This window comes from Podarcis muralis, chromosome 4 (genome assembly GCF_964188315.1).
Source record: "Podarcis muralis chromosome 4, rPodMur119.hap1.1, whole genome shotgun sequence".
In the NCBI taxonomy this organism is placed as follows: domain Eukaryota; kingdom Metazoa; phylum Chordata; class Lepidosauria; order Squamata; family Lacertidae; genus Podarcis; species Podarcis muralis.
Window position 1 is genome coordinate 20,565,293 of NC_135658.1, and position 144,179 is coordinate 20,709,471.

Here is a 144,179-nt window from a genome sequence, read left to right on the forward strand (position 1 = left end):
GCCGTCTTACCCATAGGTGCTAGGGGTGTGGGGCACCTGGACGCCGGGCTCTCAGGGGCGCCAGGCCGAGAGTCCAGGGCCCAAGAGTTGAGTCCAGGGAAGAGCCCGCCCGTCGATCGGAGCGCCGTGGCAGGCTCTTCTGCTGCGGGCGGCTCTGTGCCGCAAGTTTGGGGGCGACCTAGCCAGAGAGACCCTGAGGCGGCCGACCTGCTCCACCCTCCTGCACGTTTGGGACTGGGCAACTGGGCACCCCAGTGCCGAATATGCTTAAGACAGCCCTGCTGCCTCCCCAGGTCCCAGGCGTGTGCACTGGTTAAACCCCAAAGGGAGTCCTTTCCCTTCCCCCAAGGGCCCCACAGTCCTTGGAAATCAGTTTAGGGTTGAGCCCAGGGGCCACATTCTCTTCTGTTCAGCCTTCCAGGAACCACATGGCAGTGATGGGCAGGGTCAAGAGGCAGAAGCAGAAACACGCTCCCAGCAGGAGGTGCCACTGGTGACAGGCCGTCCCATTGCACAGGAAAAAAGACACACCACAGATTTTCTTGCTGGGGCTTTTGATATTGAACTACATGCCCCATTATCCCTGATGTGAGGTGGCATTCAGGAATGCCATTTCTAGCCAGTGAGCTGCAGGGCTGCAGAGAATGCCTGTGGCATCAAGCTATGCTTATAGGGATGCAATTTCTTTTGCCCAACAATTTGCTGACAAAAGGGATCTAAGGCCGTGGCTACCAAACTTTCTATCACTAGGGAACACTTTCCAGACTGACTTGTTTGCTGAATAAGAAAAAGAAAACCTGAACAGCATCTGCCATGAGAAATTTCTGTTTCTTCGTTTTTCCAGTCTTCAATTCAGTTCCTCACATTTCCACACCAGTTTGCAATTTTATTTTATTCAAAAAGGCCTCATAAAAATTCACCAATATTCTAGTGCAAATTTACCCTTATACACATTTTTTTTGTATGCAGTTTTGCCCTATACACACACTTTTTGCAAAGCTGTTTTCCCTAATGCATTTTCGTATGTACATTTATATGCAGTTTAGTGCACGCTTTAGCCTGGTGTATGCATTTTTGCACACACTGCTTGGCTAGAGAACTGCACTGCCAAGAATTTGGAGAAGTGCTCGTTCTGAAGGATGCTTTGCTTTGTGTGTTGCTAGAGAAAGTGCAGATTTAAATGCCAACTGAATCCAACCTCTCCTCCTTCACTATTAGGGGCTGCGCACAGAGTTCTCTTAGGCTTCAGCCTCATGCCCTATGTTCCCTTTGCAGCAGGCTCCATCTGATTATTGGTTGTACAATTTCTTCCTCGCAGGTTTTTTGTTTTTTTGCTTAATGGAAAATTTCATCAGAGATTCTAATCAAGAGCACAAGAGAAGTGTGCTCTTCCAACTGCTCTGTTGCCCCCGGATAAAGGAACAACTGATATGAGGCAAGTTTTTTTTTATTTAGGATGGCCATAACTCAGATCAATTTTGCAAGTTTTACAACTGTCCTTTCATATATTTTACAAAATAAGATATATATTCTGTGGGCTTCCTCTGCCTCAGAGAGGCCTTTAAAGCTTCTATACACCCTGAGTTCAGTGATCTTAAGGCTCACAGTAGATGAGTCTGTTTCTCCTATTAATTGACTGAGGAGGTGAGGTGAATGCATTTAAGTACAGAATGCTTCTTGACTTGAGAATCCACAAGACGGCTAGCTCCAAAACACTGTGGCCTCTATGATGTTTCTATTATCGCAAGTGGGGCAGAGAGACCAAATGTAGCCTTACCACATATTAAAACTATGCACTGCTTGTTAAAAACATGTTCAGAAAAGCAACCGGCTCTTCACCAGGAAAATTGTCCTTTAGCCAGTGGGCCAAACTAGACAGGATCTTAAATTTGTCTTTGCATTTAATGTGCACATTTTTTAAAAGTGCAGCCACTGGAGGCAGGGTGGGGGCTTATAATTAGTTATTTATTACCCATCCTTCACCCCAAAGTCCCAGGCACAGCAGGAGGCAAAGACAAATTAACTCTTTCTTCCTCTGCTACAGTTGTGACCAAAAAACCCCCAACTGCTCTGAAGCTGCTATTTGCATTGGAGGAAAACTCCCACTGGTGCCAATGCAACTTTCAAGGGTAATGGCGCCTTCGAAGGAGTAATTTTCATGGAGGCAGCAGGGGGGGAAAGGGCAAAATTCTCCCTCTGCACCTGCTTGAGATCCTGATAATTGTCTGCCACACTCCAAGGGCTTTTATGTGCATTTTTAAAATGTGCATCAATCGTGAAGATGCATTTAATGTCATGTCTACCTTGGTTCTGTTTATTTTACAGCTTAAAGGCCACTTTTAAAAGTGGCTTTTAATCGTTTTTTTAAAAAGCCCAGCTCAGGTCTTGGTTTATGCAAGCTGTTTATACAAGGTAAGCTTCTCCGAGTATGCTGCTTATTCTTAAACCGCAAAAAGCAGTAAAATCCCAAGTACATCGACTTGCAGCTTGAACTAGGACTTGACCAAGTTAATAAAATGGTCGTGTTGATGTTAATAGCTTCCTGGTATGCATTAGGTCATATGCGTGGATATGTATAAAAAAACGCAGCACTTCGTTAATGGCCTTTGTTTAAACCTCCAGTATCAAATCAGAGAAATGGAAGCAGTACCTGTATACTGTGGGTACAATGTATTCTAAACAGAGAAGGCAACTGGTCAAGGAAGGTTCAACCAAATGCTTCATTTCTCCAAAGAACTGCTGCTTTCTTAAAACTCTGTTTGTTGGTGGTTATTCATACAAGATGGGAGTGGGATGATTGTACAAATGGATGATCGCTAAGGAAAAAGGTAAACATTCTTCATCTTCCCCATTGCATCCTGGAAGCAAAAGGGGAATGTTTTGGACTTCTTATGTAAATGTTTGTATCAGGGATTGCGAACATGGCATTCACGGCTGCAGTAGCCTCCTTGAGGGCTTCCCCCGGCTGCTACAAAGCCTCTGAGCACCAACCCCCATTGCCCCCTTGAGGCGGTGGGGGTGGCTACCATTTTGCTCCCTTGAAAAGTACAGAGAGCTGAAGGAGGAAGTTGGAAAAGTGACAGTCTTTCCCACTTCCTCTTTCAGCTCTATGCCCTTTTCAAGGCTCAGATTAATTATACTCAAACCAGCTTTCATCTGGATCCCTTGGAAAAGCAAGTTTTGGCTGTGCCTTCTCTTTTTGTGGGGCTGGGCTGATCTGGGGGAATAGGGAAAGACGTGACCAAGACTTATGGCCTTTACTCAAAACTACAAATGCGGCCACAGACCTACTCTCTGCTGTCTATCATTTCCATAATTCCCACCTTCTGCTAATTGACTCAGGTCAGCATTAAACTGCTGCGATTCTACACTGATGGATGGATGATTGTGTCATCAGAGGGTGCCCTTGCAGGACATAAGAGGGTTGTTTGTTTGTTTGTTTTTTGCTCCATAGCAGACTGAATAGGGGTTCCTGGGGAGAATCATCTACCTCAGGCATATCCAAAGTCCATTTTGGGGGCCTAATCTGGCCCGCTGGTGGATTTAATCGGGACCCTGCGGCAGTTTATTTCCTGGGGTAAAATCCTAAAAAAAACCTCAACAACTTCAACCCTAAAAAAAGGTCAACAACTCACGGCCCTTCACTTCATCAAATCTGGCCCTTTTTGAAAAAAGTTTGGACACCACTGATCTACCTGGTGCCGTGGGAACAGGGGGAAAAGTTCATAGAATCATGGAAGGGACCAGAGATTCATTTAGTCCAACCCCCTGCAATGCAGGAATCTCAGCTAAAGCATCCATGACAGTGCTTGTTATCTGTTTGGCTCACATACCACTAATTGTAAAGCAGAGCTTTTTTATTTGTGGTGCCTGGTTTAAAAGGAGACTTGCGTGGGCACTTGCATGATTAGGTCAACCCATACTAATCTGCAGATTAGGCAGATATAAGAGAACAGGGATACAAGAGTGGGTGGTATTGCCCGAGGTCCTGCCTTCAAGCCTTGGATGCCAGTCAAAATGATCAAACCACCCCAAAATAAATCTGCCAAGTAGGAATTTTGCCTCCTTCATGGATCACTGCCTTGCCATGTCAAAGGGGCTTGAATAACTCAGAGAAGCTATGAGCTATGCCGTGCAGGGCCACCCAAGATGGACAGGTCATAGTGGAGAGTTTTGACCAAACGTGATCCACCTGGAGCAGGAACCAGCAAGCCACTCCAGTATCCCTGCCAAGAAAACTCCATGGACAAAGAGTGCCTGGCATGCTCTGGTCCATGGGCTCACAAAGAGTTGGACACGACTAAACGACTAAACAAAAACAACAGGAATTTTGCACATACTTTGGGTGCAGGTATAGGGCAAGGTCCTCCAGGTATTGCTAGACTACAACTCCCATCATTCCTGACTTTTGGACATGCTAGCTGAGGTTGATGGGAGTTAGAACCCAACAACATCTTGAAGGGCCACACTGGGCAAAAGGGTTATCTGTATCCAACTTGTGTAGACCTGAAGTGCAACCACCATCAAATACCTGGCCGTGACTAATGGAAGGTTTGGTTGTGGGTGGTTCTTTCAGTGGTGCTGAGGTTACTAGATGAAAGGCGGTAGCAATACAAACATGTGAAATGAGACAAGGTAGGGCTGGCTTTTGGTTTCAGTTATTTATCATAGGGCTGCACAACGGATCAGGGCCAAGAAGGGAGTAAGGCAGTCATAGACCAGGCATACAGCGTACCTCCCTAAGAACACTTATGGTTCCAGTCATTTGCTCCTAGACACAAGAGCTTTAAATATATTGGGTTGCATCCCATTGCATTATTCTCAGAGTAAACCCAATGAAACAAATGAACTGATTTTTTTTCAGAGTAGACCCACTGAAATAAATGCCCACTGATTGTGGTGTATCAACTCTATGACTTAGTCCGATGCAACTCATATTGTATATCTCAACATATAAACATTCGCCAAGGAAAAATTCTAAACGTTGACAAGGCAGATAGTATGAATTGCGGCTTGGCAGTGGAACGCCTTTCGTGGGATGGATTATCAAGACTCCTGGCACCTTGGTCCTTGGACATATCTGCAATAGAGACTTAAAGCATTTTAACATTTCTCCCCAATGATTGCTGGGGATTGTAGTTCTCTGAAGAGGAAAGGGACTACTGATCTTAGCACCCTCACCTAGGATTCTTTGGAGAAACCCAAAGCCAATACGGGTTTGTATTGTAGATGCACTCCCAAAGAAATGTACCAGAACACCTTCTTGCAATGGAGGGATTTGAAGAAAACACTGTAATGTCACGGTAACATCATGGCTTTCGTATGTGTTCTATTGAGCCTTCCTCTTGTCCATCCCAAGCGCTTAGTTAACGGAACAGAAATTATTTCTTTTCACTGTAATTAAAGCAATGTAATTGTATTTTTGTTGTTGTTTATTTAAAGAAAGACCAGTTCATTTTTTAAAAAAAGAAAAAGAAAGTGACCAGAACCTTATTCCTAAAAGCTTAATTTGTAAACCTCATTCATCTCAGTGGAATATAAGTGTGCATACGTCTGAAGTGTCAAAATATGTGTGCACGTTAGTGGGAGTGTGAAAGAGAGTGAGAGAACAAGAGAGCTCCCTGGCACCAGTAGAACCAGTAATTAAAGTCTTTAATGGTGCGGCTTCTCAAACCATATTTTACGTCTTTTCCTTCCAGTGGTTGAGTTGGCCTCCGTGGATGGGGTTAAATAACATCTGCTCAAAATGCCGGTTTTCCCCAGTTAACCAAAAAGAAAAAGAATGGTCAAGATGTATCTACTTTAGTAGATGCTGCAAAAGTGTCAATTATGATTGAAGAAGAATTGCGGGGGGAGAGGGAGGTGGGGTGTAGATAGAACTGATATGGCTTTCACTGGACTGCCAGCTTGGAGGAGGAGTGTCCCCCCCCCCTTTCTTTTTCAGAGAAAAGTCCTTTGTTCCTGTTTTGGCTCAATACACAGTTTCTCCCCAAGTTTCCGGATGAGTTCTGCCAGGTCTTCTGTGTTCTGTGATTTTTCTTCAAGGAGCTCATAACGGAGGCTTGAGATGTCCTGTTTAATTTCTTTCAGCTCACCTATAAGAGAGAGAGAAGATCAAGGGCTTACGAGAAGAAAAAGGAAAAGCCGGGGATGGGGAGGGGGACAACATTACGAAGAGCCCTGATGAATCAGACCCAAAGGCTCATTTGGTCCGGCAAATAAAACCTTACAAGCCACTGGAGCATAGGGAACTGGCTGGCCTCAAACAGGGTTCTGCCACCATTACCTCTAGCTCCCCGTCAGCACGCCAATGATCATTTATATATATTTGTTCTTGGGAGAGTTATAACCCAGAAGCCACGGCAGCTGTTATGCTGCAAATCAAAACAGAAGCACTATAGCAGAGGTGCCATTTAAGTATGGGGTGGGGGAACCCAATAACTTTGGCTAGCCTTTTAATTCTGCTACCCGATATTCCAAACGACATCCATTTTGGAAGCCTACCTTCATTGACTTCATCACTTTCTTTGTCCACCTGAGCTTTCAGTACATATCGCTTGATAAGACGTTTCATAATTTTCTGGGGAAGAGAAGCAGAAAAGCCTTTCAGATACAGTATTGGCTTGTGCATCCTGATCCTGGACAGCAGTAGCGGCACATGGGGTGAGGCACAGTTGTGTCTGACATAGACCCATAGGGTGGCCGTATTTTGAAAAGCAAAGAAGAGGATACATTTGCTGACTTGCGTGGGGGATCTCTAGGACAACTCTCAATTTAAATACCCATGAAAAAGAGGACATGTCCTGGAAAAGGAGGACATATGGCAGCCTTGTCGCTGGTACTGAGGCAGCTTAACCAGATGAGGGCAGAACAGGGGAGGCAGCACAGGGGAGGAAGAGGAAGAGCCAGGGAGTGATGGTGAGAGACAGGACACAGGTCAGAGGATAAAAGGAGGGAGCAGAATGGTTGGATGCTGAACAAGCAACAGGCTTGAGTGAGAGAGAGAGAGGAAGAGGAGGGCTGTGGATAATTCTTTTCTGTTTGGCTCTCAGGTTCTTTACAGTTACTGTACTCTGTTAGCATCTAGATCCTACCTGATACTTCCTTTGAGGGTTCCTTAAGCTGTTTAAGTTGAGGTCATCTGAGCTTCTTATACTTGATTCCTTACTTTGACCTAGCTGAAAAACAGAAAGAAAAAAGTACTAAGTGAGGATTGTTTAATAAATCTCGTCTTCCCCCTTTCCCTTCTTACCACATATTTCATTAGAATACAGTGGTACCTCGCAAGACGAATGCCTCGCAAGACAAAAAACTCGCTAGACGAAAGGGTTTTTTTGTTTTTTGAGCTGCTTCGCAAGACGATTTTCCCTATGGGCTTGCTTCGCCAGACGGAAACGTCTTGCAAGTTTGTTTCCTTTTTCTTAACACCATTAATACAGTTGCGACTTGACTTTGAGGAGCAACTCATGGTAGCCTTTTTTGAGGTTTTTAAAGACTTTGGTGATTTTTGAAGCTTTTCCAAAACTTTCCCGACACCGTGCTTCGCAAGACGAAAAAATTGCAAGACGACAAAACTCGCGGAACGAATTAATTTCGTCTTGCGAGGCACCACTGTACTGTACTCCTTAAGCATCGCTCCTATGCACAAGAGAGAGGTTTTGGAGATATTTCAGATAAAATAACTCTTAATGAGGGAAGCTGCTGGGGAGAAAATGAAATGTAAATGTTTGCTGAAGAAATGAATGTCTTCAATGAATGTTTAAGGCCACATTCACACCATCTTCTTGAGAGACTATAAACAATCATGGCTTGCCCAAAAGAATTCTGGGAGCTATGGTTTGTTAAAGGTGCTGAGAGTTGTTCTCCTCACAGAGCTATGATTTCCAGAGTGGTTTAAACAACCAATCCATCTCCACAGGGAACTACAGCCCCCATAATTCTTTGGAGGAAGCCCTGAGTGGCATCATAGTGATTTAAATGCGTGGTGTGAATGGGGCACAACTGTGTGCTCCAGCAGCAGGCATTACAGAAATCCCATTGCTCCAAGACCAACATGGAAATCCAAAGGACTGGTTAAGGGGGAACAGACAGGATTGCTCAACCCCTCCGCCACCAATTCACTGGAAGAAAGCTTTTACATTTTATAAGTAGCCTACAATGAAGATGGAATCATGCAGGTCATAGAGGGCGGGGGCATCCTTTCTTCTGCAGCATCCCAGAAACACAGATCCCTTGGAGCAAAGTTACCTAGTAAAATGTTTTTTTGAGGGCTAGCAACTTTTGTGGGTTTATTTACAAGGCTGCCTTGAGATTTTTGCAGTGCAGCTTTCAGGAAGCCAAGTGCCTGTGGGGCCAAATGCAAGAATTCATTTCTTCTAATTGTGGAAAATCTTCTTTTTAATTACACTACTAACATGAGCAGAAAGTTCTCACAAAACATTTGCTTGGACCGGTTAAGACTTGTTACAGCAATGTCTGGACCGATTCCTGGATTTCAGTTGTGTAAGCAAGCCATACCAAGATAACGTTACGTTGCATTTCAGAATGTGACCACTTGGTGGCAAGCGATGCTCGGCTTCTAAAGAAGCCTTTTATTCTCTCACAGGAGCTGGAAGGCTGCAGCGAAGGTTTATATCAGCAGAATTGGACGGGTAAGTAATAGCCATTCATTTTACCCGCAGGAGTGAATCATCGGATTTGGGGAGCTGATAAACATTCTCTGTGAAGATGCAGAAACGCTCAGGCTGAGGTCTTATTAGAACATCTACACATCCTAACTATTGACTTTAGCCTTTTTTCCTGAAAAGGTGAGGCGGGGGGAGCTTATCTTCCTGGTTCTGGTGTATGGAGCTTATCTTCCTCTGGTTCTCATCCCCTGCCCTTCTCTATTACTTTGGGTTGTATGCATGAGCAGAATGACTTTCATGAGCGCAACAGAACTTCCCCTCCATCTCTTCCTCCTGTGCAACCCGCAAATCTGCTACAGGAGTTCCCCTAAGTCGCTGGAGCACATTTGAGGGAAGTGCTGATGGTGTTGGTGGTGGTAGGAGAAGTTCCACTGCACTTGCAGAAGTTTGCAGGCGTTTTTCTGCTCATGCAATGACTTAGGGGGATTCAACCCTACGCCCCCTGGATGGTTAAGTCCAGTCAAATTCGACTATGGACTACGGAGTTTGACAGCAATACACTGCCCAAAGATTTCCCTGCTCACAGAATGTCCTTTTACTACGCCTATTTATAGGGTAGGCGTGTGTCCCAGCATTACAGTGTCCTCTTTTGGAAGAGCTGTCAGGGGGCAGTCATCTAGTTGAAGGGCTGTCCACCTCAATTCTGTTTCAAAGATGAAGAACCATCAGAACGTCTATGGTGACACGTTTTGCATTCTGTTTCCCTTATAGTCATTATTTCCCAAATTGCATGTATACACATAAATTAGCAAATGCAAATTCTACGCAAACTGATACCACCTTCTGATTTCTGTGTTTTTGGTGATGCATACATGGCCACCCTACCTAATTAGGAGTTTCCTCCCAATTGTATAAGTTGCAGGTATGAAATAGATATATATTAACATGGGCAAAAAGGATGCCCTGGTCACTCGATCTAAGATTTTCTTAGCAGAAATTGTTATCCTGCTGATGTGGACAATAATCCTGAACCTTCAGTATTCAACATAATTTTACTTTCCACTTAGCAGCAGAAATGATGGAAAGTTGCACAGATAAACTCTTCAAGTTAGTTGGGGGGAGGGATCTAGAGGTCAAATGCATATGTCCATACAGATATGAATGCATGTTGTCAAGTGCAGATCTCCTGCCAGCCCTGCAATATGGGTGGCACTGTGGTCTAAACCACTGAGCCTCTTGAGCTTGCCAATCGGAAGGTCAGTGGTTCGAATCCCGGCGACGGGGTGAGCTCCCGTTGCTCAGTCCCTGTTCCTGCCAACCTAGCAGTTTGAAAGCATGCCAGTGCAAGTAAATAAATAGGTACCGCAGCAGCGGGAAGGTACATGGTGTTTCCATGCACTCTGGCACTCGTCACGGTCCTCCGTGCGCCAGTAGTGGTTTAGTCATGCTGGCCACATGACCCGGAAAGCTGCCTGTGGACAAACACCGGCTCCCTCGGCCTGAAAGGGACGAGCGCCGGAACCCCATAGTTGCCTTTGACTGGACTTAACCATCCAGGGGTCCTTTACCCTTACTCTTGGGTAATATGCACATTCCAATCCATAACTAGTAAAATGAGTCAGCAGGCAGTACTGCTCTCTGGGATATCTGTGTGTTCAAAGCTAAGCCCACGGACATTCCTTCCTGCACATATGGCCATTGGTTTAGGTTCCACATTTCCACCACAATGGACACTGAATCAGAGGCAATTCACCCTCCAGACTTCAAAACTGTAATCAAGAGAAATGAAGGATGTTTTTCTCTCTACCAAGAACCCCCTTGACAGCATTTGCTAACTCAAGACTACATTTAGAAACCCTGCGGCCAGCAGAGCCAGGCTGGGCTAAGCGTTTGGACACCTCCACACTCCCTCCAGCATAGCAGATCCAGAATTTGGATTGCTCTGCGTGTTTCTAAAATTGCAGCCATCAAATTAACTTTGTAGGTTAGGGAATTTCTACCAGAAACCCTTGAAAGAAAACAACCATTTTATTTAGTGGTGCAGGTCTGGAATGAATTGCCCTCCTCCAGTGGAGTCATGCGTTGCATAAAGTTGTTTACAATTCCAGAATGTGGCGGGTTTACTCCATTGCGAAGTTACCTTATTCATCTCAGCGTCTTCCTGGAAACCTTTTCTATTGCAAAACAACAACTTAAAAACCCACTTCTTTATTCTGAGCGAGAAGTAAATCAGAGATTTGGGACTAGGCACTAGGTTGAACGGCACCGGGAGCGTTCTGCCCTCCTCAAAATAGGAGAACCACAGTTTTGCTCTTGCAAACTTCCATTCCACATCAGCATCATCCTGGAAGGCAGAGAAAAGAATTAAGCAGTGGTCATTTGAAATGATACGCAAAAGTTGTTTTGCTGGATGCTCAGACTCCAGCTAGACTCCTGTGCTGAACTAAACTGCAGGAAATAACAGTAAGACTACTTCATAGGAAGAGCTCGCCTGGATCAGATAACGGGTGGATTGAGGTTCTACTTGTGTTCAGCCCATTTCTGATTGTGATCAGCTAGGTGGTTGGAAGAAGCTCACTGGCAGGTCATGATTCTAAGGAATTTGACTTGGACACAGTCTAATGTAGTTGAACTTAGGTTCCATTGAAATCCGTAGGACAAATTAATACTGACTTAGCTCAAGTCCTGTTGAAATAATGGCACATTGAAGCAACTTGGGGTTGTAACCAGTGCTAGTCCTACTGAGAGTTTGTTTTTTGATCATGAATTTCTATTTGTTCTGAAAAATTGTTCTGATTTAATAAAGCAGGGATGGAATACCTGTGGCCCTTCAGATGCCACTGGACTATAATTCCTGGTATACTTTGACCACTGCCCATGCTGGCTGGGGCAGAGGGGAGCTGGGAGCCCGACCACATCATTACTCAATGATGACTGAGTAAGCTAAAGGTAGTTCAAAAGAGCATTATTACCTCAATCTCTTGGAATGAGCTGTTGATCATCGCGATAAGCATGTTCAACAGAACAATAACCATGGTGACGTTATAAACCCCATAAAGGACATAACCAATGTTCTCAATAAATTTGTGCCTATAGTTTATGACAACTGATTTCACTTCTGAGAGTCCAAATATTGCCCAGAACAAAGTCTTGAAGCTTTCTTCCACTCTGAAAGAAAGAAAAATAAATCCCAGAAACATGAGCATAACAGTGGAGTAAAAGATCTGTAAAAGCTGAGTGTGGGACCATCTAGGCTTGCCCTTGCCCCACTTTTCCCCCCTGGGGAAACCTGACTACAGTGGTACCTCGGGTTAAGTACTTAATTCGTTCCGGAGGTCCGTTGTTAACCTGAAACTGTTCTTAACCTGAAGCACCACTTTAGCTAATGGGGCCTCCTGCTGCTGCCGCGCCGCGGCTGCGCGATTTCTGTTCTCATCCTGAGGCAAAGTTCTCAACCCGAGGTACTATTTCTGGGTTAGTGGAGTCTCTAACCTGAAGCGTATGTAACCTGAAGCATATGTAATCCGAGGTACCACTGTATTACCGCTGAATCAGAGCAAACGTCAATCAGGTTTTCTCCAGATTGCTGTTTGCTCTGATATATCACTTAAGACCGGGTGTTCCTGAAGAAAGAGGCAGGGAAAGGGCAAAACCACTCAGACCCATGTCTAGAAAGCGCAAGAGAAGCGGAAAACCTCAGACCCATGCGTTCTAGGCATGGGACAAGCCCTGTGTTGGCACCAACTCCAATTCATGATCATAGAATCAAAGTTGGAAGGACCCTCAAGGGTCATCTAGTCCAACCCCCTGCAATGCAGGAATCTCAGCTAAAGCATCCATGGCAGATGGCCATCCAACCTCTGCTTAAAAACCTCCAAGGAAGGAGAGCCCACAACCTCCCGAGGGAGACTGTTCCACTGTCAAACAGCTCTTACTGTCAGAAAATTCTTCCTGATGCTTAGTTGGAATCTCCTTTCTTGTAACTTGAATCCATTGGTATGGATCCTACCCTCCAGAGCAGGAGAATACAAGCTTGTTCCTTCCTCCATTTGACAGCCCTTAAGATATTTGAAGATGGCTATCATATCTCCTCTCACTCTCCTCTTTTCCTGGCTAAACACACCAGCTCCATCAACATTTCCTTGTTAAGCTTGGTTACTAGACCCTTGATCATCTTGGTTGCCCTCCTCTGCACATGTTAGTGGCGCAGGAAAATCAGGCATGTCATGATAATGTTAAAAGTGTCCACCTTTTAAATGTTCAAGCAGGCATGATCAACCTCTGCTTTTGCACAATGGAAAAACGTGCAATGGAAGTAGCTTCAGTTGATAGATACTTTAGCATGCACAGGCATAATTTAAATTTTAATGGACCTAGTGACATATATGGACACTAGCAACTAAACTATGCAGCACTGACTAAAGATGTCTACATCACACTCTTGTTATGCACAAACAGACCTTGTCCTAATACATCTCGCATAGGAGGAGTGCATTATGTATTTATGCAAACTAAATAATATAAAAGAGGACCTAATCTATAATGCAAAGCAGGTGCTTCTATCTGCTGGTTGTTGCGGCTGTTCAGAGCTACCATAGCAGCTGCTTTTGGGGGTGACATCTGAACCGATCCTGGTAGTCCGTCTGGACTAGTAGAAATCGAAGGATTGCCCCAAAGGGATAACCAGCACTTTTATTGAATGCGCCAATCACCATGAATCCATTAACATGGAAGTGCCTTTAGAATTACTTTATAGTAAATGTGCTTGGCATTTAGATGCATCACTACTGCTAGCTGAGGAAAGATGGTTGGAAAATCAATATTTAGGAATTGCAGACCATAGCTAACCATGGCCATAGTTTGGATACTTAACATTACAACAGCGAATGCGCTTAAATCCGACTGATTGCCTTCCAACAAAATCATCTACACTTACTACAGCAAAAGCAAATTTCAACATTTACTTACGTAGTGAAGGCTTCGTTTTGCTTTGCCCCCAGGTAATAAGAGTAGAGATTAAACATTCCTATCATGAAGGCCACAAAAACCATGATAAATATGACCATGAACTTGAAAATGTCTTTCACAGTTCTGCCAAGCGATATCTGTAGAGGTCCAAAGCTTTCATTGGCGGGCAGAATATAGGCGATTCTTGAGAAGCTTAAGACCACAGCGATTGCATATAGGCCTTCAGATATGATTTGAGGGTCGGATGGGTCCCAGTCTATTCTTGCTGTAAAAAAAAACAAAAGAAAACCCACAAGAACATCTGTTTAATGTTTTGATATATGTTCCATATTTAGCTGCCCAAACGTTAAGCCAATGTCTGGAGATCTTGCTGTTAATCCCCTTGCGATCAGAAGTAAAGCGCTTGTGAACAAGAGAAGCATGTTTCAGAGGGATGTCAGCATAGAGAGACAACAGCAAAATGGCTGCTTCTTCTCAGGCAAATTTGTGACATTACCCACATGCCGTTTCTGTGGCTATTAATGTATGAACTGCAGTCCCTAGTTAGGGCTGGGTAATATCAGCTTTTCAACATTGCAATGTATCACCAGTCGAACATCGCAATATAGTGACAAATTGCGATGTTGAAAAGTGGAGGGAGGAGCAAGCTGTATCGGGCCTGGTCCCGTGAGGCACCGGGGTGAAATCACCTCAGCTCCGTCAGCGGGAGTGGCAGTGGATTCACCCTGGCCAGAGTGAAAGCCAGCTCGTTCCTCCATGTGCTGGGTGCTGGAGGGAGTTCCTCTGCTTTCAGTGCCTGGCGCACTGAGGGGAAAACAAGACTCGGGAGAAGGCGTCATCATGCTCTAGCCTTCAAACAAGTCCTAAGCAATGTATTGATACATCATTGCCCAGGCTCACTCCTAGTAATGGCTTTGCATACAGTTGCATTTTCCCCTCTGGTTTTTGACATTTCAGTGTCTCCTTCTTCTTATTTTTTTTTTAAAAAAGTTATTTCATTTAATTTCATGACTATGCAGTTACCTGGCTTTACATTAAGAGTAATAAAAAAAAGGAGAGAGGTGAAATAAACAAATGAACAATTCTGTTCACAGTTATCCTTTTATTAATCATTCTTTCTTCATTTTGAAATACAGGTAACTTGCCAAAATAAGAATAAATAAATGAAAAGGGGGTGGAAAGGGGGTGGTCATCTAGGAAACAAGACTTTGGGGATCCCACTCATAATTGAACACAATGCGTTTTGAGTATATGTAAATTTGGCTTATGTGCTACCCCTAGAACATAACCCCTGTGTAAGTTGAGAGTCACCTCCATTACAAAACAACAACCACAACGTACAAATTGCATTGTGAAAGATAGAATCATAGAACTGTAGAATAGGGAGGGACCCCAAGGGCCATCTAGTCCAACCCCCTCCAATGCAGGAATCTCAACTGAAGCATCCATGACAGGTGGCCATCCAACCTCTGCTTAAAAACCTCCAATGAAACTAAAAACCTAACAGCTCTCAAACTCATCCATTGCAACTGCAGTGGGTTCAGAATTATATTGCTTAGGAAGTGAAGAGCAGATCGTCCACTGTTATAAATTGCCATTGCTTCCTAGAAACTGGTGGTGGAGCCTGAAATCCTATACAGTGGTACCTCAGGTTACATACGCTTCAGGTTACATATGCTTCAGGTTACAGACTCTGCTAACCCAGAAATAGTGCTTCAGGTTAAGAACTTTGCTTCAGGATGAGAACAGAAATCGTGCTCCGGCGGCGTGGCAGCAGCCCCATTAGCTAAAGTGGTGCTTCAGGTTAAGAACAGTTTCAGGTTAAGTACGGACCTCAGGAACGAATTCAGTACTTAACCCGAGGTACCACCATACACACTTATCTGAAAGAAAGTCCTGCTGAACTCTGTGAGGCTTACTTCTGAGTAGACATGCAGAGGACTGCGCTGGCTATTGCTTTTCTGTCCAGCACACATCACTTTATCTCACTGTAACTTCTGATTGTTTGTAACCTCTCGATTTTACGTGAAGAAACTAGTTATACAGTAAGGGGGAGTGTATAAACTGCAGCTAAAAATGAAGATTCCCATTTCTTCGTTTGAATTACAACCTGCTCTATAAGCCCAGGGCAACTTACAGCACTCTTTCTACATATTAATAGTTATGTTCCCAAAGGGGTTCACAATATAAGGAAATCAAATGGTTTAAGGATAAAAAATAAGCTAAATAATTTTAAAAATATTTTTTAATAAAAATAATAATGATGATGTTGTAAACATAAAAAACTGATGTGTTTATGTATATCTATATAACATCACAACTACATCAGTCCTTAAAGCCATCCAAAGGATAGCGTCATTCCCATCGGGGCATTTTCTTCAAGCAGAAGAAAATTATTTTTATAGGATATTTTAGGCAAGAAAATGAATATGAAACTTGCTGCTGCCTTGCCAGGCAGGAGTTGTAAGCTCACTGAAAGTCACTGAAAATCTCCACTGCTTGCATGGGTTGTGAAAAGAAGAGGACATGCAGCTCAGTAGTAATGAGTTCCTTATAAGCTCTAGATGAAAACATTTTTTCCCACAATGGCCTTACATGTGAAAAGGATCATGGGGTCTTAGTAGACCACAAACTTAACATGAGTCAACGGTGTGATGCAGTAGCAAAAAGAGGTAATGCTATTCTTGGCTGCATCAAGAGAAGTCTAGGGAAGTAATCAAGGGAAGTAATAGTACCACTCTATTCTGCCCTGGTCAGATAACACCTAGAGTTCTGTGTCCAGTTCTGGGTGCCACCATTTCAGAAGGATATTGACGAGTTGGAACGTGTGCAGAAGAGGGTGACCAAGATGGTCAAGGGTCTGGAACCCAAGCCTTATGAGGAATGGTTGAGGGGGTCGCCTGGATAAGAGGAGACATGAGAGCAGATATGGCAGCCACCTTCAAATATCTCAAGGCCTGTCACATGGAAGATGGAGCAAGCCAGTTTTCTCCTGATCGGGAGGGTAGAACCCGAACTGGAACAGTTCTCCTTTGCTCAGCCAACACAAATCTCAATGGTTCATAAACTCACCCAAAGTGTAGTATTTTATACTGGGAGGCAATGTCACCGTTTTCAAGTTCTTCATATCCACACCTGCATCGACTATGCTCTGGGCTCTGGAAGCATGCCAAAATGCCATGAACCTCGCAATGAACGAAGCTGCAAAAATAGCTAGCATCCCGAAATCTAGCATATTCCACAACTCAAACAGGTATTCCTTGGGACCTTGGGACCAAATCTCTTTACACTCGGACCATATCATACCTAGAGGAGGAAAGAAGAGAGCACACACAGCATTAGCTTTCCACAAAATGTCATAGAAAATATCAGATATATCTGTTTGAGTCCCACGTCTTGAGAAGTAGGGATACAGGCTTTGAAAAATGAAACTAAGCTCTTATTTTATTTATACAAGAAATATTCCATCCATTGCTTGGGAGAAGAAAAGCCTAAGGACTAAACCCTACGCAAACCTTGGGTGGAGTCCCTAAGATGGTTGGATGGTGCTTTGTATGCCTCCTTCAGGCAACTTCTGCAGCTAAGCTGGTACCAAACACATTGCTCTGCTTTCCCTTGGACCACATTAGCAAGGCTGAAGAGTGGGGTGTTGTCATCTGGGCAGCCCAGGACTTCCATGCACACTGCCTAGGCTTCTGCGCAGGGAGGTCAGTTCCGTGCTGCTAACGCAGTAAAAACAATGCAGGAGGCAGCAGTTATGAGTTCCCAGTTGCTGCAGCCACAGCAGGCGCTGTGATCCTGCAGCTATTTGACTTCACCCCCCGGAGGTTCGTTCCATTGTCTCTCAAGATGGATACCAACAAATTCTATTAGATTCCCTATTCATTATGTAAAAATGGTAGGGTGGCAATTGGCTTTGTGGAGAGTTGTCAAATTGCAAGGTGGATATCGGCACTCTAGCTTTGAATTTACCAGCGCAGCAGGAGATGTATGTGGCGGCTATGGGTTTTCATACACCAACAGCTTTTATCAGTGCCCCTTCTATAGCAAACACTGGTGAGAGAGGCCAGTTTGCTAGCAATCTGGGAATGGCAGAGGGTGTCTCAGCCTCTCTCCCTGCTAGATTTGCCAAGGTGAGCTGTGCCTCCCTAGGGATGATCATTCAAATAAGGTTTCTGGTGTAATGAATTCGTAAAGAAGCGATGTTTAGAGCCTAGCAACTGACCACGCCATTTCTGACTGCTGTGACTTGGGAGCAGAGCTTTGCTGCAGAAGCAGAAGCTGATATGAGCTGAGAGCTAGTGTGTGGAGAGGGAGGGAGGGACGGAGGGAGGGAGAGAGGGAGGGAGAGAGAGAATTGAGCATAGAGGCCAGCCTCTGAACAATGAGCTTCTCATTCTTCTACCACCCTACACTACTTAAGAATAGTGCATGTTTCATGCAGCTGGGATCACTTTTGAATTTAATATTTAACTGGGCCACCTTGAGCAACTGCACCCTAAAAGTACCCCCTGCTGTTAGCAGGCAGCAAAACAGGAAGATATCTTAACCAAAGTTGAAAAAGATTTGGGATGAGCTGCATCCGCCTTCTCCTGCAGCTGGAAGTGTAAAGGTACTGCACAGATCTTCAACTAGCTATGAGTTTTAGATGGCATTTCAAACGAATGAATGTGTGTTATAATTATTATCCTATGTATGTGATTGTGTGTGTTTCGCCTTCACAATTTATACAGCTTTCAGATATCTACTTGCTCCTTCATGTCTCCCACAGTTCTCGGTTCATTAACTTTTTATTACATTTTATAGTAGCTTCTAATGCATAACACCTAATCAACCAGAAACGCTATCTCCTACCAATTTGGATTTCTCTGATGTTGCATGTTAGTAATCTCCAGTGCTCACTGACAATATCTGAATACACTCATTAGCATCAAGTTTCTGTCTTGCCTGCTAACTATCAACTTTCTTTTTAAAAATTGGCTTTAAAAGATTTAATTCTTATTTTAGATAATGCAGCCAGAAATGATTGGTTTCATTTGATGTAACATGCTGTTACTTCTATAGAACAGTTCCCTGAATTTTCGGCACTTTCAAAGTAACATGCCACCTCTTTTTTTTCTGCATAAGGCTTAGAAGAATGAAACAGAAGGTGTATTCCTTTTCTTTCTTTCTTTTAGCTATAACAAGAGTAACATGTGTACACATTGAAACTTGCACCCCTTTTTCTAGGCTTCTGAAATGTAAATTTTAAATGAATTAATAACTGTTGGGAAACTGCCAGGGAGATATAGTCCATCATGGCCCCAAGCCGGCTGCCGGACTTCCATCGATCTCCCGTAGCCAGGCAGATCCAGCAGTTAGCAACACGAAGCCTCAGAAATAGATTGCCACATTCCAGGCTTGTGCACACTGTTCTTTATCAGCAGAAACCACAGCCAGAAAGCTTGCACCGCAGAAGAGAGCATAATTTACAGACTTTATTCAGCGTTGAACAGAACAAAGGAAAAACATGACCGTTCTGAGTCAGTGACTCCGACCGACTGAAATCGAAAGGAAACAGCAAACATAAACATCCTCAACAGGAAATACGCAGACTCTGTGACTCACAAGCCTGCTCTCTCTTAAGGTGGAACGGAAATATCCTAACATCCTCCCCCTTTCCGTGTAACCTGTAGCACCTGTGGTTCACCCAATTGCAACCTTTGTGTGTAAACCTTTAGTTGTTCTTTGTTAACAACCTTAGACAACAGATCAGCAGGAATTTCATTTCCTGCCATGTAGGACACCCGAATCAGTCCTTTCTGAATACACTCTCTTGCACGATGTAGCTTAATCTGCAAGTATTTGGTTCTCTGCTTGCAACTCTCTGAGTTCAGCAAAGCCAAACATGATCTATTGTCTTGATACACTTGTATAGGACATTTCACAGAAACCCCGATGTCCTTAAACAGTTGCATAAACCATTCACAATCCATGAGTGAAAATGACAGAGCATTGAGTTCTGCTTCACAGGAACTTAGGCTCACTGTTGTTTGCTTCTTGCACAACCAGTCAAACAGGCAGTGGTTGTACATGTAGCACACTCCAGAAGTGCTTGTACCATCTGTGGTGTCACTTCCAAAACTTGCATCTGCAAAGATTTCAAGACCTCCAGTCTTCTGACTGGTGAACCTCAGCCTGTAGTGCATAGTCCCTTTCAAATAGCGGGCTATGCGCTTCAGAGCTTTCCAATCCTGAACCGTAGGATTGTTGGCATGTCTGCTAAGCAGATTACAGCTTACAGCTATGTCAGGTCTTGAACATCTGGCAATGAAATTCAGCTTGCCTAGAACGCATCTGTACAGCGTTGTGTCAGAAAACGCTTCAGCAGTACTGTCTACCTGGTAACCTGTCACCATCGGTGTGTCTGCTGGGTTTGCATCAACCAAATTCAACCTGGTTAACACATCAGCAATTTTCTGTGTTTGGTGTACCAGAAAATTACCAGCTTGGTCCTTCTCCACCTGCAGAGAAAGATAGTTGGATACCTCACCAAGATCCTTCATGTCAAAGTGCTCCTTCAGCTGAGCTAGGGTGCTTTGGTAAAAAGCCTGATTCTTCCAAAACATCAGAAGATCATCAACAAAACATAAACAATACAGTTTGTTTTGCCCCTCCTCCTTGACAAACACACATGGATCAGCTTTGCCCTGGTGAAAACCTAGAGAAAGCAATGTTTCAGTGAGTTTTGTGTTCCAACACCTAGCACTCTGCTTGAGACCATATAAGGATTTCCGCAGTTTACAGACCATTCCCTTCTGTATCTCCATCCCATCAGGTGGAAGCATGAACAGCTCTTCGTTCAAAATCCCGTACAAAAAAGCTGTATTAATGTCGTGGTGGGAAACATGCAGTTTCTCCTCCGCAGCAATCTTGAGCATCAGCCGAATGCTCTCATATTTGACTGTGGGTGAGTAGGTCTCGTGGTAATCCTGTCCTGGTACCTGTGAAAAACCTCTGGCAACCAATCTGGCTTTGTGTCTGACTACCTTGCCATTCTGGTCTGTCTTGGCCTTGAAGACCCATTTGCTGCCAACCAGTCTCATACCTGGGACTACCGGTACCAGCTCCCAAGTTTGGTTCCTGTTCAAGGAATCAACTTCAGCCTTCATGGCATTAAGCCAAGGCTCAGCATCTTTAGAGGTTAACTCCTGAACCTCTTTGAAGCTTGAAGGTTCCCACACCTTCTCTGAGCTACTAAGAACAGCAGTTGCAGTCTTAGCAAACTCATCAGCAAATCTCTTAGGAGGTCTGCCTTTGGTCGCCCTTTCAGACCTGCGTACTAGACGCAAGTCTTCTGGACTCATCTCCTCTTTCTTAGGAGAAAAATGACCAATGGTGAACAGTGGTTCTTCCAGTTCATTGTCAGACGCATCAGATGGTCTGACTGAGGCCTTTGCACTCTTGTAGTCTGCTGTGTCATCACTCTCACTGACATCAGCAGCAGCGCCGCCCACTGAACTGGAATCCGAACTCTGATCATCATCATCATCATCATCCTCATCCTCAGTTTCCTCAGCTTTCTCAGCATGATCTGCTTTCTTCACATCACCTTCATCCTCCTCTGGGTAACTCTGGAAAATTCCCACATTTTCCCCCACTTAGGATTGTACTCAACACTCCTTGTGAACTTTATGGACTTAGAGTCAGTCATCCATACCCTGTATGCACCTTTTTCGTACCCCATGAACAAACCATGTGCCCCACGCTTCCCAAGCTTGTTGGTTTGTGGGGTGCGTACCCACATGTCAGAACCAAAAATTCTCATGTGTTTGGTGTTGGGTTTCTTGCCAAACATCTTCTCATAGGGGGTACAACCAATGGGTGATGACAATCTGCGATTATAGGAGTAAACCAGATTCCCCAAAGCCTCCCCCCAAAACTTATCAGGGAGATTGGCATCATGCAACAAGGTTTTCATTCCTTGCAGCAATGTCTGATTTGCTCTCTCCGCAAGCCCATTCATCCATGGCGATCTGGGGGTTGACATGTCATGCTGGATTCCCTTCTCATTCAGGAAAGCTTCAAACTGCTGAGAAGTGAATTCCCCGCCCCGATCGGTAAACAGACAGGAAATACGTTTACCGTGAGCATTCTCCAACCAAGCACAGAATGCCTTAAACTTCGGAAACGCTTGCGATTTCTGTTCGAGCATAAACACATGAATGTACCTAGAAAAAGAATCAATTAGAACCATGAAGAACCTTGCTCCTCCTAAAGAGGGCGTAAGTGGCCCAACCAGGTCCGCATGAACTAGCTGGTAGGGTTTGGAAGCCTGCCTGCTAGACTCCTTGCCTTTTGGAGCAACCTTCACCTTGTTCTCTGCACAAGATACACATTTCATGTGAAATTTACAGGGTTTGATGTTCAAACCTTCAACCACCTCTGGCATCTTGGCCAGTGCCTTCCAAGAGAGGTGACCAAACCTTCGATGCGCTTCATGAATGCAACCTGCATGAAGAACTTTGTTAGTTTGTGCAACACAACAAGAATCAGCATTAGATACAACAGCAGTGTCCTCATACGTTATATGGAACAAACCATCCATAAACTTTGCATGCAAATAGTCCTCTTTGCCTTTACTGATGACACAGACGCTCCTCTTGAAGGAAATCTGAAAACCACGTCCAGTAAGCTGCGGGACGCTCAACAAATTGCTTGCAGCTCCAGGAACATACAGAACATTACTGATGGTTGTATGCAAACTTGCAAGTTTCACAGTCCCTTCTCCTGCAATTTGCAACGTCCTTCCATCAGCCAGGTGGATCTCACCTTCCTGAGGCTTGAAGGAGATAAACAGGTGGCGATCCTTCGAAATATGGCGGCTGGCACCTGAATCGATAATAAACCTGCCTTTGGCTGTTGGAGCAGTCTTTACAGCAAGCAAACCCTTGTTTTCCACTGACTTGGGCTTTTGCAGCTTGCCCCCCTGCTGCTCCTGGCCAGCAGACGTGCCTTTAGCCTTTGGTGAAGCTGTGCCAGCAGACATAGCCTTGTCTTCCACTGGCGTGGGCTTTTGCAGCTTGCCCCCCTGCTTCTGGTCAGCAGACGTGCCTTTAGCCTTTGGTGAAGCAGTGCCAGCTAACAAAGCCTTGTTTTCCACTGGCGTGGGCTCTTCACCCCCCTTCTGCTTCGGGCCATCTGCAGGCATCTGTCTTTGTTTACCTCTGGCCTTCCGGCCTCTGCAAAGACGATGACCTTGGTTCCCATGAGAAACAGAGCTCTCAGCTGCCGACTCCTTGGCTCCCCCTGGAGGCTGGAATGCTGCCTGGGATGACGTGACGGTCAGCTCCCCCTGCAGCTTGCAACCGGTGCCCTCAGCATCCCTGCATTCACTCGCATTCTGGGAAACAGCTTGGACCTCCGATGCAGTCAAACTCTGGGCTGGGATGACTGGCTTGTGAGCTTTCATCAAAGCATACCACATTCCACGTGCAGTGGTGTTGCCAGCCAGCGTCTTAATTTCCTCAAGAGATACGGATAAGACTATTACGTCTATCGCCTTCGAATCATCGGCTTTCCATCTCTCTGTCAGAGGAACTGGGGGGGCCTCACTCACGGTATGCCACACCCTAAACTGACGCAGCAAACTCTCACACCATTTTGCCCAGGTTTCATAATTCTGCCCATGTAACTTAAGGCATTCAGCATTTGCCTCAGAAGCTTGGAAAAACTCCATTTCCAGCTTTCTGCTTTAGCCGTGAGTCTTTTTTAACTTCAGAGACTCCTTATCTTGGCAGCTCATTAATCACGATGCCTTTTGGCTCGGCTCCCAGGCCAATTTAGCCTTGCCGAACATCAAAAGCTCTTGCCGGGGCCCACAGAAAAGCCTCTGCTCTCGCTGCTTTCGCTTTTCACATACCTCTCAAACGCAGTCTGTTGCAGCTTTACTCTCCTGTAGGTGCTGTGAATCTGGGCCCGAAACCTTGTTGTTGGGAAACTGCCAGGGAGATATAGTCCATCATGGCCCCAAGCCGGCTGCCGGACTTCCATCGATCTCCCGTAGCCAGGCAGATCCAGCAGTTAGCAACACGAAGCCTCAGAAATAGATTGCCACATTCCAGGCTTGTGCACACTGTTCTTTATCAGCAGAAACCACAGCCAGAAAGCTTGCACCGCAGAAGAGAGCATAATTTACAGACTTTATTCAGCGTTGAACAGAACAAAGGAAAAACATGACCGTTCTGAGTCAGTGACTCCGACCGACTGAAATCGAAAGGAAACAGCAAACATAAACATCCTCAACAGGAAATACGCAGACTCTGTGACTCACAAGCCTGCTCTCTCTTAAGGTGGAACGGAAATATCCTAACAATAACAACATGTCATCTGTACGGTGCTGGGTGCTTTAAGATGTGACAATCAACGGTGTTTTCTGGGGTGAACTGTCTTCTCTATAACCAAGAAAGTAGGAGCTGGGTTTTGGAACCAGGTTAATTGGCAGAGACTTAACAGATCTGATTCAGAATGTGTTTGCTTGTATGAATAAGTAGATCATCTGATATAATCAGAGCATTCTGAAAATGCACCTCAAATGTTCTTTGTTTGGTGTGCTAACACATAAATGCATGTGTTTCGTGAAAAGCACCAAAGAAAGGAAGAACGCTGTGGCATTTTCCACCCACAACCTACGCAAGGGATACACATGAATGCATGTGGAATTCAACAAGACCCTTCACTTTGTGTCTCGTACCACTATAAGAGAAAAGAGGCTTAACAGACACACAGTCCTCTGCTATGGTTGCAAGACACAGCTTTGCGATATGTTTTTTACCTATTACCCATGAGATAATCAGCAACTCCATCCACGAGAAGCACGAAGTTTTCATCCTGAACAGCTGTTTTCCATCCGTTCTGCTTTCATTGGGCTTCAGTTTGGTGCCATCAAACCTGTCTGCCGCATTCATGACCAGCAAACCAAGGAAAATGGTGAAAGAGGCTGCATGTGCCACAAATTTCATAAAGGGTCCGCGCATTATTCTACCCAACTGCAAAAAATTAAAAAGAGAGAGATTTTAAAGATTACATCACTCCCCCACCAAAATAAATTTATCTTGAGAAGGCTGCTATCAAAAAGAAACAACAGCCAGACACAGTGAAGAAACAAGAGAGAATGCTTTGCATAAAATAATTACCCCTTAATGCTATTTCTAATTAGCCTTTTGCAGTTTTCTGTACTTCCATATACCCTGTATGTTGCTCAAATTGCCCAGGGACTTCAGGATTACAGCAGTGCAGGGGACAGAGGAGTAGAAATGCCAGGTGATGCTATGGCACAATGGTTGCTGCCACATTCAAGGTGGGAACCACACATTGAAGAAACACAGCTGGGGAAGGGGCATAACTGAGAGGTAAAGCACATGAGTCTCATGTGAGAATCCCTAAGTGCAATCTCTGGCATCTTCAGGGATGGCTGGCAAAGACTTCTGTCTCTAAGCATGGAGACCTACTGCCAACCAGCATGGACAATACTGGTTTAGATGAGCCAGAGTTTTGACTTGGTATAAAAGCAGTTTCCTATGTTTCAATGACCACAGGGTGGTCAGGCAGTGGTCCACTTACAGGATAATGTAAATTTAAATTCCTGAAAAGGGAATATTTACTTATGTCAAATTACTGTGTACTTTTAACATGGGGGAAATTTCCTTTGGCAGTAGCTCTCAAGTGATTGGTTGACTGTGAGTCACATGAGAGAGGCATTCCATTCTGTTGTGACTTTTATTCCAGTAACTGTCCTTTTTTAACTACTCGCTGTTTTCTCTCTGTGTGTGAGGGAGAACGGCTGCTGAGAGAAACTTCTCAGGAATCTGCTATAGATAGTGTGTGTGTCTCAGATATATCTGAAGTGAAACAAACAGAGGAAGATCCCTAAACATTAATAGGGAGAAACCCGTGCAGGAGCTCTCTGTAAGGAACAAAGAGAATACTGTTGAGGTGAAAGTAAAAACCTTTCATAAGAAACGTCAAAGACTTCCATCTACAATTCAAATGAGAACATACCCATGTTTGACAAAGCATGTGATTGTAAATATATTCTCAGTTATATGTTTATGAAAGTAAAGTTCGTTTGAATTGGACATTGTCTTTACAAAGAAGCTATCAATCACCTAGCTGCAAGCTACTTTGTTACTTTGCATATCATCAAAATTTATTTTTAATATATACACAACAACCCAGGAGAGTGCCAGGCTGTGGCACTTGTGTGTGACAGGAGTGCATCATGGGAAAACTGCTTCCCTTACCCTCTGCCTCAGACAGAGTCTAGACCAGCCTTTCTCAACCTTGGGCCCCCAGATGTTGTTGAACTACAACTTCCATCATCCCTAGCTAGCAAGGCCAGAGCTCAGGGATGATGGGAGTTGTAGTCCAACAACATCTGGGGACCCAAGGTTGAGAAACACTGGTCTAGACCAACAATAACTCCATGAGGACCTCAGCCAAAGAAGTGGAGTGGAACCCTGCATAGACCTTCAGCACCAAAAACATCCAGCCCCCCAAGAATGCCGCCTGCCCCTGATGACGCCACACACACCAGACCCCCACCTGGACCCCTGACTATCTTCCTTTGCCTGCAGCCCTCCCAGGTGCAGAGGTGTCATTGCTGGCCTGGCAAGAAGTCCAGAGCTGGCACAGATGCACTTGGCTGGCAGTCAGAGGGCTGAACTTCCTGGGCTGTACTCAGGAGGAGCCAGAGAAGGACCTGGAGCCCATTGGGATGCGGCAGATGTCCAGGAAGAGGGAAGAGCTGCCTGAGAAGATCTATACATCCCAGTCTTTTCTGAACCTTTTCTGGGATTACAGCTCCCTGCCAGGCTCTGGGGAACTGAAGGCAGACAGCTTCTTGGGTAATAAGGGTGTCAGGGCATGGCTTAAAAATGACAAATGCAGATCAATGTGTGTGAAGTCCTAACTCCAAATGTACGCTAATGGAGTCTGAAGTGACAGAGACTTGGGGTCAGGATGGATAGCCAAGCGAAAATGTCGAGCCGGTGTGCATCAGCCGTGGAAAGGTCAAACTCGACACTAGGTTTGTAAGGAAAGGGATTGAAAACAAAACTACCAAAACATAAAGCTGTTTTATGAATCTATGGCGAGGCCACACTTGGAATTCTGGAGATCTGGTTAAAAAGGTAAAGGGACCCCTGACCGTTAGGTCCAGTCGTAGCTGACTCTGGGGTTGCAGCGCTCATCTCGCTTTATTGGCCTAGGGAGCCGGTGTACAGCTTCCAGGTCATGTGGCCAGCATGACTAAGCCGCTTCTGGCGAACCAGAGCAGCGCACGGAAACGGCCTTTACCTTCCCGCCAGAGCGGTACCTAATTATCTACTCGCACTTTGATGTGCTTTTGAACTGCTAGGTTGGCAGAAGCTAGGACTGATTGCGGGGATTCAAACCGCTGACTTCAGATCTGGTTGCCTCACCTTAGAAAGGATACGGTATCGCTGGGAAAGCTCATAAAAGGACAGCAAAATTATTCAATGGGCCACAACATCTCTGTGAGTACAGGTTAAAACGTTTGGGGCCAGGGGCTTTTTAGTTTGGGGGAGAAAGCAAGTAAAAGGGAAGAAGATAGAGATGTATAAAAATTGTGCATGGAAGCAGATAGAGAGATGTTTTTCTCCCTTTTTCATGATACTAGAACCCAGGGTCATTCATAAAGCTGAATGCTAGAAGCTTCAGGAGAGACAAAAAGTAATATTTCTTAACACAGTGCATATTTAAACTGTGGCATTTGCTTCTATAAGATACAGCAATGACCAGAAACTTGGACAGCTTTAGAATGGGATTAGATGATAAATTAACATGTGCTATTAAGGTAAGATGGGGTATGCAAGAGAAATTATTTTCAGGAGATATGGAAGGTGTTTGTAGAATTTGTACTGTTAAAACGGAAAGGGGGCAAGAGGTGTTGAAATTCTGGGAGGTTGGATAGTTACAATGGAATAGTCATGGGGGTGGGGTGCACATTTTTATTCAAATTATTTATTTTTTATTATTACTTTGTCAAAGCTGGAAATAGCAAAAAAACCCACAAAAAATGTAAGATGTGTATAATAAATTTGGAAAATGTAAAAAGAAAAAAAGAATGGGATTTGACAAAATCATGGACAATAAAGCTATATCAATGGCTATTAGCTTACGAACTTTTTTTGCGAAGTCTACAGGGAAAATGTACGATGAAATTTAAGTGAAATTACTAGGAGTTAAATCTATGTCTCTTTCTATGGGAAATAGTTTTGTGCGTATACTTGACTGTGTATGATGGTGTATGTCCCTGTATGTTAAGGGTGTGTCGGTCAGGTGTGCAGTTGAATGTGGCCCTGCCCACTATTCAAATATGGCTCCTGCCAGCTTTCTACCAGGTAATGCAGCCTTCAGCCTGAAGAAGACTTCTCACCCAAGGATTAGAGGGTCAACTCAGTATTCTGAGCGCATCTGTGACTGTCTCCCTCTTCTTGCCAAACCTATTCAATGGAAGCAAATCCCAAGTAAGTGTGCATAGGATTGCAGGTTTAGAAATTGTTTCCCTAGCCACCAAAAAATGTGGAAAAGATGGGGAAGATCCAGGATTCTGTGTAAAGCCTATGGAAAACTTCAACCACCCTGTTTGCTCAGTTCTATAGGAGGGTAGCAAATTATCTTTTAGAAAGCGAATAAATATAACCATTAGATTGAAATTAGAGACTGTTAGAAATAGTAGGCATTGGAATTTCCCATAGGTTTTAAAATACTTTCATAGTCAGCACTCCAGAGCCAGATTAATTTGAGAGGCATGCAGGCTCTGGTCAGTTTACACGGGGAAAGGGGTGCATGACATGTTGGAACACAAGACGTCAAAAGCGTCAGGCAGGATGTGTGCGGAGAAACTTTCCAGGATGTGGTGAGTTGGCTGCTCACAGCTCATGGGAAAAGGTTTGGGAAGAGAAGGAAGCAAACATAATATCTCACTGAATGAGGGAAACTGTACAGTGGTACCTCGGGTTAAGTACTTAATTCGTTCCGGAGGTCCGGAACCTGAAACTGTTCTTAACCTGAAGCACCACTTTAGCTAATGGGGCCTCCCACTGCTGCCACACCACCACCACGCGATTTCTGTTCTCATCCGGAAGCAAAGTTCTTAACCTGAAGCACTATTTCTGGGTTAGTGGAGTCTGTAACCTGAAGTGTATGTAACCTGAGGTAACACTGTATTTGCAATAACTCTGGTTTATATGTAAAGGGAGGTTAAATGGTTTTCATTTTTCAAAACAGAGTCAACCACAAATAGTCCCAATTTTTTATTTTTCCAGCAGCTATTTAATAGGCACCATTAGGAAGAGTCTCAAGCTACTTTCTTTCTTTTCTTAAGCATGTTTAAGCTAGGAAGGAGTGAAAGGCCAGTGGAAAATGGCCAAAGATAAATAAACTGTTTATGAAACGTTAAGTATGGCTGAATCTAATATTAATAAAGGTTGGTAAAGCCAAATGCTCAGCACACTAGTCTGCTAAATTCTTTAGGAAATCTTCATTCCACCCTCATCCTCCAACCAAATAAATAAGTGGCAACACGCACTTTAACTCAGAAGCAAGTCGAATTCATTGAGACTAATGCTCCAGTAAGTTTGTTTAGGGCGGCAGCCTAAAAATAGTTTTGTTTTTCTTTTGCAAAACAGTCTGTCAGTCCCTTCAGAGGCTAAATGACTATTCCCTCCCCCTAATAAAGCTTGTTGTTTATACTGACAAGCTCCTTTTTAAAGCTTCCAAGGGGATGGTTAAAGACAGCAATGATTAAAACACACTTTGTAAATGATAAACGAAATACCTTGGCAGTGTCCTTTCAAATTGATTACCTGCCTGCATTCACAAGTGAGGATGAGGCTGGGAAATAGCATCACTTGAAGGTGCCAGGAAAGCGGGTCAGAGCGGGCAGAAGACAGATGTGGGACGTAATAAGCAGCAGTAAAAAAAAATCCAGTATGGCTGGCAGTGGCTCTCCAGAGTTTCAGTTGCCTGGGAACATTTATGCCACAATGGCCTGGTCCACATGCAATGCTAAGCCAAGCCGTGACATAAACGAGCAAGTGAATGGAGTAAAAATCACAGCCGTTTAACTCCACCCAGCACTGCTGCCGCCATGCTGCACAGCGCTAAGCCATGATTTGGTTCAGCATTGCTTCTGAACCCAGGCTAGTGGTTTGTTTTATTCTAGACAAACCACAAGGTTTGGTTTGGCACTCATGGTTTGTCTTAGGGACCCTGGGTTTGGACATAACACTAAGCCAACCCATGACTTCGCTCCAGCCAGCAGCAAAGTAGCCATGTTTTTCAGTCTGTGGGCACTTGCTCATTTGTACTCAGCCATAGTTTGGCTTAGTGTTACATGTGTACTGGGCCATTGAAAAACATGTCACAAATCTCTTTATCTTCTTACTGCCCTGGGCGTGCTCCCCTGGGTCTTCAGTTTAAAGGCAATTGCACAGCAATGTAAACATTTAGCTACTCTGCTCGTGTAACTGGACTGCAGCACTAGCATGGCGTCTTGGTCTATGTTGATGCTGTCATTGCTGTTGATATTTCATAATGTAATGTTGATATTGGATGTTGGTATTTCATTATGCAATCAGATTTTTTGTTAGCTTCAAGCTGTCCCGTTTTCAGTACCAGTACACTAGTTTAAAAGGCTTAAGGCTTCAAATGATAAAGTACACACACAGAGAGAGAGAGAGAGATTATATGCATGTGTGTTGCTAACAAACAGCACAGGAACAAACACAAAAGACATAAATGATGCCTTTCAGTAACTGTTTTCTCCCCCATTCCTGCCACCTTCACAAATGAAAAGCAAATTAAGTTGATCATAATGCTTTCGCTGCTTTTTATTGAGAACAAGGTGTGTGATCCTGCCTTCACACCATTACAATAAATAACTTGCTACTAAAGCATTGCTAAGTGCCTCTCTTGTTTATTGTGCATGCTTCACTTTAGCCCACTTTCAAATCTGCATGCAAGCGAAGTACAGAAACTGTTTTAAAAGGCTGATGCAACCTTGCACCAACTAGTACCTTACTGCATGGAGCAATCCAATAAGCCATCGACAGGAACGGCAGCCCAACAGCAACAGCAAGAACCACTAAAAACTTCACCGCCATCGTCTGTTGTCGTAAACCTGACAGATTCTCATACCAGATAGAGAGGAGCTGCTGCTGGCAGTTTGGATGTGCTACAAACTAAACGACAAAGGAAAGGAGTACAAGAGAACATTACCAGCACTCATTTCATAATTAGCCGCTAGCGAAGGTATTAAAACAGAAACAATGCAGGTAATCTTCATGTGATTATCACAAAGAAAAGAGCAGCAGTGTGGATGAAAGAAGCTTCTGTGTGCAATACATGCCTATATAAGGCAGGAAGTTTCCTTGTCAAGACAACACACTGGGTTTTATGTTTTCTGCAGTTTCATCCTTTAAAATGTTTTTTCCCTCCAGGTTTCCCCAGAAGATTCTTACTACAAATAAAAACTGCCAGGTTGGGTCAAGCAGATGGTGTAAATTGTGTTCAGACATGGCTTGAAAGATGCCTATGGGAAATTTTTCAATCTAGGCACGGTGGTAGCATCCATCCCCTTTTATTGGATCACAGCATTTTGTAGGAGAGGCCTTGTGCCTCTGAAAATGTGAGGTGCACTTTAGCTACATTTAAATAAAATCTGCACAGCAGGCACCTCGTGGAAGCTATAGAACAACTTTCTCCAAAGCTGGGTGTCCCCCACCCATGTAGTTGATACTCACATGGACCTCTCCAAACCTTCAAAGGCTTCCATTTCATTGAAATTGGGGTTTTTTGGGGGGAAGGGACTGTAATGCAATTGGGCTATATTATAATTTTGACTGGTGCAGCCCAAGTTTATGCAGAACATGCCAATTTTGAAAGAACTTCAGTGGCAGTCTGTTAGCATTTAGGACTAGTTCCAATTATTGATATTTGCCTTGCACCAAGGCTCAACACTGCTCCGTCGGACTGGAAGTGGCTCTCCAAGGTTTCAGAAAGGGATCTTTCCCAGTCCTACCTGGAGATATCAGGGATTGAACCTGGGATTTGCTGGGTGTAAAACATGTGCTCTACCACTTAGCTATAGCCCTGAAACATGTACTGCATGTGGGCTGTATGTCCTGCAGGTTTCCGCTTATGTACTGCAGGATATATAAATGCTAAATTGAATGCCAAAAGCACTTCCAAATTATCCAGAAAGTTCAGGAAGGTTTATCTTCACATGCTGATTCATTGGGACAAGGACAAATGTTCATGGAACTCTGTGTGTTATTTGATGCTCAATATCACCAGTACTTGGATAGGAAGATAAATGGGAAGGAAATTAATGGAAACATCTCCGACCCAATCAGCTACTTAAACCAGAGCTTACCTTTTTGACTTCATACTTTATGGCAAGTTTTAGGCGGCTAAGGCTAGGGCGTCCGTGCTCTCCGTGGTGCAGCTCAACATCTCCATTTAGAATAGCTTCTACTTCTTCTGTGTTTCTGCATAAATCAAGAAGTCCAACCACAAAGTCTTTGCACTGCATAGACAATTTTTTGTAATCATTCTGTGAAGGAAAAGAAGCCACAGAAATCGGCCATTTTTTTTAATAAGCAACAAGCATAACATTAACTAGTGACCCATCTAGCTTTATTCAAAGGTGACTGGCACAAGTCCTGTCTGCTCCAAGTCCATTTTAGGAGGAGGAGCGGGAGGTGGGGCTTGTATTTTCCCAATCAGCAGTGATCACCTGCACAGCGGCAAACCAAGCGGTCACACAGGTCACCAGGCCGCAGTCTCCCCCACTATGGTGAGATGCATGGTTAAAATCAAAGTAATTATTTATAAATTTGCACTTGTACATGCAAATTAGCATGCACATGTTTTGTGCAAACTGGCACCCTCTTTTGTCCTCATCTTTGGCAATGTGAAAGCGATCTAAAGCTGGTTCATTAGATTCCCCTTAAACTGGCATGACAATATATATAATTTCCACTGTAGGCTGAGTAATCAGTAACATCTTACTGATTACTGGCTTCTTACCCTGTGGCCAAACAATGACAGCTCCACATTTTCATAACTAAATTGATCCCCCCCATACTCTGGGGGGCAGTATACCTCAGAATGCCGGACACTGGGGAGACAAAACTTCATTCCCTATCTGTGGACTTCCTGGAGACATTTGAAGGATTAGGCTATAGCGGAAAGAGCAAAGCAGTCCTTCTCTACCACAAAGTCACATGGCTAGAGTGGCCCGTGTGTCATTGAAAGGAGGGAAAAAGAAGCTCTAGCCACCCCACTTTGTAATAGACCAGTTTTGGCAGGTGGCACCAGAACGCCTCTGGGGGGTGGGAGTGGCAGCAGAGACGGCAGCAGCCACATACCCCCTCAAAAAAAAAAAAATCATGGCAGAAGGGAAGAGTGTTCTTGTGTTTGGGTCCTACTTGCAGGTTCCCCACAGTGGTGGACCAGATGTGGCATTGCCCAGAACCATCAGGATCTTCTTATGTTTTTACGTTAACCAATGGAAACAGGAGGCTAAAGTAGATGGCTCTTTGGCTTGATCCAGCAGCGGCCTTCTGTTATAAAACTAACCCCTAACCCCAGGAGAGAAAAAAGCCCAAAACAACTTACCTTGAATTCTTTTTCAATGTTAGCAAGCACAGCCAGCTCATTACTTAGTTCTAAGGCAATCATTACGGGGTCCTCGCTAGACAAGGAAAGGTAAGCAGGGCTGGCCAAACCTTTGTAGGCATTGATCCTGGACCTGGAATGGCTGAAGGAATCGTGCTTTTGCTTCTCGCTGCATTCGCTGCATTTGCAGAAGTAGTCGTGAGGCCTCTCGATGCGAGCGCCTTTCCTCAGCAAGGTGTGCACGATTTCGTACTCGTGGCAGTGAGCAGCTAGGATGATGGGGGTCACATCGTGAGAGAAGCGGGTGCCGTCCTCGTCGTAGGCATAAAAGTCATCGTGCTGCACCTCCGATTGGCTGGGGCTTGTGGCCAGCCTCTTGCCTTCGGCGAACGCAGGGTGACCCAAGATGGCTTCTACTATCCGGACATAACCTTTGCTAATGGCCAAGAGCAGGGCGTCCCCAACCCGTGACAGGTTCTCCTTATTAAGCAAGAGCTCAGTGATTTCCAGGTGCTCGTTCGCGACGGCAAGCTGCAGAGCATTCTGCCCCATGTAGTCCACGCAGTTCACGTTGAGCGAGGTACATTCCTCCAGCATCTTGCGGACCACAGGAATGTTGCCATATTCTGCCGCTTCCAAAAAACGCTCCTCTTCAATAGAAAGGCTGGTTGAGTGGTCATTAAACATATATGCCGGTCCACGATTGGCAAGCCTCCTGCCTTTCTCTCGGACAATAGTCTGCTGTCGGAGGGCATGTCTGTTCTCAGCGCCTCTACTGTAGGGAAAGAGAGAAATAATTAAGTCTTCAGCTTTGCTTTGCTTTGCTTTGCTTTGCTTTCTTTTTAACGCATTTCTTAGAACTGTTTAAGGGAAGATTCTTTGAGCCAAGGTTGAGGAATTCTTATCTCCACTCACATCCATGGGCTGAATTTGATAGACAGATGGGGACAACCCAAGTGATGCCAAGTGACCTATTTTTGCCTGTGCAGGTTGAAATCAGCAAAGCCCCTTTGCACAATGCTTCCCAAGCACCAATTATCAGCTGACTGTCAATGCTTCACAATCTGTGTGCAAGGGGCTTTACAGCCACTACTAATAACCTGGTCAGTGGTTTCTGCAAAGACCCTTTCATCCAAGCCCCAGTTTTACCAGGTGTGGAGTAGGTGGGTGCAGCTTGGACAAAATGCAGAGCCTTCAAGTGTACCAATTTTTCCAGGACAATCCTGGAATTACAGAAGCTGTCCTGGCTTCTGATTTGATACCAGAATGTCCCGTTTCCCCCCTCCAGCGCCACTAACACTGTGCTCGGGGAAGAAGATAAGCCAACACTTGCAGCTGGCACTTAGAGTGGTGCTGTGCTTTCGTGTGAGTCAGCTGGCTTCAACAGGAGCGTGGCTCCAAAACACACGTGCCCTGATTTTCATCAGAGGAATGGTGGAAGTTATGAAAATGGCTTCACAAGCCAAATGAGCAGGCTTGCCGTCTGTGGCTTCCCCACCCCTGCTTTGAGCCTTACCTCCAGTTATAGACCGACAGAACCAAACTAACTTAACATTAAAAACAAACTATGGAAAGAACGGGACGCGGGTGGCGCTGTGGGTAAAAGCCTCAGCGCCTAGGGCTTGCCGATCGAAAGGTCGGTGGTTCGAATCCCCACGGCGGGGTGCGCTCCCGTTGCTCGGTCCCAGCGCCTGCCAGCCTAGCAGTTCGAAAGCACCCCCGGGTGCAAGTAGATAAATAGGGACCGCTTACTGGCGGGAAGGTAAACGGCGTTTCCGTGTGCGGCTCTGGCTCGCCAGATGCAGCTTTGTCACGCTGGCCACGTGACCTGGAAGTGTCTCCGGACAGCGCTGGCCCCCGGCCTCTTGAGTGAGATGGGCGCACAACCCCAGAGTCTGTCAAGACTGGCCCGTATGGGCAGGGGTACCTTTACCTTTACCTTTTATGGAAAGAACAGGTGAAAGCAGCACCCAATGTGGCTAACAACTATAATAAAATAGCAAAAAATGGGTACAATGGACAGCTAAGTGGCATGGCGCATTCATAGGAACTCATAGAAAGCCGCCTTATAGTCAATCAGACCATTGGGCTCAGTATTATCTACACTGATTGGCAGTGTAGTGATAGGGTTCCGGACAGAACCTCCCAGTCCTGCCTGGAGATGACAGGGATTGAAACTGGGACCTTCTGCATGCAAAGCAGATGCTCTACCTCTAAGCTACGGGCCCTTCTCCTTCCCTGCTTCCCCCTTGTGCAACAAGTCACTATCTCTACGCTAACCTTCCCAACTTAAGTGCCAATGTTACAGAGCTGTTCTGGTTGCAGAGGATAGGTCCCAGCAACCAGCAGATTGATCATTACATAACACCCATATTGTATTGTTTTGTTGGGTTGCTTATCGCTTTGTTTGGGTGCCAATGCACAAACTATAACTGTGCAGCAAGTGATTCCCTGTATACCACTGGATTACAACAGCTCCAACACGTTTGCTGCTGCAGTTAACCTCATGAAGAAGCTTCAACATCTCACTACTGCAGTGTAGGTTAATCATATGCATTTTGGGAACTATAATTTAAACAACCTGCTCTCCAAATGATAGAAGAAATGGGTACACCCTGCTTTTTGAGTAGACACGGGCCAACATCACCCCACCCACCTCATGATTTCATCCAGCTCAGAGAAAGCAGGGAATTTGTAAGAAAATCAGCTGTCTTCTCACTCTCTGCTTATTCTCTGTTTATTCTCAAAGAACCTCTCTCAGCACCAGCGGCACTTTCACTTCCAGATCCTCAGAAACGTTTAAGGAAGGAAATTCCAATGTGGAAGAGCAGGGCCGATGGCATTTGAAAAGTTACTTGCACCACGGTAAGCTACAATTTGTCAGAAACATTTCCACTGGCCTTACCTTTATCCCAGCAGCATAACAATAGCTAATCTCAACTCACACCTGCTCTTCCGTCCTCATCCCCAATCTGAATTAAGACCAAATCCATATAGCTTCACTTGCTCCCCTTCTCTCTCGTTTGCATAAGTCATCACAAATTACAAGCAAATCAAATGTATCCTTTGCATTGCATCTGGCAAAACTCATAGCAACCTGATCATCTGAAACAATAACTGAAATTGGCTTTTGTTTTTTAAAGAGAATTTTGTTGTTATTGTTGTTGTATTTGGTAGAAGTACATTAGAAGATTCCAAAAAAAACAAATGTACATATAAAACCACCACAACAACAAAATGTATGAAAAGAGCAACATGTCTGCTGAATGAAATAACTTGTCAATAAACATAAAAAGAGTTGTACAATATTGTTGTTATCCTCATTACTGGAGTGCTGTTTGATATGCTGGTGGTCCAGTGGAACCATGACATTTATTGATATAACTGGAATCCATGCAACATCTAAATTATGCTGTTTCACTTTACCCTCAATGATTCGCCTGTGTTGGGTCAAATGTTGAGATAATGTTAAGATTTGTTTATGTGAAGCTTTTTTCATCCTTCTCCTCAGCCAAAAAAAAAAGCTCCCCAGAGTAGCTTATGTAAGGCTAATAAAAGCATGACGGTTCATAAAATGGGAAAGAAGGAGAACCACAGCTAGAGGTTGGGTCTAGCCGATGACAACAACCAAGCCAGGTCACCTATGAGAGGCTTCTGAGACTTTCGTCTGCGCTATGAACCACCCCCACTGGGCACTCACAGGAAATCGTTCCAAAACTTAGTTCCATGCCCAGCTGATAATACCTATTAAACGCTTCATATTATTATTCTGTTTTTCTTTTTTAGGCTTAGGACTTTTCTAGTTGCAGAGGCATAGTTGACCTCAGCCATCAACCAGTTTTCAAACTGAGCAAGACCTCTCTGCATCAGATGAAAACACGCAGTTAAAACGTTTACCAACAAGTGGCAGGAAGCAGATTCCAGAGCGGCTCCTTACAAAACCCACTAGCAGAGAATTCAATCCAAGACCATTGGCTGTACTGCTGCGTAAGTGCTTAATGGTTATTGTATTTGTATTTATTTATAAACCAAGAAAAATGCTGTTGTTGTTTTTTTATAAAAAAAATAACAGTTCTTGGATTCATTGGTTCAATTATTCATGTTTGGTGGGAACGTTAAAAACTTTTGGAGAATCATGTATTCTCCATTATAATCTGCAGTTACAGGTCAAGCCCTTTCTCCAAATTCTGCCTTAGCCCTGCTATCTTTGGATATAGACTTAAGACTTCAAAGCAGCACAGTTTATAAAATGGGAACTAAAATTAGATGCATGAAATCATAAAACTTCCTCCTTCCCAATAACCCAGCAGAAAAGAGGAAGCGAAGAAGAAGAAGAAGAAGAAGAAGAAGAAGAAGAAGAAGAAGAAGAAGTAGTCATCAATTCTGTGGATCACCTGAGTAACACTTGCTTTTGATGCTCTCAATATAATAATGATAATAATAATAATAATAATAATAATAATAATAATAATAATAATAATAATATTTTATTTATATCCCGCCCTCCCCAGCCGAAGCCGGCCTCAGAGCGGCTAACAAAAATAAAAGTAACACAGCATTCTAAAATCAATTCAAAATCAATTCAAAATCAAATTAATGGCAACCATTGGGCTGGAGTTCTGTGAGGATTACCAAAGGAGGGCGTCATACTGTGCCAAAATGACCCTGGCAGGCTAAGAAGCAGGACCAGATTCTGACTGGGCACGGGGCATGTAGCAATGTGCCCTTTGCTGGGTCCTCTCTAGCTGTATTCTGCGATATTGTCCATTGATTTGGGGGTCCCCATGACAGGCACCAGTGGTTGGCCCCACTGGGTCTCCACCAACTCCCCAAGGGTGCCCTTATGCTTCCCCCAGGACTGAGAAGGACACATGTGCTTATCTTAACATCTGTTTGCATGAGAGGCCTCTTTTCACATGGTGAGAACCATCGATTTCTATCATGCCTCAGCACACTTGGGTCGCTAAGGGTGCTACTTCACCTACTATCACTCCCCGAATCTTTCTAATACCGCAATGTAAGCAGCGTAAAGTATACTTGCAAGACAGCCTTTCAAAACACTCTCCTGCCAAAGCACTCTGCAGAAAATCCTCGGTAGAAGGAAAACCATTAAACCGAACAATGCTGCTTGCTTTTAAAGAAAAACCCTGAAAGACCTTCAGAGAGATTGCAAAGGCTTTTCAACAATAAAGACACCAACTCCCACCACCACCAAATACACGCACGCACGCACGCACACACACATGCACACACACACACACACACACACACACACACACATATGCACACCCTGGATAAAATCTGATAGAATTCACTATCTGTTGTCCAAATCTCCTAAGGAAATAAGAGACAAACCTGGGGTGTATAGATTGGTGATGACTGGAGAATAAAAGGACCCCAACCAAATGATAGGGGGCACTGCATTCGATTTATTTTCATTCTTGAACAGGAATGCCCATTCAGCATCCAAGGATTTCAACACAGAAACACCAAAAAGCAACTCCAAAAAAGCAGCAAAACAACAAAATTAAGGTCGCTGAACCAGTAGAAAAAGCAGCAACAGCTAAGAACCCTGAAATAATATCAAATAAAACCAGCTTTGGAGTCTGCGATGCTCCACTACACTGCAGTTATGCAGAGCTTTTTCTCTTTCTGGCACAGTCCAGTGATCCCATGCTCACGTTTATTTACGAGCCATAAAATGGTTTCTTCTAAGATTTGCCCATAAAAACGAAACCGAGTATTTTTCTCAAAGTTCCACATCCTCAGGAACATAAACAAGGGTTTGATATTTTAAAAGCGGAAATAAATTTTACTGATAAAGAGTCAAGTCATTTGATAATTTCAGTTAGATTTCCTGTGAAATAAATATGTTACAAGTCCAAATCTATTCCCATATTTCAGACATCTCAGTCTTGCAGTATCAAGGGTTTAATTAGGGTTGTCAAGCAATTACAAAATTGGGAAAGATTAATCATCCGCCTATTAATGGTTTAAATTTAAATAAATCTGCATGCTGTCAAATCCTCAATATAGATGCCTAAAGGAAGTGTGAGGCAACATATAGCTTTAATAAATAATAGCTGTCATTAATAATAAATATCATTTTAATATTCTATTTTTCACTCTATGTTACAGCAACACACCACAATCAAAGTAGCATACTGAGTTACAGCAGTCACTATGGAAAATATTCTTAATGCTTCAGAATGAAGTATATTATTATTATTATTAATTAGATTTATATACCGCCTTTCTTCACAAGATCTCAGGGCTACTTGGGTTTTTACTTTTAGTCTCAAGACGAAAGTAAAAACACAAGTAAATAGTTGAAGCGAGGACAACAAAATATTATTATTGATTTGATTCATAAATATACACTGTAGATGTGATCTTATTCTACAATGTAAAAGATTTTCCAAGTTTGTTTTGATGCCATGTGGATGACTGCATACAAGACTTAACACCTGTGCATGTATTTGTCTTGGAGGTCAACACTTTCTGCTTGGCAATTATTATTATTTTTTTTAAAAAAAAATTAAGCTAGGAAAGGGGAGAGTCATTTCATCACTTTCCTGCCGTGTTCTGTAACGATCCTCAAATTTAATCGCTTTTGGCCGATGCCGGAAGCAGAATATTTGAAGGAAAGACATCCATCGTGTTCAGGTCTGATGCCAAATCCCACTGGGCTTCAAGGTGGTCAGGCAGGTCAGAAGTTACAGGACCACAGACAGCTCCAAGTGAGCAGCTTGCTTTCACAAGAAGCTCTCTATTGCACTCAAAACCCACAAATCCCTTGCACATGTTAGATTTTTCAATCGCCTCACCCTAATAGTGGCTATAAAGAAAGCCCTTCCAGTTGCGAGCCAGGATGGGAGTGTTTGCATTACTCCAGCTGAGTGACAGGGTGGAGTCCCAGGATGTTTGCAGATTGAGCATTATCCAGTTATCCAGACAGGTGCATCATCTGGGATGTGACGCGTCTAATACTTTCTTATTGCTATTGCTAATTTGATAGGCTGTAAGCCACTCTGGGCACAGTTTTGCAGGGAAGTGGCATAGGGAGAAACAGACAACAAATACAGTATTGCTGGGGAAAGGCAAGCAGGGTGGGGAAATGGAAAGAAAGACAGGTGCAGTTCCCTTCCAAAATGTCACCACTTTTCTTCCTGCTTCTTATCTCCTATAAGGCTCAATAATGCCAGGGCACACGTCTTTCTTCAGACATGAGGCCTTCCACGGCGCCATTAAAAGTGTCCAAACAGCATTATTTCGCTCTTCTCTAAGGACAGAAAAACGAAAGAGGGAACTCATCTCTGCTGCTAACAAGAACTGACACCATCTTCCTGTAGTTATCAATCCAGATTTAAGGTCTGAGTATCTAATAAATATACGGAATTAATGAAGAGATTGGAAATGTAATTGTTCACCATATTGCTAAAGACAGGCTGTCATGCAGGAAAAAGGTATCGCCAAAGAAGCAAAGAATTATGTACAGTTTTGCTTTTCTAAAGAAGGAGGGTCTCCACAAAACCAGTTTTAGAATAAGTAAAGGAATTTGGCGTATAGGGGGAAGAAATTCTTTGGCATACCTAAGGAATCACCACCCAGTCCAAATATGGTTGTTAGAGAGGCAGAAGTATGCTCAAAGAGTCTGGGTATGACCTTATTTAAGCATCATCCATACTAAGAGCTGAAAAAACATGGGAAACATAGCAAGGTGTGCAATCTTGAAGGGGGAGTAGACAGAGCCCTCCTGACCAGACTACAGCATGCATCCAAAGTAATTCTAAATCAGTTATTCCATTAGTGATCTCCCAGCAGCAGAAGGGCTGTCTTTGAATGAAGCTGGAAACTTGTACACCAGAATTTAGGGAACAGATAGACATTTATTCCATAAAATGCTCATCGTATAGCAAGCCACAAAGATGTAACAAGATATGATGGTGGGAGGGTCTTGTTCAGATCTCTTAGGTGCTGGTTATTGATGTAATGATTTAATGTAAAATATTTATATTTATATGTTTTATGTTTTAAGATCACAATTCTAAAAGTACAGTTCAAATAAAGTGAACAACTGCATAAAATGATTTTTTAAAAAACTCCAAAATACAGTACAGTGGTACCTTGGGTTACAGACGCTTCAGGTTACAGACTCCACTAACCCAGAAATAGTACCTTGGGTTAAGAACTTTGCTTCAGGATGAGAACAGAGCAATGTGGTGGCAGCAGGAGGCCCCATTAGCTAAAGTGGTGCTTCAGGTTAAGAACAGTTTCAGGTTAAGAACGGACCTCCGGAACGAATTAAGTTCTTAACCCAAGGTACCACTGTATGTGGATGCCAAAAAAAGTTCCCCCTTGTTGATGTCTACCTTGTCTCTGAAGGGATGTGGCATTGGGAGAAGGGACTCAGAAGGTGGTCTCCAGATAGGGGCTTTTAAAAAGTTTAATGGTAGCCAGGGTGGTGACAGTAGTTAAATCCAATTGGGACGGCAAAGCTGTTCCACTTGTGTCATTTTCTTATTAAAGGACTCCTGCTGGTTGAAAGAAGGTACAGTGGTGCCCCGCAAGATGAACGCCTCGCAAGACGGAAAACCCGCTAGACGAAAGGGTTTTCCGTTTTGGAGACGCTTCGCAAAACAAATTTCCCTATGGGCTTCCTTCGCAAGACGAAAGCCCATAGGGAAATCTCCAGGACAGCGGGGAAGCGCCAGCATTTTAAAATCGCCCCGGACAGCAGAGAAGTCCCCGCTGTCCCGAGGTTTTTTAAAATGCTGGCGTCTTCCCCGCTGTCCCCGGACCTCTTTTGAAGCAAGGGGCGGCAACGCGGAGAAGCGATCTTCTCCCCGTTGCCGCCCCTTGCTTCAAAAGAGGGGACAGAGAGGAAGGCGCGCGCATCTTTCCCTTTCTCCCCGGACTCCTTTTGAACCAAGGGGCGGCAACGGGGAGAAGCGATCTTCTCCCCTCCGCCCCTTGCTTCAAAAGTGGGGACAGAGCGGAAGGCGCGCGCGTCTTCCCCTTTCTCCCCGGACCCCTTTTGAAGCAAGGGGCAGCAACGCGGAGAAGTGATCTTCTCCCCTCCGCCCCTTGCTTCAAAAGAGGGGACAGAGGGGAAGGCGCGCGCGTCTTTCCCTTTCTCCCCGGACCCCTTTTGAAGCAAGGGGCGGCAACGGGGAGAAGCGATCTTCTCCCCTCCACCCCTTGCTTTAAAACAGGTCCGGGGACAGAGGGGAAGGCGCGCGGCGCTTCCCCCCTGTCCCCGACGGTCTCCTTAGGAACGCATTGATTGATTTTCAATGCATTCCTATGGGAAAACGTGCTTCGCAAGAGGAAAAACTCGCAAGACGACAAAACTTGCGGAACGAATTAATTTCGTCTTGCGAGGCACCACTGTAATTTCAATCTATTCCACCTCCCTCTGCAGCCCCAGAGCTACCTCAATGCTCCTCCTACCCCCAGGCCAGTGTGGTATAGTGGTTAAGAGCGGTGGACTCGTAATCTGGTGAACCGGGTTCGCTTCCCTGCTCCTCCACATACAGCTGCTGGGTGACCTTGGGCTAGTCACACTTCTCTGAAGTCTCTCAGCCTCACTCACCTCAAAGAGTGTTTGTTGTGGGGGAGGAAGGGAAAGGAGAATGTTAGCCGCTTTGAGATTCCTTAGGGTAGTGATAAAGCGGGATTTCAAATCCAAATCCAAACTCTTCTATTAGGGTGTGCAGAAGGAAGAGGGAATTGACAAAAGCCATCTTTTCCCTCTCCCTGCTTCCACCAGTGGGAGTCTCTTATGAGCAGACTTCTGCTCCTGCGAATGCAGGGATCCAAGACATTGTTTCTAGTTGTGTGTGTGTCAGTGTTTTGTCTAATGTGTTTTTCAGAAAGAGTTCAAGCTACACTGCAAGTGGTAGAAAATGAGACATTCCTCCGCCACTTATCAAGACACCGTGTAGGCTACATCCACACTATTCACAATGACAGCTACTTCTAATTTAGTATATAAAAGCTTCAATTGTTGTAAGTGTACACCCTGTTGCCATGTGTCTTTGTCTACATGAGCATACGCCTACACACAAGGAAAACACATTGGGGTCTTTAACCAAAACACGCAATGTGCCACAGCAAAAGCTGGGTTTTCTGAGTGGTGGGGGAAAGGAAGGTTTTGAGTACAGTAAGATCATGGCCACTGGTCCCATCACCTCCTAGAGGGGATGAAATGGAGACAGTGAGAGATTTTACTTTCTTGGGCTCCATAATCACCACAGATGGTGACAGCAGTCACAAAATTAAAAGACACCTGCTTCTTGGGAGAAAAGCAATGACAAACCTAGACAGCATCTTAAAAAGCAGAGGCATCACCTTGCCGACAAAGGTCCATATAGTTAAAGTTATGGTTTTCCCAATAGATATATGAAAGTGAGAGCTGGACCATAAAGAAGGCTGGTCGTCGAATGCTTTTGAATTATGGTGCTGGAGGAGACTCTTGAGATCAAAGCAAGAAGATCAAACCTATCCATTCTGAAGGAAATCAGCCCTGAATGCTCACTGGAAGGACAGATCCTGAAGCTGAGCCACCTCATGAGAAGAGAAGACTCCCTGGAAAAGACCCTGATGCTGGGAAAGATGGAGGGCACAAGGAAAGGGGGACGACAGAGGACGAGGTGGTTGGACAGTGTTCTCGAAGCTACCAACACGAGTTTGACCAAACTGCGGGGAGCAGTGGAAGACACAAATGCCTGGAGTGCTCTGGTCCATGGGGTCACGAAGAGTCGGACACGACTAAACAACAAATGAGCTTGCAAAGACAAATATCTTTTTTTCCCCTAATATCTTTATTGTCATTGTCCTATACAGAACAATGAAATTGAAAAATCTTTGTGTTTTAAATCAACAAGGCCTGAAACTTTACTGGGAGTTGGTATATTACAGGTTGCAGACATCTGACCAGGCATTTTTTAAAAATAAAACAATTACTGACCCTGCCTAAAAATGCTGAACAGTGCTTTATTTTATATTGCATAAGCCTACTTTTCTAAACATAACTGTTAATAATGTTATTTGAAATAACCATATAGAGAGAATTGCATTTGTGGCTAGTTGTGGGGAGTGAGATTCAAAACCAATCACCACCCCAGATCAATATAAGAAATAGGAATACTAGTCTATTAAACTGCAAGGAATCTGTTTTGTTGTTTCTTGTGTAATGAACATGCTTGAAAAGTAGATGAGAGCTGCTTCTGCTTTAGAAGTTTCCCAGAGTTTAAACTTGCTTCTGGCAGCAGCTATTAATCTTTGGTAGACTCTGTTGGAATTCGAGCTTTTATGTTGAGCTTCCAGACTTTCGGCATCTTTCAGAATATCAGCTCTCAATCTGTTTTTCCTCTTACTGACTGCTTTTCTTAACAACCACCTCCTGCTAAAAGGCTTTTAAAGTGTCCCATACAGTCAAGATGGAATACCAGAATTAGTTTTTATATAAAGAGAGGAAGAAAGGGGGGGATGTTTTAATTATTCTTCCAAGTTTCTAGGCAATAAATGCAGTAAGTAGGAACAGCTTAGTTCCTGGATCTAGGCTCAACATGTTTAGGTTTGATACAACTTTCTGCTATATGCACAGTCTGGCCTTGCAGTGGGACCAACATTAAGAGATTAATACTATTCATGCATCTTTCAGCAGCCAAGTGCCCTTTGGACCAATGCTTTGGACTACAACTCCCATCAGGCCCAGCTACCATGCTTGCTGGGGAAGACGGAAATCATAATCCAAATCACCCAGAAAGCACCAGGTTGGCAAAGACTACATTAGAGAATGAAGAAGAAGAAGAAGAAGAAGAAGAAGAAGAAGAAGAAGAAGAAGAAGAAGAAGAAGAAGAGTAGTTTGGATTTGATATCCCGCTTTTTCAGTACCCTAAGGAGTCTCAGAGCAGCTAACAATCTCCTTTCCCTTCCTCCCCCACAACAAACACTCTGTGAGGTGAGTGAGGCTGAGAGACTTCAGAGAAGTGTGACTAGCCCAAGGTCACCCAGCAGCTGCATGTGGAGGAGTGGGGATACGAACCCGGTTCACCAGGTTACGAGTCCACCACTCTTAACCACTACACCACACTGGATCTCAATGAATGAAGCGGCAGAGTTGTAATAAGAGACCAAATCACATCAACTCACTTGGTTCTTGAGAAGCTACACTCCTTTGGAAGTCCAAGCTACTTCATCCAGGTGCTGGTTTGTTTTTAAGGCCATCAAAATGTGGGGTAGGGAACAAAGGTAGGATCTGGACATCAAAGCCACCTGCTGATCCATTTCACGCAATTCACCCACAGTCAATTTACTAAATTCAGGGCAGTCATGGGCCAAGATCCAAAAAGCTACTTTTGGTTCCCCAAGACTTGAGTGTGCATGTTAAGATTTCTTTGGCTTGCTTACTTTGAACATCAGACATACACACCCCATGTCACTACAACACAACCTGCTTTTCAATGTCCCCCGTGTTTCAAAGCAAATTTGCTATGTGGTGGTGTGAACTTTCAGCTCAAGGAATGCAAGCAAGTCCTTGGCGTATGTGGAACTGATGGGTTGGGTTTTTGGGTCCCAGCCATCAATTTGCTTTTGCCTTCTAAGCAATACAGTCTTACATTATATTAATAAAATGAATTTGTTTTTAGGAGTTGAGCTTAATAGGCTAGCATTGATCTGACTCTACGCTTAGCTGGTTTGCATTGTATGAAATCAATTAAAGAAAATGAGTCATCCCATTTCACAATTTTTATTTAACAACATTTATATAGTGCTTAATTGTAAATAACATTTGTAAGTATATGCAGAATGTATGATCCATTACAAACAGAGCTGGTTGTGCACCAAATCTCTTGTCTCATTTTCCTATTCCTTTCACTCTTGGTGAAACAGTGCAACTCTGACGCCACCCAGCAAAACATGCCGAGGTAGTATGAAATGAAACCATCCATCTCCATTCGGAAATGTCAGCAATGCAATTTAACTTCTGGGTGGAATAAATTGGGTGCTCTGCTTTGAGCAGCCAAAGTAAATGGATCCAACAGCTTGAGATTCCCTTTAACTGGATGTGTTTCCACACAATGCGGTAAACAGGAAGCTTGACACATTCCAGCTAAAACATTAAACACTCATTCCCTTTGCTTTATGTGAAATTATATAATGGACACTACCGTGGCTTTCTCACCCAGTTAGAAAGAATAATTACATTAGGCAGTATCTGACGAAATACTTCCACTTGTGCGATGGAACTTTCCCTTCCTACCCTCTTCCTATGCATCTCCTTGCTCTCCCCAAATCTTCTCTGAGGCATTTGGGGGAACCCTGGAACAGATTCAAGAGGTGAACAGAGAAATGAGAAGGAAGGAAAGTTCCATTATGCAGCCCAAAGTATTGTGCTAGCAGATCTACTTTGTTGGGGTACCATTTTCTGGCTCTACTAAGGATTCAATGGGGCATAGACAACGTATGGATGGTTGGAGCCAGTCTACATTAGTTGAACTTAGTTGCTATTTAAATCAATGGGACTTAAGTCATTAATAAATTATCCAATGGATTTCAATGGGACTGAAGTTCAACTAACTTGCAGCACAACTCTTATCTGTATCTCATTGACTTGAATGAGGCATACGTCCCAGGCAATTTATATGTTTCCAGCCTTCGTTTGTATCCAACCAGGAGCCAGGAGTGGCGTGGCAGAGTTCAAAACACATAATTTAGGTAAAATCAATCCATGTAATTAGATTCATGTAATTAAACATTGTAAGGCATTTAAACATTGTAAGGCATTTAAAATGTGTTTGGGGGGGCTATTGGTTTGCTTTTTATAATGATTATGTATTTTGTGTTCTCATTTTGTATTTTTATGTTGTGAACTGCCCTGTGACCTTCAGATGGAGGGTGGTATACAAATTTAATAAACAAGTAAATAAATAAATAAAATGTAACAGAAATGTGCTTGCCCTTGTCCTGTTTTATGATGCAATATTTTGTTTTACGTTTCCTAACTCACATCTCCGCTTCTTGAAGCAGAAAATGGCCAACATTTTTAATGGTAGCAAGGAAAATTAGCTATTATTTCTGCCTAATTGGGCATTTCTAATAAATATTTATCTGATAGGATGTGTTTAGCTTAGAATTATTTAGAGGCCTGATGTTGATTGCTGTTTGTACTCAGAAGGAAGAGAAGAAGAAGAAATCCAGTGCTGGCTCCAGATATCAGGGGTAAACTCGCCATAAAAACAAAACCGAAGCACTCATCTATTTCATTTGTCTTTCAGACAACATAGAGCAATTAACCCACTGCCAGAAAGAAACCATTGCCGCAGCAATTTATATTGCAATGCATTGAGGGATTTTGTGTTCATGATGCCTCTGACTGATGTGATAGAAGGGCAGGGAAGGCAGAGAGAGGAATGGAAATGCAGAGAGCTCAAAGAAGCAGGGAGATGGAAACCTGAAAACAAGAGAAGCAAGCAACTGATGTAGTAAAGGAGGGTTGAGACTGAAGTCATCGCTGACAGAAATGGAGATGGGAATTTTGAGCTAACAAAAGACAGGGTAACTGCAGATCCATGATGTTTTGTCCCAGAGAGCAAATACAGTGGTACCTCTGGCTATGTACTTAATTCGTTCCGGAGGTCCGTTCTTAACCTGAAACTGTTCTTAACCTGAAGCACCACTTTAGCTAATGGAGCCTCCCGCCGCCGCTGCCGCCCTGCAATTTCTGTTCTTATCCTGAAGCAAAGTTCTTAACCCGAGGTACTATTTCTGGGTTAGCGGAGTCTGTAACCTGAAGCGTCTGTAACCTGAAGCGTACATACAAGGTACATACAAGCTGAGGCTCCAATACTTTGGCCACCTCATGAGAAGAGAAGATTCCCTGGGAAAGACCCTGGTGTTGAGAAAGATGGAGGGCACAAGGGGACAACAGAGGATGAGATGGTTGGACAGTGTTCTCGAAGCAACTAATATGAGTTTGACCAAACTGCGGGAGGCAGTGGAAGACAGGAGTGCCTGGCATGCTCTGGTCCATGGGGTCATGACAAGTTGGACACGACTAAACGACTAAACAACAACAACAAAATGAAAAGTTATGAAGATCTCAAAGTTTGCACACTATTTTGTGATGATTTGGTTGGCCTAATAAAGGTATTGGCCCAGTATTGATTTGGAATGTAACCCAGGAGTAAGTTCCATCGAATTCAGAGGACTTACCTCTGAGGATACATGCACAGAATTGCCCTGCTAGTGTTGTTATTGACAAAATACTGAATCTGAAATTTTATGGACAATCCTCAAGAAGGAATGGGACCGTTGTCTAGAGTAAGCTGTCACTGACTTCAACTGCACCAATATCTGAGTCTGAAAATAGAAGAAAACTATTAAAATTTCATTAGCACCAGCTTCATGTTTACTCCAAACACTGCATCATCCACTATAAATCAGAACACGGCAGAGAACTCAAGAAGGCACAGAAGCATTAAAAAAATCACTGCCATGAAGGACTTTTAATTGCAAAGACTCCCACAGTGGCATTTGGAATTATTTTCCCAAGAAGACATTGAGGTCCAGAAGCAGAAGACCTCATTTTGATATATTTTCCTACTCCTAAGGCTCAGAAATGATTATTTGGAACCAAAATACTAAAATAATCTGCTTCTCCCATGTTTTTATATAAAAACAAGCATCTTACAATGGATGCAAACATTCCTAAGAGAGTTCCAGTTTCTCTTGAATGAGACGGATTTTCTAGATTCATTTCAATCAGGGTTTCAAGCTGGTTTTGGCATGGAAACTCCTTTGGTTGTGACCATGTTGATTCTTCCCGAATTGGTGAGGGTTTGTTTGACAACAATGAGAAACCAAGCCATTAGTGTCATCGGCTGTCAGGGCTGGAGTCAGACACATGTCAGCAAGGAAAGAAGCAGATCTCCGTTGTCGGTGAATTTAACTCTCTATTCAAGGAAACAAACATACAACTCGGACTAGTGGTCTAAGCACACTTTCCAGTAGGTCTTGCCCCTATGGAGCAGTTGCCAGGACTGAAGGTTATCTGCCATCCACCCTTTCTAAGGTTCCTCCTCCCCTGGATGTTTCCCAACCAGTCTCAAACTGCATCTGCACACCTCTGGCCTCCGTTCTGCTCTCCTCATAATTCTGCATGTTCTTGGAGACCAGGGTGGAGAGGAGCTTGTTGCAGCAGGAGAGGGAGACTCCCTGGATTCTTCTGCAGCCTCTTGACTCCCCTCCTCTGCTTCAGCCTCAGAGTCTGAATTGCTCCCTGTCACAGACTCTTCCTGCTCACTAAACCCTGTTGCCCCTTCAGCACCTGGCACCTCCTCCCCACTCTTCTCCCTCTGACCTCTCCTCAGAGTCCCGCCACCAATCTCCTGGCTCTGAGCCTTCCTCCTCTGGAGTTTCCCTTGGGGGTTTCCCTTCTAGTGCCTCCTACCACCCTTCTTCGTCCAGCCAGTCCCTGACATCAGCCAGTCCTGTGCAACACACTGCCAATATAAATTCAACAGGCACCTTCTGTGCCAGCTTTTAAATGCCTCTTGAAAACTTTTCTATTCCACCAGAGTATATCCCCTACAATGGTTTGTTAATGTTTGCTTGTAATTTCTTTTTAACTTTTTGTGCTTTTACTGCCTGGTCTTACATTTCTATATCGTTGTAAACTGCTGTGATATATTTTTATGATACAGCAGCGTGTGTGTGTGTGTGCGCGCGCGCGCGCGCGCACATACACACACACACACACACACACACACACACACACACACTGCTAAACATCTGGAGGGAACCACATTGGCTACCCTGGCAAGTAACTTAACACATCAGTATCAAAACCCAAAAAACCCACATACAAATACGTTGCTGCAGCCAGTCACCACCAACTACCGAAGCAGAAAGGCATTTGGATCAATGATTTTGGTTTTTTGTTTCCATCGGGCAAATTTCATGGGGAAGAAAAATCCATTCCTAGAATTACATCAAAGACTGATGCTGGTAGATTAAGGTTGAATCCATAAGGCCACATAAAATCTAATGAGCAACAAACCCCCTTGAGTTCAATGGGAATTTATGCCAGCTAAGTGAGTACAGGAATGCAGTCTTAGTGAGGATTTGTAAAATCTTATCCTTAAATGCTTATTGTGTTCCCATGATCACATTGACTCAAAAAATCAATATTTGCATTTTTCTTTTCTTCTGAAGCGCATTTAAACGGGTAAGTGGTGTTAACCTCCAACACTGTCAGAATATGTTGATTGATGTGAGGTAAATCACAAACTCCAACAAGTTTGTCAGCCGGCCCCATTTGTATAATTAAGTCCCTCTTACTCTTCAACAAGCACCTATAACACTACTCAAGAGTACACCCATTGAAATTAGGGTAGAAAGTAAAAGAAATATAGTAGATCAGCAGAGTATTTCAGCTTGCATCTTTAAGGGGAATCTGGAGAAGAAGGTTCTGTTTAGTGTTTCAGGGGCATCCCATTCCACTCTGCAATTCATGCTTCAGGAACCCCTACATCTATGATTATGAAGCATAAAAAGTAAAAGCAGCAAGTGGTCTCAAAAGTCCACTACATTTTGCAATCCAATCTAAAAGAAACCAAAAAGCATCTCTCGCTTCCCGCTCTCTTTTGCCCCTGGTTCAACTTTGTGGGTTGCAAGTTGTATGGCTTTGGTCTAACCCAAACTTTGGTCTCCAGGTGTTTTGGGGCTGCTATTCCATCATCCCTGACCACTGGTCTTGCCAGCTAGGGATGATGGGAATTGTAACCCGAAAATAACTGGGAAACACTGGTCTAACCTAACTGACAGTTATTATGTGGCTAAACATGCTTCTCTGATCTCCTTGTGAAAAATAAAGCTATCTGTGCAAGAAACAAATAAATTTAGTGCTGCCCTACAACCATTAGCAAGCACATCGGTGTTAACCCAAGACATCTCTTAACTAGTTCCCTAGTGACAGACATCCACAGAGACAAATGGGCATTAAGGCTTTCCATTTAAGACTTGAGACAGCATTATCACTGGCACAGAAATTGTTTTCATGGTAGAAATATGACGGAATTGGATGTGGAGAGGATCTATGCTAAAAGCCTTTATGTTATTAACTTTATCTTGAAGACATTAGTAAATCCCAGTGAGGGAAAACTATGGATCTGCCACTAAACACACTGGTGGGGTGTAAAGTGAGCTTCCCTGAGCATATCTGCTTGCATGTTTCAGCCTCGATAACACTTTCAGCTGATAATAATAAAGAACCTGGAGAAAAGTCAGGAGCTTATATGTGCTATTTAGCCACAATTTCCCACAATCCTTCCATTTTTTCTTTTGAGGTGGATAGTAGAAAATAAACCATGAAAGGCATTGTGTGCATGGATGTCAGCAAAGATACATGTCATGATTTAAGTACGAAGGTGAGTGTCCTGAGTGACCCCAGTTATAAGCAGTAAACTAAACAGAGACGCAGAGTAAAAGGTTGCGGTAGCCAGGGATGCAGGTTTGCAGAAAGGAATTCAGGCCCAATTGGAACTAAGGAACAAATCATCTCTTTTTGTGATCTGTCCAGGGTGCTGAAAGACCTGCTGCCCCTGACCACCTTTGCTCTCTGCTCCATGATTCCCAACCTCGCACAGGACATTCAGACTCCTGTGTACCAACAACCCACTGACATCGGCTCAAGATAACTTGCTGAACCTCGCTTTTCCCGACCCTTCTGTGGGCTCTGCCTCAACAGAATTGGGCATGTACGTGCACTGACCCAACATTGCTGGATGAACCAGCAAGAGAAGCAGACCCAAATTCTCACATGTACTATTATTATCACTTGGACAACTGCAACATCAAGGCATGAATTAGACAGTGTGAAAGTGTGATTGCAAAGGGCACTTCACATCTCAGGAATAACTTCATATCACCTTGTCTGGACAGGTACATCTTCAAAAGCTGGGTGAGTTGTTACCAACCTGAGGGATGCTTCCATGCCTTTGGCCCAACGATGGGCAGCAAAAGAGTTAAACAAACAAAGTCTGGCAAAACCCATTTAGTGATGTATGCTCCCTTCTTCCTGTGTGCTCTAAAGGACTGTCGCATAGAAGAAGGAGCGAGCTGGTTTTCTCCTGTTCTGGAGCGTAGGACTCAAACCAATGGCTTCAAGTTACAAGAAAGGAGATTCCGACTAAACATCAGGAAGAACTTTATGACTGTAAGAACTGTTCAACAATGGAACAGACTCCTTCAGGAGGTGGTGGGCTCTCCTTCATTAGAAGTTTTTAAGCAGAGGTAGGATGGCCATCTGCCATAGATGCTTTAGTTGAGATTCCTGCATTGCAGCGGGTTGGACTACTAGATGATCCTTGAGGTCCCTCCTTCCAACTCCATAATTCTTTGATCTGACGAGCAGGCAAAGGCATCCTTGACTGCAAACTAGCACAAGGAAAGGAAGGGAATATTGGAAGGCCGGGTAGCTTTCTGCCAGTGCTTAGCTAAGGGACACCTGATTAATTCAGAAGCCACCCTGTTTTATTACGCTGTGCCCATTCAATACAAACCTAGTAAAGTGCTAATAGAAATGATCCCACTTTGTTGGCAGGAAAAATACAAGTCATGATCTGCTTAAAGCACTATTCAATTCACAGGAAACAAAGCCTAAGGTGTTTGCTCAAGCAGGACACGTTTTTATTAGTCATATGGAAAATGTTCATAATTTATACCGCCTAGGATGCTCTGCAAGCTTCAATCCTTAGAAAAGTATCAGAGGGAACCTAACTGACTTTTCACATTGTAATATATACTGTAGATCAGGAGTGCTGTCAGGCTTGGGCAGGGTGCCTTTTTGCAAGGTGGGGACTGCATCACCTCACTCTCTGCTGATCTGTCCCCACCCATATAAGCAGTAGTTGGATGGCCGTCTGTCATGGATGCTTTAGTTGAGATTCCTGCACTGCAGGGGCTGGAATACACGGCACCTGGGGTCCTTTCCAACCCTACGGTTCTATGATTATATGATTCTACATAGTCCTGGATTGGCTGCTTTGCTCTCTCTTTGCCTGCCACCCCCTTGTTCTGCTCTCCTAATAAGCTTACTAGATGGGACAGGATGGCTTTTAAAGGGTCCTTCCCCTGTATGCTTAGCAAGCAGGAAAGAGTTCTTAAATGGGGAGGCTGGGTCACAAAGAGCTCACTGCAAGGCGTTTCCTACCGGCAGATGCTCCTCCAGCTCCCTGTCATCTTCTTTTGCTCACAATGTCTCTGAGCCTCATGGCTGAAAGGCATTCTGTGCAAGTGAGGGTGATGGCTGGCTGGAGGCACATCGACTGCCACTTCTGCTTTGCTCTGAGGCCTCCTGCCAATGTCCTCATTATTTGCTATCATTCACTCTGGGAGCCTCTTCATCTGTAAGGTCCTGGGCTTCTGCCCTGAAGCCCATTCGCAACAACACCACCGACTGTAAACTCAACCTCCGAAGTAAAAGAACGCTATATAAGATAGATGAGCATTTCATCCTTATCCCAATCGCCTTCTAAATCCGGCCCGTGGACAGTCCAGGAATCAGCGTGTTTTTACATGAGTAGAATGTGTGCTTTTATTTAAAATGCATCTCTGGGTTATTCGTGGGGCATAGGAATTTGTTCCTTCCCCCCCCCCATATAGTCTGGCCCCCCACAAGATCAGAGGGACAGCGAACCAGCCGCCTGCTTTAAAAGTTTGCTAACTCCTGCTTAAGAGGGAGGAGAGATTAAATCAAGAAAGAAAGATAAATAAATAAAAAAAAATAAAGTTGCTGTAGTAGTATCTAGGGTTTAACGTAAAATCTCTTTCTGGCCCATGAAAAGTTGCAGGTATTGCCTTGGATTAAATTAGGGATGGTGAACATTTTATTAGCTGTTAAGACTTATATTACAGTGCATGAATAAAGAAAGTGACTGAAAGTGACTGAATAAAGAAAATGACTGAAGTCATCACAGTCTCCAAAGAAAAACTATTACAGTCAATATTAAATATATCGATCTATGTTTCTGCCCAGTTATTTGTATTCAAGTATTTTGCTGCTGCTGCTACCTTGTTTCCAGCCTCTCCACAACAAAATGAATTATCTATATTAGGTAAAGGTGGAAGGTGGAAGGGTGAAAATGAAGATGGATACAACCCTCTGAGAAAAACAAACAAGGCAGGCCACTGAGTCATTGGCAGTCACTGGTGGGGACAAGGAAACTTTTGATGTCAGCAAATAACGCATTGAGTTATGCTGGTATTATGGTTGCAAGGTAGAGCTAAATCACAGGGGGTACCAATTTCCATGAAAAGTGTAATATGTGAACAAGGCCACTGTCGAAGAGCTTATTTCTTTGAACACTGTCGAGGAGCTTATTTCTATTATATCTATTATATCTAATATATAAACAAGTAGTGAATGCCTTTCCCCGTTCTGAGCAGTTCTGCAGTCTCCTGTATCTCAATCACTGCAACTCTCCCCTGTGTAGCTAGGATGCTGTTTTCGTCATTAGTGTTGAATTATTTGGTGTCTGTAGCCGTGCATTACACATTCTGCAGTGATCTGTGTAGCCTTTGATCATCTGAATCTGACACAAGCGCCAATAAAAAGGAGGAGAGGCCTTTTACTTTTCTTAATGATCAGGCTGCCCAAACTTCTCGAAGCCCTGGGTTGCTGACATTTACACCATAAATTTATCAACAGTTGCAGCTTTCCGCAAGTCAAATGTCTATTGCACTGATCCTCATAGCTTGAACTAACATTTGTCTGTTCTGCAAGTTGCTGTTTATAAGCTGAACAGCCTGCTTACGCAGTTATGAGCTTGCCATGCCTCGAAGGCTGTCTTCAACCTTTGTCAGAATTGATTTTATCCACCACATTACTGTTTTGTTTGCCACCTTTATAGATCTGTTCACATTTGTGTTGAGCTTTAATCTTACAGTACAATTGTGCAGAGCATAGGTGTGGAACCTTTAGGCATTCCTGCCGTCCCCCATTTCCCCTGCCTCCCAGCTGTTTCCCATGGATCAGATGAGGAGGAGACTGTGAGAAGAGGAGGCTTCAACCTCCCACCTCTACTATCCCACATGATCTACATGAAGCACCTACATGAAGAAACCTCACTGAGTTACAGTGCCAAGCTGGCAAGGGAGCAAGATTTGTCTCTTCCTGCATCAACAGCTTGCTGTGTTTCCTCAATGTTCACACACCATCTTATGATGGAAAATAGCCTAACCTGCTAGCAACTGAACTAGCGAATATTTACAGAGGTTTTACTGATGTTTCTACAGGTGTTTTTACTCACAATGTTGCATGTTGTATACTGCCTTAATATACTTTTATTGAAAGTGTGGGTTAAACATATTTCAATAAACAAAATAGAATTTGCCCAACTCCCTTTTAAAAGCGTCTGTGTTGATGGTCATCGCCATATCCCGTAGCAGCAAATTCCAGTTTAATTATGTGCTGAGTGAAGGAGGACTTCTGCCCTGCATTTCCCATCTTTCAGCTGAAAACTGGAAGGCTTGGGTTTCCAAGGGCTTGACCCTGGAGAGAGAATTGTGAGATGTTTCATATATCATGATGTCATGAACAAACTGTGAGGAGCCACAGACTGCATACAAGGAGAGAGGTGAATCTACACCTCTTCATTCACCAGACCATGGTGTTTGCTGTCATGTCTGAACCGGCAAACAATTCTCTCTGCTTGCCATGCAACCCAGGACAGGAGACTACCCAGTTGGGCTTCTGTGTGCCTCTAATATCAGAAAGAAGCACAGTGATATTTTCCTAAGCTTTAGAGAAGTACAGGACTTGCTAGCCTTTGGACCTAGAGCCTGGACTCAGGACCTAAAGCATGAGAGAAGGGCAAGGAGTTGTCCCTGATAAGGTGTGTGCTTTGGGGAGCTTCCTTGCTTCCACGTGCCTCCTAAATGACTCAGGAGGCTCTGACTGACAGTAGGTGACCTGCCAAGGCTAGTCTTAACAGGTGTCCAATCACATAGACCACTAGTGCTAGACTTGGATGGGGAGTGAGAGGGAGCACTTAACCCAGGAGTGGAAAACCTGTCTTCCTCCAGTTGTACACCATTTCCTATAGCCATTAGCTATGCTGACTGGGGCTGATGGAAGCTGGAGTCCAGCCAGATCTTGAGGTTCCCCATCCTTGTTTTAACCCTTTCCCCACAAATGGTTGAAAGAGGAAAAACATACATTTAGGGCAAAGCCATTGGGGAAAATATGTGGTAACAGAAGCCAACTCCCACCCGCTTTTTGCTAAATGTATATTATCACTTCTCACATAACGTGTACTTTGTCCCTAAGAGGGCAAGGAAAACTGAGAGCGAAAATGGACACAGAGAGGTGCAGTAGGAACCGCAGATGTGAGAAAAGCTGAAGTTCACATATAGTTTTCAAATAACCAGCCAAAATATTTGGCTGCAGGCTTCTTAACTCCATGCAGCAGGGATCCAAAGGGCGGAGAGTGTCGTGGCATATTCTCGCCTCAGAAATGCTTAAGCTTATTCCAGAAAACCACAAGAATTTGAATTTTCTATCCTTCTTCATATCTACCTATCTATACATCAACTTGATAAAACTGTTTGATTTTCAATTTTTTCTCACATTTAAGAGCAGGCAAAATGAGCTGCGGTGAAGTGTAACTGAGAGGTCCAAACAGTGTAGCCGGCTTGAAAACTGGCAAACACCCAGTTGAGAAACCAATAGCCATAGAAGGAAATTTTTGCTATGGGAAGAAGGTCAGATTGTAGCAAGCCTGAAGTGAATGCGCTTGGGTTTACACACAGCTTTTGTGGCAGAACAATTGCTTGAGTAGGCGGAAGACGACAGGGAGTGGTGGAGATTTAACAGGACAAGCAAAGGTCCAAAACAGGTGACCAGGACATATGATGCCAAATCGGGTTTGCCTTTTGCTGGACTCTGGACAGGAAGAATGCTACAAATGAAGCTGTCTTGGAGGACATGCTACCTTATCTTGTAGAAATGTCTTAGCATAAGGCAAGCAGCTTGAACATTCATTATCTCTTATTTGCATCAGGGACAAGTAATCTCTTATTTAATTTTTGGGGGGGGGTTTGGTGGGTGGGTGTATAATACCATTTTGAATCTTCATGTGTTAGTGCCAAAACTACCACACACACACACGAGAGAGAGAGAGAGAGAGAGAGAGAGAGAGAGAGAGAGAGAGAGAGATATCTGCAAAGTACACCACAAGTGCAAAAAACCTGCAATAAATAATGCAATGGACAATAGCCCCCAAAAGCATCTCGATAAGAACTCAGTGCACAGAATACTGAAAAACTTGCAGAGAGGACTGATAACTGGGTAGGATTAGGCTGGAGTGGCTGGAAGAAGAAGGCGCAGAAACAGTCATAAAGCCATAACTGTGTGTGTGTGCGCGCGCACGCGCGTGTGTGCATACATGCATGCATGTTAGAAAGAACCATGGTCTGGCTAGGTCACTTCCTGGTTCACTATTTTTCAATGTCTCCAGGGATGGAATTGAGAATGTCCATATAAATCCATGGAGAAATCTAAGAAGTCCATGCAGCTGGGAATGACACAAATGTGTCTTCATTTCATTTCACTTTTAATTTGTATACTGCCTTTATACAAGGTGGTTTGCAAGCTGAAAATGTGGCCAGCATGACTAAACCACTTCTGGTGCAACGGAACACCGTGACGGAAACCAGAGTGCACAGAAACACTGTTTCCCTTCCCACCACAGCAATACCTTTTTATCTGCTCACACTGCCATGCATTTCAACTGCTAGGCTGGCAGAAGCTGGTACAGAGCAACGGGAGCTCACCCCATCACGCTGATTCGAACCGCCCACCTTCTGACCGGCAAGCCCAAGAGGCTCAGTGGTTTAGACCACAGCACCACCTGCGTCTCTCGTAATACTAGAACTCAAGAGCAACCAGTGAACCTGAATGGTGGACTATCCAGAACGGACAAAAGGAAGTACTTACTCATACATCACACAGTTAAACTATGGAATCTGCTACCACCATGGGTTCTCTATGCCTGGTTTACCTTTGAACTCTGATGGTGCAAGGGGAATTTATGTGCAATCCAATCCGGGTTCAACAAGAATAAAACAAAATTAGGATGGCACTGTTCCAGAAATATAAGCAACAAGTCAAAACCTACATCCCACGATTTCCAAACCATTAACTATAATCAATTTGATATGAATCAGATCACATACCCATAAGAACCAAGAGCTCAGGGACCAATAGGTTGTGGACTTGCCTGGAAAGGGGGAAAAATGAAGCTCCTCAGGAGTCATTAGCCCCTGTTTCTTGCTTCCCTGTCGCCAGACTAATGCAATTATCATACTGAAAATGCCAAAGTTTGCATAAGTAGGAACAAAAATGAACTTTATTGGTTTAAGTAATACTGTTCTAATGCGCACACTGCATTACAAGGCATGACTTATTTTCGAAATGACCGAAGCAGTGTTTTCTGCAGGGACAGTAGAAACTGATTTTACGAGCAATGAAAACAAATAAATAAAAATCCTTCCAGTTCATTGTGAAGGCAGGACTACAGTGTAAAATGTGGTTTCTAAAGTTTTATGTGGACCTTTCTGAGACAAAAGCAGTGGAAGAACACTTGCAGTTTATGCCAGACCTGTTCTGCTCTAAAAGCACTGGGAGATCTAAGTGGCAAGAAACGATCCCATGATGTGGCTACTACTTCCATATTTTCAAATTTAACCTTGATATAGCTGTCTATGGCATGTTGGTGGCAAGGAAAAAAATAGATATATAAAAGATGAATTCCTGGATGCCAAGATTCAAGTTTGGGTGAGAGTCACAAAATCATAAACATGCAGCAAAGTAAAGCATGGAAATATAGGCTGTTAGACCTTTAAAATATGCTCTTCTAAGTTCCTTCCAAGGTTCTCCACTTCCTTTAGCATAGAAAAAGACACATATTTGTTAAGTTAAAAATATGTTTACTTACAAACTCTTCAAGGGTCCAGTTCATGTGCATTTCCTGGGGGGGGGGGGTCACTGTTTTGTTTTTGTTCTTGTTTATATTATGTATTTTTTGTTTTTTTGTTTTGCTTTTTTAGCTTGTGAAATCTATGGATGAAGGGCACCATACAAATTTAACAAATAATAAATAAATAACTTTCCATATAGCCATCAGAACACACAGGCAGTGAAACCTGGCTTAGTTACAGTGATGAAAGTTCCTAAATTATTGGTATAGGAACAGAAGAAAGGCTCCAGTTACGGATAGGTAGCCGTATTGGTCTGCCATAGTCAAAACAAAAAAAATTCCTTCCAGTAGCACCTTAAAGACCAACTAAGTTAGTTCTTGGTATGAGCTTTCGTGTGCATGCACACTTCTTCAGATACACTGAAACAGAAGTTGCCAGATCCTTCTATATAGTGAGAAGGTGGGGAGGGGTATTACTCAGAAGGGTGGTGGGAATGGGTGATTGGCAGATAGCTGTGATGAGCCTGTTGACGACTCTTAACGACTGCAATAGGTCTTACAGGAAAAAGCAAGGGGTGAGAAGGGGAAAAATGGCTTTGTCATGTATAATGAGATAAGAATCCAATGTCTTTGTTCAGACCAGGTGTCTCCATGGTTTTAAGTTTGGTAATAAGTTGCAATTCAGCAGCTTCTCTTTCCAGTCTATTTCTGAAATTCCTTTGTAGTAAAACAGCTACTTTGAGATCTTGTATAGAATGTCCTGGGAGATTGAAGTGTTCTCCTACTGGTTTCTCTGTCTTGTGATTCTTGATGGCTCGTTAGAGCCATGTGGCTACATTGCAGCAACCAGCTTAGCCTCTTCACACACTGAACTTCTCTGGTAGACTGAGGTAAACAAAGGCCTTGATTGCCTTCCTCCCAAGGTGAGGGGGAGTAGCCTAGCTAAGCCTAGCAGGACAGCTTACTCTATGACATTAACCTCTTCATGCACTAATTAGACTTAAGCATGTTGGTTATATGAAGCTGGATATCCCACAGCTTGGTGGTGTTGTAGTGAGATTACTAGAATGTACTTTATGTGGGGATAGTTGTGAAGACTCTTTCAAGGCTGCAGTAAGTTCCAAACACAAGTGCTTGGCTGTTAATCACTACTCACCCTGTTAAGTCATATTTCCAATCCCCAGTGTTAAAAGATCATCACTAGATTAAGTATCATCACAACCGAAAGCACTGGTTTTAACCTGTAAAGCCCCAAACAAAGGACCATCTTCTCCTTTATGAACCTGCTCTTTGTAAATTTATCCTTTGGCAGTGAGACAGGTTTCTTTCAAGGAAGGAAAGGCCGTGTGCATTGTTTTCCATTCAGGCACTTCAGAGTCTCGAGTCTGCTTTGCTTCAGAAAGGCTGCCAAATCCTAGACTTTCAATGATTAAGTGTACGGGATTCTTATCCAGCACTGAATATTGCAAGAAGGGTATATGGATCACTGCTCATAATATTTTATTGTAACAGGGTGTTTTTTTCTAAAATCCATGCTTTCCTTCTTCACAACTGAAACTGTTCGTTTTAACAATGCCACAAACAGTTTTCTGATGAGGTCTCTAAAGACTTCTTCCACAGACTGGAATGTTTCTGGAAATGTTTTTACCCTGTGAACACATTTTCCTCCAAACTAGTTTTAGAATGCTGTTTGAAAGAGATGAAAGAACAATTAGGGGTAGGGGGGTGGGGAAAGCAACGTTATTGAAACTAGTTCATTCAAGAAATGCATATACTGTACTGGGGAAAGAACAGAATGCCTCAGTCAACAATCTAGAATAATGCAGGGGAAAGTGCTCTCCATCACTGCTTCCACTAGTGATGGAACAAGCGATCAGCGCTGTGGCATTAATAGCAAGCAGATGCTCAGCGGCAGGAGCCTCACTGTGAAAACAGCATGCAAGCATTTGCAGATCGGAGGAAGCTAACTGCAAGGCTTGGCAGCTTATAAAGTGCATCCACAAGAGCAGAGAGGGAGGAAAAGGTACTGAAATGTAAAGGGCAGGAGCTCAGAGCCAATCGCAATGGGAGTGCGCCTTTAAAAGCAGTGCAGGATTTTAGCAAATGTTGGTATTTAATAATTTTTTATATCTCATTTTTCCTCCAAGGAGCTCAAGGTAGTGTACATGGTTCTTCACAGCTACCATTTCATCTTGACAACCCTGTGAGGGAGGTTGGGCTTAGAGAAAGTGGAAAGCTACCCTAAGGTCACCCAGTAAGCATCATGCATAGAATGGAAGAACTGTCAAGTTGGAAGAGACCTTGAGGATCATCTAGTTCAACCATCTGCAAACCTGTGACCTTGATTTTATCAGTACCATGCTCTAACCTCCTGGTCTCCCAGATCCTAAGGTGGCTCTACACACAGGCAGGGGGATGCTATAAATAAGTCATAAATTCAATTGTTATAGCAAAAAGGGGGGAAACTGTATGTAAAATTGCATAGAAAAGTTTTGTGCTCTACAGTGCTATCTGGTGTTGCAAGTGTATGATGCATTTAAAACACTGGTTGTTTTTTTACTAATTTAGCTGAGTCCCTAGTCCAAACCCCTCACAACACTGCACTGGTTCTCACCTGTATTAGAACATTCAGCTGCCCAAATCCTCTTGTCTGCAGAAGAGTTTGAAAAGTACAAGAGGAAGCATAACTCTGCACAATAGACACTGAAGGCAACCAACAGCAGTATTACTCTTATATTCCTCCTTTGCAGCCATTCCCCTTAGCCAGACATGAAATACAGTAATGAGAACTATGGATATGCATTACAACAAGCAGGGTTTATTGTAACGTATCATTTCATCGTTCATTACAATTACTGTGTAAAACTATTAAAAACTCCTCTAACAGGCTTGCTAAATTTGCCATAATGGCCTTGCCAGATTTATTAAATTCTATTAGGGTGGGTGGTCACCCAAACAACTTGTAACACCGAAAGCCAGCATCAGCACCCATCTCCCTGAAGAATTATTATCTCGGGCATGCTCTTTCAATAAGGTCTCCTGCACCAAACCCTTTTGAAATGAATGGGGTCTGTGCAATATTCAAGTATTGCAGGCTTGAGTGAAAATGTCAAGCAAAATATACAGGGACAGAGGCCACTATGTGATAACTGAAAAGGAACACTGGCCATATTTTCTGAACAAGCTAATTACATTTTCTGCTCAAAGTTGATTCATTATTTTAGCATTTATGAGGAAATGAAAGTCAGCCATGCAGAAATATGACTACAAATTACTGTTGCTCCAGACAAGTTTTTCAAGTTGTGCTATAAACCATTTGTGCATTAATGTTCCACAGAGTTTAGCAGGGCACTATTCAGAGAATGTAACTGCAATTAGCGACACGCTTTCGAAATATCTGAGATTCAAAGTATTGCAGCGTTTTTTTGATGAACTATCGATCTCCTTATATTGTAATGTACAGCTGAGGGCTTGTTTTATAGGTAAAGAAGACAAAGAGTTAGAAACAGCTATCCCATATAGCTAAATACTCCAATCTTGACCGTTTTTGCACTCTCCTAGGTATTCACATAGTGATGTATGGAAGTGAGAGCTGGACCATAAAGAAGGCTGATCGCCGAAGAATTGATGCTTTTGAATTATGGTGCTGGAGGAGACTCTTGAGAGTCCCATGGACTGCAAGAAGATCAAACGCATCCATTCTTAAGGAAATCAGACCTGAGTGCTCACTGGAAGGACAGATCGTGAAGTTGAGGCTCCAATACTTTGGCCACCTCATGAGAAGAGAAGACTCCCTGGAAAAGACCCTGATGTTGGGAAAGATGGAGGGCACTAGGAGAAGGGGACGACAGAGGATGAGATGGTTGGACAGTGTTCTCGAAGCTACAAACATGAGCCTGACCAAACTGCGGGAGGCAGTGGAAGACAGGAGTGCCTGGCGTGCTCTGGTCCATGGGGTCACGAAGAGTCGGACACGACTAAATGACTAAACAACAACAACAACAGGTATTCACAAGCAGGTTTCAGGTAGTTTCCATGTTAAGAATAACATGAACCTGTAAGGTGGTCCTTAGCAGAGTCTCGGATTAATAGCTGGATCCATTCCTGACACTTACATACATAACTAAGGATCTCCAGGGAGCACTAAGCCTTCTGCCCCTTTCTTGACAGCACTTTGATAGGCATACTACTAGCACAGGTAATGAAGGTGCAGCTCTAAGGAGGGATGGGACATCTGGAGTTGTCGATGAACCTAAAAAGATGCCTTTTATGAGGACCATTGGCCACTTAGCCTAGTATTGTTGATGCTGATAGGTACCAGCTTAGTTCTCACAGCAACCTTTGTGTGAGTTATGTCAGGTGGAGAAACAGCTAGATGCCCAAGGCCACTCAGTTTGTTGAGAGATCCTCCTGACGAGGTTTGCTGTGCCCTCCAGATATTGTTGGGACTACAACTCCCGTCAACCTCATCTTACATGGACAATGGATGATGGGAGTCATAGTCTAACAACATCTGCAGGACACCATTTTGGCTATTTCTGCTCTGGGCAGAATGGCTATTGAGGGGTGAAACCTGCAATGTGGGAGGTTGGACTGCTGAGATCTGGGTTCAAAGCTTCACTTGAAAGGCTTTCTGGACAAACGACTTCCAGCACATGGTAAAACTGTTCTCGAACTATACCATAAACTAGAACAGGATGGCGGAATATACTCCTAAGAGCATATAGTGCTTAGTGCTGCAAAAATCTGCAATCAGCCAATGGCAGAAGGTGTGGCATTATTGTGGAGTTTTTGAGCATCTGTTTCATGGCAAAGTCCTACCCATTAGTTTGGGATTATATGCACACATATCCATTATATATGTTAGCAATCATTAGCCTATGGAATTGCCCCATTACGTACAGAGATAGATAGAGATTTATTTCATTCCCAACTGAGGCTATAGTGCAATTTCAGTACTGGAAGATAATATAATACAGCTGTTGGCCAGTAAGTCACTTACAGGTTTTTCTAGTCCTTGGGAATTTATGCAATTTAGTGAAATGATGAACTGAGAGAGGATACTGGGATTGTATGGCAGGCAGTTTTCATCATCAAAATAAGTACTGGATTGTTTACATCTTTCTGTTTACATTTTTCTGCTAATTTTTGTATCACCTTGGCTCCAAGCATTCATTTGAAATCCCAGCTGTACTACTGTAGAAGCCAAAGTGTTTAATAAAAAATGTTAAACCAACCTCAGCTGGGACCTTTACTTATTTTCCTATATGAATTGAAGCTTCTGTTTGTCAAGAAAATGAAAAAGAAACGGAATAAGAAAATAAAGACAATTTATGGAATTATTTAAAGAAAGGCAGCAGTGTCACTTCTCTCTCCTGATTTGCTAATTGCAATTAATAGAGGGCTGATGCTGACATGTCACGATCCAGCCAAAATTAAACATTGAGACTGATGGACATTGAATGATTGAATGAATATAGGATTGCAGCGTAAAGATGGTTCCTGTTTGAAGACCTGTACTCTGATTGTTTTGTATTGCAAACTAGGCTAATTCTTTAAATTGTCATAGCAGACAACAGTGAATGATGGGAATTGTTGTTGCTGGGCATCCATCTGTCTTGAGAGACAATGGAGTATGCTTCCAAGGGTGAAATCAAACCGCTGCGTTAGCAGCATCAAAGTGACACCCCCCCACCCCTGGGCGCAAGCCTGGGCAGTTTGTTTGGAGGTCCTGAACTGCCCAAACAACAAAACCTCCCTCTCGGCCTCACTGATGTGGTCCAAAGGAAAGCAGAGCAACATGTTTGGCACCAGCTTGGCTGCAGGAGTTGCCAGAAGGAGGCATGCAGGCATCCAACCATCTTAGGGATTCCACCCCAGATTTGTGTAGGGTTTACTCCTGAGCTTTTTCTTCTCCCTAAGATATCTCACAAAGCAGTGGAGGTTTAGGGTCAGAGTTTTCCTTCTCCTAGATGGGCTACCTTCCCATGTTGACAGGCCCCATCTGCCCTTCACTTCCCTCTGTTAGATTTCTGTTATGCCACTGTGCAGTTTTTGGAGTCACAAGACTCTGTTTACTTTCCAGACTGTTGAAGTCTCACGGGAGACGGATGTTGATGTTACTGGTTTCCTGTTTCTTCACTGACTCTCACAGAGAGCAGATGTCTATTCTTTTCTGTCCTGCATAGATAGAAATAAACCTAACGATGTAGCATATATTTCTTGCTCTTCTGCTGCTGTTTCGATACTCTGTGTAATGAGGGAACGTGCCTGAAGCCTCATTAAAGGCTTAGGTTGTTAATCACCGTTGGAAGAGAGCCTCAATGGATTCTGACGTACGTCATGGGGGAGAGCCGTTTCAGCTCGGTCGTACGGAATCTCCGACACCCTCTACACAGCATGTACAGAAACCACCTTCTTGACCGCTGGATCCACCATTGGTCCCATCCGCTCAGTCCAAAACTGACTGGTTGAGCAAAGCTATGCTAAAGTATGGTTTATTGACATGAGAATTTAGCCTCTGTATGCTGAAAACAAATCCCAACAGCAAATGAAAATTTATTTCTCGGAATGAAAGATTTCAGTATCTTTGAATGCAGCGACTGTAGCATTCATGGATCCCACACTTTAGCATGGCTTATTTTGAATTAGCCGTAAGAATGGCAGAGTTAATGGGAAGCTTTTTCCCCCCAACAAATTTTATGTTGTGGCTGAATGTGATTGCAGAATGCACTCATCTGTGCTGTTACCATAAATTACAGCATCCATTCTATTTTTTTCTTTTCTTTTTGAAAAAAACCCCAAAACACTAAGATTAAAGCTGAGTCTCAGCATTAAACAGATGGCGAAGCTGCAAATGCTAGCAGCTCTGATCACCTGATGGAGCGTAGGTGTGGCTGCAAACAACCTCCCTGACTCCAAACAGCTGATTAGAGTACAATCACTATTTTTCTCTCTCATTATGGATGTGCAGATGTCTCTGGCAGCCCCTGGATAGCTCTATATGGCATCACAAATGGAGCCAATCTGCTCCATTTGCACCCCTGTCATTCGGGTAGCTTCATTTTCTTTCATAAAATTTTTTGGGAGGGTGTGTTTTCTGCATGGGTTTGTTTGCTAAATCAGGCACAACGCCTTTGCTGTATTTCCTAGCTTCACTGGATGTGAATTGCTGCAACGTGCAGCTCATTCAGCAATACGATCTTCTAAAAAGCAGCCGGAGAAGGACTCACAGGAATCATTGGCTCATTTAGCTCAGCACTGTCTAATTCTGTACACAACATAGAATCACAGAACTGTAGAGTTGGAAGAGACCACGAGGGTCATCTAATGCAACCCTCTGTGATGCAGGAATCTTTTGCTCAAGGTGGGGCTCAAACCGCCATCACCCTGAGATTAAGAGTCTCATGTAGTGGCTCTCCGGGGTTCCAGACAGAAGGTCTTTCCTACTATCTGGCGATCTTGGGACGTGAACCTGGGAACTTCTGTGTATGAGGTCTTCCCCAACATTTAAGACTGGCACTTAAGATTTAAGAAAGGAAGATGCTTCTGTAAAGGTTGGTGACCACTGGAATGTGTACCTTCCTGTCCAGTTGTTTTTGGGGGTGAAGGTGCATAGCATATGTTCTCCCAATGGGCTATGGCCCTTCCCTGGAAATGACTCTGTTCAGTTCCACACAACCAATTTTTTTCAAGCACCAAAGCAACATTTCATCCTTCCCAAAAAGGCAAGCACATAACCTCTTGCCATGCAGCAATCTCTACAGAGCTCCTTTCCGCACATGGTGCTCTCCATAATCGTAAGCAGCCCTCTGTAATGTGGAGGCTGGCTATAACACTGCCCTGGATTTAAAGAACTGGTGGTGCAGTGGTCTAAACCACTGAGCCTCTTGGGCTTGCCGATCAGAAGGTTGGCGGTTCAAATCCCCATGATGGGGTGAGCTCCCATTGCTCGGTCCCTGCTCCTGACAACCTAGCAGTACAAAAGCATGCCCAAAAGTGCAAGTAGATAAATAGGTACCGCTCCAGTGGGAAGGTAAATGGCGTTTCCGTGAGCTGCTTTGGTTCACCAAAAGCGGCTTAGTCCTGCTGGCCACATGACCCGGAAGCTGTACAGCGGCTCCCTCAGCCAATAAAGCGAGATGAGCGCCGCAACCCCAGAGTCGGCCACAACTGGACGTAATGGTCAGGGGTCCCTTTACCTTTACCTATGTATGTAAGTATGCATGGCATTGCAAGCGTAATCTAGGTTTCATGGTATTGTACCACAGAAGTTAGCAAAAATGGCACATTTAGTACAACTGGGACATTTGGCCCAACTCATTTGCTACCTATGCCTCCTAGCTGTTATTCCTCTTCAGGGACTGTTCCATTTGTATGAATTTGAATTTCTCCACTTTCTTGCTTCATGCAGTATTAAAAAGTACCACCAGGTTGCCATCAAGGGATTATATATGTTTGGCCTTAATAAAGCATAGAATTGCAGTCTGCAAACACAGGTAAAATTGTATGCTTGGTGGGCGTAATTAAATACAAAGGCCAGCTGGCTCTCTGGGCTCTTAAATAAAAAGGAATTTAATCTTAGTTTAACAAGATATAAAGGAAACACATTTGTATAAGAAAGCCTCGGGATTTGCCCTCCTCTAATTACTACTTCACCCTCAAATCCTTTCATCCTCCCTCCCCAGTGCCTGGGGCACTGGAAGTATGTTTTGCAGGCAAACAGCACCCTGTTTATCATTCGTTGCAGAATGAAGCTGCAGTGAAGAAGTGTCTGTAAAGGTGAACGTAGCCAGGAACTTAAGTCTGAAAATGGGGAAAGCTGCACTTGCATGAGGATTCCATCTTTGCGCATTTTGACAATCCTTGGATTGTGCAAACAAGCATTTGTGTGTGGTGTGTGGCAGCCAGAAACATTTTTGTCTTGCAGAACTGCAGGCTACTGTATATTTACTGGGACACATGTCTGTACCTATAGAAATAAACATACCTTCCACATTCACGCAGATTGCTTACTGGTGCACAGCATAATAAAATGTGACTTTCTGGTGTTAACTAGGGAAGTCTTAAGACAGCTTAATGGAAGTGCTAATGGTAAATGAATGCACAGGTGATAAAGTTTTTCCCTTGATCCCTCCAAAGGGTTGTGTAACTAAATAATTGTCCCATTGACAGGATCGGCAGCAACAGGAGCTGATATGTTCTATGCTTAAGTAATATTATTTTAGGGTCATTTGGTAGTCAATATCCATCTAAGCGAGGATTTGGGCTTTGGGAAGGAGATGCAAGACTCTGGCAGGGTCCTCAAACCCTCCAACCTTTTCCCCAAAGCTGGGAATCGAGGCTTTGGGAAGAAGGAAAGAGGACTCAAGGACCCCTCACACATTCTTCCCAAAGTCCAGTGCCTCACTTCCCCATCGGAGTGAGGGCTAGGGGCAGGGCCTCAGATGTTGCAGAGGGCCGCTAAAAAGACCTTGAGGGCCACATGTGGTCTGTAAGGAATGAGGCAACTTTTCAGTATGGCCAGTGAGTCTGGGGTGATTGGAGTTGGAGCCCAACCACATCTCTGCCTGAGACGTGTGCACAAACTTATAAGCAGTTATTTTAGACTTAATAAGAAAACTATAATGGATTTATGTGGAAACATATGGTTATGTAGGAAGTCTGCAGAAGAGAGAAAATGTACATTTGTATGCCATGTGATAAATTGGGGTGGAGGAATGACCCAGTAATCTTTTACTTTTGATTAACTTGGTTGCTTTACACATTTAAAGTGCTAATCATTTGACACCCACAAACTTTTATTATTCCTACGACTTTGGTGAGAAGTCGTTAAGATTCTGCATCTGAGAAATGATGAGCATTTGGGTCAAACCTAAATTTATTTTCATCTCACTCTGAAAATAACGTTATTATTATTATTATTATTATTATTATTATTATTATTATTTCAAAACAGGCATAATAATTTCACTACATGTTAAAGGTATATTGCCTCTGAGAACCAGGCCCTAGGATGGATCTTTTCCCTCTTGAAGGCTGTTCTCCCAGATTAGGAAAAAAGAAAGGATATGAAGTGAGGCAGGTCATTTTGACTCAGGTTTTCTCTAAGCAAGCACACACAGCAACCTCCTGTTAGCAATAGACAATGATCAATGGCGCTCACCTAGAGACTCTGGTAAAAAATGTGTTCCGTCAACTTTTGCTCAGTTTTACAATCTAAGAAGGTGTATTGCAAATCACAGTGATCTTGTGGCCTGAGAGTTGATTTTGTTGAGTTCAAGTCACATCCTTGCAGTGAATTAATTTATTGGCTACTGAAGGCCATTTATTTCACAGCAGTTGCCCACAATTCCCAAACTGTGGGACATGTGTCTGATAGACAAGTGCCTACACCTTATTGTTTCTAGTAAGTGCAAAAAAAACCCAACCCTTTTTTATTCCTGCAAAATCATCTACCTGTGCCTATTTTATTTTATTTATTAGATTTATATACCACCCTCCGCAATAATCTCAGGTTTGTGGGTTTGAGCCCCACATTGGGCAAAAAAATTCCTGCATTGCAGGGGGTTAGTCTAGAAGACTCTTGTGGTCCCTTCCAACAATAAAGCTCACCCAAAACCAACAGGCTACTATTATAAGCGCTTATGCACCAACACTGGATGCCGATGAAGACATTAAAGAAAAGTTTTACTCTCAGCTGGATACTGTCCTATCTGAGACGCCTAAGGAAGATAAAATTATCCTCCAGGGTGATTTTAATGCAAGAGTTGGGCGAGATTTCGATCTGTGGCCTGGGACTATTCGGAAAGAAGGAGTTGGCAACAGCAACCAGAACGGAATCTTACTTTTGATGATATGTGCAGCTTTGTTATTACCAACACACTCTTTTGACAGAAAAATAAATTTAAAACTTCATGAAGGCATCCTTGGTCAAACCACTGTCACCTCTTGTTGTTGTTTAGTCGTTTAGTCATGTCCAACTCTTCGTGACCCCATGGACCAGAGCAGGCCAGGGACTCCTGTCTTCCACTGCCTCCCGCAGATTGGTCAAACTCATATCACCTCTTAGACTATGTTATTGTCCATGCTAAATATCGCCGTGATCTTAGCAAATCGTCTCTTAACAATATCCGAGGTGACCCTTCCTGAATCCCAAAATGCTTTTCTGCCTTCTAGGGAGACAGTGGACATGATTTTCACCACTCAGCAGCTTCAAGAAAAATGCAGAGAGCAAAACCAATTCCTGTATATGGTGTTTATTGACCTGACTAAGGCTTTCGACACTGTAAATCGTAATGCCCTGGGGACTGTCCTTCTGAAAATTGGCTGCCCAGATAAATTTGTAGACATCATTCGGCTCCTCCAGGATATGATGCAACAATCGCAGATAACAATGGCTCTGAAAGTGAACCATTCACAGTGGGATTAGGTGTTAAACAGGGTTGTGTTATTGTCCCAACTCTATTCATTATTTTCATTTCCATGATCCTACACTTTGTCGAAGGGAACCTCCCCACCGGAGTAGAAATCATATATCGAACAGATGGAAAGCTCTTCAGTCTGAGCAGGCTGAAAGCAAAGAGTAAGGTTACCATAACTTCTGTCATAGAGCTTCAGTATGCTGATGACAACGTAGTGTGTGTACACTCAGAGGATGACCTCCAAACCATCCTAAATATCTTTGCAGAAGCTTACGAATAGCTTGGCCTATCACTTAATATCCAAAAAACCAAAGTGCTGCACCAACAAGTACAAAATAACCCCTCTGCAGCGCCACAAATCCAACTCAATGGTGTAACATTGGAAAATGTCAATCACTTCTCCTACCTAGGCAGTTATCTTTCCACAAGGGCCAACACTGATGCCAAAATCGAACATCGCCTGAGCTCTGTGAGTGCGGCTTTCTCCCAACTGAAGTGCAGAGTGTTTGAGGACCGGGACATTTGCAGAGAAACCAAAATGCTTGTTTACAAAGCTATTGTACTACCAACCTTACTATATGCTTGTGAAACATGGACCACTTATAAACGCCATCTCCAACTCCTCGAAAGATTCCATCAACGGTGTCTCTGAAAAATTTTACACATCACTTGGGAAGACAGGCGAACTAATATCAGTGTACTGGAAGAACAAAAGATCACCAGTGTTGAAGCAATGATTCTTCAACATCAACTTCGTTGGACTGGTCATGTTGTGCGGATGCCTGATGGTCGTCTTCCAAAGCAACTACTCTATTCCAAACATAAAAATGGAAAGCGTAATGCTGGTGGTCAACAAAAGAGGTTTAAAGACTGTCTCAAGGCAAATCTTTAAAAATGTAGTATAAACACTGACAACTGGGAAACACTGGCCTGCGAGCGCTCCAGTTGGAGTACAGCCTTTACCAAAGGTGTCATGGGCTTTGAGGACACTCGAACTCTGGAAGCAAGGGAGAAACGTGCTAGGAGGAAGGCATGCTTGGCAAATCCACACCGTGATCAACTCCCACCCGGAAACCTATGTCCCCACTGTGGAAGGATGTGTGTATCCAGAATTAGCCTCCACAGTCACTTACAGACTCGTTGTTAAAACCGTGTTTGTGGAAGACAATCTTACTCGGCTACGAGTGATTGCCACAGAAGAAGAAAATCTATGATTCTGTTTTTATTGTTGGTGTCTTTATTGTTAGTCACACCAATTTTTTTGTTAAGAGTTTGTTTTCATATTTGTCAAGTTTCTTTTATGCTAAGTACTGTATGTATGTATGACCATCTTGGCTGTCTCTTAGTGAAGACCCAGGTCGTTGAGCCTGAGCTTCCACAGCCGCCAGCCGCCACGAACCACCATTGACAGGACTGGCAGCGGCGGCAGCAGATACGTTCAGTGTTTATAATATTTCATCCTCTTGCTAATTATGCTGTTTTAAATGTGCATTTTGTATTTGACTTCCTTTAGCCATGTTTTCTTTTGAAATGCTTAAGTTAAAAAAAAATGCTAGCCATGTTAAATGTGTATTCTGTACTTGACCTCCTTTGCAAAGATTTATTTTGAAATCTTCAAGATAATATTTTAGTTCCCTGTTACCTATGTTGTTTTGAATGTATACTTCATATTTGACTTTATTCAGAAATGTTTTATTGATTTTTTTTTATGTAGGCTGCAAACTGTTCCCTCCCCTTAAAAATATATAGTATAGAAATAAAATGAATACTAGTGATAATAATATGTAGACTTATAGCCACTGAACTCCTTAATCTTAATCCTTTCCTATTACTGCTGCCTCCTACCAACAGTCCTATTCTGTGCCAGGCTGTGTTAATAGGTTTTGGCAAGTTTAAGTGGTATAAATCAGAGGAGGTGGATAGCAAAATGACTCATGTTAAGTAGTTAAGATACAAAGGGAAAGCATTAGCGAGGAAGAAACTATGCCTCTTACAGCCATCACTGAATGTTTCAGATTCTTGTCATGTTACATAGTGTAATCAGTTCTTATTCTGCACGGAGGAATGACTGTACCTCTCAAATGCATGAACAAGTTAAAGTTGCCACCATCAAATCAAGAAACAGAAAAACAGGAAGCGCAGCATGTAAAGTTCATGTAATTTCTCAGAAACTCTATTCCTTTAAACATCTGTATACATTTCTATGCATTATTTTGAATGTATATATTCTGGATTTAAAAAAAAAAATAGGTAACCAAACACAAATGCACCATTCAAGATAGCTTCGTTAATTTATTTCTAATTTGGCTACACTGAAAGGTGCTTTCAGATTTACTCATCCAGAGGCAAAATTGATGAAATCTGATTTTCCTGGCTAACCCAGAATGTACCAGGTTTGGCAGCTCAGGAGGCATGGAAAAGTGAGGTGCTGTGCTCGGTTTCTTTCACACAAAAATTTGTGAAAAGATGTGACCTAAATCCCAAACTAAGTGTCAACATTTCCAAGGAATTTTGCATATTGAGCTGCAGTCTGCAACAGCTTGATGTCAGCAGTCTTTAACCTATGCGGAGATTATTCTGTTTGGAAATACCAATGTGTATGTCTTGCTAACTAGGATGGATAGCCAACTAAAATCATCACACTAGGGTGAGGGAATATGCCATGTAGATTAGCAAAATAAAATTACTGTTGCAGATGGCAGTGGTTCGTGGCCAACTTTCCCTTATATTCACAAGACATGCACAACTGGTTGTGATCCATTCATGTGTGGCATGGACTCCTGATGTTACCCCCTACTCCTATGGGAAAAAAGAGTTGACATGATGGTTGGGAAGGGGAAGGGAGCAAAAACATCTGTCGCATAACTGGATTATGCTTCAGGGGATGTTAATAATGGTCTGCTGAAATGAGAACTCTCTGGCAAGGACCTACACAGATATTCCATGCCAGAGAGCGCTCATCTCTCCTTCTCAGCAGACCCTTATTAACATTCCCTGAAGCATAATTCACTTACCTGACAGATGCTTTTGGTTCCCTTCTCTTCCCCACCCCCATTCCCCCCAAAATACACATTTCTGCTCCATTTACACACACACACACAACGCCTTCCTACACGTATGTCGAGTCCAAGACGGACTAGCCTTACGCAGCAACTCCTAGTTCTGACACTTGAAAAGAGATGCCTCTTTTTTTTTTTTTTTTTTGCATCTATCATCTCCCTTTTCCTCTCCACTTCCTGCACTGGGCTGTAGGCAGGAGATAGTATTACTCATTGCATCTGGAGAGAATTTGTCAGTTCTTCAAATCTTTTTCAAGTATGTGTACTGCAGTAGAGTGGGAGGCCAAAGACTCAGGTTGGCTGTGCCTAAAAGTGCCTCTCAAGAATACAGTACAGTGGTACCTCGGGTTACATATGCTTCAGGTTACAGACTCCGCTAACCCAGAACTTTGCTTCAGGATGAGAACAGAAATCGAGGCCCCATTAGCTAAAGTGGTGCTTCAGGTTAAGAACAGTTTCAGGTTAAGAACGGACCTCCGGAACGATTTAAGTACTTAACCCGAGGTACCACTATAACTGAAAATACAGAGTTCTCAATAAAGGTATTTCTGGGCACCCTCCCTTTCTTTTTCACCTTCCGGGTGGTGTCCCCCCTCCCTTTTTTTCCCCTTTGGAAGAAACCACTGAGTGTCAACCTGGGGGGGAAGAGGTCTCTGCATCATTACCAGCAGACATAATGGGGTGGGGGGAGGGGAAGCAGATAGTTTGAGGTTTCAGAGAGGCATCTGGGTGACCACAAGGCCAGCTGAGAGATCTCTCTTCCAGCTTCCCTTGGCCAGAGTGCAGGCTTCCCCCAGGTCACCACGAAGCAGCGATGGTCTTTTCTGTCACCACCCCTCTGTGAGGCATTAATTCTTCATACTGCTGGCAAAAAAGCAACCCAATCACACACTCCTGGTGCCTTGCAGCCTTCCTCCAGCATGCAGCAGGTAGATCAGCTCACATCTTTGAATCCTGTTCCCTTAGTTTGTACTCGCAATCATTTGTGGACATTAGGAGTCTCGCTCCATGTGAAAATGCACTGGGAGAGAGAGAGAGAAATCTGTCCCACCCCCACACACCATCCCTTATTTGTAACTGCCCTAGTTAGAAGGAAACTGTTATTCATTTCATTCCACTGGAATCTTTTCTAGCCTACAAAGGACCTCAGGATGTTTAATGCTAAGAACTTAATTCGTTCTGAAGGTCCGTTCTTAACCTGTAACTATTCTTAACCTAAGGTACCACTTTAGCTAATGGGGTCTCCCGCTGCCGCCGCACAATTTCTGTTCTCATCCTGAAGCAAAGTTCTTAACCTGAGGTACTATTTCTGGGTTAGCGGAGTCTGTAACCTGAAGCGTCTGTAACCCGAAGTACCACTGTAATGGAACTGCACCGTAGGATCTCTAGAGTAGCTACACACTCCCTCTGACAGCAGCCCCTGACAAACATCCTGCCATAGGAGTTCCCCACATTCACCTTATTCCCCATCTTCCAAACACACCTGTAACTGTAACAAAAAGCTCACGGCCAATCCTGTGTAAGAACTGTCTTCTTTATGCACCCTGCCTTGTTAAGAGCAGGGATGGGGGAACCCGTGGCTCTCCAGATGTTTCTGAACCAGAAACCTCACCCTCCCTGACCATTGCCCATGCTGGCAGAGCCTGGTGGGAGTTGGAGTCCGCCAACACCTAGAGGGCCATAAAGGCTTCCTCATCACAAGAGAGAAAGCACCTGCATCCCTGTGTGTCACCTCCCTCCTTCGACATACACTTTATATACATTCTCTTCATCACATTCCACTTCCCACACGAATACGCTGCTCACTTACAGCCCTCACCAAAATGCTCCCCGCAGACACACATCCCTAAACCTGGGCAGGAAGGCGCATGCTCAAATGGTTACCAACCTCGACGGAAGCACCAGCAGCGCTCAGAACCTCAAATCTTAACATGTTAAAGAAGAGCTGTTGGAGTGCGCATGCTTTGCAGTGGAAAGCTCCCCGTCATCTCTGTGCAGGGCTGGGAAAGCCCCCGGCCTGAAATCCCAGACAACTGCTGCCAGCCAGTGTAGGCAATAGTGAGCCAGGTGGAACCCCTGATCGGATGCAGGATAAGGCAGCTTTCTCTGTTTGTAAATAGGCACTACATAAGTGTGTTGGTGTGGGTTTCCCCTTTGCCTGTTCATTCAACCGGGCTGGGAAGCAGGCAGCAGCTAACAGTTCTGGGGTGCCAGGCAGGCAGGAGCCCTTCCCGAGCCACATCCAGCCCATTCCTATGCATGGGGTGCCCCAAATTCTCCACTGCTAGTGGACAACAGGTTGGCTGCCTCTGCCCCTTGGGCATGGCATCGGCTACCTTCTACATCCCATCATTCCCTCAGTTCCCACACCTAGAGAGCTGGGCAGCGAGCAGCCCACATCTTTAATTCTTAGCTGTAGCTAACGCCACCCTCAATCTCACACACCACCCTGTGATGGAAAGAGGGGCTGCCTGCCCCAATCAATCAACATCAATACAAATCTGAGATTCTGCACCCACCCCCAGCAAAAATCCTGGCTGCACCCATGGGGGTGCCTCTCTGGAAGAGAAAAACACACAGACTCCATTGCACTCTTATAGGAGAGAAACCACCAGCGCCTGCCACCTATTCCCTATCTTCCCTCCACGGGTGCCGATTTGAATAAAATATTGAGGGCGGGGGCGCCCCAGGTAAGCCCCGCCCCGCATGATCACATGACATGGCACACCATTCGAATGGCAATGCTCCTCAACTTTGGGGGGGGGGGCTCAGATATTTTATTGTGGGGGACGAAGGGGGCCTCGCCCCCTAGAAGTTGGCTCCTAGGCTTCCTTCAAGCCCCACAGCGGAAAGGCTCCCTAGATAAGTCTTCCCCCCCCCCAGCCCTCCCACATCTTCCCGCGCTTTTCCCCTTTCCCAACGGGGGAGGCTGGAAGCCACAGGTGCAGCTCCGTGAAGGGAAAAGCTCCGCGCGCCAAGAGGAGCTCCCTGAAGGAAGCTCTCTGGATCCGGGAAGCGAGTCAGCCCGGCCTCATAGCAGCCCCGCTACTGTTTCACACGACCCCCTTTGAACTCTTGTGTTTCAAAAATGAGAGAGAGAGAGAGAGAGAGAGCGCAGCTGGCTTCTCTCTGCCCTATTCCCACACCATCGTCGTCGTCGCCGTTTGGGCAGCGCGTGAGGGAGACGCGCCTGACTTCCCACCCCTCTGCCAAAAGCGGCGCCCACCCCCTCGCTTTGGCGGGAAAAAGCCACTCACGCGGGGTAGTAAGCGTAGGGCGCCGTGCAGTTCTCCTCACACGCCTCCGAGTCCATCAGCAGGTAGTCGCGGCTGTCGTTCCTCCGCGCCCCGCTCGTCGCTGGAGAGCAGCTCGGCCCGAAGGGCGGCTGGCCAATTTGGCTCATGGCGCTGCTGCTGCTTCTTCTTCACCCCGCTCTTGCTTGGGGTCGTCGTCCCTGAGAAAGCCCCTCGTTTCCTTCTCCTCGAATTATTTAAAGGATGACACCCCCCCAAAAAAAAACACCTGACACACACACAAAGGGGGAGAGAGTGGGACGCTCCTCGCACTCGGGGCTGCTGCCTTTCCTTCAGAAATAAGGAGAAAAAGTGGCCCCGGGGTTCCCGCCGCCGAGGAGGAGATTCGCCTGCTTGGCGCGCCCGCCGCTCGCAGCTACGGGCAGCGCGGTGTCCCCATGGCGAAGGAGGAGCCGGGGTCGCCGGAGCTCCAGCGGAGGCAGCGAAGCCCCGAGCAGCCCTTCGCCTTCGCTTTGCTGCCGGGGTCGCTCGCTGCAGTCCATGAAGGTAGCGGTGGCGGCGGCGGCAGACACCGACTGAGGCGAGCAGAGAGAGGAGTTACTATGTCAACCAGCGAGATCCGCCGCCGCCACCCCTTCGAAAGTCGTCACTGCCCGCAGCCTTTGCCAAAAAAAAGGAGGGGGCTTTAAAAGTTTGCGCGGCTCCCGCTGTCGAGGAAGAAAGAAGGGGGAAAGGGGTGGAGGAGAGAGAGAGGGGGGAAATCACATGGCGCAGGAGGAAAAGTTCTGGCGCGCCCGGCCGAGATGCGAGGCGCACCATCCTCGGAAGCCACGCCCCTCGGTTGCTGCCCGCCCCCTCGACGTTCCCTTGCTTTCCCACGTCCAACAGGTAGATCGTGATCTACCGCTAGATCACTGGACGTCTGTGGTAGATCACCAGCTCCTCCCATAGAAGCTCAACAACTTTGGCTCGCCTAAGCTCATCATTTTCTCCCTGCACCCCCCAAAACGGGGCTTTCCTCCTCCCTAAAAAAAGAGCCCAACAACTCTTTCACCTGAAACCCCAAAAACAGGGCCTTTGTTCCTTAAAAAAAGCTCAGGAACTTTGACCTGAACCCCCAAAAGGGGGGCAGGTCACCGCCAGTTTTTAACTCTGTGAGTAGAGCGCAGTCATTTGGGAGTTGGCCACCCCTGTAGTAGCGCATCAGAAGGAAGCATCCTGTTTACAAGCTGCCTCCCGAGGGAGCAGCTCTTCCTCTCCTCCTCCTCCTCCTGCGCCCGATGCTATGCGAAGGCATTGAGGCGGCTCAAGAGCTAGGATGGTCCCGCTCCTGGTTTAGACTCGCCACCTCTCTCCATCGCCAAGCATCGTGGAAAGGTGTAGCTCTGTCAGTAGAGCACGAAGCTATTAATCTCGGGGTCCTTGGTTCATGCCCAGGGCCTTGCAGAGGCAGGCAGAGGCCCCGGCCAGGTAGATAATGTGGCCCCCCCCCTTTTTTTTTTTACCCTGGGGATAACTGAAGTCTTATAAATAAGTAAGTATATAGATAATTTTCACAAAAGTTATGCTGACACATAATTTTATTTCAAGGCTTGAACCGTATCTGCATATAAAGACAAAATGGAAAATATAGCTATACAATAGTGCTTTTTAAAATTACATAGCGAAAAGGATTGTTTTAAGTATTTACATTTAAAAATGCTTTCCTAGCTTTCTTTTCTGAGAATTCTTGAATTACACAGGAAAAAATCAAGCAACTTCGCCTTATCGTGGCATCCCCTGTGATTGTGAATATGCTGACGGAGGCTCCCTTTGGAATCGGAGGACCGGGCCAAGTGGCCCATATGGGCCTGTCTGGGCCTGTTCATGCCCCACGTTGGGCAAAAAGATTCCTGGGCTACAGTAGGTTGAACTAGATCAGTGGTTCCCAAACTTTTTTTTTTTTTGGCCATGCCCCACCTGAGCATCTCTAAAATCCTGGCGGTTTCCCCCCACCCCAATATTATTCTTATTATTCAAAAAGTGAACTACTCACATGGAGGAAGCCTAAATGTCATTCACTGTTAATAACTCATTCTCGAATTGCCCCTCTTAAAAATCAAATTGCCTCCCTGTAGGGCGTGTGCCCCACGTTGGGAACCACGGGACTAGATGATCCTTAAGGTTCCTTCCAAGTTCCAACACTATGATTCTATGATAGGTAAAGGTATGCGGACGACTCTGAGGTTGCGGCAGTCATCTTGCTCTATAGACCGAGGGAGCCGGCGTTTGTCCACAGACAGCTTCTGGGTCATGTGGCCAGCATGACTAAGCGAACCAGAGCAGTGCACGGAAACGCCAGTTACCTTCCCGTCGGAGCGGTACCTATTTATCTACTTGCACTAGTGTGCTTTCGAACAGCTAGGTGGGCAGGAGCAGGGACCGAACAACAGGAACTCACCCTGTCACGGGGATTCGAACCGCTGACCTTCTGATCAGCAAGCCCTAGGCTCAGTGGTTTAGACCACAGCGCCACCCGTGTCCCAATGATTCTGATACCCTCAGCCAAAGAAGGTGCAGCTGCTCCAGTGTTTGCCTTCCTCTTACCCTCTCATTGCTTTTTTTTTTTTTTTAATCCAGTATTGCGATGATTAGATAATGAGCCTGTGGCAGAGACTGCCTTATCCTTTTAATATCTGCGCAGCGCTTAGGAAAGTTTCGACACACTTTATAAGTGTGCCATCCATCTCTTCTTCACTTTGGCACAATAGCTGGCCATTAATCTGTCTTTTCAGGAAATACATTTGATAAATATGTTCTACTCATCTTTTATTTTTATTATTTCTTTTTTTAAAAAAATAATAATAATAATCCACAATGGCCTGTAGTCTTTTTTCTTCTTCTTCTTTTTTAAGCGGGAGGGAAGAGGCATAAAGGATAACAAGGGCTTGTTACAGGGTGACTTTCATGTAAATAAAATGGATGGCTTGCATTACCAAAATGTATTTCAGCCCCATGACAGGCGGCTGACTGGAAATTGTGTTATTCTGACACAGATGCATCCATCTTCATACTTGGCATGGTGCATGCCTTGCAATTAGGCATCTGGTTGTCTATTCTGGACAAATATCTAATTCACCAATTTCGCATAAGGGCCACAGAGGAGCCTGCTGGATCAGGCCAGTGGCCCGATCCAGTATCCAGCTCCCATAGCGGCCAGCCAGATGCCTGTGGGAAGCAGGCAAGGCACAGCACAAGAAGGTTCTGGCTGAATGGTTATTGGAAGCAACACAGCTCTGCTGAGTGCAGAGTTAAAAGGGTAAAGGGAGGAGAGCTTCAGTGCCTGAGAAGCTAGGAGGAAGGGGAAATTCAAATCACACATCTACCATACATCCAGTACTTTGGCCACCTCATGAGAAGAGAAGACTCCCTGGAGAAGACACTGATGCTGGGAAAGATGGAGGGCACAAGGAGAAGGGGACGACAGAGGACGAGATGGTTGGACAGTATTCTCGAAGCTACCAGCATGAGTTTGACCAAACTGCGGGAGGCAGTGGAAGACAGGAGGGCCTGGCGTGCTCTGGTCCATGGGGTCACAAAGAGTCGGACACGACTAAACGACTAAACAACAACAACCATACATCCAGTGAGAGCTGGACCATAAAGAAGGCTGATTGCCAAAGAATTGATGCTTTTGAATTATGGTGCTGGAGGAGACTCTTGAGAGTCCCATGGACAGCAAGAAGATCAAACCTATCTTCTGAAGGAAATCAGCCCTGAGTGCTCACTGGAAGGACAGATAGTGAAGCTGAGGCTCCAGTACTTTGGTCACCTCATGAGAAGAGAAGACTCTCTGGAAAAGACCCTGATGTTGGGAAAGATGGAGGGCACAAGGAGAAGGGGACGACAGAGGACGAGATGGTTGGACAGTATTCTCGAAGCTACCAGCATGAGTTTGACCAAACTGCAGGAGGCAGTGGAAGATAGGAGGGCCTGGCGTGCTCTGGTCCATGGGGTCACAAAGAGTCGGACACGACTAAACAACAACAACAAAATGTCACGTCCAGTTCATTAGACACCACATTTAAGGTTCACAAGTAATTGCAATCATACTTGAAAACGATACAGCATTTTCCAAACTCACTCGCTGTTGCAAAGAAATACTAATTGGATTGAATTTATTCCACCTAGGCTTGCATTCCTTATTGTAAAATTCCCATCTTTCAATAAGATTTTTAGGCAAGTATGCTCAAATTTGTAGGGATTTCAGTTTCTTTTACTAGCTGATATCAGTGCACCAAGTTAAGGATATTGTGCTGAATAGCAAAGGCTAGGAGTACTTAGTGGTTGTGTTTACTTGCTTTGGGGCTCAAAAAAGACAGAAACATAGGATTAAAAAACCCATCTGAAATACTCTGTAGTTGCTTCTCCCTGAATTATAGCTATTGAACATGTTGAAAATGCTGCTATGGACTGACCGCAGTTTTTTGTGTGTTGATTATTTTTAATTCTCCCCACAATTCAAAACATTGTGATTGTTCCTTTATTGCTTAAAGAAGGGGGTAATCAAAACATTATTCAGCCTACTGACACAGTACTTATAAACAAGCTTCAGATTTTTGCTGCTTCGTTGCCCTCCAAAATTTATAAACAACTCATTGAAGAGAATGGAGGAAAAAAGGAAGCGCATTTGGTTTCTGTTGCAAAATGACATTGTAACCCAGGCTCAGTTGTGGTAAAATTATTAATCTGTAATATTAATTATGAATTTGGTTAGTCATTTTGTACAATAAAAGCTCAAAGTGTCCTAACAAAAATAAATACCAAATATAAAATAATTTTCACTTTTAACTATTAAGTTTACTCACTTTGTTTTTTATAAACTTGTCTTTAACCTTGATTTTTATTTACAGTGTTAATATATATTGTATATCCTTTGTAAACCATTTGGAGGTTTTATGTAAATTTAAGAGGCATATGCGTTTTGTTAAATATAATAATTTTTATTAAATATTAAACAACAACAATAATAACAACAACCAATAAAATTAGTATTGTATGAATATCATTGGTTCCAATCTAAGTCTGTGGCTTTAAATACTGTAAAATAGTATTCTGTAGTAAAGGAACAGCTGAACTGCTGTTAAAGAATCCTTTTCAACATGGCTAAAGAGTTGACCATGTTGCCACCACATAGTGATGCTTCCAGACGGACAAGGCATTCTCCACCCCCAACCTGGCTGAATGCCACACCATCCTAGAGATGGCTCCCTTAACCAACTACATTCTTTCTGTGGCACCCCTGTGGGGCTCAGGAGCCCAGTTATGTCACCCCTTGCCTGCAGAGCTGGCAGCCCCTCACCCTTTTTTGAACACCCTCCCTTGTGGAGCGTTCCCTCAGCCTCTTCTCCTCTCCCACCTCTTTATAGCTAGGGCTTCTGCAATAAACAGCTGTGCAAGCCTTTTGGAGGCAGAGACGCAAGAGGGCATCAGAGGAGGGAGGAAAGAGGGACAGGGGCCGGTGTTGCCCGCGGCACCCTTGACCATCATTCAAGGCACCCCGGGGTGCCATGGCACACTAGTTGAAAACCACTGTCCTAGGGGTAGAAGAATATTAGGCCAGGGACTAGTTAGAGCTAATTTAATCTGAAGATGGGAAGACCCAGAGACTTGACTATGCTGGAACCCAATGTGATGACTTTGGGAACTCCCATAGAAACCTAAGTGGGGAGTAAGATCTGTTGGAATGTTAATACTATATGAGCCCTGCCCTCTTATGTTCAGCATATAGGCTCAGTCAATTTGAGAACAGGATGGTGATGGACCACTGACATGCTCCAGCAAGTTTTCCTTATGTTATATATGTGATACCATACATCACAAAGTCACTGCAGTCAATTTTAGCAAAAAAAGATAAAGGGTCAAGAAATCACTTTGTTAACTCCCCTCTTCAACCATGTGAATCCAACCAGGGAGGAAGTGTGAGCTGATCAGTCCAAGTCCTAACTGTGTGCTTAGAAATGTTTTTACCAAGGTCTGTAACTGCGTTTTTCTTGCTGCTGCATGGGAAAGCACATGAATCTGGCCTTTGACGTTTGTAAGTAAAACCATTATTTTAAACTTACCAAATTGTGTGGTCTTTGCCGTGATGAAGGGGAAGAAAGGGGAAGCTCTTAAAGCAATTTATAAAGAGGATATTTTAAAGCTCTAACAGTGTGTATTCCACGCTTTACTGCATGTTTTGTGTTTTAAAACCTCCGCTGGGGCTTTCTCTCACCGGAGAGCATTCTGCCCCATGTTTGGATCTAGGGATCCAGAAAATTCTTATTTATGAACTAAAACAATCATAAACTGACACAGACCATGATGATGATTATTTTTCATTTTCAAACTACGGTATTTGAGAAATTTAGGCAGCTTGTAATCAGAATGTTAAGAAAGATGTCAAGGTGTCACCAAATCTGGAATAGATGAGGGGATTCAGATTTAATGTGTAACTTTACACCAGCTTAATTCACACTGGTTTGCTTTATGCCAACTTTCTGTAAATAGGGTTGCTCCCTGTGGCAGCATGCTAAAATCCTGGGATCCACTAAGAGCTATGTTGCAGATTTTAAATTTTATAATGAAATATAAAGGCCAGGGACTGCTAAAAAAGGAACTCTTAGTGGTCTCATAACTTACCCAGTTTGAATGCTAAAAGTTTCTCCATTAGCACTCATATTTCATAATGGAAGATCTAATAAGGTAAATATACTTGGAAGCTTTGTCTTATGGGAGGACTGTGGTTTTATTAAAAGATGGGTTTCTCTTTTAATGGAACCGTGATAAATACAATTAGATTTGAATGAAAATGAAAGCTCTGAGAATTTTGTTGTATAAGGTTTATTTCATATCAGACATTGTGTAAAAGGTCATAATATTCCTCAGAATTTGACTACATGTGAGATATTACTCTGTGGTTTGAAGGAAACCAGAAGCCTGTTAATGAATCTTTATAACGTCTTGCAGGAATCAGAAAATGTAGAATTAGGTTTTGAGATACAATGGCAGCAGAATATCAAGTGCAATGTTTCAAGGAGGAGATTGTGTTGCCTTTTTCCCCAGCTAGGATTTCAAAACACCATTTATTGACACTTAAAAGGGGGGGGGACCCTTCAAGCTTTTATATGACAAATCTCTGGTGTTCTGTCCTCCCCACTCCATGATACATCCACACATCTGTCTGGTATGCAGAATGGGAAGCTGGAATCCTTTTCCTCCTTTACTAGGTCAAGGAATGAGAAACTTGGAGCTCGCATTCCTTGGCCAAGCGAAGGGGGATGGCGAAGGAGAGATACGGGGAGAAGACACTTGACTGCATGTTGAGATTCCTGCATTGCAGGCAGTTGGACTAGATGGCCGTTGGTGTCCCTTCCAACTCTATGATTCCATAAAGCCTTCATAGAGTCAACAAACCAATAAGTAGTGTGCTAAATCTTTAGGTACATTACTATCCCACCCCATTGGGCAAACTCTCTCTTCATAGAGGTTCCAGTGATAGCATCCTTCAACGATGGCAGAGTGCATGCACTGGAGCCACAGAGCTATAAGGGCTTTTCTCCATCTGATGTTTTTGTCACTGGTTACATAGTGAGGGCGAGGAGTCTGGCATTGCTTCTCAGCCTTTGGGCTAAGACCTAGAGTACTGTGAGCAAGTGTGTGCTAACATGCTCATAATCCTGCTTCCCATAAGTATCTGGCTGGCCACTGTGAGAACAAAATGCCGGGTGACACAAACCTTTGGTCTGATCCAGAAGCTCTCTTCTTAGGTCCCATCACCCCTGACTGTTAGCTATGGCTGTTAGCTGGGACTGGTGGGAGATGGAGTCCATCAGCATCTGGAGAACAACTTGCTTGCTATCCATATATACCCTGTAAATCATGGGTAGGCAAACTAAGGCCCAGGGGCCAGATGTGGCCCAATTGCCTTCTAAATCTGGCCCATGGATGGTCTGGGAATCAGCATGTTTTTACATGAGTAGAATGTGTCCTTTTATTTAAAATGCACCTCTGGGTTATTTGTGGGGCATAGGAATTCGTTCATTTCCCCATATAGTCCAGCCCCCCACATGGTCTGAGGGACAGTGGTCTGGCCCCCTGCTGAAAAATTTTGCTGACCCCTGCTGTAAATGGATCCCTGCATTGCAGGGGGTTGAACTAGATCTCCCTTGGGGTCCCTTCCAACACTACGATTCGATGATTCTATGGAATTAGTAAGTTCAGGATTCAAAGAACTGTATAACTACTTCTGTACACAAGCAGGTTTGTGATTCTCAAATTGCAGCCCCTGCGCAATATGGCAACCCTCCTTTGAAATTGAGGATGCATTAATTTCTAACTCCTGTTCTAAGCCAAAAGCCATGGGGCATGCCTGGAATAGCGAACTGGAGCCAGACCTGTGTCAAAGTGAGAAGCATTAACTGTTTCACAACATGCCTAGAAGAAAATATTTTACAACCCTCCTCCTATGTACTAACAGTTAATTCATTCTCTGAGTGACAGCCCTATGGAGCTGAAACAGCACGGACCATGTGCAAGGGATTGGCACTGGCAGAGTTGGAGGAACCCCAATGTTTGCAGCTGCCCATGCATGCTGCTATTGGTGGTGCTATACTACAATAAAGTGAGGAGATCTATTTATGCAAAAGGAGAGAGAGAGGCTTGCATAAGTCCAAAAGTATGCAAAATATCAATTAATAAATTCAGGCTGGAATCCAGGATAAGATTGGATTCATATTGCCATAGCATACACACAAACACACACACACACACACACACACACACACACACACACAAACACAATGACTGCAACAATAATCTGACACGGGTCATCTGAAGCCTGGAAGAAATGGCTGGGGCAGTTTGCACGGTAAGACACAAATAACATTCAGATGTCTTGTTTATCTAGCCATATAAAATCAACTTACGATCTCTAAACATGACAGCACTGGCATTTAAGGATGTCCCTATAAGGCCACAACCCTACGCTCATTTGCTTGGGAATATAAATCCCACTGAAAAGAGAGGGCCTTACCTCTGCATGAGCTGCGAAGGCAATCTCTTTGGTTTCACAGCTCAGCAAGATGAATGCATGAAAATGCCGAATGTCAATTCATTTGGCTGCAGGCAGGGGCAGAGAAAGGGGGGTGCGGTGGGTGCAGGCCGCCCCGGGTGTCAGCACTGAGGGGGGTGACAAAATGCCGGGCGGCACTCACCACAGGGCCTGCAGCACGCCCGAGCCACGCGTCTCTCCTGGGAGAAACGCAGTGGCTTGGGCACATGCAGAAGAAGAGTTTGGATTTGATATCCCACTTTATCACTACCCGAAGGAGTCTCAAAGTGGCTAACATTCTCCTTTCCCTTCCTCCCCCACAATAAACACTCTGTGAGGTGAGTGGGGCTGAGAGACTTCAGAGAAGTGTGACTAGCCCAAGGTCACCCAGCAGCTGCATGTGGAAGAGCGGGGTAGCGAACCTGGTTCACCAGATTACGAGACTACCGCTCTTAACCACTACACCACACTGGCTCACAAATGGTCCACCCGCTGCCTCCCCCCAGCTCGCGGCTCGCCCCATCCATGGGGTGCCACCCCAGGCTCCCAAGCGGCTTCCTCCACCACTGGCTGCAGGTCAGTGGGATCAAAAAGGAGCCATGTCCATCCATGTTTGCAAAGCTCTTCCATTCCTCCATTACTCCCAGTGAGCATTTCCACTGCTTTTAGAGTGGAAGGGATTTCCTTCCCTACTGCAGCATTGGAAGGGTTGTTTGAAGGTAGAAGGTGGAACCCTGCCCAGTAGCAGATCTTTTCCCACCTAAGCATACCCTTCAACATTTCAGGAGGGAAAATCTGGACACACACCCTGCCCACTCACTCACCACTGCTGTCACCCACCCACCCACCCACTCCTTCGCAACTTCGCCACGGCCTCCTCCTCCTTCTCCAACAACACCACAGACATCCTTCCAGAAGCTGGCAGGAGAAGGAGGAAGGAGGGTGGTGGCACGCGGGAACAAAGTAAGTTTTACTTCCATTTTTTGGTCCTGCACTCTGGCATGAGCCAACTGACTTGGGCCACAGGGTGGGACAAAAACCGGCCAGAGCACAGGAGCCAAAACAGGACACTCGGGATTGGGACCAGAAGCCGAGGCAGCTTCTGTCAATCTGGGATATCCTGCTCAAAATGAGACACTTGTACGGTATGCATATGTTCAGGGATGGACCAGGGTTTAATCAGTGTTTTAAACACACAGTCAGGAGAGGGTACTCTTGTGTATCCTTCTCCTCCCTCCTGTTGAACAGAGGGGCAATCCTGAGGGTTTCCTAAAGCAGAGCATCACCTGTACTTTGCAGGATCGCACCCTCTGATCCACAGTTGTTGAGTGGAGGTAGGGATCCAGGGAATCACCCATCCCTTGCAGGATTGCCCCCTGACATTTCCATTTCTTCTTTTTTTTCCATTTCACTTTTAATTTGCATACTGCCTTTCTATATTACTATACATAAGTGGAAGAAATGACAAAGATCACACACCTTATAACAATCTGATGCAACACACACGCACACAAAGTAGTCATAATAAAACAAATCGCAGTAACAGGGATAGAGTGGGACCTGATGATGTGTATCTCAGATGCCAAAGGCCAAGATAAAGAAACTACGTAATGCTGGGAACTGTATGATGAAGGTTTCAGCTTTCAGTCGTGATTGCAATCGTATGGGTGGTCACACTGCAGAAGCAAGCCCTTAGGAAGAGCAACTGACAGAGTGAAGCATCTAGAAAGAGACAGAATCGCATTAAAGTGGTGCATGCCCTTTCAGTGAAACGGAGGAGAAGCGAAAACTCACCTGGAATAAAAGAGAAGAGAAAGGGTAGAAAACACTATGGAAAGGGGGGAATCAGAGTGGTTTAAGGGAGTCACCGAGTGTTCCTAGGATTGCCTGGGTAAATCTGAGCCGTGTTTTGAGACAGTGGTGCTGCTTCGCTGCAGGGGGAATGGCAGGACAAAGACAAGACCAGCCAAATGGATGTAGTCCCAAGTCCTAAGTGGCCAAGGAACTGAAAAGGTTCAAGATGACCAGCAGAGCAGAGGCAGGGTGCGGGAACTCTCAACATCTCAAAAAAAAATTCAAAGCTTGGGGGAAGTGGGAAGGAACGCTTAATTCTCTGTAGCCAACGTTTTTATGGCTCCAATAAATTGAGAGGGTTTAATCAACAGCATGTTTTCCCTCGTAGCAGATTTATGTTTTTGCGGCATCTCACAACTGTGAAATGGCAACTGAGCAACTGCTGTAAATTCTGACAACGGCTAACTTAACGGCTCAAGTTTTACAGGGGATTTTGGGGTGAGTAAGAAAGCCTCCTCATACTTTAGGAACAAGTCATAAGAGTGGGGGACCTGCGGTCATCCAAATGCTGCTGGACTACAACTCCCATCAGCCCCATAGCCAATGGTTGGGGTGATGGGAGTTGTAATTCGACAACTTTTGGAGGGAAACCATTTCCCCATTCCTGGAGTACCGAGATTTAGGCTGAAATTCTAACTGTGTCTACTCAGGGAGAAGATGAATGATGTTTGCTCCCAGGTAAGTAGTGTTAGGATTGTGGCCTAAAGTGCTGTGTGTGAGAGAGAGGGAGAGGGAGAGGGAGAGGCAAGATCACTGGGCACCTACAGAGGTACACATCTTGCCGGGCGAGACATATAGCATTAGTAACAATAACAATAATAATGTTCTTGTAACTAGGGTGGGTTTCAACAGTTTAAACTGCATCATTAAAAGCAGTTTTAAAAGCTGGCAGCTGCAAAAAAAAAAAAAATGCCATCATGAAAATTAACTTGTCGATACGACGCGGGTGGCGCTGTGGGTTAAACCACAGAGCCTAGAACTTGCCGATCAGAAGGTTGGTGGTTCAAATCCCCGCGACGGGGTGAGCTCCCGTTGCTCGGTCCCTGCTCCTGCCAACCTAGCAGTTCGAAAGCACATCAAAGTGCAAGTAGATAAATAGGCACGTCAAAGTGCAAGTAGATAAATAGGTACCGCTCCGGCGGGAAGGTAAACGGCATTTCCGTGTGCTGCTCTGGTTCGCCAGAAGCGGCTTAGTCAAGCTGGCCACATGACCCGGAAGCTGTACGCCAGCTCCCTCGGCCAATAAGGAGAGATGAGCGCCACAACCCCAGAGTCGGTCACGACTGGACCTAATGGTCAGGGGTCCCTTTACCTTTACATACAAGTTGAAAGCAAACTGAGGTCCGATTTCCATCTTTGTGCACAGAACTCTCTTTTTTAAAAGAGATTGTTCATGGTGATGGGATTGGCACTGGAATGGAAAACATTCTCTCATGAGTTTACCCATCCCACATATTTTTCCCTGGGTGGTTAAAAGGCTTAAGAACTTTTCCAGTAAGCATCTTCAATAGACATGTATTTCACATGGACACAGAGTTGTTTATTGCACACACAGAGAATACAAATATACACATTTAACACTTCAATGGGGAATAGCTCCGCAAGCAATACATTTCTATTGTTATACACCACCTCAACCTCTGAGTGGTGCAAGATTCCAGGGGTTCCCAGCTTATCCAAGGTTCGGTTTCCTCGGAATGAGGGACAGCAGCGGCTGTGGTGTGTTGGGATATGTGGTTTGTTTACATATATATAGAACCTGAGACCATGGAGGGACTCACACTCACAACAACCCAAGCGGCTCTTGCTTCTTCCATAGCTGCAGCCTTGGATTCCATCAGAAATCAGGCATGGTTCCCTCTCCCAGCTGCTCACCCCCAGCCTTGCTTCTGGCTTGCAGACGCAACTCTCCACTCTGGCCTTTGTCTTTCTAACTACCAGCAAGTTGAGGGTAGGAGGCCCTTCCCTTTTTTCATCTGGCACAGAACCATTTCCTTTGTTACCTTAATGGCCCATACTTAAGAGAGCAATTACGTCACCAGGAAGCTAGCCTGGCTAACTGGATCCAGGAAGGGGCTCAGGCATACAGCCTACCACCCCTCCCCAACCCTCTGAAAAAATGTGCCTGGGGCCATCGCCCCAGCAGCCCCCTCATGCTACGCCTATATATATATATATATATATATATATATATATATATATGCACATACACACTCACGCACACATATAAACACACATTTTATTTATTCACAAGATGTAGGATGTATCATCAATCGTCTATGAGTCACCTGTTCACTTCAAGCTGGCAAGATACAGGAATCTTCAAGAAAATATAAACACAATGCTTACGCCATTCCTTTAAAAGCACCTTATAATGTGATCTCTATAGTCGACTCATCCGATTGTGGCTGCCGGTTGAGCAAAGGATGTGCTCGTGAGGACACCAGGCTTTTTATCACACAAAACAAGCTTGTGTTCAACGGAGAGTGTATCCAGTTAGCATTGCTGGATCTCAGGAAATATGATTGATAAGTCTCACAGACAGTGTTTCTCAGAACCTGAAATATTTCGCAACTGGTAGCTCCACGTTTTTGGTCAAAATTGAAGATTTGTAGTTTCTAAAATGTGTGCGCAGGTCAGTTGTTTACTTACATACTGAATATGACATCTTTTTTGCACTCAATGATATGGATAATATTACAGGACCTGATGATATACATATGTAGATATATGAAGTGTGGTTTTAATCCCGCATCATTCCATCATCTGTCGTGTAGCTTAAATCGTTTCCAGGAAGATTGAAAAAATTCTGTTTATATGCTATTAAGAGATGAACAATAACATTTTCACTCTGTATGATAATCTGACAGTAGCATGATACGGACGTTTCCTATTAGGGGTGACAAACAATATATGAAAGGAGGCAAACACATATACTGCATATAGAAATGTACCATTTCTGTGACAACTGAAGCCACAACAAAGTATTAATTTCTACTATGAAATATTGGGTTTTATTAATTTGTTGGTAGCATTTGGGATGCGGGTGGCGCTGTGGACTAAACCACTGAGCCTCTTGGGCTTGCCAATTGGAAGGTTGGCAGTTCGAATCCCCACGACGGGGTGAGCTCCCGTTGCTCAGTCCCTGCTCCTGCCAACCTAGCAGTTTGAAAGCACATCAAAGTGCAAGTAGATAAATAGGTAGCGCTCCAGCGGGAAGGTAAACGGCGTTTCCATGCACTTCTCTGGTTTCACCAGAAGCGGCTTAGTCATGCTGGCCACATGACCCGGAAAAACTGTCTACGGACAAACGCCGGCTCCCTCGGCCAGTAAAGCAAGATGAGCGTCGCAACCCCAGAGTCATTTGTGACTGGACTTAACTGTCAGGGGTCCTTTACCTTTTTTTAGCTGCCCAGAGTGGCTGGGGCAATCCAATCAGATGGGTGACATATAAATAATACTATTACTATTATTATTCAGAATAATCCATATAAAAATCCAAGCATTTTTTATCTTCGATTTTTTGATCTGCGTCCTTGGGTCACTGAAGAAGATCTTTATCAAACAGTTCATCCCTCCTGGATGAAACACAAATTGTTCAGTGTGGCATGTGCTCATGTCTTGGCATGTCTAAGAGCCTCAGAGTGGGGTGTCATGGGCTGAAAGGCGGGGACGACGACTATTGAGGGCCTGAGTTGTAGAGCACACTGAAGATGCTTATGCAAGGTTACTTCTCGGTGCTTTTTATCTAGAAAAAAAGGTGCCAGAACTCACCACGAAGTTGTTACAGTAAGTGCCACGCTTTTAACCAGCACTTTCTTTCTAGAAAAAAACAAAACAAGGTGCTGAAACTGCACTCTGGCACGCTCTTGCGGGGGGGGGGGGGGGAGACACTGCTTCTCCTGAACTCGAGGCTAGGGGTGTAAGAAGGCATCATTGCTCATTGTTCATGTACACCACTGTTTTCATTCCACTGCTATCCATGCACCAAAAATTATGTTACCCATTGCACTTTCAGTGGTTCTTTCTCCGAGTAGCACTTGTTGTTTAGTCGTTTAGTCGCGTCTGACCCTTCGTGACCCCATGGACCAGAGCACGCCAGTCCCTCCTGTCTTCCACTGCCTCCCGCAGTTTGGTCAAACTCATGTTTGTATCTTCGAGAACACTGTCCAACCATCGCGTCCTCTGTCGTCCCCTTCTCCTTGTGCCCTCAACCTTTCCCAACATCAGGGTCTTTTCCAGGGAGTCTTCTCTTCTCATGAGGAGGCCAAAGTATTGGAGCCTCAGCTTCACGATCTGTCCTTCCAGTGAGCACTCAGGGCTGATTAGCATACTGGAAATAGTCCTAGGAATAGAAAACCTATCTATCTATCTGATCAGCACCTTCTTGGGTGAGTAGAAGGACTGGATGAAAAATTGTGTCTCCATGGTGCTATTTTCCACTGGCAGGTTTTTGCTAAATCGGGTCCTCCTCACAGAGGAGTTGTGGTGAGATCATCAGGACTGACCTCATTGTTGTGCGGGTGGGAGCGATCAGATAGCCACAACAACCTGATTGGAGGTCCCTCGGTTGTTGGGCAAATCTGGCCAATGGGAAATTTGTGTATTAACCGAGGGATCTTTATATACCACTGCACGTTGCGTTGAGCTTCCTCTTTTGTGCACCAGTTCACCCGCCCACTCTCCCTATATTTAGGGTCTTGCTATGACCTTGCTGTGCCGTCGTGGGTCGTCTGCTTTTGGGGCAGGGGCCCGGTAGGAATTTTCCCATTTGGCTGATTGGCTGGTGCCACTTGGGTTTTGCCTGCCGCATAGCAGATCATCACAACTTTGTAAGGTTTGGCGGTTAGGCATTGGTTAAATGGTGGTGTGGAGGGGAGGTCGAAGAATCTGGCCCCTCCAATGGCAAAAGGTATTCCGTTAAAGGAATCCAGGGACTCGTCATGCTTTTGTTGACCCCTTTCAGGGGATAGGGCCATGCAAGAGACCCTGGAAACATTTTGGGGTGAGCTTGAGTCACGTGACCGTACCAATGCTTCCCCATGGTGTTTACTTGCACTGACGATATGGTGGAGCCCAGTCGTCAGTGCTGTCCTACTGAGGTCAGGTGCAGCTAGTCAGGAACCAGTGCCTAAACAAACCACTCACTATCTGTAATAAATAAAGTTATGGCCAAAATTATTCCAATAACCTAAAACTAAATTCTGTGTCATGCGTGTAATTATTTATGGGGTAGCTCCTGGGGGTCTTCACGCGCAATAGGTCAGCTGCAGGCCAATGTGTAAGAGCACTGCTGCATATGGTGGCGAAAACGTTTTCAAAGTTATTCGTAACATTTTGACGGCATGAATTCACCTAGAGATTTCAACCAAAGATGAGGATTTATAAATATTGATACTGCACCACCCCCCACCGAGTTGTTTTTCTATCTAAATTCTGCCTTGCTTCCTCTTGTCTTCCATTCCCTTTCACTCAATCCAAATAGGGCTATTTTAATAACAAGTGTCGAAATGAATCAGATAAAACATTTCTGAAGGATATGGAAATAAGATGGATATCCATTTTAAGCGTGAGGAATTAAGAGCTGAAAGATAATATATAAATTAGAATTCCTGTGCAGGGAAAATACTGCAATAACTATGAAAAGGTTACCACTTTTGCAGAAATATTAGACCCTGTGGGCAATGTTCACTGAGTTTTTAACATTTATATTTGAAAACATTTTATATTGCTTTCTAATATGTTTTATTTATGCTTGCGTGCATTTCTGAGCTGCCTCTCTATGGGAATTCTCAGCGAGGCTTCCCAGTGTACACAACAGAACATCATTTTTGCTTATTATAGTTACATTGCACCACCCTTCCAAACACAGGGTTTCCAAATTGTCGACCGTCCAAAATGCAGACCAGGTCCCGGCCTATTTAGCAAATGTTTTGCAGCACACAACTGTCAGGCCACACTCCGAGACACAGGAAATAAAACTGCAAAAGCCATGCGGTCTGAGCCCTTGAATGTTTATTCAGGAGTCCCGCTATAGCAAATGCTGCTGACTCACAGCTGTATATGATTGCGCATACATTGAAAAGTACAAGCATTGAAATAAGCACCAGTGTTTTAAAAGGTCACTGGAAGAGTACAGGATATCACAAAAAGGGGATAAGCATTTAGATTTATTTTTTTAATAAAAAAAAGCGTCTGTCAATGTAAGATTGACACTGATGTGACCTGACTTTTGTCTATGAGCAGAGTTCCACACTGCATGCATTACAATTGAAATGCCCTCTCTGGCATTGTTTGCTATGTTTGCTGGGATTCTGGAACAGGTCTGGGTATCTTAATACAAATAATACTCTTCAAAAAATAATAATCGACCTCTTGTCAGCACCTACCCACAAAATATTATGTTCCCCTACATTATCAAGTATCTTGGCTCTCTGGCTTGTTTATCTGGTTGTACCAAGTTCCCTGGGCTTTCTAACTAGTCCATAATCTAAGCCAGACAGAGAGACCAGAAGGCCATTTTGGACTCCTGCCCTAAGACAAGACAGGAATGAGTGGGATGAGGTGGACTGTATGATTTTTACCCAAAGGTTGATGGTCAAAGTCTTAGCATTGTTTTTTTTCCCAATGTGTTGATTCATAGCCTCTCATAAATGGCCATTTCTGGGCGGCAGGGGCAGCGGGAGGAGGTGTTGTATGTTTCTAGGGACGTGGGTGGCACTGTGATCTAAACCACTGAGCCGCTTAGACTTGCCAATCAGAAGGTTGATGGTTCAAATCCCTGCAACGGGGTGAGCTCCCATTGCTCAGTCCCAGCTCCTGCCAACCTAGCAGTTCGAAAGCAGGCCAGTGCAAGTAGATAAATAGGTACCACTGTGGCAGGAAGGTAAACAGCGTTTCCATGCGCTCTGGCTACCATCACGGTGTTCCGTTGTGCCAGAAGTGGTTTAGTCATGCTGGCCACGTGACCCGGAAAGCTGTTTGTGGACAAACACCAGCTCCCTCGGCCTGAAAGCGAGATAATAATAATAATAATAATAAATTTTATTTATATCCCGCCCTCCCCAGCCGAAGCTGGGCTCAGGGCGGCTAACAACAATCAAATAACCAAATAGTTGAATAATCACACATTCTAAAATATTTCATTATAAAAATTAATTAAAATCAAATTGATGGCAACCAAAATACTGTGCAGGTTGCCAGAGGAGGGGGTCAGGCTGCGCCCCAACCAAAGGCCTGGTGGAACAACTCTGTCTTGCAGGCCCTGCGGAAAGATGTCAGGTCCCGCAGGGCCCTAGTCTCTTGTGACAGAGCATTCCACCAGATTGGAGCCACAGCCGAGAAGGCCCTGGCTCTAGTTGAGGCCAGCCTAACCTCTCTGAGGCCTGGGACCTTAAGGATGTTTTTATTTACCGACCGTAGGTTTCTCTGTGGGGCATACCAGGAGAGGCGGTCCCGTAGGTACGAGGGTCCTAGGCCGTATAGGGCTTTAAAGGTTAAAACCAGCACCTTAAACCTGATCCTATACTCCACCGGGAGCCAGTGCAGGTGGTATAGCACCGGGTGAATGTGATCTCGCAGCGAGGACCCCGTAAGGAGTCTCGCTGCGGCATTCTGTACCCGCTGGAGTTTCTGGGTCAGTCTCAAGGGCAGCCCCACGTAGAGCGAGTTACAATAATCCAGTCTGGAGGTGACCGTCGCATGGATCACAGTGGCTAGGTCAGGGCGAGAGAGATAAGGGGCCAACTGCTTAGCTTGGCGGAGATGAAAAAATGCCGCCTTTGTTATAGCTGTAATCTGCGCCTCCATAGAGAGGGAGGTATCGAAGATTACACCCAGACTCTTAACGGACGGTGCTGGCACCAATTGCACCCCCGCAAGAGATGGGAGTTGCCCCCCCGATCCCATATCGTCCCGCCCCAGCCAAAGGACCTCTGTCTTCGCAGGATTTAACTTTAACCGGCTCCCACGTAACCATCCAGCCACAGCCTCCAGACATCTGGTCATTGTGTCTGGGGCCGAGTCAGGATGGCCATCCATCAACAGATAGAGTTGGGTGTCATCAGCATACTGATGGCAACCCAGCCCGAAGCTCCGGACAAGCTGGGCGAGGGGGCGCATAAAGATGTTAAAAAGCATCGGGGAGAGAATCGCACCCTGAGGCACTCCACACACCAAGGAGTGGCGCGATGACAATTCCCCCCCAAGCGCCACCCTCTGTCCCCGACCAGAGAGAAACCAGCGCAGCCATTGAAGGACTGTGCCCTGAATCCCCACGTCGGCATGGCGGTGGTCCAGGAGTTCATGATCGACCATGTCAAAGGCTGCTGACAGATCTAGAAGAATCAGCAGCCCCGACCCACCTCGATCCAGCTGCCTGCGGAGATCATCTGTTAGGGCGACCAGAGCCGTCTCGGTCCCATGACCAGCGCGGAAGCCGGACTGGAATGGATCCAGAGCAGATGTTTCATCCAGAAACCTACCAAGCTGTTCAGCAACCGCTCTCTCAATCACCTTACCCAGGAATGGAAGATTCGAGACCGGGCGGTAATTGGATAGATCTAAGGGATCTAATGATGTTTTCTTTAAGAGCGGACGCACCACTGCCTCCTTCAGTTCCCCTGGGAATGTCCCGGTGCCAAGGGACAGATTGATGATATCCCCTAGGGGGGCCCGCACCTCGTCTGGACACGCTCTAATCAGCCAGGACGGGCACGGGTCGAGAGGACAAGTGGTGGGCTTTCCAGCTCGGAGGAGTCTGTCCACATCGGCTGGGGATATCCGGTCGAAGTGGTCCAATACTGGACCCGAGGACAGTCGAGGGGCCTCCAGTTCCTTTATTGTATCGAAATTGGCGGGGAGGTCATGGCGGAGCAACAGGACCTTCTCCGCAAAAAAGCTCGCAAATGCCTCACAGCTGTGTGTCCAATTGTTATTTAAATTTGGCTGTCCTTCGAGGGACGTTAAAGATCGAATTATACTAAATAATTGCGCCGGGCGAGAGCTAGCGGATGCAATGGAGGCCGAGAAGTAGGACTTCTTAGCGGCCTTCACTGCCATCTCATAGGTTTTCATAAAAACTCTATAGGATGTTCTTGAAGCTCCGTCGCGGGCACCCCGCCATACTCGCTCTAGCCGTCTGAGGTCCCGCTTCATTTTCCGGAGCTCCTCGGTAAACCAGGGAGCCCGGTTTCTGCGGGGACGCAGAAGGCGCTTAGGTGCGATCTCATTGATGGCTGCCAGGAGCTGGGTATTCCAGCCCTCAACAAGCTCAGTCAATGAGTCGCCAGGGGGAGCAAGGTCCCGCAAGGCTTGACGGAATCTATCAGGGTCCATCAGCCTCCGCGGGCGAGCCCAAATCGGCTCGCCACCCAAGCAGGGTAGGGGTGGAACGTCAATCCTGGCTCCCTCGGCCAGTAAAGCAAGATGAGCGCCACAACCCCATAGTCGCCTTTGACTGGACTTAACCGTCCAGGGGTCCTTTACCTTTTACCTTTTTACCTTGTATGTTTCTAACCTTTTAAACCCTTTTTTAATTGTAGGTTGCTCTGATACAATTGTATAGATGATGAATAGATTAACAACAACAACAACAATCCTTATATAATGTGGCTATTATATTATATTTCTACCACCACAACAATACAATCAACAACAACTCATGCTAATGAAACCATGTGACAGGAAGCAATGTGATATTGGTGAGCTATTCCTAAATATTCTCTTTTCTTACAAGTGGACTTTTTAAATACTTTTCTTTTCTATCTCATGGATGAATATCTCAACCTTTTTTTCTTTTGTGGGGAAAAGAACCCGCCCCCAATAAACTGTTCATTCCAATTTTGTTTGTTACCAGTGCAGCATCACCTAACATTGCAAGCTGTTATTCTGTGGCATTATGAATATTGCCAAGCTGAATAATTTGTTGGGTTTTTTTAAAAAAATGAAAACGTCAAAAAGAAGTTCCCTCTCCCATCCTGTTTTCAACACTGCAGCAAAGGCAATTTTTAGGGAGTGTAAATGTAACTAACACCTAATCTATAGTGCTACAAAATGACCTCAGCGCAAATAGATATCAAGACTATGGGGTGTAAGTACAGAACTCTGTAACTTTGTCTCTGCAAAAAAAGAGGTGCTTTTTTTCGATGTGTGGAGATGCCATTATGAAAAATTCCTGCAAAAGCTGCAGTTTGCTGTCTGCTGGTTTCCAATTTGATGATTTGTCTGAGACAGTATGTAGCCACCTTCTGAATCTTGAAAGGGAGGGAAGCCAGAGACCCTCCAGGTGTTGCTGGCCTCTCAACAAACTCCTACAATTACCATCTTATTGTTTGTTGTTTAGTTGTTCAGTCGTGTCTGACTCTTTGTGACCCCATGGACCAGAGCACGCCAGGCACTCCTGTCTTCACTGCCTCCCACAGTTTGGTCAAACTCATGCTGGTAGCTTCGAGAACACTGTCCAACCATCTTGTCCTCTGTCGTCCCCTTCTCCTTTTGCCCTCAATCTTTCCCAACATCAGGGTCTTTTCCAGGGAGTCTTCTCTTCTCATGAGGTGGCCAAAGTATTGGAGCCTCAGGATCTGTCCTTCCAGTGAGCACTCAGGGCTGATTTCCTTCAGAATGGAGAGGTTTGATCTTCTTGCAGTCCATGGGACTCTCAAGAGTCTCCTCCAGCACCGTAATTCAAAAGCATAAATTCTTCAGCGATCAGCCTGCTTTATGGTCCAGCTCTCACTTCCATACATCGCTACCATAGCTTTAACTATACGGACCTTTGTCGGCAAGGTGATGTCTCTGCTTTTTAAGATGCTGTCTAGGTTTGTCATTGCTTTTCTCCCAAGAAAATATAGAGAATGGGTCTTAGGTGTTGTGGCACCAACTCTTTGGAATTCCCTTGATTGATGATGATGATGATGATGATGATGATGATGATGATGATAATAATAATAATAATAATAATAATAATAATAATAATAATAATAATTTTATTATTTATACCCTGCCCATCTAGCTGGGTTTCCCCAGCCACTCTGGGCAACTTCCAGCACATCCAAAAACACAATCAAACATCAAACATTATAAACTTCCCTGTGCAGGACTGTTTCTTTTTCCCAACAAGTCTTTCAAGCTGAGATCTTTCTCATTCTGCATTTGCATCGGAATTGTATTAAAGATGTTTTTAATGTTGTTTGAACTATTCTGTCATTTGAGTTTGCTGCCCTGGGCTCCTTTGCGAGGAAGGTCGGGATATAAATTTAAAAAATAAATAAATGGTTGTTACCACTCATAGTAACAACACACACAACGTAGCAGGCTGTTTTTGACTATGTAACTTCTATTTCGAACACAATTCAACATGTAATATCTCACTATGTGTAATTCCATAGACCAACACATCGTGTAAACAGAACATATCCTGAGAAATTAAAGTCCAATGGATCAGGAGATAAAGTCCATTCAGTTCCTAAATTGGCATATTGGCAATAACCACACTATGGTATGCTTATCTTGTCGTGTTCCACATGTCGCTGATTTGAGGATTCTAATGTTCCTTGTATGTAGATATCGGATCAGATGGAAAACTTGAAGGTATGGCATGATATGTTGGTCCAGGGAATTACACATAGTGAGATATTATATGTTGAATTGTGTTCGAAATAGAAGTTACATAGTCAAAAACAGCCTGCTACGTTGTGTGTGTTGTTACTAGGATTGTATTTACATAACCTAAGGTTTAGTAGTGTTTTGCTTTTGGCTACGACTCATAGTCTGGATTTGTAGTGTCCCGGCATTGCCGTTTCAAAACATTAAATCTCCTTTCTTATACTATCTGTTTACTGCCACGCATGTACTCTTTTTCTTTCTTCTTTCTAAAGAACATGTCTCGTCACATCAGCTGCGTGAAATGAAGGCAATTTTTAATGCATCTGCTAAATGGCTCAGAGATGTTTATGAAGGCTCTCGCAACCCGTAAGCAAAACTGTCTTCACAGGTTTCACTGCAGAACTTTGCTTTATGCGCCATGATAGTTTATAAGGCGTATCTCAGTATACTGCTTCCCACATCGACCCAAGAACTTGAGGTGTTCAGTCTGCCTTGAGCTACTTTTCAACAGCTTGCTCAAACACAACTTCGAAAAGCTTTTTGCAGGATTCGTCAACGCTGCCAGAAGCCCTTAACAGCTTTCTGTAAAAAGAGCAAAACTTTAAACTTCGTATTAAATGTTCACTGTAATGCCCAACAGCCATAAGTTGGACCCAATCACTATCCTAGGTGAAACTCATAATAAAAACAGAGATCTCAGATGTGCTATCTTTTTATATGTTTCTTCAAGTTTCTCGAATGTTATTTACTTAAACTTCTGTCTGTTTTTTCTTAAACCAAAATCAATGGATTCAACCATCCCTTGGCAGAGGTGAGTCATGGAAGTAAACATGAAGGAAAGGAAATAATAAGAAATAATAATAGCCCCCTGCTCCTTTCCCAGCTTGGGATAATGTGTCTTCATAATTACAGGAGAGGGTGAAGGACAGATACAAGGCTTTCTATTTGGCCTCAAGACATCAATTGCCTATTGCTACAACCACTGGCTGTCTGTGACCCCTGTTTTAACAGCAGAGCCAATGGCAGTCTGAGGCTGTTCTGGCAAGGTTTTGTGTTGAAAACTGCTCAGAAACGTCAAGTGTCTCAAAGAGCTGCAGCCAGACTGTTGACCAGGTGTGATGGCTGGGATTCGAACTCAGAGGCTGAACCTGAGGAATCCCAGCCTGCACAGGATTCCCCGCCTCCAGAACCAGCTGAGCCGGGGCTGGGGCATGAGCCTGAAGGGTCCTCACCTGTGCTGGATCCTCAGGTGCAGACACCAGCTGAGTCTGCTCTGGCCCCTGAGGTGATGGAGGGCCCATTGCCTGCAGGTGCTCCTCTCTCAGCCCTGTCAGGGGAAGCTGAGGTTGCCTCTGGGTCCGGTAACCCTCCAGCCTCTCCTGAGCTGCAGAGGCTCAGGGCAGAGAGGCGGAGGGAACTAAGTTCCTGCAGGAAGAGTGCTCGCCTCCAGGCCAGGAGAGGCGAGTCACCTGTGAACCGGGGCCACCCTATGCCTCGGGGCAGATAAAAGCCAGTCAGCCCCAGTCCCAGGTTGCAGGAGCAATGTTGTTGCTAGCCTGTTCCTGCCTGCACCCTGTCCTGCTCTTCTGCCAGAGTTCCTGACTCCACCCGACTCCCTGCCTTGGACCCAGCTACAGCTTTGACAGACAGCCTCCATACCGCACCATCGACCTCGGACTGGACTCGGACCTTGCCTCTTGGTAGCCCCCAGAACCAGCACAGTAGGGCTGGTTATAGAAAGCATATGACCCTCTTGTTAAAACAGGTCCACTAGCTACCGGTCTATTTCCAGGCACAATTCAAAGTACTATAAAGCACTTATAAAGTCCAGCTTAGGTCCAGGCTATCTGAAAAACTGTATTCCCTCATACAAACCTGCCCAGGTTTTGAGATCTTCAAGGGAGGCCCTTCTCTCATTCCTCACCTGCAGGAGAAGGCCTTCTCGGTGATTGCTCCCAGACTTTGTAACTCCTTTCCTAGGGAAGTTAGACTGATTCCCTCCTTGTTATCTTTCCACGGGCAGGTGAAGACTTCCTTATTCCCAGTGGCGTAGCGTGGGTTGTCAGCACCCGGGGCAAGGCAAGTAATTTGCGCCCCCTAACCGATGGATTTGCGCCGCCTAACCCGTGCATTTGCGCCCCCTAACCTGTGGATTTGCCCTAATCCCAGATGTTGCGCCCGGTGCGGCCGCCCCCCCCCCCCGCACCCCCCACGCTACGCCACTGCTTATTCCAACAGGCTTACAGGAACTGACTGCTTTTAATGAAAGGGCTGGTGCTGTGCTGTTTTTCATGTAATTATCTTTAGGTTTTTAACAGATCACAAAGAGAAAGAGAGGGAGATTTAATTCTATTAACGAATAATTGGTTTTTTAAATGTTTTTCGCTGTTCCTGTTTTATCTGTAAGCCTCCTTGAGTCCCTGTCAGGGGAAAAGGTGGGTTATAAATAAATATATAAAAGGTAAAGGGACCCCTGACCATTAGGTCCATTCGTGGCCGACTCTGGGGTTGCAGTGCTCATCTCGCTTTATTGGCTGAGGGAGCCGGCATACAGCTTCCGGGTCGTGTGGCCAGCATGACTAAGCCGCTTCTGGCGAACCAGAGCAGCGCACGGAAACGCCGTTTACCTTCCCACCGGAGCGGTACCTATTTATCTACTTGCACTTTGATGTGCCTATTTATTTACTTGCACTTTGACATGCCTATTTATCTACTTGCACTTTGACGTGCTTTCAAACTGCTAGGTTGGCAGGAGCAGGGACCGAGCAACAGGAGCTCACCCCGTCGCAGGGATTCGAACCGCCGACCTTCTGATTGGCAAGTCCTAGGCTCTGTGGTTTAACCCACAGCGCTACCCGCATCCCTTTTAATAAATATTTAATAATATGATAATAACTCACATCACTTCAAGTTTGCTCTAATGCACTTGGAATCTCCCTTCAGACTTCCACATTGAACTCAGTGAGGTCTGCATTGGAGCTGGCATGTGCTTGGACATTATGGGATAGGCTTGCATGCTCAGCTCACACCCTCCCTACTTTGAACCCACATGCATTTACCTGAACACATGAATAGGGCTCATGACTGCCATAGACTGCACTCCTATGTGAAAAATATCAGTATTTCTCCAGGTTCACAAAATTACTAAACATAATGCAGGATGCTGAAAACTCTTCTCATGAGATACCTTGGGGGAGTGCTAGATTTTATGTTTTGATATAAATAGCCCTTGTCACGAGAGTCTCAGAGAACTAGAAAAACAAAATGAGGAAGGTCACCGCATTTACTGGACAAAAGCCCATTGCTGTAGGGGTGTGTTTGTCATTGAATTATATAGAAATATAATTCCAGAGTCGTCATCCTGTTATTCAGCTTCAGGTGAAACAACAAAGAGACTTGTGGCAATTTAAAGACTAGCAAATGGATTGTGGCATAAGTTTTCCGTTAAATGACTAGTGTGCATACTTCTACAACAATTGCTGCTTCTCATTGTAATTCTGTGAGAAATGAGGGTACAAGGAACCAGGCAGAGGGCCTTCTCAGTAGTGGCACCCACCCTGTGGAACGGCCTTCCATCAGATGTCAAGGAAACAAACAACTATCTGGCTTTTAGAAGATATCTGAAGGCAGCCCTGTTTAGGGAAGTTTTTAATGTTTGATGTTTTATTGTGTTTTAAATATTCTGTTGGGAGCCGCCCAGGGTGGCTGGGGAAACCCAGCTAGATGGGCAGGGGTATAAATAAATTATTATTATTATTATTATTATTATTATTATTATTATTATTATTATTATTATGTAATGCCTCCAGCAACTGAGGAAGTTGCTGGGGATCACAAGTAAGCATAATGTTGTTGAACCCAGGCTTCCCATGGGCATCTGGTTGGCCACAGTGAGAATATATTCCCACTGTCCCCTTTCCAGTCTACATACAACCTGGTGAATGTCTTCCAGGTAAATACTGCTTATTGTCATGGCCTGGGAATCGGATTCAGAGGCTGAACCTGAGGAATCCCAGCCTGCACAGGAGTCCCTGCCTCCAGGACCAGCTGAGCCGGGGCTGGGGCTTGAATCTGAAGGGCCCTCACCTGTGCCGGATCCTCAGGAGCAGACACCAGCTGAATCTGCTCTGGCTCCAGAGGTGATCGAGGACCCTTTGCCTGCAGGTGCTCCACTCTCAGCCCCATCAGGGGAAGGTGAGGTTGCCTCTGGGTCCAGTAACCCTCCAGCCTCTCCTGAGCTGCAGAGGTTCAGGGCAGGGAGGCGGAGGGAACTAAGTTCCTGCAGGAGGAGTGCTCGCCTCCAGGCCAGGAAAGGTGAGTCACCTGTGGACTGGGGCTGCCCTATGCCTCAGGGCAGATAAAAGCCAGCCAGCCCAGTCCCAGGTGGCGGGAGCAACATTGTTGGTAACCTGTTCCTGCTGGCACCCTGTACTGCTCTTCTGCCAGAGTTCCTGACCACACCCAACTCGTTGCCTTAGACCCCGCTTCAGCCTTGACGGACAGCGTCCATACCACACCCTCGACCTCAGACTGGACTTGGGCCACGCTGCACGGTAACCCCCTAGGACCAGCACATTTATACACCTGCTCCATACTCACTTTAATACCATGCAGATCTAATTCATACATTAATTTATGGCCACATTCACACCTTACATTTAAAGCACTAGGATACTGCTTTTAACAGCCGTGTGCCCTCACCCATAGAATTCTGGGAGCTGTAGCTTCTTAACCCATGTGGTTTTGCACTCCCAAGATTCCTGCAGAGTGAGTAAATCTCTCAGGTGACTGTGCTACACCACTTCTTTAAAAGCATGTTGGTGGGGTGTGGAAACTTGTTGGTACATCTTCATTGCCTTCCGTCCAGTTCTGAACTTCTTGCCTTGTTCCTGAGCTCCTGGATCGTGTCTCCTGAGCTCTGTGCTTGAGCTCCTAAGCGGTACTATGCCAAGCTCGTACAGTGGCAACTCTGGTTACGTATTTAATTCGTACCAGAGGTCCATTCTTAACCTGAAACCGTTCTTAACCTGAAGCACCACTTTAGCTAATGGTGCCTCCTGCTGCTGCCGCACCACCAGAGCACGATTTCTGTTCTCATCCTGAAGTAAAGTTCTTAACCCGAGGTACTATTTCTGGGTTAGCAGAGTCTGTAACCTGAAGCGTATGTAACCCAAGGTACCACTGTACCACTATTTGCCTAAATAAAATCTCTTCGTTACACACAGGTAAGAGCCTCTGTCTGTGAATGTCGGATAGGAGCACCACAGGCAGACTCACTGAAGTCGGGGAAATCTTAGAGGGTGTTTTGCCCCTGGGTCCTCTAAAACCTGGTGTCATATATCCTAATATGCAGTGCTAAAAGACTCAATCAGTTAGCCAGGTGGATTAATCATATAAAACCTCTCTTGACTGAATATAAACATGTTCCCCACTAAACCTGGTCACCATGTTTGTAAAAACTATATTTAGCACAATTACTTATAAAACCAGCAGATGGCAAATGCCATCTTGGAGAAGTATGTGTCCCCCGCTCTACTTTTCTTTCACGCAGAAGCCTCTTCTGAAATGATGCCTGCTGTGACACACACACACGTTTCCCTGAAAAACAAAGCAGGCGTTCTTTTCATTTCCAAACTGTTACTTCTTCCAAGAGAAAAGGAATATATATTCTTTTACAAGGAGTCGGCTAATTGCAGTATCTCATGCGATTATTTGATGGTGATTTCTTCAAATATCAGATGGGGTACAAAGCAGTACATGTGAAAAGGATATAGGGGTCTTAGTGGACCCGTGGCTTTCTAAACAGCCCCATAATGGCGCTGGATCCAACCCCAGCTCCAGGCTGCTGCAGTGATCTGCCTATCCACCTTTAGCCCTGGCTGGCTAGCATACACTGCTCCCTTAAGCTCTGTAAGGCGGTGGCTAGTATCAGGATTGCACCCTAATTCCATCTTGTAGATCAGAAGCTTCCCAAGCTGCGTGACACAACCTGCAAGTAGGTCACAAAACCTATGCCAATAGATCATTGCCTTTATATGCAAACCGAAAATAATTATTGCTTGTAAATCCTTAGCTGGAACAACCGATACATTTTGTTTTTGCTGGCATATTATTATGATGCTGTGACAATAAATCAATGGTCGCCATTAAGGTTGCCATATTTCCAAAACTGAAAATCTGGATAGAGTTGTTGCGCTTTTTGTTTGTGTGTGTGTTTTGTTTTTTTTGGTACACACATGGGAGGAGGGAAGCCAGGGATGGAGAGGTGAGCCAAGGACCCAGGAGGGAGGAAAGGACGACTCTTGATGATGGGGAAGGAAGAGAGCGAAAAGACGGTGGGAGAGCCAGTGTGGTGTAGTGGTTAAGAGCGGTGGTCTTGTAATCTGGTGAACCGGGTTCGCTTCCCCGCTCCTCCACATTCAGCTGCTGAGTGACCTTGGGCCAGTCACACTTCTCTGAAGTCTCTCAGCCTCACTCACCTCGCAGAGTGTTTGTTGTGGGGGAGGGAAAGGGGGATGTTAGCCACTTTGAGACTCCTTAGGGTAGTGGTAAAGCAGGATATCAAATCCAAACTCTTCTTCTTCTTCCACAAGCGATCCAGAAACAGCCGCCGCTCGCTCGCTCCACCTCCAGGATCAAGATGCAGCCTGCTTCTGCTTGGGGCTGCAGAAGAGCAGAGTGCGTCCCTCCTCTGAAACCTGCTTGTTCCCTCGCTGCCTTTGCCCTTGTTGCCTCTGCCGTCCCTCCACCTCACCTGCCCACCTCACAAACCCTCCCTGTACTATCGCATGTGATCTCTCTCTCCGGTCTACCTGGCCCGTCCCCTGCTTCCTCCCACCTCGTGAAGTGGCTTCGGGCCTAGTTTGTGAGAGAGAGCCTGCGTTCTCCATGCCCACCCCGCTCTTGCCCACAAACTGCCACCACTTTTCACTTTCTTAACGCAGGCTTACCAGTCCATGGGGGGGCACCTTGGTACTCAGGTGGATGCCCGGGCCTCTGGGTGACAGCATGCGGCCAGCCTCAGCCTCGGCATCGCTGTGGGGGCTGGCGCAGGTGCCAGCAATGTATTCTGCCCCCGTTGCCATATGTCCTGGTTTTCCTGGACATTTTGCCGATTCTGAAAATTTCCCCCTGGACGCCATTTTTAAGGGCAGAATCCAGGATACACCCAGGAATCTCCGGACATATGGCAGCCCTAGTCACCATACCATGTAACTTTGGCCTTGGGGGTTTTCCATGCCCATAAGATTGGGAACCAGTGTTCTAGATTAGCTACAAAGAACTTTAAATTAAGGCCATCCATAATCCAGGGCAGTATAATATTCTCCCTGCCTCCCTGGCCAGGAGCAGCTCTAGACATTATGGTTTCTTACATTTACAGTCTTGCGGTCATTTCTCATCCCTGTGGCAATGTTCATCATAGCCGACTGCCTTGCAGAATGCACCTCACCAAGTTATTTCTCTGATTTAAGCGTCTAGTTCCAAAGAATTCTGCCACCAGACGAGATTTGTCTGAAACAGTAAATCAACACTTCAAGGTCTTGCAAACAGCACAAAAAAGAAATGCATTCTGCCAATAAGTAGAATTACCAGACCTTCGCGTTGCCAGTGCAACAGATAACCACAGACCACAACAATTAGCTTTTATTTTACAGAAAGCTTGTCCAGTCCCCAAGCACTAGCTGATGAATCACAGCAAAAAAAAAGCTATTTTGCTTTCATCTAGCCGTGAGCGGGAAGAGAAATAAGTATAAGAATAGTGATGCTGTAAAGTTCAATAATATCTGGCTCGCAATGTGAATTTGCACAGCCTGCAATGTGTGGATCTATTTCAAAGCAAGATCCCATGCCGGTGACAACTATCTTCTCACAACCTACATCAACAGTATTCCAAACCAATACATTCATTTCGCACCAATGCCATGACCTCACACACACACCTATGCCAGGCTTCCCCAACCTGGGACTCAGCTACATTAGTCAAAAAAACAGTGTTTTGAATGCATTGTAAACATGCAACACCAGATGGCGCTGGAGAACAAAAAAAATTCTATGTGGTTTTCCATAGCGTTTTTTCCCCCTTTTGTTATAACAATTTAATTTCTGACTTATTTATAGCCCCCATGTGTAGATCTACACCTGGTGCCTTCTGGATACATTCAGTTCTTTTCTGGTTATAACTAGGGATGGGGAAGGAATCTTCTCCAGTCAAACTCAAGCAGAGATTATACTGCGGTTTGCACATTCACACTGCATTGAGGTTGTACACAAACACCAGCTGGCATGGATTTAAAAAGGTCGGAAAAATTTATGACATTGTTATCAGAATGAGCTCCGTTTGGCTTTCTCCCCTTATGGTAACTTCCCTAGGCGTCTGTCCCATGGACACTTTGGCCAATCCAATCCATGAAATGACCAAATAAGAAATGTTGTTTAGAGGTCTGGTACTTGAAGTGAGGGACGCGGGTGGCGCTGTGGTCTAAACCACTGAGCCTCTTGGGCTTGCCAATCAGAAGGTCAGCGGTTCGAATCCCCACGACTGGGTGAGCTCCATTGCTCAGTCCCAGCTCCTGCCAATCTAGCAGTTCAAAAGCACGCCAAAAAAGTGCAAGTAGATAAATAGGTACCACTCTGGCGGGAAGGTAAATGGTGTTTCTGTGTGCTGCTCTGGTTTCACCAGAAGCAGCTTAGTCATGCTGGCCACATGACCCGGAAAAACTGTCTGCGGACAAACGTCGGCTCCCTCGGCCAGTAAAGCAAGATGAATGCCACAACCCCAGAGTCGTTTGCCAGTGGACTTAACTGTCAGGGATCCTTTACGTTTACTTGAAGCGAAAGGTCTGAACCTATTGAATGGGGGTGTGGGGTGTGGCTTGGGCGATCATATAATCAGAATGAAGATAATGGCATTCTATATTTAGGACTTGACTTAGGGCATTCGGCTGCCTGAGGTGAAGGACAAAATGGTGTCCCTCCTCCTTTCCAAGGAGAGCTGGACAGGCAGTTATTTCACAATTAGCAGCAGCTAGTTACCAGAGAGGAGCAGCAGGGTAGTTATGGGAAGGATCTAACCAGAGGGTGTGAGGACTCAGGAGGAACAGCAGGCAGTTGCCTCACTCTGCCTAATGACAGAGCTGGTCCTGACTGTATTATTGGTATGTGATTCTATTATTGTATGTTCCAGTGCTTATGCTTCTTCAGATTCAACATTAAAAATAAAGGCAACAATTGACTTCCTAGTAAGAAACCGCAGAGGTTGAGAACTCATATAGCAGTGAAGTGGAAATCTAATGTAATCACAGCTTGGAGTGGAGAAATAAACCTCCACACATCAAACTTTAATGTGGGTTTTTCTCCATTAAGCATTTGCTTCCTACAAAGAGAGTACCTCTTCCTCAAGTCAATACTGTCTAAAAAGATCCCTTTCTTCAAGTTATTGGGGGGGGGGGTCCTCATAAGGAAACCTGCAGCTTTGAGGAGCTGAAGCGTGCAATGCCAACAAGTCCCACTGACCTGATTCCAAACACTGACTGACTTTGATGCATGCTGATGCGTTCTCCTACCTCTGGGTAGTTTGGTCTTTTGTTTCCTCGACCTTCAGTTGTTGTTGTTGTTTTTCTGACAGCTTATAAGCTCATCCCATTCCTTGGCATCCATTTTCTATGGGAGGGTGGGAAGGTTGTTGTTGACCATCTCTTGCAAATGCCATAAAATGCACAAGTAGCTACTTCCCAGAATTTGGTGCGGCAATTTAAAAAAAAAAGTGCTAGCACATTTGCACGTTTGCAAAGCTAAACAGGGTTTCAAATTGGTTTCAAATTGGATGGGGAACTGCATGTTGAGATTCCAGCATTGCAGGGGGCTGGACTGAATGGCCCTATGATTCTACTCTCTTTCTGGTCTGGGATATTTTCTTATTGATCAACAGGGACCTTTGCTTGCTCATAGAAAGCGTGTGTGTGTGTTTGATTTTTAAGGGATGGTATGACATACATAAAAAAAAACTAAGATCATGGCCACTGGCCACTGGATCACCTCCTGGCAAATAGAAGGGGAAGAAATGGAGGCAGTGAGAGATTTTACTTTCTTGGGCTCCATGATCACTGCAGATGGTGACAGCAGCCACGAAATTAAAACATGCCTGCTTCTTGGGAGAAAAGCAATGACAAACTTAGACAGCATCTTAAAAAGCAGAGACATCACCTTGCCAACAAAGGTCCGTATAGTAAAAGCTGTGGTTTTCCCAGTAGTGATGTATGGAAGTGAGAGCTGGACCATAAAGAAGGCTGATTGCCGAAGAATTGATGCTTTTGAATTATGGTGCCAGAGGAGACTCTTGAGAGTCCCATGGACTGCAAGAAGATCAAACCTGTCCATTCTGAAGGAAATCAGCCCTGAGTGCTCACTGGAAGGAGAGATCCTGAAGCTGAGGCTCCAATACTTTGGCCACCTCATGAGAAGAGAAGACTCCCTGGAAAAGACCCTGATGTTGGGAAAGATGGAGGGCACAAGGAGAAGGGGACAACAGTGGACGAGATGGTTGGACAGAGTTCTCAAAGCTACAACCATGAGTTTGACCCAACTGCGGGAGGCAGTGGAAGACAGGAGTGCCTGGCGTGCTCTGGTCCATGGGGTCACGAAGAGTCGGACACGACTAAACGACTAAACAACAACACGACATACCGCTCATTTATACAGACTTGAAACTTTACAGGACAGCTGTACATCTCCCCTCTGGCTTTGAGAAAGTCAGTGATCCAAAGGTCCACAAGGGAGTGCATTATTAAGCATGTTCACTGTAGGGGAATATGTGAAGCAGTTTAATTAGGGCTGCACTGCATGTTCATCTGGGTGGGTGGGTGGTGATTCGGTTGAACAAGCGAGCAGGCAACCATATGGGTGGCCCCAGCAGGTCTTCATGTCCCCCCCTTTTACTGCCATCAAGACCCACGGTTTGGCCCAAACTCCCCCATCTGCTCACAGCTTGCCTCAGTCCTAAGATTCTGTTGCTGCTGCTGCCATTCGCAGAGGAGAGGGGCAGAAAGAGGAGAAAATCTTTCTCCCCTCTGCGCCATCAGAACATTCATTCTTAATGCTGCAACCCTATACAGACATACCTGGGAGTAATCTCTATATCAGGGGTCAGCAACCTTTTCCAGCCGTGGGCCAGTCCACCGTCTCTCAGACCATGTGGTGGGCCAGATTATATTTTTTTGGGGGGGTGAACGAATTCCTATGCCCCACAAATAACCCAGAGATGCATTTTAAAGAAAGGCACACATTCTACTCATGTAAAAACACGCTGATTCCCAGACCGTCTGTAGGCCGGATTGAGAAGGCGATTGGGCTGCATCTGTCCAATGGGCCTTAGGTTGCCTACCCCTGCTCTATACCCCCATGACCCTTCAGGTATTGCTGGACTCCAACTCCCATCAGTCCTTGCCAGCATGGGCAACGGTCAGGGAAGATGGCAGATGTAGCCCAAATCTGGTTCTCCTTTGCTGTTCTATATTAGCGCAAGTGTGACTACGGAGTGTGTGTATGATTGTGCTATGACTCTTCAACTAGAATTCTTACAAGCGCAATACTGGTTCCTTTGGTGTTTCTTATGAAGAGCTGTATCTGAAGAGATTGCTTTTTCCCTTCGTTATAATTTCCCTTGTAAAACTAGCTGTTTCCTCAATTTTACAGAGTCATTAACAAACATAGAAGCGATGTTTAACAGGAGGGTTCCTATAAGGTCTTTCAATTCTGTAAACATAAAGAAACTATTTGGGGGGATTCAGACTTTTTGAAAAACAGGTTGCTAAGAGAATGATCTTAGCATAATTTTTTGTTGTCTCACCAGTTAGAAGTCCAGGTGCCTTAATACAAAGGCTCTAGCAAGTCCCCAAACAGAGTTACTGTACCACCTTTACTTTTTAAAAAATAATAATGCGGTGCTAAGGAATGAGTTGCTGCAATCAATAGGGTGTAGGAAAACTGGCTAGATGAGAGCCACATCCTCAGTACCAACCCTCATGATGTCCTTTCTTCTGTCTCCTAATGGCAGGCCTGGCTTTCACCTCTGCATTTTATTCTCACTACAACTATAAGGGCCAGTTTAGGCTGAGGACCACACTTGTCTCATATAGAATCATAGAATCTTAGAGTTGGAAGGGAGCCACGGAACAACCTGGTCCAACCTCTTGCAATGCAGGAATCTCAGCTAAAGCATCCGTGACAGATGGCCATGCTGCAAACTATTGTTTGGCCATTTTCACCCAGGCATCAGGCTCCCATTCACTCCCCTTCCCTTGCAGAATCCAGTTCCCTCCCTTCCTGGTTTATCAAACCATAGTTTGCCATTGCATCTTAAACGGGCAATGTTCACTTTGGACAAACTGTATTTTGTCTCCTAACCAAAATTGGAAGCCATGTACAAACCGCATCATACTGACTTGCAGGAGGTCACCTAATGGATGCATCTTCAATCTTTTCAGACCTGGGGCATACTTTTAACCCAAACATGCATTTGGGGACTGATTTCTTAATCTTTTACCATATATTTGCCTGGTGGTAATGCTCCTGTTGTGTGACCCATCTTGGATCAGGCCACAACCCTGTACTGGGTCCTCACCCACCAGATGAAGACCAGTGACCTAATGGACTTGACCAGGGATGGGAACCCATATATTTCTTGGGGAAGTCTGGCATGATGTCCTCTGCACTTCCCTGGCTTTGGAAGTAAAGGGGAAGGGAGGAAGAGTCTACAATATTCAGCAAAGGGAATGAATATTCCTGCCTCACTCCCAGTTCCCTGGATCTGAGCTATTATATATTTTTCCGTACAGCCAAATTACATAAATTCAGGATGCTCGCACACAAGGCATAGAACTTGTTCTTTCTTTTTGCAAAGTACGATTTTAAACCAGTTCAAAAATCAGAATTTCAAATAGGATGTGCAAAATCCCATTTTGCCTATTTGAAGTACTTTTTCAACATAACAATAATTCACAAGCAGTAATCTACGGAATGAGAAGTGGGAACATAATGGTTGCAATAGCAGCTCTAAATACAGAATAGGGAAGAAGAGAAATTGCTTGCCAGAGAGAGAGAGAGAGAGTATCTGCAACTCTAGACACAAAAGTTCAGACCCTTGAATGAACCTGAATGTGCAGACCTAGCCCAAAGAAAGCTCTATTACAAATAAAGTCCAGTGCAGTTTAAAGGTGAAAGAGTTCCTTTGATCCAGCCATTTCATAGAACCATAGAATTGTAGATTTGAGGGGGACCCTGAGGGTCATCAAATCCAACCCCCTGCAATGTAGGGAAATCAAGAGATAAATTCTAGAAGCCTGACTCCATCCTTTTCCATCAAGGAGGGGAATTATACCTGCTGCTGCTGCTTAATTTTCCAAAAGTGCAGAAGGGAAGATAAATGAAGCAGACTCAAACCAAATCAGGCAAGCCACCAAGTGCTTTAGGATGAGGCAGGCCTTATCCTGAGCTGAACCTATTCTTGTGGTTGCTGTGCACTCCTACCCAACTGAATGTTCACCCAGGGCCAAACTGGCTTGCACAGGTGTAGAACAGAATCAATATGGGGTGCCAGGGATGATAAAGTGTGATGCATTCCTACGCAATAATGAAAATAACAGTACAGACATATAGATTTCACTGGAGGCTCATGGGGCTTGTATTGTTTAAATCTGCTAACTACTTCTACTCACTCTCCTGATTCCAGATGTGATAATATTGACCCTTTGTGACATTTCTAGTAGCTGATCCTCTGCAGTCTGGGAGAGCTGGTCCTAGTTTACAGCTTATTTAGGATGTCTGTTTAATCCCGTTTCATATATCCTCCAGGTTACCCAGAAAAACTCCCCAAGGGTGTTATTTCTCAGCCTTGACTCAACTTCGCATAACTAGGGAGCCAAGCCAGGCTGAGCAAAATACACTGTGTTATTACTGAGTTCCTGTATGTAACAACTGCTGACAGCCCGGAATGTCAGGGGGGCTGAAATGTTCTCATGTCATGATGTGTGAGACAGTTTACTTCACAGTTTGGGCAAGGCTACCGATGTTGTCATATTGTGTTTGAAACAGATTGGTTCCTTCCTTCTATGTATATCTGAAGGAGAATGCTTGTTATTGCAGTTTGGGTAAGAAGCACTGACTGGTGAATATTTACAGCAGTGTTGAAAGATGAATCCCTTTGTTGATTTTTTTTCTGGTTGCTGCAAAAGTGTTTTATTAGCCTGTTGCCCTTGCTCTGAACTGGCTATGTTTGCCCTATGTCAGCACATAGGTGAATATGATTTGCTGTTTGGCATCATCATGACTTCAGCTTGTTTACCATGGGTGCATCTGGATAAATATAATTGTTTGTAGAATGTTTTTAACTGAAACTGTTTTTAGACGTATTCAATTGGAACTGCATCTAGAATGCTTTTTTTAAAAAATGTGGATGTTTTTGCCACCCTTGGCAAAAGAGGAAAGGCGGGATATAATTGCTATCATCATCATCATCATCATCATCATTTTCACATTCCACACATATGTCTCAAGGCAATGTACAAGATGCAGTAAAAAAACAGTCGAAAGACAGTTGAAAATAAGACATAAAATAACAGATGATAAATTTTAAAATGATACCCATGACAGAGAACTATTCATCCAGTTTCTCCCAACGAGATATGCGCATACATCTCCTATCAGTTCTGGGTTGAAACCAGATGCTGCTATAAATTCAACTCACTGTCTTCTGAGCTCTTATCTCTATGCCACTTTATAACTAAGAATGGTGTACAAGATGAATTAATGGCGCTAAGGGCCCAGCAGTTAAGATAAGATACGTCTTCCAAGCCTGTTAGCTGAGCAGAAGCAGCCCTGAAAACGCACAGCTTCCCTCTCAAAGCAATCGAAGGAGGAGAAATCGCATGTCCAGCAAAGTGATTCACTCTGAAGCCTATTAAATGGGAAAGGAACAGTGGTGCTGTAGCGCAGGAAAGGGAATTCAAATGGTACCTGCGAGCGCCGGAATATTAAAGCTTAATAAAACGCTTGCTATATGTTTGCAGGACGAATTTAACAAAGTGACTGCTTTGTCGTCCTACAGATGAAACTTGACAATAAGCAGAGTAGTTGGCACTGACTGCAAACGCCCAGAGAACTTCTCCAAGGCACACAAGGGAATGATGAGCTTAATGAAATTCAGTGGATGAAATAATTCCTGAGAACTTCTGGTTGAATCAGTTCGTAAAGGGACAAGACAAAGCTCCAGTGGTATTCTCCCTTTAAGTGAGAACCACCTTTTAAGACACAACCTTGATGGCAGAAAGTGAGGAGGAATTAAAGAACCTCTTAATGAGGGTGAAAGAGGAGAGTTCAAAATATGGTCTGAAGCTCAACATCAAAAACACTAAGTTCATGGCCACTGGTTCCATCACCTCCTAGCAAATAGAAGTGGAAGAAATGGAGGCAGTGCGAGATTTTACTTTCTTGGGTTCCATGATCACTGTAGATGGGGACAGCAGTCACGAAATTAAAAGACACCTGCTTCTTGGGAGAAAAGCAGTGACAAACCTAGACAGCATCTTAAAAAGCAGAGACATCACCTTGCCAACAAAGGTCCATATAGTTAAAACTATGGTTTTCCCAGTAGTGATGTATGGAAGTGAGAGCTGGACCATAAAGAAGGCTGATCACCGAAGAATTGATGCTTTTGAATTCTGGTGCTGGAGGAGACTCTTGAAAGTCCCATGGACTGCAAGAAGATCCAACCTCTCCATTCTTAAGGAAATCAGCCCTGAGTGCTCACTGGAAGGACAGATCCTGAAGCTTATGCTCCAATACTTTGGCCACCTATTGAGAAGAGAAGACTCCCTGGAAAAGACCCTGATGTTGGGAAAGATTGAGGGCACAAGGAGAAGGGGACAACGGAGGACGAGATGGTTGGACAGTGTTCTCAAAGCTCCAAACATGAGTTTGTACAATATCTGACTACTTTGGTTATGTTGCAATTATGGACTTTTTCATGTTGTAAGCCACCTTGAGCATGGTTTGAACTATGGAAAGGCTACATACAAATAAAATTAAGCATATATCTATTACAGATATTTTTTAAAAGTACTAATTGTTTCCCTGTTTGCAAGTACTGCTTGCCTGCCCTCCACAGCATGATAACTCTTGTCCTTCCTGTTTAATATTCCCCAATTTCTCTTTAAAAACAATTAACTTGCTTTATAGTTTGAGCTGTGATTTCCTGGCTTTGCTGCATATGCTCTGTGCTCCTTCTCCACTGGAAGTGAAAAACACGTTGATGTTGAACTGGCATTTCTGGCTGTTTAAAATAAGAGCACTGGGCTGTATGCAAGGATTTTTCTCCTTGCACAATTGACTGCTGAAATGTATGCTCAGTGTTATTATGCGGACCAATTGAAATTTCTCAAACATTTCCTCTTTGCTCATTTATCTGTTCAAAGTCTGTGTGTGCTAGTAAAAGATGCTAGGAGAGTGTCTGTTACAATGTGCCAGAATCTTTATGGCTAATCTGGAACATGATGTCTTTAATCAACTCTGTAACACTAATCATAATGGAATACAGATGCGGCTCCAGTGACTTATTCCTTGCCATCGATAAAAATGATATAGAGCATATGGTGCTGTTTGATCAAGAAGAAGAAAAAGAGTAAAGCTATTACCAGTTCTCCACTTTAGGAAGGATTTTTTAAATAAATAAAAAAATCGTTTTCTATATCTTTGCGAACATTAAGAAGAAAGGATAGTTCTTTGGTGACCCAATTCTGTTTAATACAAATCCATAATCATTATATGGTACACAGGAGTATAGATGCTTCTAAATTAAAAGATAACATTATTAAAAAACACAAAGAGTTAGACAAAAATTGGTGCACCTCTGAAATATATGGAACTAGTTGTGGTGGGGTAGAATGGGGGCGAGGGGGAAATCAGCCTGCTTGACTAACTGAAAATATATAGTGACTCTTAGAGCAGGGGACAGGCTTAAATTTGAGACCTCCATGTTGGTTTCAATTTGATTGGTTTTGGTTAGTAAAAGAAGAATTTCCCTGGATCTCTAGATTCAGATGTGGGCAAGCACTTTCCTGGTAAGAGAACCCCAGCAGAGATTTAAAAACCACAAAGCATGCAGCAAAATAAAGTGTGGGAATGTAGGCTGTGAGAGCTTTAAAATATCCCCTTTATAAGTTGCTTTAAGAGCTTCCCCTTTCTCCCCCTTTAGCATAGTAAAGAACACACAGTTTAGTAAGTTATGGAAATGGTTTCCTTACAACCTTTTGAAGGCCAGATTCATGTGCTTTTCCATGCAGCAGCAAGAAAAACGCAGGCAGAAAAACTTAAGTTACAGAACTTGGTAAAAACGTTTCTAACCATGCGGCCTGAACAGCTCACACGTGAACAACTCTCTGGTCGGATTCACGTGGTGGAAGAGGACAAACAGTGGAGGGAAAGCAAATAAAGAACTTTCCTAAAAATTTGTCACAGGAGGTGAGGGAACGTGACCTAGCTGAGTCTAGGAAAAAGACCCCTTCATGCATTAACTAGAACTAAGCACGCTGTTTTATCTGCGGTTGAATTTTCCACAGTCCACACAACATAGCAGAATATAGAATACAGCAGCATGATTTCTGATGGGAGTGAAAATCCGCCAACTTATCACACCTCTACTCAGATATCTGCATGGGGCTGTCAGTTTCCTACCAGGCCAAAATCAAGGTGCTTATATTGGTATATAAAGTAGGGTTACCAGATGTCCCCATTTCCTGGGGACAGTCCCTGGATTTACAAATCTGTCCCCGGACAAAATCTGTCCCCGGAATGTCCCCGGATTTCATTTAATGTCCCCGGACTTATATTTTAAGTGTTGTAGATGTATTAGTAGGGAATAAATGCTGCATGATTGGTTCAATGGCACAAGGCACATCATATGGGGACTTGCAGTGAGGCAAAATGGCAGGTGCCACGGCAGCAATCAGCTCCTGAAGCCAGCCAGAGCCAACTGCGCTACAAGGCTGGCTCAGGGGCTGCTGAGTCTGCCACTGCCGCTGCCACTGCCGCTGCTGAGGGGGAACCGGGGGTGCCCGACGCTTCAACTGGGGGAACCGCTAACCCACCCCACCCCACATGACCCAAATCGAGCCAGGAGCGAGAGCACCCGGCCACCCAGCCAGGAAAACCCCAGAGCCAATACAGGAAGAAGGAGGAGAGGAGAAGGAGAAGGAAGAGAGAGAAAGAGGAAGGAGAAAAAAGAGGGGAGCCCTGACCTTGCTGCGCCACTGCGGCCGCCGTTGAGGAGGAGAGGTAGGAGAGCACCAGGAGAGCAAGGAGAACATGGCTGAGCCCAGGCCTGACCTGAGCCTACTCCACAGCAGCTAGGACTCCAAGAGGGCAGGCCCAGAGGAAGGCCACACAACAGAGGAGACCACAGAAGAGAAGATATTACTTCTTATTTTTAAAATAAATAAATAATAATAATAATGTTTTTTCTCTTAAAAAAAAAAAGTGTCCCCGGATTCTTTGAAAAAAAATCTGGTAACGTTAATATAAAGCCCATCATGGCTTGGTTCTAGCTTACAAAACGACTTGGGAAATTTTACCCAACATGTTTCTATGAGAAGACTTTGATCTGAGCTGGGATGAGCAAGTTACACCGGTATATCATTGGCTGAGCTGCAGTATGCGACATGCTGAGCCTAGCTGAGCCAGGATTCAACCAGCAGAGCCAGAGATCCTAAGCTACTCATCCCGGTGAATCTTGCCATAGGATTATCTCCTGTTTTCTGTTCCAAAGGAACTTAAACACTTGCCAGTTTATCTCAGATCTGTTTCTTTGTTTCCTTTATCCCTTGTCAAATTTAAAGAGTCCAAGTAAATTTTACCATTCTCTCAGTCAGGGAGTTTCTTTGTTTCTCCAGTATCTTTCACATAAGATCCTTGAGCTGATACCAAATGAAATAGCAAATTCCCATCATCTTTAGCTACTGCCTTTTTCAAATAAGGGGGGGGGGATTTTGAGCTGAATACGTATTGCAAAATACTTCTTATATGTGCTGTAATTTGTTGCTAGTACATTTTAGCTTCTGTAGGTTCCCACCAACAATGACAAGAAATTGAGAGTATGCTCTCTATTTTTGCCTGCTTCATCCAACCAGAGTAAGTGTCATTTTCATAAATGCCTTTTCTTCCTTTGCAGTTTATGATGTGTTTGTCAATACAGATCAGATATAATTGTCCTTGGACTATATATTTTTAGCCCGGGTTGGATAATACTACAATAAAGAATTTTTTCGAGCAGTGAGTGCATAGTAATGCAGTCAGAAGTTTTATTTTTGTTTAGTAAAAGAGCTTCTGTTTCTTAGGCAGTAGGGGGCTGATCCATTGCGGTGAATGGGGCACATCCCCATGCCCCCACTGGCCACATTCTGCCCCTACTCAGCCCCCACCTTCCTGTCTTCTCTGTTAGAACCCAATTGAGGGGGTGGCATTGCCCGTCAGCTCCTTCCTTCTTAGTTTCAGTTTTGCAGGATCAGGAAAACACTGGGATTACAGTATTTTTCGTTCTATAAGACGCACCAGACCCCAAGACGCACCTAGTTTTTGTAGGAGGAAAACAAACAAAAAATTCTGAATCTCAGAAGCCAGAACAGCAAGAGGGATCGCTGCACAGTGAAAGCAGCAATCCCTCTTGCTGTTCTGGCTTCTAGGATAGCTGCACAGCCTGAATTTGCTCCATAAGACGCACACACATTTCCCCTTACTTTTTAGGAGGGAAAAAGTGAGTCTTATAGAGCAAAAAATACAGTAATTGGTTCCGCCTGGTGTTGGTCCCATCTACACTACATATTTAAAGCAGTATCATACCACTTTAAACAGTTGTGGCTTTCCCCCAAGGAATCCTGGGAAATGTAGTTTGTTAAGGGTGCCAATAGCTGTTGGGAGACCACCACCACCCCAGTCCCCTCAAAGAGCTGGAATTCTCAGAGCGGTTTTACAATCAATCCCTCTTCCTATAGAAGTCTGGGAATTGTAGTTCTGCGTGGGGAATATGGATCTCCTCCTCATGAGTTGCTAGAAGTGTAGCAAGCAATGACAAATCTGCACCAGCACACCATAAGTGAGCTACACCCCTGTTCCCAGCATGATGCTCAGTGTGACTCTACTTTGGTTGAACTTTGTGGACTTTGCAGTTCAGGAAGCACAGCTCTCAAAGTGCCTGTTAACTCATTCTCTCTCTCTCTCTCTCTCTCTCTCTCTCTCTCTCTCTCTCTAATGAATTCATACTAGGACTTCCATTCTGAAGGAAATCAGCCCTGAGTGCTCACTGGAAGGACAGATCCTGAAGCTGAGGCTCCAATACTTTGGCCGCCTCATGAGGACTCCCTGGAAAAGACCCTGATGTTGGCAAAGATTGAGGGCTCTGGGAGAAGGGGACGACAGAGGACGAGATGGTTGGACAGTGTTCTCAAAGCTACCAGCATGAGTTTGACCAAACTGCGGGAGGCAGTGGAAGACAGAAGTGCCTGGTGTGCTCTGGTCCATGGGGTCACGAAGAGTTGGACACGACTAAACAACAACAATACTAGGACTGGAAGAATCTGCTCATTTTTGTTTCTCTCAGTTTCTCCTTTCTCTAGTTCTTAAATTCAGTTCCCCACATTTCCACATCAGTTTGCTTTTTTCGAAAAAAGAAGTCATTATAAAAACCTGTTACCATTTTACTGCACCTTTCCCCTAGCACACACATTTTTGTATGCAATTTTGTTTAATATACACATTTCGCAAACAATTTCTCCTAACATGTGCTTCTTTGTATGTCACTCTCACTAAGAACTCTCATTTGTTTTGTTTTGTTGCTTTTTTCGCATTTTGTCCCAGAATATTCCTTTTGGGGCACATTTTTTTTGGTTAGAGAACCGCATTGCAAAATTCAGCGAAGGGCGAACTTCTAGGGATAGCTGCACTTCGCTTTGTTTTGGGAAGTCTGAATTGCGTAGGCTCGTGTTAAAATGTGAGGTAAACTGAACTTCTCCCTCATCCGTCATCTTGTAACCTTGTAGATTAGACATTAACGGCAGCAAATAGATATGGTTCCGTAAGGAACTTCAAAAAGCTGTCATGGTTATGTGATCTGACATATTGGAAAACAACCTCGGGGCAAGAGATGCAAAGCAGAAGTGGCATTTTCTCTGTGACAATGGCAAATAGATGGGACAAAGAAAAGGGCGATGATTTGAAGCCAGAGACATTGGACAGCATAGGCTACCATCTGATGGGGCTCCCTAAAATGCTTAACTTGTAAAACTGGAAAATACAAGTGGAGAATCTAGCAGGTCAAATCATTTTTTTAATTTTTGTTTGTAGGTGTTACCACAGCCCTGAGGATGAGCTTCATTCTCATTTTAAATACTCCTTGAAATATTGTGGCTAAGGCACACACTGAACTGATGGTAAACAACATTGCTGGGGCATCTTTTGATGATTCAATGTCCTGTTTGTATGATGCGCAAAAACAACCTCCCAGAGCCTAAGAAAATGACTCATTTCCCCTATTTTAAGATGTAAAAGACCTTATCAGGTTGAGCATGCTTACTGCAAAAGCCACAGAGTTATTTCTTTTCTCCCACTTGGGGGGCAAAAACCAAACTTGGCTGGTAACCAGCAAGCACCTTAAAAATGCAGAATTTCTGATTCCAAGGAGGTGGGGGGAGACACATATAATGAGTCAGACCACTGGTCGATTGCGCAATTCCTTCACCCACCCCACCCCCCGCCAAATAATCTTGAATCTCATTAACATGTTTTCCTGTCAAAACCTGCTAATTTTAAAGCATTACTTACGTTATTTAAAGCCAAAATTGATATTTACCCAAAGGAGGGGCAAGTTCCATTGCATTTGCAGAAGTACTTCTGCATGTGCCATTATCCAGTTGGAGACAACCTGTTGCTTTTAAGTGAACTAACCATTTACGGTGCTCCTCCACCGTATTGTGGCTTTGCTGGCATCCCAGATACGTCAGTTTGCAACTTTATTATTTGTTTATTTAGTCATACACTTCACTTCATATCGAGTCAGACCATTGGTCCATCCAACTCAGTATTGTCCACACCGAGGGCTTGTCCACACTTCTCCCGGTCCTAGAATCCTAAAATCATAGAATTGTAGAGTTGGAACTCTGAAGATCATCTAGTCCAACCGCCTGCAATGCAGGAATATGCAGTTGTCCCATACAGGAATCGAACCTGCAGCCTTGGCATTATCAGCACCACTCTCTAACCAACTGAGCTACCCAGCTTCTAGAAAGCACCAGTCCGAGCGGTTTTCCACTTGCCCCATGCCTTCTAGGCATGGGTCTGAGCAGTTTTGCCTTTTTCCCACTGCTTCCTCCCCCCCCCCCCCAAAAAAAAAAAACCCCTACTCTTTAGCTCTAAATTGGAGCAAATGGCAATTTGCAGAAAACCCAATTGCCTTTTGTTCTGATTCAGCAGTAAACTGCGAGTTCTCCCAGGGGAAAGCAGCAGGGCAGATGGAGGTATGGAAAAGCCCTGGCTGCTTCTCCCAGGTTTCAGGCGGGGGACGTTCCCAGCCCTAGCTGGAGATGTCAAGACTAAACCAAGGAACTTCTGCATTGAAAACATGTGCTACCAGCAGTGGTGTAGCATGGGGTGGGTGGCCACGGGGCAGTTTCTCTAGGCGCAAAATTCTTAAGGGCGTAGAATTTAGACACCCGGTGCTACCTCAATACAGTAGAACACTTCCGTTGCTGGGCTTTGTTGAAAACAGTTTCTCCATGCAGACCAGGAAGCGAAGTCTCCAGAGAACAGAACATCTTTTCTTATCTCTGCAGCTGCGATCTCCTGAGGGAGGGAGGACAGCGGTTGTGTGTGCATGCTGCTGTGCTTGAGGGCAGCCATGAGGCCTATTAGGCAGAGCAGCCCCACTTGTGGGGCCGCTTCTCAGGTGGTGGAGAGGTTTCCTCCTGGCCTCTCCTCTTAACACCTTCAAGTGCAGCACATGGACCATGGGTTAGGGGATACAATACTTGCCTTGCCCCGGGCTCTGGCAACCCACGTTACGCCACTGGCTGCCAGAAAACTGCATCATTTCCTGAAATTTCTAGTCATTTTCTCTCTCTCTCCTAATCTCTCTCCCTCTTTTCTCCTCTTTCTTGCATTCTCCAGGACCATTCCCTGTTGCTATCATGCGATCCAAGGCCTCCACTGCCTGCTCTTTTCCTAAGTCTCTGCTTGCTCTGCTCCTCTTTGCCCTGGTCCTTCTGCCTCTCCCTAAATTTTGTCGGAGCTCCATTTGCAACAGAGACAAGGACCCTGTTGCTGGGGAACAGAAGCAACTGAGGGCTACTGTGCTCACGTCCTGCTTGTGGTCTTCTCGGAGGTATTTGGCTGGCCACTGTGGGAAACGGGATTCTCGCCTGGGAAGGCCTTTGATCTGATCCAGATGGGCTTATCTTGTGAAACAGCTCAGCCAATGGAAGAGAGGAGCTCAGCTCAGTGGAATCCAGAGGCCTTCTGACTGACTGACTCCTTTGTGATAGGCAGGGTGCTAAGTCAATCAGTTCAATTCTCATCACTGCCGCTACAGCCGTTAGTGCATTGCAATACAGATTATTAATTTAGCATCATGGATACTCCCTTAGGGTGCGGATGGATGAGAAAGCATGTCAAGTAATAGCCAGCATCTTGATTAAGCATGCATTTGATCTGTCAAACTGAACAATGGGCAGCATTGTACAGCTCTCCAATTTTGCACTGTGAATGACAATTAATTGCATGGCTTTAATTCCTAGATGTAACTATCCTGTAAATCACATTGACATTCACTCCACAAAAAGCTTTTAATTTTCAAGAGTTACTTACATTATTTAAAGGGAAACCCGATATATGCCCAAAGGAGGGGGAAGTTTTCAAAGGCGGAATAAATTTACTTCTGAGCACCAGGCACTTTTAACAAGAACAAGCTTACAAAGGCACCACATTCATACCCAGCTTGTGGGAGTTTTGACTTTTGTGTCTCAGGAAAGCCTTTTTTTTTTTTTTAATGCCGATAGGTCTTTGTCACTGTTTAATTTTTTATTAGCCAGTCACCTTAACGATTATCTGTATTTTTGTACAGATATTTTGTGGTAGAGCATATAGAAATACTTTTAATAAATACTGCTAGGAGGGCAGGAGAGGAGGGAGCCTCCTTCTAATGTGAGGGTCCAGCATGGATTCAGTTCTGGGAATAGCCAGGCTAGCTTCCCGATGAGGTAATGGCTCTCTAAACATGGGCCATTAAGGTAACAAAGGAAGTGGTTCCGTGCCAGATAGCAAATGGGCAGGCCTCCCTCTCTCAACTTGCTGGCAGTTAGAAAGACAAAAGCCAGAGTGGAGAATTATGTGAGCTAGAAGTTGGCAGCTGGCAAGGCTGTGGGCTGGGCAGCTGGGAGAGAGAGCCATGCCTGAGGAATGCAGTGGTGATTAGGTGACCTAGGTGAAAGAGGTTGCAGTCTGTTAAATGCGGCAAGCTGGAGCAGAGGGCCATGGCTGATTTCTGCTAGCATCTAAGCCTGTGGCTGTGAGAAAAGCAAGACCCTCTTGGGGTGTTAATGCTCTGAACCCCTCCACCATAGACTCAGGTTTCGATGTGTGCAAATAAACCATATATTCTGAAGAAACCACAGCCTCTGCTGTCCTTCATTCCAAAGGCAACATGAACCCTAGGTAAGCAGCTGGAACCCCTGAAATCTCGCACCATTTGGAGATTGGGGTGGCTCGCAACAATACAAACAAGCAAACGGACATTAGTCTAGGGTTCTGTTTGAAACAGAATACTGCTCTCATTACTGGAATCCAGGGCCACCATCAGAGACTGGCATCTGCCAAGATCTCCTCTCCAACGTATCCACTTGGGACCTGGGCTCATAGACCCATATTTGCTTGGGCTATTTTTTATTTATTTTATTATTTTGTATATAGATGCAAATTTAGAATTCAAATGTCACAGAAGGCAAGCCAAATAATTTCCAGTCCAAATCATTCCAGACAAATTAAATTCAGTTTGTATCGCGCCCCAGATCACTCCAGATCAGTTCCTCCTTGATTTGTTTATGCACAATTTATTTCGCTGCAGATCTTGCTCCAGATCCATCCTGTCTCCCTTTAATTACTCCCATCCGTTACCCCCAAATCATCTCTAGATAAAGTCAGGGAGTTTTTGCTATTTGAAAGAATGTGTGCAGCAGGCTTTGGGCCAAATTCTTTTGCTACATACTCTTTGCAAGTTTGCCTTTGACAATTGTCTGGAAAACTGACTCATCTATGCAAACAAATAACCAAACAAAAAAAAACAGGGATCGAGGCGATTTTCCTAATTGCTTAGGAAAACAAAACTGCCTAGAACTGCTATATATTTTCTTGAAATGCTTAATATATTTTAAAACAGCTTCTTTAAAGAGGCTTTGTTGGTAGGACGAATAAAAATAAATTCTTCCTCATTTGGGTTTCCTGCCTGCCGCTTTTTAAACAAAGAAGATGTGATGCCTTTATATGCAAGGCTGCTGATCAAAGTGTGTGTGTTTAAATCATGACCTAAGTATTTACTTAACTCCAAGGGAAACAATGGGTTCACCTTCATTCATAATCGACCCTATTATTGGGTTCTATAACTGGAATCATTTAGGACTACTTTCCTTTATGTTCCGCATCTGAAAAGTTAGGCCAATGTACAAAGACCTCCTTCCTTTGCTACTAAGTCCACGTAATTATGACAAGGGGGGGGGAATGACTCAATTATATGGACAGGGTTCAATCAATTTTTATTTTCTATCTTTCTCTGCCATGGCAGGTGGGTTTGTTCTCGGTCCCAGGGAACACCTTCCCATGCAATAGTGCCAAAATCCAGTGTACAAACTCACCGAGATACTAGAGCAATACCCAATTCTCAACAAAGGGGAACTGTTAGAGGGGAAGAATTTGCGAGCTGTACTAACGCCCCAAATCTTTGTTACACGTCAGAGCAGGAAAGCCTGCTATTTTCACAGCCGGCTTAAGTAAACGTTTTATTTACTTTGGGTAAAACGGCAGCTTCGGTCATGCAGCAGGGACTTCCCCCTCACAAAAAACCATTGAATCGGACCAAACTTGAGCAACCTGTACCGCTGTGCTCTTACGCAAGTCCCGTTCGTTTCAAAGGGTTTTGTGTAGGAGAGGTTGCCAGGGGAGTCTAGAAAGTGTTGCTCACTTCCTGAATTTGGACTTGAAATAGAACTTCGCTTGTCAGCCCACTTATTCTTTTGTGGTACCTTAAAACTTTGGCAAACTTTTTGGCATTTACACCTGACCCAGGGGTACCAACTTGAATAAAATATTGTGGAGGCCGAGGTAAGCCCTGCCCCACATAATAATAATAATAATAATAATAATAATAATAATAATAATAATTTATTTATATCCTGCCCTCCCCAGCCGAAGCCGGGCTCAGGGCAGCTAACAACAATAAAATAATACAACATTCTAAAATCATTTCATTATAAAATTAATTCAAATCAAATGGATGGCAACCATTGGGCTAGAGTTCTGTGAAGATTGCCAAAGGAGGGAGTCAGGCTGTGCCCTGGCCAAAGGCTTGGTGGAACAGCTCTGTCTTGCAGGCACTGCAGAAAGATGTCAAGTACCGCAGGGCCCTAGTCTCTTGTGGCAGAGCGTTCCACCAGATTGGAGCCACAGCCGAAAAAGCCCTGGCTCTGGTTGAGGCCAGCCTAACCTCTCTGTGGCCCAGGACCTCCAAGATGTTTTTGTTTGAAGACCGTAAGGTCCTCTGTGGGACATACCAGGAGAGGTGGTCCCATAGTTATGAGGGTCCTAGGCCGTATAGGGCTTTAAAGGTTAAAACCAGCACCTTAAACCTGATCCTGTACTCCACCGGGAGCCAGTGCAGCTGGTATAGCACTGGGTGAATGTGATCTCGCAGCGATAATCGATCACATCATGCAATGCACACACATCATTTGAATGGGAATGCCCATAAACTTTGGGAGGGGCCAGCTCCCTCAGATATTTTATTGTGGGAGCCAAAAACCCCACAGCCCCTAGGAGTTGGCTCCTATGCCCTTCTATACATCACATTTCAAGTATACAGAACATTTCACATAAATCTTCTCATCCTTGCATCACTTACCTCTCATGGGCTTTGAGTCTGGAACAAGAAGATCCATTTGTATGGAAGTGGTAGGCTGCATTAGTTGGCCTGGGAAAGTTTGTATGGGTGGTCATATTAAAGAAGAACCATTTGTTTATCCAAGACAGTTGTTTACAATGGATGTCTTTCCCTCTTAAGTTTTATATGCAAACTCAAAGCCCATGGGTGATTATCAGCTTGCTATATTTCATTCTAGAAGCCCTGATCCGTTAGTGTTTTTAATTTTTGCAAATCTGTCAGGTTTAGTGATGAAGACAGAATTTTTCCTGTTATGGATTTATTATTGGCGTGGTTGCATTCTATGATAATTATTTTGCTGTAACAGCAGATTATCATTTGTTTTATTCATTTTCCCATTTACTCTGGTTCGGGTTTAGTTTGGGATGTGGGTGGCACTGTGGGTTAAACCACAGAGCCTAGGACTTGCTGATCAGAAGGTCGGCGGTTTGAATCCCCGTGATGGGGTGAGCTCCCATTGCTCGGTCCCTGCTCCTGCCAACCTAGCAGTTCAAAAGCATGTCGAAGTGCAAGTAGATAAATAGGTACCGCTCCAGCGGGAAGGTAAACGGCGTTTCCGTGCGCTGCTCTGGTTTGCCAGAAGCGACTTAGTCATGCTGGTCACATGACCCGGAAGCTGTACGCTGGCTCCCTTGGCCAATAAAGCGAGGTAAGCACCACAACCCCAGAGTTGGCCATGACTGGACCTAATGGTCAGGGGTCCCTTTACCTTTACCTTTAAGGTGAGATTGCTTAAAAATCATATAGATAGATACCCGAAAGCAAGAGTTCTAACTAAACAGTTAGGACTAACATTGAATATAACCCTTAGTGCCTGGCGGCCTATTTAATTTTGGTGTTTCAGGACCAGAGAGGAAGGCAGATAGCTAGATAGACAAATCAGATAGCAGTTGCAGCAAGGTATTTGTTTGCCTTTTCTGCATTGGCTCCCCCTTTGTGAAATGCTCTCCCCAGGGAGGCTCGCCAGGCACCTTCATTACAGTGGTACCTCGGGTTACATACGCTTCAGGTTACATACGCTTCAGGTTACAGACTCCTCTAACCCAGAAATCGTACCTCAGGTTAAGAACTTTGCTTCAGGATGAGAACAGAAATTGTGCTCCGGCGGCGCAACAGCAGCTGGAGGCCCCGTTAGCTAAAGTGGTGCTTCAGGTTAAGAACAGTTTCAGGTTAAGAATGGGCCTCCGGAACGAATTAAGTACTTAACCCGAGGTACCACTGTACATATTTTTAGACACCAGGTAAAATGTTTCTCTTTAAAGTCACCTTTGGCTGATTAACACTCCATGTCCTTTTAAATATATTTTTTTTGGGGGGGGGGGTTATTGGTTTGTTTTTGTTCTTGCTGTTGTTTTTATATATTTTGTGTTCCCATTTTGTATTATTATGTTATGAACCACCCTGTGATCTTCCGATGTAGGGTGATTTAATTTACAAATTTAATTTAATTTAATTTAACTTAATACAACAACAACAACAGGTAGACAAAGTAAAAGGCAGGATTATGTCCAGATGGGATCAACCTTTATCAAGACTCACACAACCACCTATGGAGGGTGGAGGGGCATACATTTAAAGCACATTACTTTCCCCAAAGCATCATGGGAATCATAGTTTGTTAAGGGTGCTGGGAGTTGTAGCTCTTTGAGGGGGGACTACAGTTCCCAGGATTCTGTGTTGGATGTGCTTCAAAGGAACAGCGTGGATCTTCAGTTGCCGAAGCAAGTTGTACCCCCTTGGGGAGACCTGCCATAGAATTTGAGAATCAGATGGACCAGGGGTTAATTGACTCCTTTCCATCATACAGATAAAGTCTGCTATTATGTTTTGGGAACTGCAAAGTGTCAAAGGCTTTAAATCCTACTGATAGTTTGGCTCCAGATTACATTCCTCCCCCCCCCCCATCTGTTCTTTTTATATAGAAGTTTGATTTATCTAAAACTGTTGCTAAATTATTTTTAGCTCTGCTATCACAAAAAACAGTTGCTATATCGGTCATACCATATCTACTGTTAGTGAAATAAATCTTCCCTCCCTTACTCCATGTGGCTTTTGATGGATAGAAGTGGTCAGATTGTGCCTCTCTCACAGTTACTCCCTAAGATATATCTTTTGGCTACATACAGCAACTTCTGATGTGTTTATATATGAACAAGGTTTTAGAGCAATTCGTCTGATATTATTTCCCTGTTTATTTTTAAAACTGGTTGCTAACATTTTAAAAAACCCACATGGAATCAGAAAACATATATGGTGCGATGGCAAGTTGATGCTACGGAGATGTCTTCTATGTATCAAGTCAAAGTGAAAGAATCTTAGACCGTGATAAAATGATATTTAATTTTTAAAGTATTCAGGGTTGCACAAAGCACTAAATTAAAGTCACCTAGCAATGTGTGTGTACTCCATTTTGTATGTTGCTGTGTGTTTAGAGAAGTGCTTAGTCGCAATCAGTTCAAGAAGGACACTGACAAACTGGAACGTGTCCAGAGGAGGGCAACCAAAATGGTGAAAGGCCTGGAAACGATGCCTTATGAGGAACGGCTAAGGGAGCTGGGCATGTTTAGCCTGGAGAAGAGGAGGTTAAGGGGTGATATGATAGCCATGTTCAAATATATAAAAGGATGTCACATAGAGGAGGGAGAAAGGCTGTTTTCTGCTGCTCCAGAGAAGCGGACACGGAGCAATGGATCCAAACTACAAGAAAGAAGATTCCACCTAAACATTAGGAAGAACTTCCTGACAGTAAGAGCTGTTCGACAGTGGAATTTGCTGCCAAGGAGTGTGGTGGAGTCTCCTTCTTTGGAGGTCTTTAAGCAGAGGCTTGACAACCATATGTCAGGAGTGCTCTGATGGTGTTTCCTGCTTGGCAGGGGGTTGGACTCGATGGCCCTTGTGGTCTATTCCAACTCTATGATTCTATGATTCTATGAATTGGGACTAATTTCTTTATAGAATAGTTCTAGTTGTTATGTAACCTAGGCCTGCCTTCAGGGATATGTCTGTGAACCTGAATGAATCTGTGAGTAAACTACTTTTATAGTAACGTTAATCCGATTCTTGGGTTTATTCTTTTTAAGAGGGAATAGAAGGGATTTTACCAGGAAGGAATCTTTAATAGTAAGACTCAGATGAGTCAGCAACAAGCTGATCGCTGTGTACAGTGGTTCCTCGCAAGACGAAAATAATCCGTTCCGCGAGTCTCTTCGTCTAGCGGTTTTTCCGTCTTGCGAAGCAACCCTATTAGCGGCTTAGCGGCTTAGCACTATTAGCGGCTTAGCGGCTATTAAAGGCTTAGCGGCTTAGCGGCTTAGCGGCTAAAAGGCTATTAGCGGCTTAGCGGCTTAGAAAAAGGGGGGGAGCAAAAAAAAATCGCAAGCCCATAGGGAAAATCGTATTGTGAAGCAACTCAAAAACGGAAAACCCTTTCGTCTAGCGGGTTTTTTGTCTTGCAAGGCATTCGTCTTGCGGGGCACCACTGTAATTTAAAAAGGGGGATGTTTGGAACTCTGTGAGAATATGGAACTTGCTAGCGCAAGTTAGGAAGGATATCATTAAATAATATATCCCCTCCTGCCTCCCTAATCATCCCCACACACATAAGCAAGTTGTGGGTGACTTCCCCCCACCCCCCCGCAATAGATGGTGGCCTCAGTTGCACAATGAATTCCTACTAAAGCAAATGTTGCGCTGGATCCCTCTGAACCAGTGTTTCTCAACCTGTGGGTCCCCAGATGTTGTTGGACTACAACTCCCATCATGCCTAGCCAGCATCACCCGTGGTCAGGGATGATGGGAGTTGTAGTCCAACAACATCTGGGGACCCACAGGTTGAGAACCGCTGCATCTGAACCATCAGATTCGGAACTGCACAATGGATCTTCCTGATCCCCTCCCCAACTGTTCCCTCCACCCTCATGAGACCCCTAGATCTGTTCTAGGGGTCCCCCCCCCCAACCCGCTGGAGCAGTTTGACAGTGGGTGCAAAAGAAGAGGAGAGGGTGGGGAAATTCCATTTCGCAGCCAAAATAGCTTTGTTTAGTTGGCACCACCTTTCGTATGTTTTTTAGGGTATTGTATGTTTTCTGAGTGCATGGCTGTACAGCGCCTTGCCATTTTGTAGGAGCAGGCAGTTTATCAATATCTTTATCAATAACAAATAAATGAACGTCAAATAAAATGAGCATGCAGGGAAGACCTGCTGTTCATGGGCAAGACTCCAAGAAGGCTCACTGCCATGCATGGAGAGTTCGCCTCCCCCTTCAGTAACTTCACAGATAAGAATTAACAAGCAGTTTGTATTTTATAGTCCTTTTATTCAGGCATCAGGTTGCAAGCAAAAATCCACATCCCTCCCCAAGGAGAGCAGTTGACTACGCTATATCCTCCTCCTTCCATCTTCCGCAGCAGCCGAGGCGCCAATGGGAAGTTCTTTGTCCTCTTCTCTGCATCCATTGTTCTCTAATATGTTCGGATCGCCCCCTAGTTCATGAGGAGGGAGGGTCCCCCACACTCTCTAATGACATCTCTGCTATCTGCCCGCTTCCTTCTGTTTCCCTTGCCATTATCTCGTAGGTAGGTAACTCCTGCCTAAGCTACCTTCCCGCCGGAGTGGTACCTATTTATTTACTTGCACTTTGACGTGCTTTTGAACTGCTAGGTTGGCAGGAGCAGGGACCGAGCAATGGGAGTTCATCCCGTTGTGGGGATTCGAACTGCTGACCTTCTGATCAGCAAGCCCTAGGCTCTGTTGTTGGTGGGGCAAGGCCCTATTCGCCCTAATGGAGCAGACTCCACTGTCTGAATCCCTGGGCTATATATTCAGAGAAATGTGAATATATAGACACACTTATATATTTATTATATAATTTTATATAATAATTATATATACACACACATATCTATATATAATACATATAGAAATGTGAATATAACAGACACATCGTGCCCAGAATGCAGTTTATTTTGAAAACAGGGCATCAGTCCTGCAAAAACAAGTCTCTGAAAACTCAATTAGAAAGCTAAATAGGAAGACATGTAATTTCTTGTTTCAGAGTTGTCACACAATGCCACAGTTCTCTCTCTTTAAGAATAAATCAATCTGGCAGCATATTCCACGACAGAGTTTTCAAAAGCTTTCAGACAGAACGGGTAGAAATGAGTGGTGCAGTATCATTTATATAACATCTTCATATTATGTGTTTAGAGACCTGAAATCCCGACTTCCGCCATGATTCAGTAGAATTGCAACATCACAATAATCCAGACATACCTTAATTGTGGCATGGAAAGATTGAGCTCTGACGGTGACATATTGGCACTTGACATAACCCTCTCTATATTTCAGAAAGCGGAGGTTGCCACGCACTTCCAAGAAGATGCATTCCGTCCCTGATTTCTGAGCAAGTGTGTGTGTGTGTGTGTCAAATATTATTGGTTATAAAAAAAACCGCATCCAGGTTCGTTTCCTGGAATTCTCCTTCCCCAACGGAGAGTATGAAACGCTTGACATTGTAAAAGTTAATGAACAGCAGAGGACAGAAACAGGAAATTAATTTTGATCTTGTAATTTTTCAGTATGTCAGCAGCCTAGATTCTGAGAAAAAATGGGGAGGGGGGGAAATCAATTCAAGGAATGCCACCTGTCTCAAACAATTTGTTATAGGAGACGGACATGGACGTAAGCACTTCACAATTTTTTTGAGGAGGGGGATGCGTTAGAGTCTGAAGATCTGCGTCACATACCCAACTCTCTAATAACACGAAACAGCCACTTCATTCATTTCAATGAAGAAACACAGACAGCTGCTTCATACCGTCAAACCATTGGCCCATCTAGCTCAATCCTGCCTACACTGACAGGCAGTGTCTCTCCAGGATTTCAGCCAAGGTCTCATGGCTACCTGGAGCTGCCAAGGATTGAACTTTCTGCATGTAGACATTGAATTCCCCCTGCTCTGGTGGAGAAGGAAGGAGATACAGTATCTCCCCTCTCCCACCAGCCTCTCCTGGCCATATGTCTATTTAGGGTTTTTAAAAGCTGGACCATAAAGAAGGCTGATCGCCGAAGAATTGATGCTTTTGAATTCTGGTGCTGGAGGAAACTCTTGAGAGTCCCATGGACTGCAAGAAGATGAAACCGATCCATTCTGAAGGAAATCAGCCCTGAGTGCTCACTGGAAGGACAGATCGTGAAGCTGAGGCTCCAGTACTTTGGCCACCTCATGAGAAGAGAAGACTCCCTGGAAAAGACCCTGATGTTGGGAAACATTGAGGCCACAAAAAGAAGGGGACGACAGAGGACGAGATGGTTGGACAGTGTCCTCGAAGCTACCAGCATGAGTTTGACCAAACTGCAGGAGGCAGTGGAAGACAGGAGTGCCTGGCATGCTCTGGTCCATGGGGTCACGAAGAGTCGGACATGCGTAAACGACTAAACAACAACAACAATTAAACATTAGCTCTGCCCCTCAAACTAACTTGGGACTGATGTAGGGTGGGTGGTCCTCAGGGTGAGTCAGCATGATTTGGGAGGTCTGGATTGGAGCAGGAGTGTGCAGCCCTAATGCCCACAAGGGGTTAGTATTGTTTGGAAGAACAATACTTAAGGTGTATCTGCATAATATTTGAGTTAATCTGCATGCAAGGGGATCGCAGTTTAAATACTCCAACACTGTATCCACTACCACCCATGGGATACTCAGAGAAAGGTTCTCAGCACCCCAAGATGCTTTCTAGAGGTCAACACTTTGCTGAGTGCATCCCTCTGGGTGATTGAGCCTGGAAAACAGCTAGAAAATATACGGAATGGGTGGGTGGGTGGACTCTAAACAAACTACAAAACTGAGAGCATGAGCTTTCCTCAAATTTTCCTCAAAGGGAGCCAGTGTGGTGTAGTGGTTAAGAGCGGGGGACTCGTAATCTGGTGAACCGGGTTCGCTTCCCTGCTCCTCCACATGCAGCTGCTGGGTGACCTTGGGCCAGTCACACTTCTCTGAAGTCTCTCAGCCTCACTCACCTCACAGAGTGTTTGTTGTGGGGGAGGAAGGGAAAGGAGAATGTTACCCGCTTTGAGGCTCCTTCGGGTAGTGATAAAGCGGGATATCAAATCCAAACTCTTCTTCTTCAATTCTGAAGTGGTGCTCCCGATATGATGACAATCAGCCCTTTGCCAGTTTGTGATGCTCATTAGCAGACCAATTCACACTCTTAACAATATAGATGGATTTTAGCCCAGAATACCAGCAAGGCTTTGAAGCTCATTTAACCATCCGATAATTGCCCATGTGGACACAATATACTCACGGGCAGAATGGTGACACCGGTATTTATAAAATGGGAATGCCAATAAACAATGAAGTAAAGAAAACAGTCAATATTTGGGATGTACTCCGCAAAGATTCAGTTACAGATAGGTAGCCGTGTTGGTCTGCCATAGTCAAAACAAAACAAAAATTCCTTCCAGTAGCACCTTAAAGACCAACTAAGTTAGTTCTTGGTATGAGCTTTCGTGTGCATGCACACTTCTTCAGATACACAGAATCTGAAGTATCTGAAGAAGTGTGCATGCACATGAAAGCTCATACCAAGAACTAACTAACTTACTTAGTTGGTCTTTAAGGTGCTACTGGAAGGAATTTTTTTTTGTTTCCGCAAAGATTGTTAGTCTTTTTAGCTTGACATTAGTACCAGTGTGGAATAGCAGAGGCAGACATCACAGTCTCAGTTTCCTATCCACAATTAGAAGACAGCAAGCATGACATTGGCTGGGTTCAAACATGGTATCTATTGCAGATATTAATATTGTGCAGTTTGAAGCAATCGGATGCATAAAAACTGACTCAAATAAAAATGGTCCAGACCAGTAAATAGGATTCAGAGCTTTACTAACCAGAACTTCTTCAAATCAGGTAGAAAAACAAATCCATGATACATCCAAATCATTCCATAAGACATGTGCTTGTCCAAGCATATGCTCAGCATCTTTTTAGAAATATAATAAGAATCAGAAAACATGGAAATGAGTGCTAGGCTTTCTCTGGTGACTGCTAGTTTTCCAGAAGTGGCTTATGTGAAAGATCACACAAATTGCGGAAATTATCAGGAATGGAAATTTTAGGGAATCAGAATAAAGTGTTGTCTGAATGCAGCCATTGTTTGTGGTGGCTGGCTCATCCGTCTCATGTATCCAGCCTGTGATCCTATAAGGCAAAAACATTCGTGGAAGTTTGGCCAGAAGTGGCAATGGTTAGTATTATCTCTTTTCCTAACAGAGAGCTTTGTTGTTGTTGTCTAGTCGTTTAGCCGTGTCCGACTCTTCATGACCCCATGGACCAGAGCACGCCAGGCACTCCTGTCTTCCACTGCATCCCGCAGTTGTCAAACTCATGCTGGTAGCTTCGAGAACACTGTCCAACCATCTCATCCTCTGTCGTCCCCTTCTCCTTGTGCCCTCCATCTTTCCCAATATCAGGGTCTTTTCCAGGGAGTCTTCTCTTCTCATGAGGTGGCCAAAGTACTGGAGCCTCAGCTTCAGGATCTGTCCTTCCAGTGAGCACTCAGGGCTGATTTCCTTCAGAATGGATTGGTTTGATCTTCTTGCAGTCCATGGGACTCTCAAGAGTCTCCTCCAGCACCAGAATTCAAAAGCATCAAAAACAGAGAGCTTAGCTGCTACCAACTCTCAGGGAGCAAGACAGTTCAGACAAGACATCCATTTGCACATAAAATAATTACCCGATTCAACCAGCCATTTTGAAAGCTTTATTACATTGCGCCTTTCTAATAAAGATCAGATTGACTATCATTTTGTACTAATTGTGAGCAATTATTGGATCTATCGAACGTGCTCTGCATATAAATCTACCATGGTATGTGGTTTGCTCAAAGTGTAGAAATTACCAGTAATGCACATAATAGTAGCAATCTGATTTTCATTAGACTCTCTCTAATATTTGGGTTGGGCTTTTTGGCTTTTTTAATGGAAAAGTACCCCAGCCTTGGGAAACTGAAAGCCTTCCCATGGAATCACATCCAGTGCTACTGAAACCACACACTGTGCAGAATTGGAGAAAATCTGTTTTCTCCAGTAACTTTCCCAAATTTGTGAGCTGTATCCCCAGACCTTAAAACATCCTCCAGACTCTTGTGGTCACTAAAGTGTGTGTTTTGTAAGGTTTTCTGTTATTATTTAATTTTATAAAGTATATAAAACAGAATTATAATAACAGACAAAAGTTAAAAGATGAAAAACAAACTATGAAATAGACAAGTATACTGAGTCCATAGTTGCACATGAGTTCAAATAACAAAGTCAATCAAAGTCAAAGACTATCAATGTGATCACATCATCAAGTATGGTTTCAGATTTGCCAGGGTTATCTCGAAAATGATGAAATAAATAAACAAATGAAAAAATTGTCCAACACAGCTACCTACTTGAATCGAAAACAATGGTTCTGCTGTATAGGTCATAAAGGAATGCCAAATCATTCAAAAAGTGTCTGGAGGTTCTAATCCTTATTAAAATCTCAAATTATATGTGATTTCTCCATTATACAGTGGTACCTCGGGTTACATACGCTTCAGGTTACAGACTCCGCTAACCCAGAAATATTACCTTGGGTTAAGAACTTTGCTTCAGGATGAGAACAGAAATCGTGCTCCAGCAGCAGTGGGAGGCCCCATTAGCTAAAGTGGTGCTTCAGGTTAAGAACAGTTTCAGGTTAAGAACGGACCTCAGGAACGCATTAAGTACTTAACCCACGGTACCACTGTAGCTATATTCCAGAATGAGTGATACTAAGCATCCAGTTTAAGATTTGGGGCTGTTTTTCATTGAGTTGCAATTACTATTCATGCATATATAAGACCAGTTTTTTGTAATAAAATTGTGGGTGTCAAAGTTTGTGGGTGCAAAATACCCATAATCCCTGGATTTAGTAAATATTAGAATTTAATCAGTGCTTGGAGTATTGTAATGGCTGCCAGGCAACGGATTTAGCAAAGTGCTCAAATACAGGCCCAGGAGGACTCTCCTGCTGTGAGTGCCCACAGGTCCTGTCCCTGCCTCTTACCATCTGGCCCAGGGCAGGGCCTGACAGGCCTCATAAGGACTGTTGCCACCGCTGCTGCTGCTGCCCAAGAGGACTTCCCTGCTGTGAGAATCTGCAGGTCCTGTCCCTGCCTCTTACCATCTGGCCCAGGGCGGGGCTTGCCCAGGAGATCTCAGAATAGCACAAAATCATTTTTGCAGATAAAGTCGCTCAGATTCAGGAAGAGGTAGATTCCACCAAAACAAGAACCATAGGGGAGGTGAAGAGCCATTAAGGAAGCCATTAAGAAGGCATCGGTTGTGCCAGACAGCAATGTGGTGAAACCCCTCCTTCCACTGAGAGATTGTGGGCAGAGATAAGGCAGAGTCGGGTTTAGGATTGCAGTGGTGAATATGTGACCTAGGTAAAAGAGGTTGCAGTCTGTTAAATGCGGCAAGCTGGAGCAGAGGGCCGTGGCTGATTTCTGCTGGCATCCAAGCCTGCGGCTGTGAGGAAAGCAAGAACCTCTTGGGGTGTTAATGCTCTGAACCCCTCCATCATAGGCTCAGGTTGAATATATGTATAAATAAACCATATATCATAAAGACACCACAATCTCTACTGTGCCTCATTTCCAAAGGACACTTGAACCCTGGGTAAGAGGCTGGGACCCCTGAGTGCACCTCTACATGTTCTGTGATCAGAGATGCATTGCATCCCTCAGCTAAACATACACAGGATAGGAATCCACAAGGGCTCCATCATCCAGAGCTAGGACTGGGTGAGGACAGCTGTGATGGCCTGGGAATCTGATTCAGAGGCTGAACCGGAGGAATCCCAGCCTGCACAGGAGTCCCCGCCTCCAGGGCCGGCCGCCTCCAGGGGCTTGAATCTGAAGCTGGATCTGAATCTGTGCTGGATCCTCAGGAGCAGACACCAGATGAACCCACTCTGGCTCCAGAGGTGATTGAGGACCCATTGCCTGCAGGTGCTCCTCTCCCAGCCCTGTCAGGGGAAGGTGAGGCTGCCTCTGGGTCCAGTAACCCTCCAGCCTCTCCTGAGCTGCAGAGGCTCAGGGCAGAGAGGCGGAGGGAACTAAGTTCTCTCAGGAGTGCTCGCCTTAAGGCCAGGAGAGGCGAGTCACCTGTGGGCCGGGGCCGCCCTAGGCCCCAGAGGAGATATAGGCCAGTCAGACCAGTCCCAGGTTGTGGGAGCAACATCGTTGGTTACCTGTTCCTGCCAGCACCCTGACCTGCTCTCCTGAGTTCCTGACCACGCCCGACTCCTCACTTTGGACCTCGCTTTGCCCCTGACGGACAGCCTCCTTACCTTCGACCTAGGACCGGACTTAGACCACGCCGCACGGTAACTCCCCCCGGGACCAGCACAACAGCCTTTGCTCTCATCCCAACAGAGATTCCAAGTGTTGCAACATTAGCCTATAGGAGCCAATGTTAACCATTTACTTATATGAATGGTTGCACTATGTGAAACAATGTTTCCTGCTCCATATATTTCCAAAGTCTGAGTATCAAACCTACACAGCCAGTCTAGAAAGCCTTAGCTCCTCATCCGCCTCACCCTACCCCTAGTTCTGTTACTCAGAGTCACACCAGAATGTGACGCAGAGTTTTGAGTGATGCCTCTTAGAAAGACGGGGAGGCGATAAACATACTGCTTCTCTTGAGATGAATAGCTTCCTTTTTTGACAGACATTTTTGACAGTCCCCTTCTCCATCTGTTCCTCCTTCCATGTCCAGTCTCAAGGTGCCAATCTTTGGGGCAGTTCGAGCCCAGATTTCAATTTCCAATTCAAATTAACCCATACAGTCATAAAGCCATTCGGTCTGTCGTGATTACACTAATTAAACTGGCAAACGAAAGGGGCCTTTTTATAGTAGCGTTTGTAAGCTACCCTTTTCATCCACGCGGCTCCAGGCTCTGCTCCTACTGAACCTTTCTACTTGTGTAAGCTATCTTTTTAATGATTTAGCTGTGAACTCTTCGCTGGGGGGAAATATCCCAGAGTCCCTTGCTTAGTGTGTACCTTGGACTCAGCTACATTAATCAAAAGAACAGTGAATTGGATGCATTGTAAACATGGAACGCCAGGTGGCACCAGAGAGCAAAGAAAAATTATACGCAATTTTCCATAGTTGTTTTATTTAACTTTTGTTATAACGATCTAATTTCTGACTTATTTATAGTGGTTTTTCCCCTGTGTGTAGATCTACCCCAAGTGCTCTGTGCCTACTTACACTCTTGCCCACTGGTCTTCAGATGGTGGGTCTGATCCACAAAGTGGGTTGCCACAGGAACACTAGCACCATGCAATTATATGGCAAAAGAACAAGAAATGTATGCTGGTGGGTCCTGGGTCTGAAAAGGCCAACGATACATGCTCCAGCCTAATAGTTTCCCATTCTAACTCCTATGGCAGCAAATGGGTTATCTGCTGGAGGTTCCAAACATTTGTAAAGTTTTCAGACTCTCAGAAATATGTGCTGATTCACATGCACATACATTAATCGAGAGCAACTGATAATACATCACTTGATGGCGCACAGCTGAATGCACAAACTGTCTCCATTTGAAAGTAGCGTCAATAAGCTACAGAGTTTTGTAGTTTCGTTCCCTAATGAGAGTCTGGTTCATCTCATCATTAGCAGCAGCCTGTCTTGGGAGACAACGGAGTATGCCTTCAGGAGTGAGGTCAAGCTGTTGGAAGGTTGCAGCGTCTGCTGTGGCTGTGGAGACCAATACGGGAGAGACATGTTTTGCTGCAGCTGAGGCAGATGAAGGCGTCCGGTTGTGCTGCTGCAGATGCACCATGGCGTTCCTTCTCTCTGCGCTCCTCCCAGCGGCCCTTCCTCCTCTGGTCACTGCTACAAATGCACAACCTGACAGTCTGTCTCCAGGCACTGTGGTCGTCTGCAGGCAATTCCCACAAGGCAGGGTTGATGTCGCCAGCCTTCATGTCATGTTTGCAGACAACTTTGGAATGCAGAGCCGATGGGCCTGCTGCCTAAAGTCAGTTCCCTGTAGAGCACGTCCTTTGGGATCCTGCCGTCTTCCATTCTGCAGACGTGACCAAGCCAGTGTAGAGGTTTCCTAAGTCAGGAGTATGAACATGCTGGGAATGTAGGCTTGGGAGAGCACATCTTTGTTTGAAACTCTGTCCTGCCATGTGCTTTATGGAAGCGAGTCGTGGGCAACTGACGACTCTGCCTGTGCACTAGCCAGACATTGTAAAAATAAAGACCTTTGGAGATCCATTCATGGATCTTCCACGTAACATACAACTCAGCTCAGCTGAGTCATTCTCAGGTCGCTCTATTTCTCTAGAGAACTCTGTGTTCCACCAACTGCTGCATGGCAAAAATTGTTGTTCTGCTGCTGGTGACTTAAACATTAACTCTGGAGCTGCTGTCCTAAATGTATTTACCAGATAAATCTAAGGCTGAACTGTGGAACTTGCTGCTTTCTTGGCATCAAGCGTAGGATAAGCAAAAGTCAGGAAGAGCAATCCAAACTATAGGAAGACAGGATAATTTACATTGGCATAAATTACGCCTGTGTAACTTACCCCGATTCCAAACTCTGTTCAGGATTGGGGCTGCCCAAGCCTGGGAAAGGGGGAAAAACAAGCCTTTAAAATATAGAGTTTGACTTACGCCACCTATTTTGCCAGTGGAATGGCTTTTGGAACAGGAATAAGTCCACTCTACCCAATGACCCTCCTCCTATATCCCAGGATGCTCCTTTTCCAGGACATAATAATAATAATAATAATAATAATAATAATAATAATAATAATAATAATAATAATTTATTTATACCCCGCCCATCTGTCTGGGTTTACCCAGCCACACTGGGCGGCTTCCAACAAAATATTAAAATACAATAGTCTGTTAAACATTAAAAGCTTCCCTAAACAGGGCTGCCTTCAGATGTCTTCTAAAAGTCTGGTAGTTGTTTTTCTCTTTGACATCTGGTGGGAGGGCGTTCCACAGGGCGGGCGCCACTACTGAGAAGGCCCTCTGCCTGGTTCCCTGTAACTTGGCTTCTCGCAATGAGGGAACCACCAGAAGGCCCTCAGCACTGGACCTCAGTCTCTAGGCTGAACGATGAGGGTGGAGACGCTCCTTCAGATATACTGGACCGAGGCCGTTTAGCTGGGATGGGGAACTTATGTTGTTGTTACTTTGACTGAGGTAGAATGAGGGACTTCAGCTGGAGATCTGCCGATTCCAGCTCCACTCATCCCCACAGATCTTGGGTTTGGGGAAAGTGAGAGACTGGCTTCATTACTATCAAATAATGGAGGTTTTTAAGATGGGCAGGAAAATAGGCTTCCAGGTGGAAAAATCAAAATTGGAAACTGAACTGTTAGAATCCAATACTAAAAATCTGTCAAAAATGTATAACTTGCTATTGAAATGGAATACACAAGATGAAACGGTTAAATCAGCAATGATTAAGTGGGCACAGGATATTGGTCATAACATTATGTTTGCTGACTGGGAAAAGTTGTGGACCACCGGGATGAAATTTACGGCATGTAATGCCCTAAGAGAAAATATTATGAAAATGATTTATAGGTGGTACATGACCCCAGTCAAGCTTGCAAAAATTTATCACCTGCCTGACAACAAATGCTGGAAATGTAAAGAAAACGAAGGTACATTCTTTCACCTTTGGTGGACGTGCCCAAAGATTAAGGCGTTCTGGGAAATGATCTATAACGAATTGAAAAAGGTATTTAAATATACCTTCCTGAAGAAACCAGAGGCCTTTCTCTTGGGTATTGTTGGCCAAGGGGTGTTAAAGAAGGACAGAACATTTTTTATGTATGCTACAACAGCAGCAAGAATACTCATCGCAAAGTATTGGAAGACACAAGAATTACCCACCTTGGAAGAATGGCAGATGAAGGTGATAGACTACATGGGCCTGGCAGAGATGACGAGCAGAATCCGAAACCAGGGAAGAGAAACAGCGGAAGAAGATTGGAAAAAATTTAAGGACTATTTAAAGAAATATTGCAAAATTAATGACTGTTAAAATGACGCTGGATTTGAAAACATGGGGTTATTAGCGGTAATGGTAAAGTTAAAGAGAAAAAGTAAGATTAAAATTAAGTTAAAATTAAGGGAAGGATTTGCTGAAAAATTAATTAGAAATTGGAATACAGAAAGGGGAGGTATGAGGAAGTCAGGAAAGTAAGATATAAGAAATAAGGGTTGAAATTATACGTGTTTTATGTTTTGTTTTGTTTATTGTGTAGTTTTGTTTGTTTTTGTTGTGATAAAAAAACTTTTGAAATGCTTAATAAAAATTTATAATAAAAAAAAAGATCTTGGGTTTGGGCTTCTCCCCAACTCTCCTGAAATTCTGTTATTGTGGTTATTAATATTGCACATATGAAAGCAACAGGGTGAATAAAAAGTGAATCCTCTTGAAAAAAAATTGTCCAGTCCAAAAAAATATGGTTCATAAGATTTACTAACAGAACTTGTTCCAAAACAGACACTCAAAACAACAGTGCTACATCCAACTAGTTGCATAATACCTCTTCTGGAGAGAATCATTAGCACATACCCTTTCTTCTCTGGTGCTTCAAAGAGAGAACAAAGACTAACTCACACAAAATGGAGATTTGCAACTGAATACCTTTCTCATGTGATCTAAGTTAAACACCACATGAGAGCTAGTGGAGATACAGCAACAGCTACTTATTAATCTGTTAGGCACTCTGACAGCTTTAGTATAACTCAATGGAATTTTTCAGCATTAAACCTTTAGCAATGCACAGAGTTATTTTCCATTTCAATGTACAATTAAACATTTATACTTAACACCTATTTGGTTAAAAATATTGCCTGTTCAGAATCACAGCACCTACCAGTTACATCACAGCTATTGCAATTTTGTGCAATTTGATGAAATCAGTGTCTTGGGGATTTCATTCCCATTTCATGGTGTAAGCACTAGGGTGATTTAATTAATCTATGGCTACCCACTTAACACTGAATATATGGTATTGCAAAAGAGATTTGTTATTGTCTACATTATCTCCTGGACAATCAGAACTGCATTTATACAACTTCCATGAGAAAGAAAAACACAGACTTCTCTAAAACTGTCTTCAAGTCGTTACCACAGAAATTCTGATGGTAATCTCCTAAACCTAAAGGTCATTGTATGAGTATATCCTAATATAGCATAACATTTCAAAGATCCCCATGCAATTATAATAATATTTTACAGGGTCTATAAAGATCTATCTTTCCCTCCTCTTGAATCACTTTCTGAAAACTGAGAGGATGGAAAGGCAACTGTTTACCTCAGGAAAAATCTCACCCTCCACAGTGTTCCTTCTTCTGTTGCAAATGCGTAAGAGAAAAAGGCTATTTCCCCTGATTTAGGAAAACTTTGGTGCCATCATGATTTTTTCCCCCCAAAATTTTTATTCATTTGATAACACAAATAAAATACACAAAAAGAAAAGACAAACAATACAAACAAATTCTTGTCATATCCTTATTTTTCTAAACATTGTTAAGTGGGCTTCCCCAAGTCCCACCTATCTGATTTTCATTTTACTTCATCTTTAGCAATTTACATATATCATAATTTCTAACCATCTTTTTTTAAAATCACACTTAAAATAACTTCACATTTTATCACTTACAAATAATACTATTTTAAAATACCCTATCTTCTACTTCTATCCCTACATTTTTCAAATATTCCTTAAACTTCTTCCAGTCTTCTTCCACCGTCTCTTCTCTCTGGTCTCGGAGTCTCCCGGTCAGTTCGGCAAGTTCCATATAGTCCATCATCTTCATCCGCCATTCTTCAATAGTTGGTAAATCTTGTTTCTTCCAATTCTTCGCTAACAATATTCTCGCAGCTGTTGTGGAATACAGAAAAAAAAGTAACATCCTTTTTGGGAATTTCACCCCCCACTATACCAAGTAAAAAGGCTTCTGGTTTTTTAATAAATGTGTTTTTCAACACTTTTTTCAATTCATTATAAATCCTTTCCCAGAAGTCTTTTACCTTGGGGCACGTCCACCACATGTGGTAAAAGGTTCCTTCTTTTTCTCTACGTTACCATTATGATTTTCTTAATGGCTCATCTCCCAAGCAATTACCTCTTGGGGAGGCTAGGCTGGCTTATATTTTAACACTTGCTGAACCCAAGGGTTCAGTGTCTGGCACCCAGCTGAACACGACAAGCCTTGATAAGATTCTATCACTTCCTGGAATTATAGGTGCCTAGCACCTACCCAAACACATAGCACTATTGTAAATCACGGGTAGGAAAGCTTTTCCACACTAAGGGTCACATTCCTTCACAGCCAG

General features: G+C 44.3%; 1 protein-coding gene across 1 annotated transcript; it reads right to left on the bottom strand.

The window, feature by feature from the left end:
- Window positions 1–5,400: 5,400 nt before the first annotated feature.
- Window positions 5,401–77,785, bottom strand: TRPC6 (transient receptor potential cation channel subfamily C member 6). The gene is made up of 12 exons (XM_028726133.2): window positions 77,009–77,785; window positions 33,282–34,056; window positions 32,035–32,214; window positions 30,677–30,841; window positions 24,409–24,622; window positions 16,668–16,901; window positions 13,596–13,860; window positions 11,600–11,795; window positions 10,768–10,971; window positions 7,095–7,178; window positions 6,505–6,580; window positions 5,401–6,095 (listed from the first exon to the last, which is right to left on the bottom strand). Exons 1-12 carry the CDS (start codon window positions 77,152–77,154, stop codon window positions 5,941–5,943), a joined length of 2,694 nt encoding a protein of 897 aa, XP_028581966.2. The 5' UTR covers window positions 77,155–77,785; the 3' UTR covers window positions 5,401–5,940.
- Between the last annotated feature and the right edge of the window lie 66,394 nt (window positions 77,786–144,179).

Bases quoted from the DNA above. Each gene is read 5' to 3' on its own strand.
- TRPC6 (XM_028726133.2), bottom strand. From the start codon at position 77,154: ATGAGCCAAATTGGCCAGCCGCCCTTCGGGCCGAGCTGCTCTCCAGCG. The intron at 13,861-16,667 runs GTGAGTTTATGA...TTTTTTTTACAG, and splicing joins TATAAAATACTACACTTTGG to CAAGAATAGACTGGGACCCA. The intron at 10,972-11,599 runs GTAATAATGCTC...TCTGCCTTCCAG, and splicing joins GCTCATTCCAAGAGATTGAG to GATGATGCTGATGTGGAATG.